Raw genomic sequence first — 130,336 nt, 5'->3', positions numbered from 1 at the left:
CTGCCATCTCGGGTGGGGGCCGGTCAGCAGGGGTCGACAAACCCCTGGCAGCAGAGGGCAGAGGGGGAGCAGTGAGGAGGAGTCTCTGGGATGGGGGCTGGGCCATTCCAAGAGCCCCCGTCCCTGCTGGGGACTGGCCCCGGGCCCCCCACTCACCCCCTCTGCCCCCCCCCCCCAGGTGAAACGGCAGCCAGGTGACTGTGGTGACCTTCTTCATCATGCCGGCTCGCACCACAACTTCAACGTGGAGACCCTCAAGGGGCAGGCCGTGCGCAAGCAGCTCTGGTGAGCCCCTCCCCACGGACCCAGGCGTCCAGGCTCCTCCTGCCCTAACCGCCAGACCCCATCCCCCACCCAGAGCCGGGAGAGAACCCAGGCATCCGGGCTCCAAGTCCCCCCACTCTAACCACTAGACCCCACTCCTGTCCTAGGGCCGGGGAGAGAACCCAGGCGTCCGGGCTCCAAGCCCCCCCCACTCTAACCACTAGACCCCGCTCCTGTCCTAGGGCCGGGGAGAGAACCCAGGCGTCCGGGTTCCCAGTGTCTCTCTCTCTCTCTGCAGGGACACGGCCAATGCCGTGAAGGAGAAGTTCGGGAAGAAGTTGTACGAGTCGCTGCTGGTGTAAGTCCCTCCCCCCGACTCCCCTGAGTTCAGTGGTCCAGGGGGCAGCACAGTGAGGTGCAGGGGGGCTGTAGCCGGGGGGCAGAGGGATGTGCAGGGAGGTAGGCGAGATATATGGGGCAGGGGGCTCTGGGCTGTGAGGGGCCCCTTGTGGGGCGGGGAGCTGGGAACAGGAGTTGGGGGGCATCTAGTTCTGGGCTCTGCCCCCCCACTAACACCCCACTTCCCCCCCCCACCCCCTCAGTGGGAACCTCCCCGACATGAACAAGATGCTGGACAAGGAGGATTTCACCATGATGAAGAGAGCGATATTCGCCACCCAGGTACCCGGACACCTGGGTTCTCTCCTGGGGCGGGAGGGGGGGGGGGTCTAGTGGTTAGAGCAGGGGAGGGCTGGAAGCCAGGACTCCTGGGTTCTATCCCCAGCTCTGGGAAGGGAGTAGGGTCTAGTGGTGAGGCCGGAGGGGGGACAAAGGGGAGCCAGGACTCCTGGGTTCTCTCCCCTGCTCTGGGAAGGGAGTGGGGTTCAGTGGTGAGGGCAGGGGGAAGGGAGGGGCTGGAAACCTGGGTCCGATCCTGGCTCTGGGAGAGGAGTGGGGTCTCATGGGATCAAGCGGTGGGGGCTGGAGCCCGGACGCCTGGGTCCAGTCCTGCGACGGCAAAGCCTCCCCTGGCTGACAGGCGTCCGTCCATCCTAGCGTCACTCCTTCCCCCCCGTCTGCACCCACAACATGCTGGACGACTCTACGGACCCCGTCCTCAACACCATCCGGCGCCTCGGGCTGTTCAACAGCAGCGCTGACCGCGTCAAGGTGAGCCGGGGGGCGGCCCCGCGGGGCAGGGACAAGGGGGGTGGGGTGATCTCCTGCCGGGGGTAACCCTCCCCCTCTCCGCCCCCAGGTCATCTTCCACCCCGAGTTCCCTGTCTTCCACCAGCCCCCTGCTGCCCGTGGACTATGAAGAGTTCGTCCGGGGCTGCCACCTAGGGGTCTTCCCCTCCTACTACGAGCCGTGGGGCTATACGCCAGGCAAGGAACTGGGGCACCCAGCGCTTGGGGTTCCCCCCTGCGGCAGGGAGGGGAGTGGGGACGGCTGGGAGCCAGGGCTCCTGGGTTCTGTCCCCAGCTCTGGATGAGGGTCCCTGTATAACCAGTCCCACACCAGAGGGGCCGTGTCCCAGCACCGGGCGAGGGGCCCTGTATACCCAGCCCCCATGCCCCAGCTGGTGGGTATCCATGGGCCATTACGCTCTGTGGTTTGGGACGTCAGTTGGTCAGGAGGGGGCTACGCGGGCAGGGGAAGGGGGTATATGCACCCAGCTGTTCCCCCGCCTCGCCCCCTGGTCTAACCCTCCCTCTCCCACCCCCACCACCAGCTGAATGCACTGTCATGGGGATTCCCAGCATCTCTACCAACCTCTCCGGGTTCGGTTGCTTCATGGAAGAGCATATCGCCGACCCGTCGGCCTACGGTGAGTCCCGGTCCCCTACCCCACGACCCGGGGGAATTGTTCCCTGGCCAGTCCCCCTGCCTGGGTAAAACGGACACTCGTGTCCCGGCTAAATCCGACCAGCATCCGCGCCCGGCCCCGGGATCACGGGAGCCCTGCCTCCGCTAGACCGACACGCCCGGGATCCAATCTCCGTTTCCCCGACAGACGGGGATCGAGTCTCCTCTCCCCGACCCTTCTCTGCTCAGCTAAACGCCGGCGCTCCTGGGGGTCTCTCGCTCACTTTCCGGCCCTCGCATCCTTCTCCAGCCCTCTGCAATTTACCATCGTCCTCCTTGAGATGGGAGCCCCAGAGCCGGGTGCAGGATCCCAGCCGCCCCAGGGCCAGCTCCAGAGGCGAGAGACCCTCTCTGCTCGGGCTCGCCATCTCCCCGTTCGCACAGCCCAGGGCCCATGGGGTGCCGCTGATCGCCCACCATGCTGCTCCCAGGAGAGAGGCCCCCCCAGCCTGTACGTGCGGCCTGCGTTCTCTGGTCCTAGACGGAGCCTTGTGCCCCTAGCTGTATTAACGTGCAGCATGTTTGCTTGGGCCCGGCTTACCCAGCGAGCTGGTCACCCTGCATCACTGACCCCTCCTCTGCATTGGTTCCCGCGCCCCCAGCGTGTGGGTCGTCTGCAAACGTTGTCAGTGAGGATTTGATGATTTCCCTCAGGTCACTGATTAAGAACATTCAGTAGCGGGGGGGGCCCTAGAAACCCGCCCGCTCAACGGCGGTGCCCCACTTACAATCCCCGTGCGAGACCTATCGGCTGGCCAGTTTTTAATCCATTTAACGTGGGCTGTGTTACTGTTCTGTCTTCTGGTGTTTTGATCTTAATGTCGTGTAGCACCACACAGAAGCCTGAACAGATCACATCAGCGCCATTACCTGTGTCATTCAAATTTCTAATTTCACCAGAAAAGGTGTGACGTTAGTTGGATGGGATCTATTTTCCATAGTCCCTTATTGATTGGATTTAATTACGTTGTCCCCCTTCAGTTCTTTATTAAGTCCCACATCAGCCATTTCATCATCTTGCCTGGGATCGATGTCCGATTGACAGGCCTATAATTACCCAGGTCACAGATTAGCTTTCTTCCATTTTTTTTTTTTTTGGAACGTCCCCAGGGTTTTAAGATTTATTGAAAAATCAATGGTCCAGCGAGCTCCTTGGCCAGCTCTTTTAAAACCTTTGGATGCAAGTTTTTGGGACATGCTGATTTTAAAATGTCTAGCTTTAGTTGCTGCTGTTTAACCTCCTCCAGAGAGCCTGCTGCAATGGAAAGTGTTTCATCGTCATATGATCTGACTGTGTGATCTGGCTTTTTCCCAAATACAGAACATAAATATTTACTGAACGCTTCTGCTTTTTCTGCATTGTTATTCACAATTCTATCATTTTCATCTAGTAATGGACCCATTCCATTGTTAGGATTTATTTTGTTCCTAATACACTAAAAACCAAACAAACCCTTCTTATTGTCCTTAAGTCATGCTGGTCATAGAGCTCGCCTTGTCCTTTAGCTCCCTTATCGATTTTCTACAATCCCTGATTTAAATGCTTTTGTCACCTTCCCCTTGATTCCACTTGTTATATATTGTCTTTATTTTGTATAGTTGCCTTCAATTCCCCCATAAGCCTAGGTGGTTTTTTTAACCTACCTTGGTGATTGCGGCTTTTCAGGTCTCTAATAGAACATCCTTGGGATTGTTCCCAGTGCCAGTGGGGTCTAGTGAGTTAGAGCAGGGGAGCTGGGAGCCAGGACTCCTGGGTTCTCACTCCCTCCCCTCTTCTCCCCACTCCCCTCACCAGGGATCTACATCCTGGACCGGCGGTTTCGGGCGCTGGATGACTCATGCACCCAGCTGACGTCCTTCCTGTACAGCTTCTGCCAGCAGAGCCGGCGCCAGCGCATCATCCAGCGCAACCGGACTGAGCGCCTCTCTGACCTGCTGGACTGGAAGTACCTGGGCCGGGTGAGTGGGGGCGGGGACCTGGGTGGGGATGGAAGTGGGGAAGCTGGGTGGATGGGGGTAGCGCTGGTTGTGGGTACGAAGTGGGAAGCCGGGGGAGTGGGGGTGGGGCGGGGGGCGCTGCGGGGGTATGGAAGTGGGGAAGCCAGGAGAATGGGGGGTGGGGCTGGGGGCAGGGCCTGGGTGAGACGGAGTGAGGTGGTGGTGGGGTATGGAAGTGGGGGCAAGGCTGGGGGAGCGGGGGTGGGGCTGGAGGGGTACGGAAGTGGGGGACCACAGAGACAAGGTGACATGGGCCTGGGGGCTATGGGGCAGTGTTTGGGGGGGCCCAGACTCAGTAAATGGGACAGGACCTGGTGACGTCCCCCAGTGCAGCCCCCTGCGCTGAGGCAGGGGGTACTGGGGGTGGGAAATCCCTGGGCCAGGCCATGTCAGGGAAGAGCTGGCGGGGCGGGGCGGGGGCCAGGAGGGGAGAATGGCCTCCATGGGAACTCACCTGCTGGGAGGAACCTGCTGCTGTCAGAGACTGACATGGAGGGTGGCGAGCGGGGCAGGGCAGAGGGGGAGCTGTGGGAGGGCAGCAGGGGGCAGGGCAGGGGGAGGTCCTGGCCCAGTCCTCCATAACCCCCTGTTTCTGCCCCCCACCAGTATTACATGTCCGCCCGACACATGGCGCTCGCCAAGGCCTTTCCTGACAACTTCACCTACGAGCCCCGGAGGAGACAGCGGTGAGTGCGAGACCCTGCACCCCCACCCCCACCCCGAGGGGCCCCATATACTCAGCCCCCCTCCAAGGAGCCCTGCATACCCAGCCCCTGCCCCACCCCGGAGGGTATTGCATTTCTGTGCTGGGTGAGGGGTCCCTGTGTTCCTGGCCCCTGCATTCCCCTACATTCCCCACCCATGAGGGATCCCTGTATACCCAGCTGTGTGTTTTCCCCATCTGCCCACAAGGGGTCCCTGCATCCTGCTCCCAAGGGTTTCCTGTGTATCCAGCCCCTGTGCATGCCCCCGCCCGAGGGTCCCTGCATCCCCAGCCCCTGCATGCCCCTGTGACGGGTTCGGTCACAGGTGACAGTCCCAAGGGGGTCTCCGATGTGCTGAAACTACCTCTGAGCCCGTTTTCCCTGCCAGCTTGGGATGTCAGAACCCTGCCTTGTTGAGCCAGACACGCTATGTCTGCTGCACCCCAGAGCTAGGGTCTGGACCACGCCCCCAAAGCTGCAGACTTAACGGAAAACAACTTAGAAAATGTTCCTGTCTCCAGCACCCAGACACCCAGCTCCCAATGGGATCCAAACCACAAATAAATCCGTTTTACTCTGTATAAAGCTTATACAGGGTAAACTCCTAAATTGTCCGCCCCCTATAACGCTGATAGAGAGAGATGCACAGCTGTTTGCTCCCCCAGGTATTAATTACTTACACTTAATCACTTTTGTTTATTAATTGTAAAAAGGTAGGATCTAAGTGGTTTCAAGGAATAACAGAACAAAGTAAGTTACCAAGCAAAGCAAAATAAAACAAAACACGCAAGCCTAAGCCTAAGACATTAAGAAACTGAAATACAGGTAAATCTCACCCTCAGAGCTGTTCCAATAAGCTTCTTTCACAGACTAGGCTCCTTCCTAGTCTGGGCCCAGTCCTTTCCCTGGCACCGTCCTTGTTCATTCCAGCTCAGGTGGTAACTAGGGGATTTCTCACGACTGGCCCGCAGGTATGCAGTGGAGGCTTGCAGGTAAACAGCGCCATTCACAGGTCACTGATTCTGAAGCACTCTTAATGCCTTCCACTTAATATGTCTACATCAGGGATCCACGTTTGTCTTATTCTCCTAACGCCAGACATGGAAATAATACTTGCAAACAACAGATGACCGCGCTCAGTAGATCACAAGCTTTGTAATGACGCCTTACAAGAGACCTTTTGCATGAAGCATATTCCAGTTACAGCATATTCACACTTACAAACATATTTTTATAAAGCATCTGGAGTGTACCATCCGCGCCCCCCCCCCCCCCGGCCCCCAAGGGGCTGGGCGAGGGGTCTCCGTACAACCAGCCCCCACCCTGTGCAGCTGTGTCTGGGCACCGGCATTACCACGCACGTCATCTCTCTCTCTCTCTCTCTCTCTCTCTCTCTCTCTCTCTCTCTCTCTCTGTCCGCGCAGGCCCAGGGATTCCGCTACCCCCGCCCGGCCTCCGTGCCCCCTTCGCCCTCCATCTCCCGCCACTCCAGCCCCCACCACAGCGAGACGGAGGAAGCGAAGAAGCGCTACGACGAGGAGGAGGAAGCAGAGAAGGATCGGCGCAACATCAAGCCCCCGGCCATGACGGGCCCATCCCCGACTGGCGCAAGCCGCCCAAGAAGGGCTGCAGCGAGGCCAGCACCTCCTCCAATGCCTCCACCCCCACCATGCCCTCCAGCCCCAGCGACCTCAGCAGCCCCACCAGCTCCATCAACGAGGAGAGGAACTAGGGGGGCGTCTAGACTGGTCTAGAACTAGGGGGTGCCCCCCCCAGGCACAATGGTTATAAGCAACCCCCGCAGTCCCGTCCTCTGCTTCTGGCTCTCCCTCTAGAACCCACCCTCCCCTTTTGCTGGGTTCTAGATCGCTGATGCTAGGTTCTAGATCGTTCAAAATCGGGGCGGCACCCTCCCCTGCGAGAGATGAACATCTCCCTCCTGCCCCTATCCTCTGCTTCGGGCTCTCCCTCAGGACCCCCAAAGTGATGGGGTGTTTGTGTTCTAGACCAATGGCATGGGTGTTCTAGAGTACACTCTCCAATGTTCTCCAGGACCCTGTGGTCTACAGGCTCTGGCCTGCCCCTCCAAACTGTCTAGAACAACCTCCGTGTTGTCTGCAGCACTTTGGATCTTACTAGTGTTTGCAGCTGCCAACGTTCGGAGGGGGAGATGGGGGCTCTTGAATGGTTTGGGCTAGGAGCGAAGTCAGCTGCTGTCTGGGGAGAAGCCTGGTCAGGAACAGGGCCTGGCTCTACGGCGTAGGATTGGTCTGGATCATTCTAGAATGATTCTCACTCCAGGATGCAGAGCAGCCCTGGGTTTTCATGTTTGGGCGATCTAGATTGTTCTAGAGTTCTGTGTATTAAAATGGGGGCTGTGACATCTAGTATGCGGCATGCCCCTCAGGCATGTAGGGTACCCGTACATGATTCTGGAGTGCAGCATCGGGTGATGTTGGGGGTTCTGGAGCAGTCTAGAATGGGCCTGCTGCAAGATTTTGATTGGATTGTTGGGGAGTGATGTGACAGATGGGGTTCTGGAACAGTTTAGAAGGAGGGCAGTCTAGAATGTGACCCTGCTACCGAGTGTGGTGACGTCTGAACCATTCTGGATCCCTCTAGAACTCAGTGCAATGAAGGAGTTGGGGCCATATGTAGAAGTCCACATTGTCATGCTCTAGATCAGTCCAGAACATTGCATGGTCACGAGACGATGAATGGTGTTGGGTGTTCTGGAGGGGACGTCTTGAATGGCGTCTCTGGAAGGGGAAGCACGGGCAGGTGCTGTGAACGAAGGGAGATGGGTCGGTTCCTGACTTCTGGAATGAGCGCCACCTAGATCATTCTAGAACAGCGTGTGCTGGGGGTCCCGGCCTTCTCGAAGTGTTCTGCAGCAGTCCTGTGGTCTGGCGAGCATAGCTGAGGAAAGAGGTGGTCTAGATCATTCTAGAGCATTGTGTGTAGGATGGAAAGAGGCTGTCGGGGACCGGGTTCTAGATCGTTCTAGCAGTGTCAGGGCGTGTGCTGGAGGCCCAAGCTGCCTGGCACATGTTCTAGGTTATTGGAAGTTGCTAGACACCAGCATGGCTGGGCTGGGCTGGACTGGAACGTCTTGCAGGGTTTTGATCGTTCTCGGAGGTTCGGGATTCGGTTGCTGGGTTCTAGATCACTCCATGCTCCTGCTGAGGGGGCTGCTCTAGAACATCGTGTGCTCTGGGCCAATGATGGGGCTGCAGGAAGGCTCCAGGATGCTGCATGCGGGTGCAGTCTGCTCATGTGTGTCCCCACCCCCTCCCTGACCTCCAATAACAGACCAGTCGAGAACCCAGCTGCTGGAGATCTAGAACGCTGCTCCTGCCTGGCGCCATCTGCTGGGGAGCGGTGGGGCGGGGTCACACAGCTGGACCTGCTGCTGACGTGCAACCACCTCTGGGGGAGGGGGTCTACACAGGGCTCCCCTTGCTGCCAGTTTCCCAGCAACCCCAACACAAGGAAAATCATGCCTCAAAACCGTTTGGGCTGCCATCCCTGGGCCCCCCGCTCTGTGCCCGGGCCGGGTGCTGCACCCACGGGGGCCTCTGTGGGGTGAGGGCTTCCACCCACCCCCGGCCGCGTGTATTTTATTTATGGCTGTTGCAAATGTCGTCGCTTGGTTTCATTTTTGTCTCTCCCAGGCCCCAGGGAGCCGGGCCGGGCCTAGGAATAAACGTCCGCTAAACTCCGCGTCCCTCCGTCATGCAGCTGTGTCTGGGGCAGGGCGCAGAGGGGTGGGGTATGCGGGACCCCTCGCCCAGCACTGGGGTGCGGCGCCGGCAGCTGGGTGTAAGGGGATCCCTTGGTTGGTGCTGAGACGCCACCCCGCTGGGGTAGGGGGTGGGGGGCTGGTTAGATGGGGACCCCTCCCTCAGCGGGCACTGGGATGTGGCCCATGTGGTTTGGGGTGTGGGGGCTGGGTATACGAAGACCCTTTGCCCCGCACTGAGATGCGGCCTTTCTGGGGGTGGGGCACCGGGACTGGGTGTATGGGGACCCCCCGCCTAGGTGGAGATGCGACCTGTCTGGGGTGGGGTGGTGGGTGGGATTCTAGCCTTTTGCATCTCCCTGCTGGGGGTCAGACTGGGGGGGCGCCCCTGGTGCAGCTGAGCCAAGCCCCTGGTGCAAGGGGGCACTTGGTCCCTCCCAGCAAACACCTGGGTGCCCCTTCCAGTTGCTGAGTTTGGGGACTCCTGGCTGGCCTTGCTGGGATGCTGCTCACAGGGTGGGGGGAGCAGGGGCAGGGACCCCAGGACTCCACCCCAGTATAAGTGGGCAGAGACAGCAGCTGCCCCCCCCCCCCGGTTAATGCCATTGGGCACCCCATTAACCAGCTGGGGAGTGCCAAGCCTGGGGCAAGGGAGACTGGTGATGGGAGGGGATGTGCCCCCCCACCTCAGCAGGAGTTAGTGTGGTGGGGGGGGGGGGGGAAATGGGGAGCCAGGACTCCTGGGTTCTGCCATGGGCTTTGCAAGAGGAGTGGGCGGGTCTAGAGGTCAGGATGCCTGGGTCCCCAGCCAGACACCTCACACAGCCGGAGTGCTAATGCCAAGCTTTTATTCAATGCCAAGTTACAGACTTTGGAGGGGCTGGGTCACCCTGTGATCAGCAGGTAGGGTGGGGGGCGCGTACCCCATGATCAGCGGGGGGGGGCTCCGGCCCAGCTGGGCAGCAGGATTTAAAGGGCCGGCGCCGCGGGCAGCTCGGGGCTCAGCTGCTGTCGTGCAGGGTGAGCCGGTCGAAGAGATACTCGCCCAGCCCCACCTCGGCCGCCCCGACACGCCGCAGGTTGGTCACGTGGTCGCCCAGCTTCTTGAGGAGCTTCACCTCCTCGTCCAGGTAGTGGGTCTCCAGGAAATCGCACATCTGGGGGGCGGGAGAGGAGAGTTAGAGACGGGGGGGCAGGGGTCCTCTTGGGCCTTCCCCCACAGGACTCCCTGGGTTCTACCCGTGGCTCTGGCAGGGGAGGGAGGTCTAGTGGTTAGAGCAGGGGTGGGGGGCTGGGAGCCAGGCCTCCTGGGTTCTCTCCCTGGCTCTGGGAGGGGGGGTCTGGTGGTTAGAGCCCAGGGGCCCGGACTCCTGGATTCTCTCAGGGTGGGTCACTCACGTGTGGGTCCGCGTGGCTCGTGGCCACCTTGTGCAGGTCCAGCAGCGCCTGGTTGATGGTTTTCTCCAGCTTCAGGGCAAAGTCCATGGCGGCCGCCCCGTTCCCCCACTCGTCCTGCTCCGGTTTCTTGCAGGGGGGGAAGGGGAAGGGGGTTAGGGCTGTGCCTGGGGGGGGCAATGGTGTCCCCCTCAAACCTTCCCATCCCCCCCAGCATCCCTCCCTCCTGCCCCACCAAGCTGCCCCCCCCCGCCCCTGGCTCACCTGGATGGCCTGCAGGAGGATGCGGCCCCCCCGGCCGTTCTGGAAACCCAGCATCCGCTCCGCCTGTTCCCGCTTCTCACCCGACAGGTGCCGGAAGAACTCGGAGAAATGGCCAGCGCCACATCGTCCCGGTCAAAGAAATACCCTGGGGGGGAAAAGACATCAGTGAGCCCCAAGTGTGGAGCTGCTCCCCACGGCCCCCAGATCCAGGAATCGGGGAAAGCCCCCCGAGAGTCCCTACAGCTGGAGAGCGGGGGGAGACCTGTGAAGCCAGGGACTGCCCCAGAGTTCCCCCCCCCCCCCCAAGACCCCCTAATCCAGAGACACACCCCTCCACCCCCCCCACAGCACCTGCCCGCAGGGACAGCCCCACCCCAGGGATGGTTAATGATTAACGGGGGGCAGGATCCATGGAGCCTGGGACTCTGCCCTAGGAGAGCCGAGTAAACAACAGAGGGTGGGGCTGGAGGGGGTGTGCGCGTGTTAGGGACCCAGGCAACCAGAGCTGGCACCTAGGGGTGGGGGGACAAAAGTCTCTGCACTGGGGACAGGCATGTAGGAAGGGCTGGTCTAGGAACAAGGACTCCTGGGTTCTCTCCCCAGCTCTGGGAGGGGAATAGGGTCTGATGGGTTGGAGCAGGGGGAGCTGGGAGCCAGGACTCCGGGGTCCCCCCCGGCGCTGGGAGGGGAGCGGGGGGGCAGAGGCCGGGCGGGGGGCGGGGGGCAGGACTCCTGGGTTCTCCCCCGGGCGCTGGGAGGGGCCGGGGAGCAGAGGCCGGGCGGGGGCAGGACTCCGGGGTCCCCCCCGGCGCTGGGAGGGAGCGGGGGGCAGAGGCCGGCGGGGGGCGGGGGCAGGACTCCGGGTCCCCCCCGGCGCTGGGAGGGGCGCGGGGGGCAGAGGCCGGGCGGGGGGCAGGACTCCGGGGTTCCCCCGGCGCTGGGAGGGAGCGGGGGCAGAGGCCGGGCGGGGGGCGGGGGGCAGGACTCCGGGGTCCCCCCCCGGCGCTGGGAGGGGCGCGGGGGGCAGGGGCCGGGCGGGGGGCAGGACTCCGGGGTCCCCCCGGCGCTGGGAGGGGCGCGGGGGGCAGGGGCCGGCGGGGGGCAGGACTCCGGGGTCCCCCCGGCGCTGGGAGGGGCGCGGGGGGCAGAGGCCGGGCGGGGGCAGGACTCCGGGGTCCCCCCGGCGCTGGGAGGGGCGCGGGGGCAGAGGCCGGGCGGGGGGCGGGGGGCAGGACTCCGGGGTCCCCCCCGGCGCTGGGAGGGGCGCGGGGGGGCAGAGGCCGGGCGGGGGGCAGGACTCCGGGGTCCCCCCGGCGCTGGGAGGGGCGCGGGGGGCAGGGCCGGGCGGGGGCGGGGGGCAGGACTCCGGGGTCCCCCCGGCGCTGGGAGGGGCGCGGGGGGCAGGGGCCGGGCGGGGGGCAGGACTCCGGGGTCCCCCCGGCGCTGGGAGGGGCGCGGGGGGCAGGGCCGGGCGGGGGGCGGGGGGCAGGACTCCGGGGTCCCCCCGGGCGCTGGGAGGGGCGCGGGGGGCAGGGGCCGGGCGGGGGGCGGGGGGCAGGACTCCGGGGTCCCCGGCGCTGGGAGGGGCGCGGGGGGCAGGGGCCGGGCGGGGGGCAGGACTCCGGGGTCCCCCCGGCGCTGGGAGGGGCGCGGGGGGCAGGGGCCGGGCGGGGGGCAGGACTCCGGGGTCCCCCGGCGCTGGGAGGGGCGGGGGGGCAGGGGCCGGGCGGGGGGCGCTCACCAGGGACTGGTAGCTGTAGCTGGCTCGCAGCAGCTGGTTCACCAGGCGGTTGGTGCCGGCTTCGCTCTCGGGATCGTAGTTCTGGCGGATCTGGGAGCTCATGGCGCTGGCTGGGTGCCCGGGGGGTGCAGAGGCCCGGGGGGTGCGGGGCGGTCTCGGTGGGTGCTGGGTGCCCGGGGGGGTGTCTCGGCGGGTGCGGGGCGGTCTCGGGGTGCGGAGGCTCCGTTCAAGCACTGTTGAAGCAAGAGCCGGGGGGGGTCTGTGGGGTCTGGGGCGCTGGCGGGGACCCTTTATACCCGCCCCACCGCGGCTCTTCCCGGCCCGGCCCTGCCCGCCCCCCGCTGCTAGCAGCCACCGACACGCCCCACAAGCCGGGGGAGGGGCTGGGAGCCAGGACGCCTGGGTTCGCTCCCCTGTCTGGGAGGCTGATGGAGAGAGAGAAGCAGCCCCGCCCCCCCCGCCCCAGCTGCCCCCTCCAGACTCTGACTCAGCACAAACCTACCCCATCGTCCCACCCCCAGGAGTGACGTCAGCATGACTCGGCAACCCCCCCAGCTCTTGGGCTGTTCCCTTCATTGCCCCCCCCACCGCAGGGCTGAGCGCATGTGACGCACCAAAAGGCGCTAGACCCCCCTCCTTTCCCAGAGCCAGGAAGAGAACCCAGGAGTCCTGGTTCCCAGCCCCCCCACCCCGCTCTAACCACTAGACCCCACTCCCCTCCCAGAGCCAGGGAGAGAACCCAGGAGTCCTGGCCTCCAGCCTGTTCTCTGGGTTCCTGTTTTCGGAGCTCAGCGGTGGATCCGGGCCGGGCCGGTTCCCTGGGGCCAGTCACGGGGCTGGGTGGTGGGGTGGGGGGGGTTGGTTTGTGAGCTAGGGCTGGGGGTCAGCGGGTTCAGGGTGGGGTACATCATAAAGGGCCTGGCTGGGCCTGTGCGGGGGGGCACTGGGAGCGGCTGGGCCCACAGGGAGACACGGTGGGGGGGCAGGTGGCGTCCATGGGGCGGGTGGTTTCTGCTGAGTTCAGCTCTCATGGGGTCGGAGCACGTGACAGGTGGGGCGTGGAAATGGGGAAATGGGAGCGATTGGAAGGTCAAGTGGGTCAGAGCAGAGCGGGGGCTAGGAGCCCGGATGCCTGGGTTCTCTTGCTGGGTCGGGAGTGGGGTGTAGCGGTTAGAACGGGGTGACGGGGCGGGGGCTGGGAGCCCGGACGCTTGGGTTCTCTCGCTGAGAGGGGAGTGGGATCTAGTGGTTAGAACGGGGCGAGGGAGCCCGGACGCCTGGGTTCTCTGTGTCTGGCTGCTGGAGGCATCCCCTTTGCCCTCAAACCGAGCGCGTCTCCCTCCCCGGGATAGGAAGTTCCCGTGGAGCCGGGCGGGGTCCTGCTGTTCCCAAACATCCCCTCCCCCCCCCCCCCCCCCCCGCTGGCCTTCGAACCGAAGGCTCCTGCCTGCTTAAGGCAGCCCCTGTTCCCCCCCCCAGCTGTTCCCCCAGCCCCTCCCCCATCTGTTCCCACCCCCCGCTGCAGACAGCCCCCAGCCACCTCCATCCTGGCATTGCCGCTGGGGTGCAGCCCCCCCATCTTCTCAGCGTGTCCCCCACCCCACCCCGGCGCTGGGTGCTGCAGGAAACCCAGGATGGTGCCGAGCCCCAGGACAGGTGAAACCATCCCGTTTGGCCCCGACCCGAGCCTGACGGGCTGGGCCTGGCCCACGCAGCAGGGACAGCATTCCATTTAAAGCCCCGAGCTCCGGGAGTCCTGGGATTTATGGGACAATCTGAGTTTGGGGGGTAGATGATCATTTTCTATCCTGGTTTTGTTTTTCGGGGGAGACTGAGAATTGTGATGCCAGGGGGCCACTCTAAAGACCCCTAAATTCTCTGTGTTATGGGTAAATGGGTTTAACTTCAAAGAAAAAACTTTCTCCCCCTTTTAGGGGGAGACAAAAGGCCGCTGTGGGGCACCAGCCCCGCCCCCGCTCCCCCCTGAAAAAAAGGAGGTAAGACCGTTATTGTTTTTTAAAACTCAAAAGCCAGACGTCTCCCATCCCATTGCAAATCTTTAGCCCTGGGGCTCGGACCCACATGCCTCGTGCTCTCACCTGGCCTGGCCCAGCCCTGGGGGAGCCCTGCAGCCCGGCAGGCCCATGCAGTCGCTCTCACTGGGGTGAGCCCCTTGGCTTCCCGCCCCCTGGGATCCCCCCTCGGAGCCTGCAACCCCCTCCCAGGTCAGGCTGGGAGCCCCCCGCAGCGAATGCCCCGGGATGGGCCTCGGGGGCAGACAGACCCCCCCAGAGGGAACCAGGCCCCCCAGCTCCTGGCTCGGGAGTGACTTGGCCAGTGGGGGGAGCGTGGGGGGTTGTTGGGGGTCTGGGCCCAGCGCGGAGAGTCCTGGGTTAGCGCCGGGAACAGAAATTAGCTCGGGTTAGTGCCCGAGCCCAGAGGCCCTCCCCCCCCGACCCCTTAATGCCAGTGCCCCCAGTTCCCCCCAGCAGCCCCACATGCAGCAACCCCCCCAGCCCCTCCAGCCCTTTGTTCTCCAGCTGCTCACACCCGGCCGGTTCCCTGCCCAGAGGCACCCATGGGTGTTAGCTGCTGGGTGCCAACAGGCCGGGCTGGACCCAAGCAGTCAGGCTCAGTCATACCCGGGGCTCTGGGTCACTGCAAAGAATAAACTACCTTACGCCCCGCCCCACCCCCGCAGTTAACCATGCAACCACCCCCTCCCCCACTCTGCCAGGGCACCAGGGAGACCCCTCCCCACCAGGAGCCGAAAGCAGACGTCAGCCCCCCCCCCCCCCAACTCCCTCCCAGACCCTGCTCTCTGACCCAGCTCTGAGCCCTCTCCTGCCCTCGAACCCCTCAGACCTAGCCCAGAGCCCCCTCATGTACCCCTAAACCCCTCATCCCTGGCCCCACCCCAGAGCCAGCACCCCCTAGCCAGAGCCCTCGCCCCTCCCAACCCCAACCCCCTGCCCCACCCCGGTGAAAGTGAGTGAGGGTGGAGGGAGAGCGAGCCACCCGGGGGGGGGGGGGAATGAAGGGAGGGGGGTGTGGCCTCAGAGAAGGGGCGGGGCCAGGGTGTTCAGTTTTGTGCCATTAGAAAGTTGGCTCAAAGTCCAGGGTCACAGGGTCTTATTCAGCAGCTGAGCCGTGACTCAGCACCAGGAGGGCTGTAAATGGGGGGCAAGGGGGGTCATTGGGGCGACATGTCAAGTCGGTCACCAAGGAAATAGAATAATATCACCATGGGGCCCGCTGGAAAACCAGCCCCAGCCAGATCTGCCTGTAACCCGCCTCAGTTTCTTTATCCCAGATTGTTTGTCTCCCTCTAGGAACAGGGGGTCCCACTTTGACCCTTCGCCCAGCCTCGGGGAGACGGAAAATCCTGCCCCTGCCGGGGCTGCTCCATTCTCACGGGGATACAAGGGTTAGATCCGGGGTTTTCAAACTGTGGGTCGGGACTGTCCCCGGGCGCTGCCCTGGATCTGCTCCCCTCGCAGCCAGGCAGGACTCTGGGGAGTCTCCTCTCCCGGAGCAGCCTGTCTGCAGGACACACAGCTCCCCCGGCTCCACCTTCCTGGGGCTGACCCCCGAGCCTCCAGCCTCCCCTGCCCCTCCATGCGCTTCCCCCAGCGAGTCCGCCCAGGCGGGGTCCTGGGGGGGCCAGAGGGTCGTGCCCCCCGACTCCGCAGTCAGATGTGACTCTCAGCCAGCCAGTAAAACAGAAGGTTTATTAGGCGACAGGAACATGGTCTAACACAGAACTTGTAGGTGCAGAGAACAGGACCCCTCAGCTGGGTCCATTTTGGGGGGCAGTGAGCCAGACAACCCCGTCTGCCCTTCACTCCATGTCCCCAGCCAGCCCCAAACTGACTCCCCCTCCAGCCCCTCCTCCTCTGGGCTTTGTCCCTTTCCCGGGCCAGGAGGTCACCGGATTCCTTTGTTCTCCAGCCCTTTAGCTCTCACCTGGCAGGGGGGAAGGGCCCAGGCCATCAGTTGCCAGGAAACAGGGTGTCGGCCATTCTCTGTGTCCAGCCCCCTGCACACACCTGCCCTCTAGGGCTCTGCAATGATCATACACCCTTACCCCACTGCCTAGAGACTTAAGAACTGCCATGGGGAAACTGAGGCACCCCAACAATATTCAGAGGAAACATTAAGAACAGTCCTGCTTCGTCACAGGGACCCACAACTGAGTTGTGGCATGTCAGGCGCTGGGTCGCTCTGGACAGCTCCAGGACCGGGCCGTTAAATTCCCGTCGGTGGGGCTGCCCAGCTGAGACAGGCTGGTCCCGACCTGTTCTGGCACCGCGCTGCGCCCCGGAAGTGCCCAGCAGGGGGGCCGGCTCCTAGGCAGGGGAGCCACGGGGCTCCGTGCGCTGCCCCTGGCCCAAGTGCCAGCTCCTCACTCCCATTGGCCAGGAACCGGCCAATGGGAGCTGGGGGGGGGGCGGTGTCTGTGGGCGAGAGCCACACAGAGCTGGCTGCTTCCGGGGTGCAGCGCGGTGCCAGGACAGGTGGGAAGCCACCCCCTGCCCCAGCCCTGAGCCCCCCAAACACAGCCCCCTCCTGCAGCCCAAACCCCTCATCCCTGGCCCCACCCCAGAGCCTGCACCCCCAGCCCAGAGCCCTGACCCCCCCCCGCACCCCAACCCCCTGCCCCAGCCCTGAGCCCCCCCAAACTCAGAGCCCCCTCCTGCACCCCAAACCCCTCATCCCCAGCCCCACCCCAGAGCCTGCACCCCCAGCCCAGAGCCCTGACCCCCCCCGCACCCCAACCCCCTGCCCCAGCCCTGAGCCCCCCAAACTCAGAGCGCCCTCCTGCACACCAAACCCCTCATCCCCAGCCCCACCCCAGAGCCTGCACCCCCAGCCCAGAGCTCTGACCCCCTCCCGCACCCCAACCCCCTGCCCCACCCCGGTGAAAGTTAGTGAAGGTGGGGGGAGAGCGAGCCACCCGGGGGGGGGGGGGGATGGAGGGAGGGGGGTGTGGCCTCAGAGAAGGGGCGGGGCCAGGGTGTTCAGTTTTGCGCCATTAGAAAGTTGGCTCAAAGTCCAGGGTCACAGGGTCTTATTCAGCAGCTGAGCCGTGACTCAGCACCAGGAGGGCTGTAAATGGGGGGCAAGGGGGGTCATTGGGGCGACATGTCAAGTCGGTCATCAAGGAAATAGAATAATATCACCATGGGGCCCGCTGGAAAACCAGCCCCAGCCAGATCTGCCTGTAACCCGCCTCAGTTTCTTTATCCCAGATTGTTTGTCTCCCTCTAGGAACAGGGGGGTCCCACTTTGACCCTTTGCCCGGCCTGGGGGAGACTGAAAATCCTGCCCCTGCCGGGGCTGCTCCATTCTCATGGGGATACAAGGGTTAGATCCGGGGTTTTCAAACTGTGGGTCGGGACTGTCCCCGGGCGCTGCCCTGGATCTGCTCCCCTCGCAGCCAGGCAGGACTCTGGGGAGTCTCCTCTCCCGGAGCAGCCTGTCTGCAGGACACACAGCTCCCCCGGCTCCACCTTCCTGGGGCTGACCCCCGAGCCTCCAGCCTCCCCTGCCCCTCCATGCGCTTCCCCCAGCGAGTCCGCCCAGGCGGGGTCCTGGGGGGGCCAGAGGGTCGTGCCCCCCGACTCCGCAGTCAGACGTGACTCTCAGCCAGCCAGTAAAACAGAAGGTTTATTAGGCGACAGGAACATGGTCTAACACAGAGCTTGTAGGTGCAGAGAACAGGACCCCTCAGCTGGGTCCATTTTGGGGGGCAGTGAGCCAGACAACCCCGTCTGCCCTTCACTCCATGTCCCCAGCCAGCCCCAAACTGACTCCCCCTCCAGCCCCTCCTCCTCTGGGCTTTGTCCCTTTCCCGGGCCAGGAGGTCACCGGATTCCTTTGTTCTCCAGCCCTTTAGCTCTCACCTGGCAGGGGGGAAGGGCCCAGGCCATCAGTTGCCAGGAAACAGGGTGTCGGCCATTCTCTGTGTCCAGCCCCCTGCACACACCTGCCCTCTAGGGCTCTGCAATGATCATACACCCTTACCCCACTGCCTAGAGACTTAAGAACTGCCATGGGGAAACTGAGGCACCCCAACAATATTCAGAGGAAACATTAAGAACAGTCCTGCTTCGTCACAGGGACCCACAACTGAGTCGTGGCATGTCAGGCGCTGGGTCGCTCTGGTCAGCTCCAGGACCGGGCCGTTAAATTCCCGTCGGTGGGGCTGCCCAGCTGAGACAGGCTGGTCCCGATCTGTCCTGGCACCGTGCTGCGCCCCGGAAGTGCCCAGCAGCGGGGCCGGCTCCTAGGCAGGGGAGCCACGGGGCTCCGCGCGCTGCCCCTGGCCCAAGTGCCAGCTCCTCACTCCCATTGGCCGGTTCCTGGCCAATGGGAGCTGGGGGGGGCGCGGTGTCTGTGGGCGAGAGCCACGCAGAGCTGGCTGCTTCCGGGGTGCAGCGCAGTGCCAGGACAGGTGGGAAGCCACCCCCTGCCCCAGCCCTGAGCCCCCCAAACACAGCCCCCTCCTGCAGCCCAAACCCCTCATCCCTGGCCCCACCCCAGAGCCTGCACCCCCAGCCCAGAGCCCTGACCCCCTCCCGCACCCCAACCCCCTGCCCCAGCCCTGAGCCCCCCCAAACTCAGAGCCCCCTCCTGCACCCCAAACCCCTCATCCCCAGCCCCACCCCAGAGCCTGCACCCCCAGCCCAGAGCCCTGACCCCCCCCGCACCCCAACCCCCTGCCCCAGCCCTGAGCCCCCCCAAACTCAGAGCCCCCTCCTGCACCCCAAACCCCTCATCCCCAGCCCCACTCCAGAGCCTGTACCCCCAGCCCAGAGCCCTGACCCCCTCCCGCACCCCAACCCCCTGCCCAGCCCTGAGCCCCCTCCTGTACCCCAACCCCCTCATCCCCAGCTCCACTGGGTCGTGGGCATCGACAATCTTCTTCAATGGGGTCGCCAGAAAAAGAGTTTGAAAAGCACTGGGTCAGCGTAACCGGGGAGCGAGGACCCTCCTTTGCCCGCAGTACACCTGCCCGGGCACCTTGGCTACTGAACCAAGTCTCCTGGGCGTTTCGATCGAGGCCGGCGCTGGTGCAGAGACGCAGGAAGAGCCCGCAGCCGAACGCCCGCCGCGGAGACGTCCTTCGGGCAGGCTCCCGGCCGGGATGCGACCGGCTCGCCTGGGCACTTGCAGGGGCTGGGCAGGGCCTCGGCCGTAGCTCAAAACGCTCCTCGCTTGGAAATCCGTGGGCCAGAGAACCAGTGACGCACTGGAGCCGTCGCTGGGGCCGCTCACCGCCTCGCCCCCGGGCCCAAACCAAGCCCCCAGCCCCTGCGCGTGGAAAGGCACCGGCCAGGCTGGCGTCCGAGGTCACAGGGCCCCCGCGCCTGCCCCGAGGTACCGGCAGCCGCCTGGCCCTGATGTAAATCGGTCTCCGGTGTCACCCGGGTCCAGCAGGGCCGTCCAGGCCGTGCGGAGGAGAGTCGCCCTCGGGAGGGTGTATCCCGCCATCCACCCCTCCGCAGCTGACTGACCCCTCCATACACCCCTCGCCCCGAAATTCGCAGAGCTCAGCATGCAGGTGCCGGGGGGGGGGATCCTGGCAGCGGGGAAGGGGGCAGTGTGGGGAGCAGAGGCTGGGGGGGAAGGAGCAGCCTAGGAGAGATCATGGTGCTGGGAGGGCAGCAGGGGGGAATTGGGGTGTGGGGAGCAGCAGGGGGGTGTGTGTGTTTTTCTTCACTGACCTTTCACAAAGTCACTAAAGCCTTGGATGTTTCCCCACTCGTTTATTTCTTTGCGGGGCCGTCAGACAATTACAAAACTCCGCCATGCTCCATCGCAGTTTTAGTCCCGCGGTTCAACGAGAACGGGCCCCACGGAGGCGGGCGAGCGATGGTTTGCCCGGTTTCCGGCGTCGCTTTCGGCCCCGCCGCAGGACACCCCGCGCCCCGGCCTCCCCTCCGGTTATTCTGTCTGATTACAGACATTGGCCCTGGAGCAAACACAAGAGACAGCGCGAGTGCAATCGCCAGGCCGGAGCAGGCGGGCAGGACCCCCGCCTAGGGCCTCTGCACTGAAAGATCTTGCAAGGCCGGGTACAAGGGCACCACGCGAACGCCGGCTCTCCCGTTTGGGGGACACTTGGAAATAATCAGGGCCCACCAAATTCACCGTCCGTTCTGGTCCAGCTCACGGCCAGAGGGGTTCAGAATTGGCCTGACCCAAAAGAGGATTGTGGGGGGGGGGGGGTCTCAAACCTGCTGTGGGGGGGGTCATGGAATTGTCCCCCTCACTTCTGCGCTGCCTTCGGAGCTGGGGCTCCAGCAGCACAGGGAAGATCAAATTTCATGGGGAAGGGCTTATTTCACGGGCCGTGACAAGTTTTTCACGCCGTGAAATAGGGAGGGCCCTGTAAATAAGCAGCAGCTTTCTCGCCCCTAGACTTAAACAAACCTGTCTGTCCGGCGACGGGCCAAACAGGGAGCAGGACCGAGTGGATTTGCATTGCTCAGTTCTGGAGGGCAGGGATGTAACACAAAGAAAATTCTACCTTTGTACGTTGCACTTTCCCGCTCGCACGGCAGCCCCGTGCGAGGGGAGCTGAAAGAAAGCCTGGCTTTTCCCCCGTGTAAATCTTTGTCCCCGGGACTCACCCCGGGCAGTGATGCCCGGGGCACTTCGGATCCTGCGTTGCGTCGGGATCTCCGTGCCAGGGGCCCGGCTCCGGGCGAACGGCGGTGTTAAGACCACGGATCGGCGGGACTGGGTTGTTTTTTTTTTTAAATCGAGTTAATTTGTTTCGAGTTCATCGCGATTCGTGGGCAGCCCTGGTTATTTGTTCTTTTTCATTTGTGATTTTATTTTGGGGGCGGGGGGGGGGAATGTTCACACATCATCCCCCCAGGCTGTCTTCACTTCTGCAGACCTAGGGGCTGTGGGTAATCCCGCCCCCGCCCATCCTCTGGGGTCTCTGCTGCGGGGGGAGGGGCGGCATCTCTGTCCCAGCTGCTGATGCCGTCCCAGGTTGGGGGGCTGTGCCCCCTAGGAGGAGGAGGTGAGGTAGCTGAAGATGGAGTCCTGCCAAACAGAGGGGGGAGTTAGTGGCAGACATATGCGACCCTCCCCACCCAGAGACGCCCCCGCCAGCACCCACATGAGGGGGAAGCAAGGGAGGGGGGCAGATGGGGGAAGGACTGCGCCTGTGGGTGGTGGAAGGGGGTCCCTGGAGGGGAGGAGGGGTCCCAGGAATGGGGGAGGGGTCTCCGCACTCACCCAGCCCCCTGGTGGCTGGATCCAGGGGACAACTCGCTCCCGCAGGAAGTTTAGGGCCCAGTCGATCAGGGACCGGAGACAGTCGGACCCGCCCAGAGCCTGGGGGAGAGATTGCGGGGGGGGTAAGCGGCCAGGCTGGGATCCCAGCCCCCAATCTGGGGGGAGAACCCAGGAGTCCCGGCTCCCAGCCCCCTCCCTTGCTCTAACCACTAGACCCCCCTCCCCTCCCCGGGCCAGGGAGAGAACCCAGGAGTCCTGGCTCCCAGCCCCCGCCACACCCCGGCTCTAACCACGAGACCCCCATTCCCCTTCCGGGGTAGAACGCAGGAGTCCTGGCTCCCAGCCCCCCCGCTTCAACCACTAGACCCCACTCCCCCCCCCCGAGCCAGGAGAGAACACAGGCGTCCGGGCTCAGGCCCCCCCCATTACCTGGGCAATGACCCTGTAGGTGAAGTAGAAGAAGACAACGACTCTGCCCCAGTTGATGCCGTCAGCGAACACCTGCTCCGAGACGGCGGCCAGCGCCGGCAGGGGGGGCTGCCCCGCCATGCACTGCACCAGGCTGCAGGGAAAGGGGGCATCAGCGAGGGGCTGTGGGTCGGGAGTGAGGGGCACTGGCAAGGTTGGGGGGGGATCAGGAGTGAGGGGCAGCGGCAGGGCCGGGGAGGGCTGCGGGTTGGGAGTGAGGGGCACCATCTGGACTTGGGGGGGGGGCCGCCTGCAGGTCGGGGTCTCCTCACCTGTCAATCTCGGGGTTCTGGCTCATGCTCCCCCATATCCGGTGCAGAGTCTCACGCAGGGACGTGACCCGGGGCCCATCGGGGGTGTCCTGGCCCCCCAGCTCCTCCACCGTGACCGACCGGGCGGGGTGGGGCCCGGGGCCTTGCTGCTGGAGCTGGGACAGGACGAACCTGGAAGGGAACCAGCCAGGGCGGGTTACGGGGCCGGGGGGGGGCGGGGGGGAGCCTGTCGAGGGGAGGGGCTCAGGGGATGGGATCTGGGAAGCACTGGGGGGAAGGTGGGGTGTAGGTGAGAGGCTCCAGGAGGAGGGGGTGCTGGTGGGGGAGGGGACGCAGGTGGGCACGGGAGGGGGCACAAAGGGGGCACTGGTGGGGAAGGGGCCTGAGGAGGGTGGGGGCCCAGGGGGAAAGTCGGGGTGCAGGTGAGAGGGTCTCAGGGACTCTCCCTGGGTAGAGGTTGCAGGACTGGGGCTGTAGTGTCTGGGGTAGGGGTGGGAGGCAGAAGAAAGGGGCGGGGAGGGGCACGCGGGAGAGGAGGGGTCGGAGCTCCAGGGACCCCCGTTTTCGGGCGGGGGGTCCCCCACTTACCCCCGGAGCAGGGACGCCCCGATGCGCTGGATGCAGGAAATGCTCTCCGCACCTCAAAAGGAGAGAAAATTTATTGGGTTCCCTGCAGGGAACCCAGGCGTCCGGGCTCCCAGGGGAGAACCCAGGAATCCTGGCACCCAGCCCCCCTGCTCTAACCACTAGACCACCACCCCCCAGCCAGGGAGAGAACCCAGGAGTCCTGACGCCCAGCCCCTCCCCCACAGTTTTCGGACTTCCCGGCCGTGAATCGAAAGTGAAAGCTGAGTCGACGCCCCCCCCCCCGCCGCTCCTACCAGTGGGGATGGGCGAGCAGCCCCAGGAGCAACCGGCAGCCCCCGGCCTGGTGCGTCTCCATCCCGCTGAGGCCCCGGGACCCCGCCCCGCCTCGCCTGGCGCCGCAGGGCAGGATCCGCATTCCGCCCATTTACACGTGTCCTGCCCCGGGCCAGGAGCCAGGACTCCTGGGTTCTCTGCCCTGCTCGCAGAGGGGAGTGGGGGTTAGTGGTTAGAGCAGGAGAGGCTGGGAGCCAGGACTCCTGGGTTCTCTCCCCAGTTCCAGGAGGGGAGGGGGAGTTAGGGGCAGGGGACAGCCTGGGCTGTGAGGGGCATTTTTGTCCCGAGCAACAGACGAGAAAACCGAGCAGCCGAAGTCCCGTGTTTCCGGCGTCCCGGCCGTGGATTCGTTTTCCACCAGCCCCTGGCATGGCTGGGGGTTGGAGGCGGACGCGGGGCCCGGAACAGCACGGCCAGGCCCCGGCGGTGGTACACGGGGGCCGGGGCCAGTCCAGCCAAGAGCCAGGATTGGCGCCAAGTGGGCTCGTGCAAACCGCGGGCATCGTGCAGTTGTGAACGTGTCCTCGTGCTCTCAGGCCCGGCTACCCCAGGGTGCGAATCTCCATCAGCCCGGTCCACTAGCAGCGCGGCTGGGCCCCCTGTGGATTGCGCCGGCTGATTTGGGAAGTGAAGTGAAACTCGAATCCAAGGATGTGTTCACACCAGGCCCGGGAAACAAGTCTGGGCCCAGAAACCAATAAACCCAAACTGGGGAGTCCCAGGTTAGGCCCGACTGGTGAACAGAGCAGGGAGAGGACGGGGCTATTCCACACACGGGCGGGGGGTCCTAGGCCTCTGGGGTGCCAGGTTTGGGGGGCTGTCTGCACGTGCCAGTATTTCCTCCACATGAAACGCTCCTAGGAGCTGAGAGGAACCGAATTATTTGCTTATCAGTGGCAGGAACAAACCCGGCTCCACAGAGCCCGGCGGGCAAACACGGCGTTGTACGGGGCAGGGGTGAATCGCGCGTGCGAATCATGCGTCGGTGAATCGCACGTGCAAATCGTGCATCGCCCTTGTGAAACGGGCTACAATCAGAAATATGGCATTTGAAAGTTTAACTGGAGGGGGCTCCTCGCCGGGGTGCCATTGGGCCTACGGCCGGCCCGGTCTAGGGACTAGAGCAGGGGGCGCTGCGAGCCAGGACTCCTGGGTTCTCTTCTGGCTCTGGGAGGGGGGCTGAGTGATAGGGGCCCAATCCGGGTGGGGCTGACTGGCACTAGTGTAAGGCAGTAGCTAGGGTGTTAACCCTTTCTTTGGCCTCAGCTCCCCCATCCCCCACGCTGTGGGGCCGGGCTCCAGCTGTGAGCCAGCCCCTAGGGGCCTGCGGAACTACCTGCCACCTGCTCGCCCAGCGGCCGATGAGCCACCTCCAGCCCTCGGGTGGGGAACTTCCCCTGTCCCCTCGCGGCCTGGAAGGGGGCTCCCTGCCCCACCCGCTGGAGCAGCAGGAGCCAGGATGCCGGGTTGATGGGCCCCGAGCGTGACCCAGGGCAAGGGGGCCTGTGGGACCGGGAATAGCAACGGTGGGAGGTTCTGGCCCATGTCCTGTCCCCCCCCCCGCCAGCTGGGGGCACTGCTAGGGGGAAGCTCGCAGCACCTGTCTGGGTCCCCCCCCCACACGTAAGACCCGACCAGCTTCTGTCCTTACCGTTTATTTTATTTTACACACAACTCCCCCCCCCCGCCCAGTATCAAAACAGCCACGGTAGAAAAAATTACAAAGGAAGAATCTTAAATACAGAGACCCCAGTCGGGGGTGAGATAGGGATGGGGGGGGAGTCACACAGATGGGGGGGACAGACAAATGGGTGCGGGGGGTGATGATCACTGAGTAGAAATACAAAAGAGATATAAAAAAAACCAGAGTCCAGAGGCACTGGCAGCCGAGGCCCCCATACGGGTGGGAGGGGGGATCTCTGCCCACTACGGACCCCTCCCTCTGGCTGACCCCCCCCCCGGTTCTGACCCAGGGGGCGCAGCCACTAGCCGGGGTGGGGGGACACCCCAGAGACAGTACGTGGACACAGGATACTAGGCAGAAAGTCAGTGCGTGGGGGGGGGCAGCGAGGGGGCCCCCCAGCGGGGGAGGGGATGAGGTACGCTGGGGGGGAGGGGCACAGAACAGGGATTGGAATGAGAAGAGGTTAAAATTATGTTTCCCCTAAATTAATTACATCATCAGTCCCTTCCTAATAGCCCCGCCCCACCCGTGACATCACACCCAACCCCCAAATTCATTACATCACCACCTGTGACATCACACCCCAAATCCATTACATCATCAGTCCCTTCCTAATAGCCCCGCCCCTGGGACATCACACCCAACCCCCAAATTCATTACATCACCATTCCTGCCCTATTAGCACCGCCCATCCATGACATCACATACTCTCTGACTCCACCCCCCAATCATTTCAAGTACTGCCCCCCCACCCCATTCATCGGCGCATGCGTCTGCCCCAACCCCCCCCAATGCTCCTGGCTCAGCCCCCCAGGTTCAAAGGGCCGAGAGATCCCAGCCTGGTGGGTGGGTGCTGGGGGGCGGGTGCTGGGGGCAGCTCCAGACGTGCTAAGAGCCCCCAGCAGCATTGGGAGCGGGATCCTGCCAGCTACTCCCCTCTCATCCACCACACCCCAAACCAGCCTTTCGGGGGGGGGGGGCTAACCCAGGAACCGTTGTTCTGCCCCCCCTCCCCCCACATCACAGCTGGGAGCAGCATCCCCCCCACCCCTGCAAAGTTCCTGGCAACCCCCAACCCCCCCCAAGCTGGTGGCTGCAGAGGGACATTCAGGGCAAATCAGGGAGCCGCCTGCTGTCCCCCCCCCCAAGAGTTTATTAGTGGGCTGAAGAGGGGGCACGGCTGCTAGGGAAGGGGTCGGCCCCCATACAGGCCCCCCAATACCTGAGAACACACATTGCTTTACAAACAGAATTAAGTTAGTTACAGTACAAAGTGTGTGTGGGGTGGGGGGAGAGAAGAAATAGCGGTGGGGGGGGTGGAAGATGGGCCAGTCCCTTCCCCCACTACAGTACTGTTGTGAGTGCTCTGTACAAGGATTCTCCTGCTAGGGGGGCATCCCAAAAACCAGCCCCCCAGCAGGGTTTTGAGGGGGGCCCTAAGGCCGCACTGGAGTGAGGGGGCAACCGGATTTTACGCCTGGGGAAGGTGCTGTGGACAGCACTGGGGGGCAGGAGGACAGAGGCACCTGGCGCTGGGGTACCCTGGACAGAGGTGCCCTCGTAGGGGGGCCCTGCCAGGCTGGGAGGGGGGCTGGGATGGGAAATCCCCACAGAGGTGCTGGGAGGCGGGGGGGTTATGAGCAAATGAAATCGGCAGGGGGCTGCACCCGCCCACCCGGGGCACTGACAGCAGAGGGGGAATGTGGAAGCGGGGGGGGCCCCCCAACAGGTGTTTCAGGGAAGGAAACCGAGTCCCTCAGGTCATGGGCAGCCAGGCCTGAGCCTGCCCGACTCAGCTCAGCCCCCGGCACCGGAACCGGCTCCAGCCCCTGAGATCTCGGCCCCAGGTCAGCCCCAACCCCTGGAACCGGCCCCAGTCCTGCCCCCAGCACCAGAACCAGCTCCAGCCCCTGAGATCTCGGCCCCAGTTCAGCCCGATGCTGGAACTGGCTCCAGCCCCTGAGATCTCGGCCCCAGTTCAGCCCCAGCTCAGCCCCCGTCGCCGGAACCGGCTCCAGCCCCTGAGATCTCAGCCCCAGCCCAGCCCCCAGTGCCAGAACCGGCTCCAGCTCCTGAGATCTTGGCCCCAGTTCAGCCCCTGATGCTGGAACCGGCTCCAGCCCCTGAGATCTTGGCCCCAGTTCAGCCCCAGCCCAGCCCCTGGCGCCAGCTCCAGCCTCCGGCGCCAGAACCGGCTCCAGCCCCCGGGAGATCTCGGCCCGAGTTCAGCCCCCGAAGCCGGGAACCGGCTCCAGCCCCCGGGAGATCTCGGCCCGAGTTCAGTTCCCGGAACCGGCTCCAGCCCCCAAGATCTTAGCCCAGGATTCCACCGCGGGCAGCCAGCCTGTCAGGGACTTAAACGCTGACCAGCCCCGGGTGGGGCTCAAGGCCTCTCAAGTCTCTGCCCCAGATGCAGGAGGGCATCCTGCCACACCGAGCGGCCGTGTCCCCCGACGACTCTGTCCCGATCCGGGAGGCGCGGGCCGGGCCAGGCCGTCACAGCGCAGGGTCCCGAGAGGTTTGTTCCGAGTTGTATACAAGGCACCAGGAATCGGGGAGGGAACAAGGCTGGACGAGGGGAGCCGGCCCCCCGGGAGCCCAGCGCAGTCCGGCCGGACATGGGGTGCTGCAGAGCGCACCCCTCCCCGCCCTACGACATCTTCCAGATCGTGAGGGAGGCGGTGAGAACGCCGGCAGCGAAGATGGTGATGGTCTGCCAGGTGGGCGTGCCGAAGTAGGAGAGGAGGCCGTCCTGGGTGGGGGGGAGAGCAAATGGCACCACTGAACCGTTATGGGAATGAGGCTGACATGCGGCTGGCTCTGGGGAGGGGGCAGCGCCACACAACGGTTTGGGGGTCGCTGGGAGGCAGCAGCGTCTAGAGTGTTTGGAACTGGGCTGGGAGCCAGGACTCCTGGGTTCTCTCCCCAGTTCTGGGAGGAGAGTGGGGTCTAATGGGGTGGGAGGGAGTGGGGGGATCTGGCAGCCAGGACTCCTGGGTTCTCTGACCAGCTCTCAGGGGAGTGTGGTCTAGTGGTTAGCGGGGGTGCTGGGAGCCAGGACTCTAGGCTGTCTCTGGGCACGTTGGCTCTGTGTTCATATGTTCATATCCTGGCTGGGTTTGTTCCTGGGGGGTAGGGGGGGAGGACGCCCACAGGGCAGTTTACACCCACCCCCGTCAGCCCAGCATGAGTCAATTCTCCAGTGAGCCCTTCTCCTCGGACAGCGAGGGGCCAACGGTCACCCCGGCCACCAGCCAAACACCTCGGGGCCCTGTGAGCTCAGACTCCAGCTTGGCTAGTGACTTTCCACATGCAGGACCTGCGTTTGGGCTAGTCCCTTCCCAGCCCGTGGCCGAGGACATAAAACCCCCCGGCCACGGCTCCAGTGCGTCACTGATTTTCTGGCCCGTGGATTTCCAAGCACAAGGAGCATTTTGAGCTACGGCCCGAGGCCCTGCCCAGCTCCTGTAAGTCCCCAGAGAGACGCCGCGAGCCGGTCGCATCCCTGCGGGAAACCTCGCATCCCTGCCGGGAACCTGCCCGAAGGGTTGTGGTTCCCAAACCCCAGTTAGAACTGGAGGACGGGCAGGCAGAGTGGGGTTCGGGGAAAGGCCGGGACACGGGCTGAGCTGTGGGGGGAAGCGTCTGATGCCTTGGGACGGGGAGAACCTGACGCAGGGTGAATTAGGCGCTCAGCCACCCCTCGCTAGATCAGCCCAGTGCAGGTGGATGGGAGCCACGGGGTGCGGCTGGTTTCTGGTTAACCAGCCCGGTGCCGCCGAACTGGTTTCGTTACCGGTTTGGTGAATCTAACTGTGGAATAACCCACCGGCTTTGGAGGTCGCACGGCCCTACCAGGCACTCGGTCACACGGACGACTGAGGCACCTTCGCTAGCTATGCAAATGAGGACAGTGCCTCATTTGCATGCAGCCTGGTAGGCAAGGGGGGAAGGAGGGCAGCTCTGGCTGGACTCACCCATCCTCCCTGGGCCTGGATCCAGGCCAGCACATGCTCCCGGAGGTACTCCAACGTCCAGCCCACGATGGTCCGCACCAGCTCCGGGACCTTGGTGCACAGAGCCTGGGAGGAGAGGGGGGCAGCAGGTGAACCAGTGGGAGGGGTCAGCAGCAGCGGGGAAGGGGGGCGCATATCTGAGAGGGGAGGGGCAGCCGGGGGCTGTCTGGTGGCGAGGGGTCTCACAGCCAGGGGGAGAGGGTAGCGGAAGGGCTGTAGGGGGTGGGAGGGACCTCACAGCCGGGGGAGGGGTAGCAGAGGGTCACGGGGGGGGGGGGGGGCAGGGGTTTCACAGCTTGGGGGGTAGGAAAGGGAGGGGTCTCCCAGCCGCCCCACCTTGAGCACCAGCTTGCAGGCGAAGTAGAAGAGCGCCACGACCCGGCCCCAGTTGAAGGTCCCGTCGGAGAACATCTCGGCGGCCACCCGGAAGAAGACGTCCTTGGGGGCGTGGGTCCCCACCCGGTCAATCATACTGCAGGGGACAGAGAATTAGAGCCATGCCGAAGGGGGGTGTTACCCCTCCACGGGCTGGGGGAACAGACCCCGCCGACTGCCGGGGGACAATCCTGCCGCCCCAGAGGAAGAGGGGCCGAAAAGGTGAGAACACCTGCCTCAGTTTCCCTACTTGGAGAAGGGTTAACATGGAAGAGGGGGCAGCTGGAGTCAGGGAGGGTTGAGACTTGTCTGGGGGTGGATGGAGTGGGGAGGAGGGAAGTAGCAGGGACCCAAAGGAGCTGGGGCAGGCAGCTGGGCGAGGCTGGAGGCTGCCCAGGGCAGAGACACGGACCCAGGAGTCCGGAGGGGGACCTAGGAGAGACCCGGAGGGGAGGGGAGGGGAGGGGGGCTCTGTGGGGCTGGCACAAGGCAGAGGGGGCTGCCAGAGGCCGTAGAGCCCCGTGGAATCAGATGGGGCAGGCCCCCCAGGGCAGGGGGTGAGATGGGGGGGGAGTCACCCCCACCTCTGCAGCTCGGTGTTGCTGTCGAGCTCGTCCCCGATGCGCCGCAGGCACTCGCTGAGCCGCTTGGTGTTCTCATCGCAGGGGGGGGGCTCCAGCCCCCCAGCTCTGCCCGGCTCAGCTCCACAGCCTGGGAGTCCCCGCAGCGCTGGACCCGGTCCCGGATGAACCTGCCGCGGGGGGACGGGGTCAGCGGGGGTGCCCGACGCCAAGACGCAGCCCCCAAACCCCCCAACACGGCCCCCTCCCTGAACCCCCAGCCCCCCAACACGGCCCTGTCCCACTCCCCAAACCCCCAGCCCCCCAAATGGCCCCGTCCCCCCCCAACACAGCCCCATCCCCCTCCCCAAACCCCCAGCCCCCCTACACAGCCCAGTCCCCCTGCTGACACAGCCCATACCTGAACCCCCAGCCCCCCAACATGGCCCCGACACGGCCCTGCTCACCCCTGCAGCAGCACCGCTCCCGTCTGTAGGATTTGATCCGATGTGGCCCCTGCACAGGGACAGACCCGAGCCCGGAGCCCCCGGTCACAGGGGGGCCGAGGGGACCCAGGCGTCCGGGCTCTGAGCCCCCCCCCTCTCCCTCCCTCCCTCCCGCCCGCCCCAGGCCTCACCAGGGAGAGGACCCAGGCGTCCGGGCTCCGAGCCCCCCGCCCCAGCCCTCACCGGGGAGTGGACCCAGGCGCCCGGGCTCCGAGCCCCCCCCGCCCTCACCGGGGAGAGGACCCAGGAGTCCGAGCTCCGAGCCCCCCCCGCCCTCACCGGGGAGAGGACCCAGGCGTCCGGGTTCCGAGCCCCCTCCCCCCGCCCCAGCCCTCACCGGGGAGTGGACCCAGGCGTCCAGGCTCCGAGCCCCCCCCGGCCCCAGCCCTCACCGGGGAGTGGACCCAGGCGTCCGGGCTCCGAGCCCCCCCCGGCCCCAGCCCTCACCGGGGAGTGGACCCAGGCGTCCGGGCTCCGAGCCCCCCCCCGGCCCCAGCCCTCACCGGGGAGTGGACCCAGGCGTCCGGGCTCCGAGCCCCCTCCCCCGACCCGCGAGGGGACCCAGGAGTCCGAGCCCCGCCCCCCGCTCACCACCGCCCCCCCGGCCGCTCTCGCTCTCGCTCTCCCCGCCCGGAGCCGCCGCCATCGCCGCCCCCACGTGACCGCAGCCCGCCGGGCTCACGTGACCCGCGCGGGCGGGAGGGGGAGGAGCCGGGGGAGGTTCACGTGAAGCGACGGGCGGGGCGGTGACGTGCCCTCTGCGTCACGCGGGCGGAAGGGAACCGGCGGGGGCACGTGACGGAGAAGCAGGAAGTGACGTCACACACAGGGGGCATTAAAGGGACCGCGAGACAAGGCGGCCTGTGACCCCTGACCCCACGTGACCTCTCACCATGCCCCACGTTGCCCCTGACCCCAGTGACCTCTAAGCCCTGGACCCACCCCTCCTGTGACCCCTGAGCCTGTCCTGACCCCACCATGACCCCCACCCCACATGACCTCTGACCCAGCCCTGACCTGCTGACCCCTTCATGACTCTCCCTGTGACCCGCTCCCTTTTATGCCCCCCCAGCCCAGGCACGTCCCTGCCAGGGGCACCGAGACCCGCCCGGCTCAGGGCCCCGCTGGGAGCACCGGGGCCAACACCCCGGGACGGCGCTGGGAGGGGGGAGTGTTACTAGTTTACTGTCTCTGCTAACACGGGGCGTGCCTCAGTTTCCCTGGGGGGCTGCACCGACACGAGCTGGGGATGGGAATTACGGGGGTGACTTCGCTGAGGGACGATACTTGGCGGCCAGCGCAAAGGGGGGCGGTTTCCCTGCGTAACCTGAGCCCAGGAGAGGGCTGGGGCTAGGTGACATTGGGAAGACAACGGGAAGGGGTTTCCCTTTGGGGCTGGCTGGGGACACCCAGAACCTGGGTCTGGGCTCCCCACCCCCAAAGAGGGACCCGGCTGAGGGGTCCTGGACTCTGTACCTACAAGCTCTGTTTTGGGCTGTGCTCCTGTTGGCTAATGAACCTTCTGTGTTACTGTCCGGCTGAGAGTCACAGTGAATCGCAGGAAGTGGGGGGTGTAGGGCCTTGTCTCCCCCACACTCCATGACAGGTTCCAGGCCACGCCGTGAACACAGGGGACGAGACCCGCCCAGCTCAGGGCCATCCTGGGGGCACTGCGGACGGGAGCCTCAGCCACACACCCATGGGCCGCAAGAGGCAGTCGTCGGCCCCAGGCCATTGCCCTGCTCGCGTGATTGAGCGGAGCCCCTGTGGAGCGAAGGCAGTGGCGGGTGCACAGTGGGTGCCACACACGTGCCATGGCATAGCGCTAGGGAGCAGCCATCACCCCAGCTCCATGTAACCCTGGGGCACCGGGCAGGGCCGCTGCACCCACATCTCCTCCCACAACCTAGTCAGGGCTCCGCGCTTGGCTCTACCGCCGTCACCCGCAGCTGCCTGGGGTGCGCTCTGGTCTCTCCCCACGGGCTCGCAATCACCACCCTGCTTGGCGTGAGCAAAACACCTTTATTCTTCAGGTAAGAATAGCACCATGAAAACAATACAGTCAATAACACACCCTCCCACGCCCTCCGCCCCTGGAACTCCAGCCCATCCCTGGCACCTGCGGGCCAGCAAGAGCTCCCAAAGAGTGGGCAAGAGATTTCCAGATTCTCCCCCCTTCACCCCTCAAACTGCTCAGTAGCCCAGCGAGATCACCCTGCTCTGAGAAATTTACAATCTAAACAGCTCAAGGAAGCACAACCCCCATTTTACAGATGGGGAAAACTGAGGCCCAGCTAGGCAGGGGAGCCGGCGGCCAGGCCAAGAACTGAACTGGAGTACGGAGGCCTTGCCCAGCCCCCTCCCGGCATGGACAGTTGTGGCTGTCGGGTGAGTCTGTCAGGGTCCGTCAGACAGAATCTTCTCGTTCCAGGACCAGTGGGTCAGATGGAGAGAGGGGCTGAGCCCTGGAGGCACCTTGGGGCAGGGGCAGGAGGGGAATGGAGCCATGGATAGATGGGGATTGGATGACGTGAGGGATGGACGGGGAATGGCTATATGACAATGGATTAACTCTGTGGGGCTCAGCCCCTCTCTGTTCTTCGCCGTGGAGTCTATGGGATGACCCCTCCCCCATTAGCTCGAGGGGGAATAAGACCTGCCCCACTGGCCTGCCAAAACACACCAGGACCAGCAGCATCGTGGCAACTTTCCCTTTAAAAAGAGGCCCTAGGTGTCCGACTGCCGCCCCTGCAAGTTCAGACCAGTGCAATGCGGGAGACAGAGACAGCAGGGCCAGCCAGCCCCACAGACCCGGCTTCCCCATGTCACTGTTGCTACCATTAGTGTAGACAACAGCTGCCCTCTGCCCAACACAGCAGCTGGATCCACACGGGGCTTTCCCCCTTCATATTGTTGCAACAACTGGTGTAGATAGCAGCGGGGGGCAGCGCTGGGGGGCCTTGGGCTGTGGCTGTCAATGGCCTGGACCCCAACAACGAAATCTGGCCCCATATCTTGGCAACAGACGCCCCCCTGTACCCCAGAGGCTTAGGCACTTGTGTGGAGCCCAGCTAGGCCAGGCTTGGCAAGCGTGGGGGGCTGGTGGGCTCCAGACCCGACAGGAATGGGGTTAGTTAGCACCACGTTTCTAAGAAGGCCCCAAAGACGGGGACAGAGGATGGGACACGTGCCCCAGGGCGGGTGGCATTAGGAGGAAGACAACATGGCCGCCCCTGGGAACAACATGGCCACCCCGAGTGTAAAGAAGAGAGAAGGGGGTGAGGGGACCCTGCACAGCAGGTTGGTCTCCCCTCCCTCCCCCCTCCATTGGAGGGCGGGGCGGGGGAGAAATCCTCCTCAGCCCACCCATGGGTCTGCCAATCGGGGGTTGCTTTGTTCTTCCTTCCCCTTATTGGTCTTTTGGCTCCAGGCAGCAAGCGATCAGCGATTCCCCTCCACCAATCAGAGAAGGCGCCTTCTTGTGACCCACCAATGGGAGTCCTTCGCTCTCTCCCAGCTCCCCCAATCGGGCCTAGCGCCCGCCCTGGGCAGGGGGGCGCACACCATGGAGAGCCAGCCCCACTCATGGGGAGGGGTCACAGACGCTCCCCTCCAATGACCTCTGACCTTTGCCCTCCACCCCCTTATCTCCCCCCCCATTACTTTGGCCCCCCCGTAGGGGGCCCTGGCCTCTTCTCCCCGCCCGGGGGGCTCCTGGGTGCGGACGGGCAGGTACCCGTTGGCCGAGCGCTCGGGGTCAGCCGGGCTCTCCGCCTCCTCCAGCTCCAGCTCCCCTCGGGGGGGCGCCCCCTCCTGGCGGCGCCGCGCCTGCCCCTCCCACGCCAGCTGCCGGAGGTAGAGCGCGGGGATGGGCAGGGTGGCCACGACGATGAGCAAGATCAGCATGGCCAGCGCCCAGGGCGGGTACGGCACCCGCGTCTCCTCCGCCTGCGAGACAGGCCGAGGGTCAAAGCTGCCAGGGCCTGTGTGCCCATCTGCCCCGGCGTCCCGGCTCCCCGACCCACGGGCCCCTCTGCCCCGCCTCCCCGCCCAGACGCTACCCACGGGCCCCTCTGCCCCGCCTCCCCACCCTGACCCGACCCAAGGCTCCCCGCATGCAAACCTGACCCACGGGCCCATCTGCCCCCGGCGTCCCGGCTCCCCGACCCACGGGCCCCTCTGCCCCGCCTCCCCGCCCTGACCCGACCCAAGGCTCCCCGCACGCAAACCTGACCCACGGGCCCATCGGCCCCGGCGTCCCGCCTCCCCAACCCACGGGCCCCTCTGCCCCGCCCAGACGCGACCCATGGCTCCCCGCACCCAAACCCGACCCACGGGCCCATCTGCCCCGGCTCCCCGCCCAGATCCGACCCACGGGCCCCTCTGCCCCGGCGTCCCACCTCCCCGCCCAGACCCGACCCATGGCTCCCTGCACCCAGACCCGACCCACAAGCCCCTCCTCCCCCCCCAGACCCGACCCACGGGCCCCTCCGCCCCGGCTCCCCACCCAGACCTGACCCACAAGCCCTCCACCCCGCCCAGACCCGACCCACGGGCCCTTCCGCCCCGGCGCCCCGCCCAGACCCGACCCACGGCCTTCCGCCCCGGCGCCCCGTCTCCGCGGCCGGGGGGTCACACCTGCGCCCGGTCCCAGGCCTGGTAGGTTGGGGGGCTGCGGCAGATCTGCCCCAGGCTGGCCAGCAGCAGCCCCAGCATGGCCAGCAGGCTGCTGTAACGCCACATGCAGCCGTAGACCCGCCAGGGCCGCCAGCCCCGGCCCCAGGGCTTCCAGCCCAGCATGATCTCCACCTCCCCCAGGAACCTGCAGGGGGACAGAGGTCAGCCACGGGGGAAGGGGGCCAGGCCTGGGGCTCCCAGCCCCCCCACAGAGCCAGGCCATGGGGGGGAAGGGCAGAGGTCCGGGGGGGGAGGGGTTCAGGGGTTGGGCCCAGGGGGAACCGGGGGTCAAGGGGAGAAGGGCTCCAGGGGCGGGGCCTGGGAGGGGGCACCTGTGCACCCCATAGAGCCAGGCCCCAGTGGGGAGGGAGGGACCCTTGAGGGGGAAGGGCAGGGGGCCCTGGGAGGTGGGAGGGGCAGGGGGTGGGTACCTGTCCACCCTGTAGGCCTGGAGGGGAGGGAAAAGACCCCGGGGGCGCGGGGCAGGAGGGGCTGGTACCTGTCTGCCCCGTAGACCCAGGCCACGGACACGGCCTCGCAGGCCACGACGGCCACCAGGGGCAGGGTGGCCGAGTAGTCGTCGAACATGGAGACGAAGTAGCTGCCCGAGCGCTGCACGAACATCAGCCCCAGCAGGAACCCGCTGGTGCAACACAGCACTGGGGAGGGGGGAAGAGAGAGAGAGAGCCTGGGACCCCCACGTCCCCCACAACACAGCACGGGGGGGGAGAGAGAGAGCGCGCGCCTGGGACCCCCACGTCCCCCCACAACACAGCACGGGGGAGAGAGAGCGAGCGAGCGCCTGGGACCCCCACGTCCCCCCACAACACAGCACGGGGGGGGGGAAGAGAGAGAGCGCCTGGGACCCCCACATCCCCCACAACACAGCACGGGGGGGAGAGAGAGAGCGCCTGGGACCCCCACATCCCCCCACAACACAGCACAGGGGGGGAAGAGAGAGAGCGCCTGGGACCCCACAACACAGCACGGGGGGGGAGAGAGAGCGAGCCTGGGACCCCCACGTCCCCCCACAACACAGCACGGGGTGGGGAGAGAGAGCGAGCCTGGGACCCCCACATCCCCCAACAACACAGCATGGGGGGGGGGAGAGAGTGAGAGCCTGGGACCCCCACAACACAGCACTGGTGGGGAGGGAGAGAGAGAACACCTGGGACCCCATGTCTCCCCACGGCACAGCACTGGGTTGGGGGGAGAGCCTGGGACCCTCGCGTACCCCGCACAGTACTGGGGGGCAGAGTAGGGTTCCCAACTTTCTAATAGCACAAAACTGAACACTTTGGCCCCGCCCCTGCCCCTTCCCCAAGGCCCCGCCCCTGCTCACTCCATCTCCCCCACCCTTTCACCAGGCTGGAGCCCAGGGTTTGGAGTGTGGGAGGGGGCATGGGATCCAGCTGGGGGTGTGGGCTCTGAGCTGGGGCAGGGGGTTGGGGTGTGGGGAGGCTCTGGAGTGGGGCCAGAGATGAGGGGTTTGGGATGAAGGAGGGGGCTCCCAGGAAGCGGACGCCAGGTCCCTGCAGCCCCCGGGAGCTGTGGAGCCGGCGTTGGGGGCAGCTTCCGGACTTTTAATGGCCCGGTCGGCAGTGAAAACTGGGGCAACCCTAGGGCAAGACAGCCTGGGACCCCCCACATTCCCCCTGCCGCACTGGGGGGCAGAGCCTGGCACCCCAGAAATCTTCCCCCATTCATGTGCAAATCCCCCCACATGCAGAGTCATGCACATACCCCCCGCTCCCCCCCCCCGGGCCCCGCCCTACCGGTGAAGAGGGCGGCACGGCGCTGCAGGGCGGGGTAGCGGTCCAGCAGGGGGGTGAGGATGCCCTGCATGTTCCCCAGCATGGTGCTCAGCCCCAGGTTCAGCAGCATGAGGAAGAAGAGGACGGACCAGAACGGGGAGGCCGGGAACAGGGTCATGGCCTCCGTGAAGGTGATGAAGGCCAGGCCGGTGCCCTCCACGCCCTGTGGGGGAGAGATGGAGACCGGGTTAGGCACTGGGTACACGGGGACCCCTCGCCGGCGCTGGGATGTGGGTCCTCTGGGGTGAGACGCTGGAGTTGGGTGTATGGGCCCCCCCTGGATCGGGGTACAGGGCCCCTCACCCGGTGCAGGGATGCAGCCCCCCTCGGGTGGGGCATGGGTATCTAGAATCGTAGGGCTGTTCTCATGTCCCCTCTCGGTCTTCTCTTCTCCAGACTAAACAAACCCCCAGTTTTTCAATCTTCCCCCAGAGCGCGTGTTTTCTAGACCTTGAATCATTTTTCTCGCTCTTCTCTGGACCTTCTCCAATTTGGACCCCTCTCTCCTGAACCGTGGTGCCCAGAACTGGACCCGATACTCAGCAAAGACCAGATCAGCGCGGAGCAGAGCGGACAATTCACTTCTCGCGTCTGGCTTACAACGCTCCTGCTGCTACAGCCCAGAACGAGGTTCGCTTTTCTGCAGCAGCGTGGCACGGTTGACTCATATTCAGCTTGTGATCCACTCTGACCCCAGATCCCTTTCCGCAGGACCCTTCCTAGGCCGTCGCTGCTGTTTTCTATGCATGCAACTGATTTTTCCTTCCGAAGCAGAGAACTTTGCATTTGTCCTGATTGAATTTCATCCGATTTACTTCCGACCATTTCTCCAGTTTGTCCGGATCATTTTGAAGTTTAATCCTATTCCCCAAAGCTCTTGCAACCCCTCCCAGCTCGGTATCATCCACAAACTTTACAGTGTCCTCTCTGTGCCATTATCTAAATCCTTGCTGAAGATATTGAACAGAACCGGACCCAGAACTGATCCCTGCGGGACCCCGCTCATGATGCCCTTCCCGCATGACTGGGAACCACAGATAACTACGCTCTGGGAACAGGTTTCCAACCAGTTTTGCACCCACCTTATAGTAGCTCCATCTAGGTTGCATTTCCCTGGTTTGTTTATGAGAAGGTCACGCAAGACAGTATCAAAACTTCACTAAAGTCAAGATACAGCAGGTCAGCCGCTTCCCCCGGCCACGAGGCTTGTTACCCTGTCCAGAAAGCTTTCAGGTTGATTTGACACGATTTGTTTTTGACAAATCCATGCTGACTGTCACTTATCACCTTATTATCTTCTAGATGTTTGCAAATTGATTGCTTAATTATTTGCTCCATTATCTTTCCGGGTACAGAAGTTAAACTGAAGGGTCTGTAATTCCCCGGGTTGTCCTTATTCCCCTTTGTATAGACGGGCACTAGATTTGCCCTTTTCCAGTCTTCTGGAATCTCTCCCGTCTTCCAGGGCTTTTCAGAGATAATCGCTAATGGCTCCGATATCTCCTCAGTCAGCTCCTGGAGTATTCCAGGACGCATTTCATCAGGCCCTGGTGATTTGAAGACATCTAACTTGTCTAAGTCATTTTTGACTTGTTCTTTCCCTATTTTAGACACTGATCCTACCTCATTCTCACTGGCATTGACTATGTTAGACGTCCGATCACCACCAACCTTCTTGGTGAAAACCTAAACCAAGAAGTCATTAAGCACCTCTGCCATTTCCACGTTTTCGGTTATTGTCTTTCCCCCCTCATCGAGTAACGGGCCTACCCTGTCCTTGGGCTTCTTCTAAGGCATGTGTAGAAAGTTTTCTTGTTTCCTTTTACGTCCCTAGCTAGTTTGATCTCGCTTTGTGCCTTGGCCTTTCAAATTTGGTCCCTACATACTTGTGTTATTTGTTTATATTCACCCTTTGTAATTTGACCGATTTTCCACTTTTTGTAGGACTCTACTGAGTTTTAGATCATTGACAATCTCCTGGTTAAGCCAGGGTGGTCTCGGGCCAGACTTCCATCTTTTCCGACACAGGGGATAGTTTCCTCTTGTGCCCTTAATAACGTCTCCTTGAAAAACGGCCGACTGTCATCAAATTGTTTTTCCCCTTAGACTTGCTTCCCAGGGGATTTTACCTACCAACTCCCTGAGTTTGCTACAGTCTGCTTTCTTGAAATTCATTGTCTTTATTGTGCTGTTCTCCGTGGTTGGGTGTGGGTACATGGGGCCCCCCTCCAGGTGGGGAGCAGGGTACACAGGGCCACCCCTCCTGGGTCGGGGTGCAGGTTACACAGCCTCCCCCGCCCCGCCCCGGGGTCAGGGCACAGGGTACACGGGGACCCTCCCCCGTCCCTGGGCACCTTGTTCATCTCGTCCTCCAGCCGGCAGTCGGTAATGCCGTGTCCCTGAAGCGCAGTGCCCAGCTCGGGGGGCAGCCTGTGGTACCAGTCGCTGTACTTTGGCGGGGACAGCGCCGCCGGGTCCATGGTGGGCGGGCCCAGGGTGGGCGGGCCCAGGGTGGGCAGGGCCCCGGTCCCCAGCAGCTGGGCCAGCATCTCCATGTTCCTGGGGGGCGGACGGAGGGGAGAGGCCGCGTCAGCACGTGCCGGGCGCGGGGGACAGGCATGGGAGAGGGCAGACAGGCGCGGGGGGAGCAGGGGGTAGCGGCTCACCTTGCCACGCAGGCCCTGGCGACGGCGGTGGCCCGGAAGCCCAGCACGGCGAAGACGACCAGGGTGGCCAGCAGCGAGGTGAGGAAGTTGATGCCGGCCACCAGCAGCCCGTCAGCGTGGCAGTTGTTGTACCGGGCATTGTAGCTGGAGTAGGCGATGACGCTCCCGAAGCCCAGCCCCAGCGAGAAGAAGACCTGGGTGGCTGCCTGGCGCCAGACCTGCATGTCGCCCCAGACTGCCAGCTGCGGGCAGCCGGGCGTGAGCCAGGGGCCGGGCACCTGCAGCCCCGGCGGGGGGTCCCGGCGCTCCAGCCCCGGGGAGAGTAGGGGGACCCGATCCGGTTGGGGGGGGCTCGTGCCAGGGATTCCAGTCGGGCGGGAACTTATCCGGCCCAGGGAGGCTGGGGCGCATGCCGGGGGATCCGGCCGGGGATGGGGAGCCTGGCGCTCATGCCAGGGGTGCCCGATTTGGCCGGGGGGGCCGCGCTGGTGCTCATGCCAGGGGGAGCCAGCCGGTGATGAGGGGCCTGGCGCTCATGCCGGGGGATCCAGCCGGGGATGGGGGGGGGGCTGGAACTGAGGCTGGGGGTCCGGCCGGGGGGGGGGGCCGGCGCTCGTGCCGGGGGATCCGGCCAGGGAGGGGGGGCTGGCCCTGTGCTCACCTGGGGGGTGAACATGATGCGGACGCCGTCGGCCGCCCCGTCCAGCAGCAGCCCCCGCACCAGGAAGCAGAGCAGCACCAGGTAGGGGAAGAGGGAGCTGAAATACAGCACCTGGGGGGAGGGGGGCAGTGAGGGGGGGCTCTCACTCTGCGCCCCAACAGCCCCCCCAGTTCACCCCATCCCAAATCTTCCCACACCAGGGGGGGGGGGGGGGAGTGTTATGGGTTAGTCCCCCACAAGCCTCCCCAGCATCTGGGCCTGACCCCCTGCCCACCCCAGACAGACAGGGGAGTAATGAGGAGGATGGCAGCGGGGTTGGGGGGAGGGATCAGTGGGGCGTGATGGAAGGAGGGGCAGTGGGAGGGCAACAGGGGGTCAGGGGAAGGAGGCCCAGGGGGCAGTTGGGGTCACAATGGGACGGGGGGGCAGCGGGCTGGAGGGCAATAGGGGAGCAGTGGGGGGCGGGCAATGAGCCGGGGGGGCAGGGGGCAGTGTGGGGCCAGGGGGGCAGTGGGGGTGGCAGTGAGCCGGGGGGGGGAGGGCAGTGTGGGGCCAAGGGGGCAGTGGGGGTGGCAGGGAGCCGGGGGGGGGGGCAGTGTGGGGCCAAGGGGGCAGTGGGGGTGGCAGTGAGCCGGGGGGGCACCGGGGGGGGAAGAGCTCACCTTGCCGGAGGACTTGATGCCCCGGATGAGGGCGCCGCAGACCAGGGCCCAGGCAGCCAGCAGGCAGCCGGCCAGCGCCGGACTCACCCCCCCGCTGGCGCTGATCGACCCGCTCACGTCCAGCGCCTTCCGGTACCAGAAGTAGGTGGTGGGGGAGCTCTGGGCACATTCAGGTTCTGCCAACACAGAGCCCGGCCGGGTCAGAACCGGGCAGCCCCCCCACCCCGCCCCCACCAGCCCGGCCGGGTCAGAACCGGGCAGCGTTGAACCTCCCTCCTTCAGCCCAGCCTCCCCCTCACCACAGCCCAGCCGGGTCAGAACTGGGCAGCGCCCCCCCACTCCATCTGTAGCAGCGCTGGGGCCCAGAGGGAGGGTGGCGCCCCCCAGTGGCAGGCGGGGGCCGGGCTGTAGCACCCACCTGGCTGGCTGTGGTTGGCGCCGAGGGGGCAGCTGGCCCAGGGCAGGGTGGAGCGGAAGGAGTTAACGAGGTAGAAGAGGCTCCAGGCGATGATCACGTTGTAATAGAGAGAAACGAACCCGCAGACCTGGCACAGAGACAGGGGTGAGCCTGGCTGGGGACCCCTTGCCCAGCACTGGGATGGGCCTGGGCACACAGGGACCCCTTCCCTGGGGCTGGGACACTCTCTCCCCCCCAGAGTGGGGCAGGGACATGGGGACCCGTTTCCCAGTACCGGGCCAGGCCCCCCAGCAGGAATTTTCCCGTCGGTGCTGCGAGCTTCCCCGCAGCAGTACCCTGCACTCACCACGCAGCTGGCGAAACCGATGCCGACCAGGCGGGGGCTGAAGTGCTGCCAGACCCCGATGCTGCCCTGGCGGATGCTCTGCCCGGCCGCCAGCTCCAGGAAGAAGAGGGGGATCCCCACCACCAGGAGGATCAGGAGGTAGAGGAGAATGAAGGCTCCTGTGGGGTGGGGGGAGGTTACAGGTCTGGAGCCGCCCACAGAAACCCCAACCCCCCCCCCAGAGAGACACTCCTGGAGACCCCAGACCTCCACCCCCATCAACCTTTTCCTGCCCCCCATTCCCCAGCCCCGCCCCCCACCATTGAGACCCCCTCCGGGCCCCCCACTCACCTCCGCCGTTCTGGTGGCATAGGTAGGGGAAGCGCCAGACATTGCCAAGGCCCACGGAGAAGCCGACCTGCGCCAGGATGTATTCGGCCTTGTTGCTCCAGGCCGGGCGGGCGGGGGGCTCCTCGGGGCTCGTCCCCTCCTCCTCCGGCTTCACCTTCTCCATGGCAGGCGGGCAGGGGCCGGGGCCAGGCACGCTGGCACGGGAACAGCCCACGCCTGAACACTCGCTCGCACACTCGGTCACCCGCTCCCACCGGCCCCGGGAACCACCCACCTGCGCACACTTACAAACACAGCCCCCCTGCACACACGTGTGCTGCTCACGCAAACTCCCCCCCTCCCCCCGTCACATTCACTCACCGGCCCCCAGAGCCCGAATGAAACCCTGCGAGAAACAAAACCAACGGAGCGATTAGGACGGATGGGGCTCTTCAGGCAGGGGGAGCTGGGACGCGGCTGACTCTGGGGTGAGGCACGGGGGCTGGGCACACGGGGACCCCTTGCCCGGTGCTGGGACACGGCCCCTCTGGAGTGGGGCACAGGGGGACCCCTCGCCCGGTGCTGGGACGCAGCAGAATAATTAGGGTGAAACGCACAACATTACAGGGAAGTTAAACTAGTTAATGGGTATCGCTGCAGCCCCCCCAAGCCAGGGACAGAACCCAGGAGTCCGGGTTCCCACAATCAATTTCAACAGAACTAGTCACCCCCTGAGAAAAGGGGGGGCGCGGGGTTGTACCCAGGTGCTCCAGCTCCCGGGGACACCCCCCACTAGGAGCCCCCCCCAACGGCCCCAGCCCCCGGGACCCCCTCCCGCTAGGAGCCCCCCAACAGCCCCAGCCCTCAGGGACCCTCCCTGCTAGGAGCCCCCCCAACGGCCCCAGCCCCTGGGACCCCTCCCCGCTAGGAGCCCCCCCAATAGCCCCAGCCCTCAGGGACCCTCCCCGCTAGGAGCCCCCCACCAACGGCCCCAGCCCCCGGGACCCCCTCCCGGCTAGGAGCCCCCCCAATGGCCCCAGCCCTCAGGGACCCTCCCCGCTAGGAGCCCCCCACCAACGGCCCCAGCCCCCGGGACCCCCTCCCGCTAGGAGCCCCCCCAACAGCCCCAGCCCTCGGGGACCCTCTCCGCTAGGAGCCCCCTCAACAGCCCCAGCCCCCCTGCTAGGAGCCCCCTCAACAGCCCCAGCCCCCCTGCTAGGAGCCCCCTCAACAGCCCCAGCCCCCGGGACCCCCTCCCCACTAGGAGCCCCCCCAACAGCCCCAGCCCCCCCGCTAGGAGCCCCCTCAACAGCCCCAGCCCCCGGGACCGCCTCCTGCTAGGAGCCCCCCAAAGACCCCAGCCCCCCCAACGGCCCCAGCCCCCGGGACCCTCCCCGCTAGGAGCCCCCCCAACGGCCCCAGCCCCCGGGACCGCCTCCTGCTAGGAGCCCCCCAACGGCCCCAGCCCCCCAATGGCCCCAGCCCCCGGGACCCCCTCCCGCTAGGAGCCCCCCCAACGGCCCCAGCCCCCGGGACCCCCTCCCGCTAGGAGCCCCCCCAACGGCCCCAGCCCCTGGGACCCCCTCCCCGCTAGGAGCCCCCCCAACGGCCCCAGCCCCTGGGACCCCCTCCCCGCTAGGAGCCCCCCCAACGGCCCCAGCCCCCGGGACCCTCCCCGCTAGGAGCCCCCTCAACGGCCCCAGCCCCTGGGACCCCTCCCCGCTAGGAGCCCCCCCAATGGCCCCAGCCCCTGGGACCCCTCCCCGCTAGGAGCCCCCCCAATGGCCCCAGCCCCTGGGACCCTCCCTGCTAGGAGCCCCCCCAACGGCCCCAGCCCCCGGGACCCCCTCCCGCTAGGAGCCCCCCAAAGACCCCAGCCCCCCCAACGGCCCCAGCCCCCGGGACCCTCCCCGCTAGGAGCCCCCCCAATGGCCCCAGCCCCCGGGACCCCCTCCCGCTAGGAGCCCCCCAAAGACCCCAGCCCCCCCAACGGCCCCAGCCCCCGGGGACCCCCCCGCTAGGAGCCCCCCCCACGGCCCCAGCCCAGGCGGGGTCCCACCTGCCGCCGGGCGGGGGGCGCGGGGCCAGCGTGGCTCGGAGGCGCCTTGCATCAGCCGGGGGCGGGACAGCGTCTCCCCGCCCCCGCGCGGCGTCTCCCCCTCGGCCCCCCCGCCCGTTCTAGGCGTCACCTGGCGGGGCGGGGTTCAAGGGCGATGGGGGCCCGGCGGGGGGGGGGGGGGTCAGGAGCCGGGGGCGGGGCCCGGCGGGGGGGCGGGGCTGACGCGCGGTTGGGGGCGGGGCTAGGGGGCCGGCTGCTGGAGCCGCGGGCCACGGGGTCTCCCAGCGCCCCCCTCAGGGCTCCCCTCCCACCGCCCCCCCTGCCCCGCCCGTCTCCCCACCATACGGCGACGCGGATCCATCATAAGCGGATCCGGCGGGGGGGCCGGGGCCGGGGGGCGATTATTAATCGTTAACGCCCCGGCATCGCCTGGACCAATCAGCTGCGAGCGGGGGCGGGGACGGGACCAAGTTTTGAAACTTTGCTGCGGGGGGGGGACGGAGCAGACGGAGCCCGAGCCCCAGCCCCTGCCGCTGCTCCTCCTGGGGGGGCTCGATCCCGGCACTCAGGGGCCCCCCAGCCCGGTGAGTGACCCCCCACACACACGTGGGGGGGGGGCACAGAAATCTAAATAAAAATGTGTTTTGGGGGCGAATTATGAGGCAGGGATGGAAAATCCGCGGGGGGTGGGACGCGTGGCCGGGGGGGCCCATGGCAGTGGGGCGCAGGGCGGGGAGCCCAGTGTGCTGCGGGCGGGGGGGGCCGGGGGGGCCAGGCCAAGCGAGCTAAAGCCATTCTCTTTCCCTCCCTCCACAGCCTTACCCCACGCCAGAGCCGGGGGGGGGAGTGGGGGGCAGAGGCTGCAGGATCCCAGCGGGGGGTGGGGGGGACTCCTGCCTACGGGGGGGTTGGGGCGGGAGGGCCCGACACTAGCTCACCCCCATTGGGCCCCGGGTTCAGGTGTCGCTGAGCCATGAACCCTGCACCCTGGGGCCCTCCCCCTGCCACGCCCGGACGCCTGGGTCCGCCTGATGCTGCAGGGCTGGGCAGGGTACCGAAAGTCGGGAAACCAGAACCAGATCCGTTCCTGGGAGCGCCAGGGGGTGAGGGGCACCGCTAGGGCTGGGGGGGGTAGGGGGCTGTGGGTCGGGAGTGAGGGGCACCGGCAGGGCTGGGGGGGACAGGGCTGGTCTGGCAGGGGGCTGCGGGTCGGGAGTGAGGGGCACCGGCAGGGCTGGGGGGGGCCCAGGGCCGGGCTGGCAGGGGGCTGTGGGTCGGGAGTGAGGGGCACCGGCAGGGCTGGGGGGGGACAGGGCTGGTCTGGCAGGGGGCTGCGGGTCGGGAGTGAGGGGCACCAGCAGGGCTGGGGGGGGCAGGGCCGGGCTGGCAGGGGGCTGCGGGTCGGGAGTGAGGGGCACCGGCAGGGCTGGGGGGGGCCCAGGGCCGGGCTGGCAGGGGGCTGTGGGTCGGGAGTGAGGGGCACCAGCAGGGCTGGGGGGGGCAGGGCCGGGCTGGCAGGGGGCTGCGGGTCGGGAGTGAGGGGCACTGGCAGGGCTGGGAGGGGAGACAGGGCCGGGCTGGCAGGGGGCTGCGGGTCGGGAGTGAGGGGCACCGGCAGGGCTGGGGGGGACAGGGCCGGGCTGGCAGGGGGCTGCGGGTCGGGAGTGAGGGGCACCGGCAGGGCTGGGGGGGACAGGGCCGGGCTGGCAGGGGGCTGCGGGTCGGGAGTGAGGGGCACCGGCAGGGCTGGGGGGGACAGGGCCGGGCTGGCAGGGGGCTGCGGGTCGGGAGTGAGGGGCACCGGCAGGGCTGGGGGGGACAGGGCCGGGCTGGCAGGGGGCTGCGGGTCGGGAGTGAGGGGCACCGGCAGGGCTGGGGGGGACAGGGCCGGGCTGGCAGGGGGCTGCGGGTTGGGAGTGAGGGGCACTGGCAGGGCTCGGGGGGGCCAGGGCCGGGCTGGCAGGGGGCTGCGGGTCGGGAATGAGGGGCACCGGCAGGGCTCGGGGGGGACAGGGCCGGGCTGGCAGGGGGCTGCGGGTCGGGAATGAGGGGCACCGGCACAGCAGCCCAGGGGAGTTAGGAGCATATGGGTCCCGTGTGGTTTCCTTTGTGGGGAGCGACAGAGGATGTGGGGCCGGGGCCCGGGCCCGGGCCAGGGACGGGTGATGGGGGCAGGGGAAGTTGCCTTATCAGCCGGAACCAGCGACTGCTGCTGTCAGCCCTTCCCCCGCCCGCCCCCGCAGCGGGCCTGGGCCCCGGGATCCGGGGGGGGGGGGGGGGAGGTCCTGTGTCCCATCCCCCACATTGTGACATCACCCCCAGAATCCTGGGGTCTCCGTGGGGCTGGGCCGGCAGCAGCTGTCTCTGCCCCAAGGTATGGGGTGTCCATGTCGGGGGGGGGTGGCTGGAGTCCCTGCACCTGAGCATTAACGTCCCCCCTCCCGCCACAGGTCCGGCCATGTCTCCCCAGGGGTGTCTGAGCGTCACCAAATATTTCCTCTTCCTCTTCAACCTCCTCTTCTTCGTGAGTGTGGGGGGGCCTGGGCTGGGCCCAAGGGGCTGGGGTGGGGTGGGCGGGACTGTGTGGGTGATGGGCAGATGGGGGGACAGGGCCTGGGGCTGGGGGGGTTGCTCTCCCCTGCTCCTCCCTAGATGGGACTCACGGGAGGCTGCAGCTGGGGCTGGTGGGGGGCAGACATCTCTGGATTGGGGCCAGCCACCAACTAGCCCATGAACTCCCTGTGCCCTGGGCTGGGGGGCCCATGCCAAAGCAACCCCCCCCAGTGTAACCCCCCCTTTCTCCCCCCCAGCTCCTGGGTGGTATCATCCTCAGCTTCGGCCTCTGGATCCTAATCGACCAGCAAAGCTTTGCGGCCGTCCTGGGTGAGCCCCCCGCTCCTGACCCGCAGCCCCCTGCGGTGCCCCCCGCTCCCGACCCGCAGTCCCCTGCTCGTCCAGCTCTGCCCCCCCCAGCCCTGCTGTGCCCCTCACTCCCGACCCGCAGCCCCCTGCTCGTCCAGCTCTGCCCCCCCCGCCCTGCTGTGCCCCTCACTCCCGACCCGCAGCCCCCTGCTCGTCCAGCTCTGCCCCCCCCCAGCCTGCTGTGCCCCCCGCTCCCAACCCGCAGCCCCCTGCTCGCCCTGCCCAGCCCTGAGCTCTGCCCGGGCCCCTTCCAGGTTCCTCACTGTACGCCCTGAAGGTCTGGTCCTACATCCTGTCCGGAGTTGGCATCATCACCATGCTGATGGGTTTCCTCGGATGCCTGGGTTCCCTCAAGGAGATCAGGTGTATGCTGGGATTTGTAAGTATACAGGCGAGCCAGGACTCCTGGGTTCTCTCCCTGGTCTGGGAGGGGAGTGGGGTCTGGGGTGGGGGGAGCTGGGAACCAGGACTCTGGGGTTCTCTCCCTGGCTCTGGGAGGGGAGGAGGGTCTAGTGGTTAGAGTGGGGGGCTGGGAGCCTGGGGTCACAGTGGGGTTGATGCGGGAAGTCTTCCCCCCCCCCCCCCATGAGCTCAGGGCCTGGTGCAATTTCCCATTGTAGCTGGCACCATGTGACACACCGCCGCGCCCCCCCCAGCAGCCACATCCTTTCAGGGCTCTGCCCCACAGACGGTGCCTGGCCCAGGCTGCTGGCGGGAGGGGAGAGGAAACAATGAGAAAAGCAGAAGAGCTGCAGCTGTCTCTGGGGGGGAGGGCCTGGGGTGGTGCCAGCCTGGCTGGGAGGGGCAGTGCAGGTGTCGGGGAGGGGAATGTTGAGCTCCCCAGGGTTGGGGGAAGGGTTTTGGTGTTAACCGGGAGGCGCGATCGTGTCCAACCCAGCACAGGTGCCCAGTGGCGGAGCAGAGCTGCGGGGTGACCCCCATCAGTTCTGGGGTGTCAGTGTCTGTTGGTCTGTCTATGGGTGGCGAGGTGGGAGAGGAGCAGAGGGGTGGGGGTGAGAGGAGGGAGCTGGGGGGGGCCCCTGAGGCTGAGAAGATTCACTGACACCCTTTCTCTCCCCCACCCCCGACCCCAGTATTTCGGTTTCCTCTTTCTCCTCTTCGCCGTCCAGATCACCATTGGGGTCCTGCTGTATACGCAGCGTGTCACGGTGAGTGGGGCGCGCCGGGAGGAAGCTCACGGGGCCGGGCGAGGCTCGGCCGGGGGCACCGCCGGGGGGAAGCTCACGGGGCCGGGCGAGGCTCGGCCGGGGGGAAGCTCACGGGGCCGGGCGAGGCTCGCGGCGCCAGGGCCTTGGCTGGGGGAAAGTCACCTCTCCTCTCTCCCTCCCAGCTCAGTGGCAAGGTGCGGGAGTTCGTGGAGGACGCCATCCAGACCTATCCCCTGGCAGGACCCCCCGGCGAGAAGCACCAGGGCTGGGACTTCATTCAGGGGCAGGTGAGACCCCCGGGGCCCAGCTCCCCGACAGCCTGCTCCTGGCTGTGAAGCCTGGCTCGTGAGAGAAACCCCGGTGTGGCTGGGCTCCCCCCAGGAGGGGTCGCGGCCCTTTTCCCAAGAGGGACACCCCGATCGTCTGTCCGGTTCCTCCTCTCGGAGCCGTTAGCCGGGGCCTCGATCGGATCAATTTCTGCTGACTGGAGGGAGGAGCTGGGGGCTGGCTCCCTGGCAGAGCCTCGTCCCTCCCGCTCCTAGCCTGGGACCGACCCGGCTACGAGACACCAGCCTCCGGCTGGACCACACTAGCAGGGTGGCCCCCAGGGACCCACACGCCGAGAGGTCGACTCCTGGCCTCCCAGATGGGGCCGTTGACCACCAGGGACCCCCGTCTCTCTCCACGGCGGACTGCGACCTGGCCAGACCCCGCAGGCTGGCGCTGGGGGCAGAGGTTGAGCCGCGGCCCGGCCAGGCAGCTCCGGTGAACGGCCCCCCGTCCCTGCGTCCTTCGTTTCCGGCCCCTTTTCCCCCTTCGTTCTCCAGCTGGTTGGTCCCTCGCCCACCCCTGGGGGCCTCGATTGTTCAGTCGTTTGCGGGGGGGATTCGGGTCTCAGCGTCTCTCCGAACCCGATAAGATTCTGGGTCGGGTTCAGCCAGTTCTTGAGCGGCCCAGTCGTTCCCCACAGACAGCAGGTGACTCCTCTGAGCCGCGCAAGGAGCAGTGTTAACCCTTTCTCCGCAGCAGGGTGACAATGCACCTTATGGGGGGAAACTGAGGCACACCTAGGCAGCACAAAAGCGTTACCGACGCTTCCCGCTTCGCCACCGACAAAACTGCTTAAATCTGGCCCCTGCGGCCACCTCACGCTGTGGGGAGAGACCCCACAGGCCGCCCCTGGGTGCCCAGCTATGTAGACATCAGGCCCCAGGGTGGATTTGATTTAAATCTCGAGTTAGGAAGACTCGATGTAATCATGGTTTTCTACATAAAAGTGCATTCTTGTTGGTTGTTATAACCTTAATACATATTCTTCACAACTATACATGTCAGCTTCGTTTTTAGAAAGGACACACTATACATTTTTACACAGTGATTTATTTTGAAAATTTTTCAGATTAGTTTTACAGCAATGTCAGAAAACGAATCATTGTTTGGTTATTTCATTTACCTAAAGTAATTGAAGCAGATAGTTCATCTCCCAGTGACTTCATAAATATCTCCAATTCTTCAGGTTAATCATGAATAGTTGGAGGATTTTCTGGCCAGGCTGCGTTAGGAGGAGAACATCACCAGACAGACATTGAAACGTTTTGTTTAACTAAACCAACAACATTAAGTGTTCTGGATTTTTTTCTTCAGCAGCAAACATGTAATATTTTAACAAAACAAACGTATGTCCTTCGCTTCTTACATTTTTCTCCAGACGTCTTCTCCTTGTCCAGATCTATTCCGTCCCCAATAATCTTCTATTCATTGAACTTTTTGAAACTTTGCACTTTTAGAGCGAGGTTGACTCTGTGGACACAAATTTGCAAAGGGACAAGGGTTGAGGTCGGTTATTTCTCACCTCTATATATTATTTATTTATTTATTTCAAAACGTTTTTGCTGTTAACAAGCACGTTACCTCTGGGGGAGACAAATCCACAGTTTGAGAACTGCAAAACTAAGCATCTCTGATGGGATCTGCTCAACTGAGCCCTGAGTCCCATTGGGTAGATGATTTAGGTTAATCTTTCTATACAGAAGTCGCTGGAACCCCATAAGATTGGGTCCCTAATCCATGAACTATTGGAAGTCATTTACAAAACTTAAACATGACATGAATATATTGTCTCCTACTACAGAATTAGAATTTATAATCCCTATTCCATGAGGAGGTATCTTTGAGCTATAATGTATCTTAATTAAAAGTATCTGTTTTCCTCAAAAAGCATTTTAACAAAAAAATCCGATTTAAATAAAATAAAATCCGATTTTTAAATTTTTTTTTTAAATCATTGATTTGTATCCACCCTGCTGGAATCCCCTGTGCACACCCCCGCTGCCCCATGCCTCTGCTGGTTGGCACCATGGTCTCTGGCTCATCCATGCCCTCCCACTGTCCCCCCCCATCTCCTGGCAGCTCCAGTGCTGTGGCTGGAACTCGTACCTGGACTGGCACCAGAACCCAGTTGTGGACAACTCCTCCCGCATCCTGTACCCCTGCTCCTGTCACAACAGCTCCAGCCCTGGTGAGCGTGGCACCAACACCACCGAGGCCCCGGCCATGCAGCAGGCCACTGGGTTCTGCACCGCCCAGGGGGACTGGCCGGTCTACAAGCAGGTGAGTGCTGCCTGAGAAGCTCGCAGCGCCGGAGTCCCCGGCTGGGGGCACTGCTGTGGGTAAGCTCGCAACTGGCATGGTTGTGGGAAAGGATTTTGTAGTAGGTGCCAGTGTTCTGACCCCGCCCCTTCTCCCTGCTGTCATCCAATCAGGGCTGCGCAAACAGCGTCCAGGGCTGGCTGGCCAATAACATCATCAGCATCGTGGGCATCTGCCTGGGCATCGCCCTGATGGAGGTAACAGACCTGGGGGGCATGGGCGGGGCCGGGGAGCAGGGGCCACCCCCCGCGGATGGGGAATCAGCACCAGGGGGCACTGTGGGGGAAGGCTGGGGGGGATTGATCCATGGCTAGCTTGGGGGGGATGTGGGATCTCCCCCCGCATGACTCAGTTTCCCCCCCCCCCCCCCCGCCCAGTTCCTACAGCTGCTGTGCCTGGCGCTGGCCAGCACCCTGGAGTGCAGGAGACTCGCCAGTGGCTCCCAGGAAATCCTGACCTTCCCCAGCAGGTGGCGCCAGTGTGCACGTGTGGCGGCAGTGTGGGGCGGTGACTTGGGCATGTCTGCACGCGCGTGTGTCGTTCTGCCTGCGTTTTGGGGCCTGTGTTCCTGCCCAACCCGTGTCCCCACATGTGTCGGTGCGTGCCTGTGCCCACACACCTTCCTGCAGCTGGGGGTTGAGTGTGCGCGTTGGTGTGTGTGTGTGAGGGGCTTGTGCATGTTTCCATGAGTGTCGGTGCGTGCGTGGGCCATGCATGTCCCTCTCTGTGTGTCCCTGCACACCTGTGTTACCTCACCCGCATGTGGGTCACCGGTGTTAACACACGTGTCTGAGCGTGTCCCGGGCCATCCCCTCCCCGTGCTTCCCCCCCAGCCCCGTCTCTGCCCCATACTGACCCCGTTAACCCTTTCCCTCCTGCCGCACCAGACCCATGTATCAGGAGTACTGGCAAGGTAACTTACCCCGGGGATGGGGACAGGGAGGAGGGAACCTGGGGGGTAGAGGGGGAATAGCTCAGATCCCCCCCCCCATCAGCCCCGTCTCCTCCCCCCAGATCCACGCCATGTCCATGGTGTGCTCCCTGCTCCGAGAGGAATCATTCGGCGCCTCCCAGGGGCCAGAGCAGGAGATGCAGCAGCTCCAGGGCAGCTCCCAGCCCAGGGGCCTGGCCTATCGCTGGGGGGGTCGGCAGCGCATCGCCTGAGAGCCCCGCAGGGGGCCCCCTAGACAGGAGACGGGGAGACACCCCCCCCCAGCATCCCCTAATAATAAAGTATCTGTGGAAAGAATGAGGGAGTTAGGAGAAGTGGTTATTCCAGTGGGGGGCACTCTCCCCTGGGGCAGGGCTGGCCCCAAAGCCCCAGGGTGGCGCTAGGGGGCGCTGTGCTGCAGGGAGCGGGGTGCAGGGGACAGAGAGATTTCAGGGAATCGCCAGACTTGTGGGATTGACCCCTGAATGACTCAGGAGCTGACTCCGCCTCTGATCATCTACCCCCATCACCCTCTTCACCCCCAACCTCTTCCCATCCCCCATCACAGCATTGATTTCAGGGGCCTTCTCGCAGGGGTGTGTGGCTGCATTGTTGGGGGCGGTAGGCCCACCTGACCCCACTCACATGGAGCCGCTGGGGTGGAGGGGGTAGGCTGTGCAGGGGATGGTTGGTGGGAAAAGTGGGGTCTCTCAACTCCCTCCCACAGCTCTGTGGGGGTGGTTGATAATAGCAGTGGGATCCCTCATTAACTCTCCCAGCTATGTGGGGGATGATTGGGATTCCTCCATTAACTCTCCCGACCCCCAGCTCTGTGGGGGATAGTTGGTGGGATCCCTCCATTAACTCTCTCTCCCCATGGCACCAGCTTGCCAGGGAATGGTTGGTGTGAGGAGTGGGATCCTTTCAGTAACTCTCCCTCCACCCCAGCTTGTCAGGGGATGGTTGATGGGAGTAGTGGGATGGTTGGCGTGAAAAGTGGGATCCCTCCAGTAACACACTCTCTCTCTCCCCCCAGCTCTGTCTCATGATGCTATCGATGTTTCTGTTTAGAAACATGGGCCAGAACTACGACAAGCTGACCCGATACTCCTAGGAAACCCCTCCTGCTCCAGGGGGTGGAGGGGGAGCAGATGGGCATGATCCACCGCCCCCAACTGGGACCATCCAGCATGGGCTGAAGCAGCTTTCTTTCCCTGTCTGTCTGAGTCTTCTTGGCAAGGGGCAGGGCCCCTGGTCTATTTCCCCCAACCCCGGTGTGTCATCCCCCACCATGGCTTGAGCTGTGCTCACCCTTCAGGGCAGTGGCATAGGGATGGGGCAGCTATTTCATTCTGTCTCTGGGTATCTATTAGTGGGGTTTGCTGTAGTAGGGAGGGGAAGTGCAAACTGGGAGGGGGGATTGGGAGAGGTCCTGGTAGTTGTGGGGGGGAATCAGGGCGGGGCAGGAGGTTGGGATGTGTGAATATGTCTGTGTGCCACTGAATGTTGTTCTCCTTGGAGGGAGGGTGGAGATCTGGGGGAGGGGGGAGCAGGGCAAACTGGTCATTTCCACTCCCTGCCACTGGAAGGAAGCAGGGGCCCTGGATTGGAGGCCGGGGGGGATATTCCCCTCATCTGTCAGCTGCCCCACCTCTCCCCAGGAATTTGCAACTTTTGTAAAATCCACTTTGTAAATAAAATAAAAATGTGGGATCCCAGCCCTGAAAAATTGATCCTTTTTGTTATTTGCAAGGGATGCAGGGAGAAAATTAACCAGGAGGGCGTGTCCCCTCCCTCCTCTCCCTGCCCCAGTTCCCCTCCCTCCCCCCCCAAAAATGCTGAGGACCCTATTGTAAATGCTGCCCCCAGTGGGTCTATTTGGTATTGTAGGCCCCCCACTGCTAAATGCTCATTGCAAATGTGATAATGCCCCTCCCCGTACACGGGCATGAGGAGCACAGGTTGAGGGGGCAGCGAGGGGTCCCTGTATAACCAGCCCCTGCACCCCACCCCAGAGGGGCTGTGTCCCAGTGCCAGGCTAGGGGTCCCCAAATAACCAGCCCCCGTGCCCCACCCCAGAGGGGCTGTGTCCCAGTGCTGGGCGAGGGGTACCCGTATAAGCAGACACATACCAGCCTGACCAGCACTGGCTCCCGGCGGCGTATCTGCGACGTTGCTCCTGGCGGATTTTGGCTGGCCGGAGCTAGATTCTCATCGGTTGCTGGCGGCAAATGTCAGTTTTGCAGCACACGCAGACTCTCGAGGAAAATCACTCCGGCGTGAAGCGGTGCGATTTCCAGCCCGGGCCGCGTGGCTGGCGAAGGCGGAAGAGGGCGGTGTCAGGCCATTCCTGTTGCACACCCGATGCCGGTGACCGGTTGGAACGGTGACAAAGCGGGAACCTTTCGGAGCTCCCTGGCCATGGGCATTCACTGATTTCCCCAAACTCCCCTGCAGCGCTGGGCCTTGACATCAATACAGACAACAACTGCCTCATGATTAGGGCCCTACCAAATTCCCAGTATATTTTGGTCAATTTCATGGCCAGAGGGTTTTAAGATTGGTCAATTTCACAATTTCAGCTGTTTACCTCTGAAATATCAGGGTGTTGTAACCCTGAGGGGCCTGACCTAAAAGAGGATTGGGGGGGGTCACAAAGCTGTTGTGGGGGGTTGCCTCCCTCACTTCTCTGCTGCTTTCAGAACTGGGCCGTGGAGCTTCCTGCAGCTGGGGGAGGCTCCTGGAGGTGGATCTGATCGCCCCAGCCGGGGCTACAAGCTGCTAGTCCCAGCCAATTTGGGGGCCCCCTGAAAAAATGTGGCTTGAAGGGGAGGTGTACCACCCTCCTGTCTGCCCTGCCTCTGGAGATAGGACTGATTTCCCCACGGAGGGCGGCTGTGCAGGGGAAAGACAAGTCCTGCCCCTGCCCCTCCCCAACCCCGTCCGGCCTAGCAGCCCCGCTCCTGGCAACATGGGGAGATCGGATTTCCCAGTGAAGGGCTTATTTCAACATCCGTGACATGTTTTTCACAGTTGTGAAATTGGTAGGGCCCAATTATTCATAATAACACTGGATCATTATCTGTCAAAGTTATAAAATATGAACTGTTTTCTCCCTCCTGCCCCGGGAGGTGAGGCACGGCAGGGCAATCCCCACTGCTCTACAGATGGGGAAACCGAGGTACAGAGGAAGTCTGCAGCAGAGTTGGGTGTTGCTCTATGTCTCAGTTATGTCACCTTAGCCACTGGGGCGACAGAAATGGCCCAGCTTCACCCTGCTGCCTGAGCCGCTGCCCTGCCCAGCTGCTGACACGGAGGGGGAGGCCATGGGCATCTCCCGGCAAGTGCCCAAGCATGGTGGGACACCCCACAACAGGGCCCCTCCATGCCAGCACTGGTGCCCAAGGTTGGCTGGTGGCTGGTTCTGGAATCAGAACCCTGTTCGAATCAGTGCCCCGGGAGAAACGGGCCAGTACGGGTCCCTGGGAGGTGGCTGGTCGGTGCTGGGGGAGGGAAACTGGGGTGGTGGGGGAAAGGTCGGGGTGGGGGAAGGCAGGGCGGGTTGGGGGGTTCTGGGAGGATTGAAGGTGTGGGGTAGTTTTGGGGGGAGGGAAGGGAGATCAGGAGGTTGCTGGGATCACAGTGCTATGGGGGCACAGAGATTGGGACAGTGTTGGTCAGAAGGGGGAATAAGCTGGGGTATGCGGGGAGGGCTGGTCAAAGGTGGGGGCAACTCCATGGGGAGAAAAGGAGAGAGGTTGATGCAGGGGGAGAGGGACCCACAAGGGGCAGTTGCGGGGAGAGAAAGGTGTATATGGGGGTGGAGGGAGGGGAGGGGAGGGGAGTGGGGAGGATGGCTGGGGGATGGAGGAGGATGCAGGTGTCTGGGGATGTAGTTCTGGGGGATGGAGGGAGGGATGGAGGAAGGGGTGTGGGAGAGGGATGGATGGGGGGAAGGATAGATGGAGGGAGGGGTGTGGAGGAGGGAGGGATAGAGGGATGGAAAAAGGGTTGTGAGGGGAGGGTGCCAGAGGGCAGGGGGCCGGACCGGGGCTGTGCCCCCCACCCACCTGCTCTGTCCCCCCGCAGACCCGCTCAGATGTCACTGGACAGGCCGGGCGCGATGCGGGCGCGGTGGCTGCTGCTCTGTGCCCTGGGTGTGCTGCTGGCAGGGGCCGGGGGCTCCCTCTTGCCACCTGCTGCCCGTCGCCTGCTGGGCCGCTTCCAGCACCTGCTGGGGGGCAGCCGGGTGAGACTGAGTGTCCCCTGCCCCCCAGGAACCCCCCACCCTTCCCCTGGGGCCCCCAGGGACCCCCAGCCATCCCCATCCCAGACACCCCCAGGGACCCCCCAACAACCCATCCCCACCCACAGGCACCCCCACCTGCCCCTCTATCCCTCCCCAGACAGCCCCAGGCATCCTTATCCTTCTACCCACCCCAGGCACCCCCCACCCCTCCCCAGGCATCCCCCACCACCCCTCCCTCCAGCCCCAGGGACTCCCACCCTGCCCCATCCCCTGGTGCCACCAAGGACTCCCCACCCCTCCCCAGACATCTTCAGCTGTCCCCTCTACCCCTCCGCAGGCACCCACCTACCTTCTCCCCCAGCCCCATCTATCCTCATCCCACACCTACTTTTGAGTCTCTATCTCCATGCACACGCCCTGTCTGTATCTCCGTCCAGCCCACGGTCATCGCCCCACACCCCCACATTTCTGCTGGGTGCAGGAGCAGGAGTTGGACTGTGTGTGTATGTCTGTCTGTCTGTGTTCGCGCACTCTAACTTCAATATCTCTGAGGGGTTTTGTGTGAGTCTGTGTGTGTGTTTCCTAATTCCTGCTGTTCCTGGTGCTGGGAGGGGAGTGCAGTCTAGTGGTTAGAGCCGGGGGCTGAGAGACAGGACTCCTGGGTTCTCTGCCTGGCTCTGGGAGGGGAGTGGGGCCTAGTGGTTAGATCCCAGGGCTGGGAGCCAGGTCGGAGGACTGTAACTCCCAGGACTCAGTCGATGTGGGTTGTTGCAGGCAGAGTTGGGGCAGGAGGAGGGGCGCTTCGAGGCCCCCATTGATTTCCGCAAGCTTCCCCCCAACTACCACACCGAGGAGAAGGAGCAGCGCAGGATGGGGAACGCCACGCTGTACAGCCACCGTGAGATCAACAAGGTGAGCAGGAGCAGGGAGGTGGTGGTGCCCCCTTTCCTCCCCCAGCCTACCAGGGCTCCCCCAGGGATGCCCGATCAAGAGGGGACCTGAAATCTCCATGTGGATCTTCACCTAGGAATGAACCCCCCTGACCCCAGCTCCCTGGATAGTGGGGGGAGGTGTGAAGTAATGTCCTCCCCAGGGCCCACTGGGGGCATGGCCGGAGCGCCCTGTGCTGTGGCTGTTCCCTGCTCAGACCCAAGTACCTTCCCCAGCCCCCTTCCTTGGGTTGAGCCGGTCCCGGTCCCGTTCAGGTGACAGACAACAAGACGGGCGCGATGCTGTTCTCTGACAGGACGGTGACCTCCATCGAGCAGGGGGAGCGGGGCCTGGCAGAGAGATGGCGGGTGAGTGCGGAGGGGCTGGGACAGACAGAGACATGAGGGGATGGCTGGAGCCCAGAGCCAGCTGGAGATGGATGTGGGGGGCTAGGGGTGGGGACCCTGCATTTGCGCTCTAGGCCAGAGCCCCTGCCGGGGATGATGTGCGCCCTGAATGACCTCTGCTGGGGGGACTTCACCTCTAGGGACTCCCGGGAAGACACTCACAAGCCAGAGTGCGGCGGACTCCTGGGTTCTGCTCTGGCTCTGGGAGGGGAGTGGGGTCTAGTGGTTAGAGCCAGGACTCCTGGGTTCTCTCCAGCTCTGTCAGTTTCTATACACAACCTGCCCCCCGTGAACCCCTCTCCTTCCCTGGCTGGCTCCTTTAACACACTGTCTCCTGATTCCCTGGTACCTGCAGACTTGTGACGCTCTGTTGCTAGGCTCCGTGCAAGGCACCTGGCGCCCGTATCTCCCGGCAAACATGGGGGTTGGGGCCGCAGCCCGGGGGAGAAAGAAGAGTCAGTAGCAGGAACTTATCAACCCCCACCCCACCGTCTCCCCTGTCCCCACCTGCCAGACCTTTGGAACTAGGTTCCGGGCCAGGGGACGGTGTAACAGATCAAAGGAGTCTAACACTGGGCCCCAAGGCTACGCTCCTGAATATTGGCCTCGCTGCAGGAGCTCGAGGGCCCCAGCTCACCATCGCTGTCATCACTCATCCACTATTAACAGGCAGAGGTCAGGATCACCCACTCAGAAACTGAAGCACAAAGGGAGGAAAGGCCTGCCCATGCCCAAAGGGCACCCAGGGAGGCAGGGACACAATTGGAAACTGAACCCAGGAGTCCTGGCTCCCAGCCCACCTTTCTAACCCACTAGACCACACTCCCCTCCCAGAGCTGGGGAAAGGACCCAGGAGTCCTGGCTCCCAGCCCCCCCAGCTCTAACCTCACATCCTTCTCCTCCTAAGGGCATCTCCTCACCAGTGCGGGCCCGGGTACGGTGTCACACATTCCCTATTTACCTGTGTCTCTTCCAGACAGAGTCTAGAGAGGAAGGAGCAGGCGGTGGGGCAGAAGCAGAGCCTGTCCTAGGGAGACACGTCCTGCCGATCCCCCGCCCCGGGCTGGCCTTCCTCATCATCCACTTACGGCGCAAAGCCAGGCCCGGGAAGGCCTCTGACACCAGCTGGCCAGACGGCGCATCCCTTAGCGACAGGAAGCACAGGCTGCTAGCTATCCGGGATGGGCTGATGGAAGCCCCCCACCCTCCGAAGAAAGCTCCCCCCCTTACCCTGGCCTGGCACAAAGCTGTAGCACGGAGGCCGCATTTTTTCTTCTTCTTCAGGAAGCTGTAGCAAAAAGGGAGAGAGAGACCGCGGCCGGCGATGGAGAGGATACACCCCCTGCGGGAGGTCTGTGCCATGCTGGTGAATCTGGGTATAAAGTCCTGCTCCTTGGGTTTTCTTGCAATAAAAGTTCTCTCTCTGGCAAGGGGTAAATTGGAGAAATTAAATTCTGAACTCTGCTGCTTTTATGGAGGGCTCTAGGAATCACCCCACTAGATCTGTCCAGGACCCCAGTGCCCCGGGCGGTGTGCAGACATGGAACATAAACAGGTTGCCCACCCGCAAACGGCTTACACGGGCCAGTCCACTCAGCAGTTGGCCTCAAGAATACGCCAGTGGCAATGAGTTCCACAGGCTCATGGTGGATTTTCTCTGCTCCGTTTTCAGTTCGCCCTGTTCAATTTAGCTGAAGGACCCCGTGGTTCAGGATCATAAGGCAGGCGACTGCACCTCTAACCCTTGCGGTGTCCCACTGTGGTCTCAGACCTCCAGCTGTCCCCGTTCTTGGGGCAGGCACCTGTGAGACTCTCCCGTTGGAGCGGGGTTCTGGCTGATTCCCAGTAGATCTGACATTAGCTTGCACCAGAGATGCCTGTGAGCGCCAGCTTCATAAAGCAAAGTATTGTTTATGCAGAACAAAAGTATTCCAGAGAAAATAGAGCTAACCAATCTACAGCTTCTATGCAAACCTGGCTTAGCTGGGGACACCCATCTTCCACTCCGGGACCCTGGCAGGCTTGAAGGGTGCTTCGGGGTCTACTGCTCTGGTCTCACGGGGGATCAAAGTTACTGATCTACCTTCTCCATCCGATTGGTTGCTGGCTGTAGCCTCTAGCGGCTGCCTGCATGTTCATCTCCCAATTGTTTTCCAACGCTCTTCATCAGAGAGATTTCCCAGTCCTCTTGTAATTGTCACCTGCCATCGAACCCCCTTCTAAGTGCATGTCTACATGAAAGCCTCTGCCAGTGCGGGGTATGAAGAGGGGTGATCCCTGACCGGTGTAGCTGTGCCCGCAGAAGCCCCTTTTGTAGACACAGTTATGCTGGCAAAATTGCTCTGGTTTCACTCGGGAGGGGTGGAATAAGCTACACAGTAAAAGGCCAGCTTTGCCAGTGTAGCTGCAGCTGGCGTAGTATACCAGTAAAATGCACCTAGTGTAGACATGACCTGTCTGTACTAGATCCTTTTTAGGATGAGGTGATCAGAATGAAACTCAGTGGGACGTATCCCCAGCTGGTGTCAATCGGCCATCGCTCCATTGGAGTCAATGGGGGTAGATCTCAGCTGGTGTATTTGACTGTAGCTCCACTGGAGTCAATGACCCAGGTCCTCAGACAGTGTAAATCGGCCTAAATCTGTATAAACAGCTGCCGTGCCCCACCCCAGAGGCAGCTGTGTCTCAGCCCCAGGTGAGGGGTCCCTATATAAACTGCCCATACAGCACTTTCAGAACTATCCCTGCACTCACGCTGAGTTTTGGAGCCACTGGGGGAAGGTGTGTTGGGAGTGAGGGGAATTGCAGGTTATTTAAACACAAGGCAGGTTTCCTCCAGTGCTCAGACACCTGTGGCAGACAGAATTCTTCACCCAAGTGGCAGCAGGATTGGGTAGCTTGGCGAGATGAACAAGTCTCCACTGGATCAGCTGAACTTGTGTGAATGCTCTGCAGTCGGTACCATCTTCTCAGATAACCCCGGTTGCTTGAGTTCTGCTCAGCTCTGCAGAATATTCCCTGTGGTACCTGATGCAAAATAATTTTTATTAGGTGTATAGCCCCCCAATGGATATTGAGGCCCCCTGTTGGGCCAGGTGCAGCACAGACACCCCCTCCCAACTGAAATCAGGGTCTCCATTGTGCCAGATGCTACCCAGACACACCAGTTCATGTGATGGAAACACCATCCCAGTCTTAGGTAAAATTGCAAAAGCAGCGTGATGAAGTGACATGCCCAAAGTCACCCAGGGAGTTTGTAGCAGATCTGGGAACTGAGTCCAGTTCTTCGGAGTGTCAGGCCAGTATTGTGGCTGCTACCACTTTCCTCCTCTCCAGATGTTCTGACACCTCCTTTGTGATCAAAGTCGATTCGTTAGGGGCCCAGATTCATAGATTCTAAGACCAGGAGCCATTCAATCATCTAGTGGCCTCCTGCAGAGCACAGGCCAGAGAATTTCACCATTACCCCTGCTCTGAGCTCATAACTTGTGTTTGGCTGACACATCTCCTCCAGAAAGGCAGCCAGTGTGAATCGGAGGACAGCCAAAGATGGAAACTCCACCACTTCCCAGGGGAGTTTGTTCCAGGGCTGAATCATCTGCACTGGTAGACATGTGGGCCTTACTGGACAATTTGGAATTTGTCTAGTTTTAACTGCTTGTCACCGGTTCCTCTTCTACCTGTCTCTGCTAGATTGAAGAGCCCTTCCACACCCAGGACTTCCTTCCCATCAACCATAGTCAAATCACCTCTTGATCTTCTTTTGATGAGCTGAACATATCAAGATCCTTAAATCTCTCAATGTAAGGCATTTTTTCCAGCCCTCATATAATTTTTGTGGATCTTCTCTGCACCCTCTCTGATTTTTCCGCATCGTTTTTAAAATGTGGACCCCAGAACTGGCCACAGGATTCCAGTATTGTCTCACCAACACCGAATACGGAAGTAAAATCACTTCCCGGCTTCTACCCACACTACTCCCTGGTTTGTCCATCCAAGGACGCATGAGCCCTTTTTGATTAGATGGTTGGTGTTCTAACAGAAGTGAGAGATGGGGACCAATCTTTTTGGGGCAGGGGACCATGCTGACAGGATCTCCCCAGCCACCCTGCCTCCCTTCGCTCAGGCAGAGTTTGCGGGATGATGTAGATACCAGGGTGTCTGGGTTAGGGAGGGCGTGGAGTCCTTCTTGCAGCTGCTGCTGAGATGCTCCGTTCTCCCCAGGGCTGCCTGAGTGACCATGGTTGCTGGACGGCCCACTTCTTCTCCTCTTCCCTCTTTGCCAGCCAGTGCTGGGAGTGTAAAGCTAAGCACATGGTGAGTGTGGGTGATGCATTGGGGCATCTTCTGTGCCGGAATGGGACTGGCTGTCTCAAGGGGATGATGAATAGGACATGGGGCCTTTCCCCTCTAGGGGGCACCTGCTCCAATCAGGCCCCAGTGGGGCGGGGAGTGCTGCCTGGGCTACCTGTGTGTGGGGGGGAAGTGTGCAGAAGGTGTGAGCCGTGGCGAGAGTGGAACAAGGTGCAACCCATAGCAAGATGAATGTGCCCCGGGCCTCTGCTGCACCAGCCATGCCTGTGAGATGGATTCTCTGCATGACCCCTCCCTGCGGCCCAAGCCAGCCAGCTCCCACAACCTCAGGAGGAAGCAGTGGGCCCCGAGAGAGCTAGATCAGTGCTGCCAAAGCAGTGAGAGAAAGCCAGACCCATTGGGGTGGGTATGACCCACCCACATAGGGTCACACCTTGTATCTGTGGGCTTTGATCCCCTGTGCCTCTGTCACTCCTGCCCCTTCCCGATCCTGGTCTCTCTTAGTCTTTCAGCACAGGTCCATATTCCCCTCGTCGCTCTTGGAGGAGATGACACCTTTTGGGATTGCCGATGAACCTGAGGAAACCTCTTTCCTCACACTCTCTTTTATTAGGGCCATTGGCGTAGAAAACCATCTTAATCCGCCCTCATCTCTCCCTTGTCACAGTCTTGGGCTTTGTCTATACAGAGCAACAATAGATGCGTAGATTCCCAGAACACTGTGATCATCCAGCCTGACCTACTGCATAACACAGGCCAGAGACCTGCCCTGAATTAACGCCACGTTGAACTAGAACAGATCTTGATTGAAAAATTGCCAGTAATGGAAAATCCCCCACAGCCCTTGGTAAATGGCTCCAATGGTAATTCCCTTCGCTGTTAAAAATGGGCACCTTCTTTCCAGTTTGAATGTATCTAGCTTTAACTTTCAGCCTTTGTCTGCTGGACTAAAGATCCCTCTGTTATCAAAATTTCAGTTCCCTGTGTAGATGCCTGTAGACTGTGCAATTAACTGGAATAGCACTCGTGCTTTATATTCACACCCTACCTTCCTAAGAATCGTTCAGCATTGGAACAGGTGACCAAGGGAGGTTGTGAAATCCCCATCACAGGAGGTTTTGGACAAACACCTCTCAGGGATGGCCTAGGTTTACTTGGTCCTGCCTCAGCGCCGGAGGGCTGGATACAGTGATCCTTTGAAGCCCCTTCCAGCCCTATATTTCTACAATTCATCTGACATAACTTTCAAGTTGCGACTCTGCTTTGGTTAAGGGGTGACTTGATCACAGTCTATAAGTACCTACTTGAGGAACCAATATTTGATAGTGGGCTCTTCGACTGAGCAGAGAAACGTCTAACACGATCCAATGGCTGGAAGTTGAGGCCAGACAAATTCAGTCTGGAAATAAGCAAGGCGTAAATTTTTGGCACAATTTCCCAAGGGTTGTGGTGGATTCTCCAGTACTGGGAATTGTTAAATGGAGATTGGCTGTTTCTCTCAAAGATCTTCCCTGGGAATTATTTCAGGGCAGTTCTCTGGCCTATGATGTACATACAGGTGGTCAGACTAGATGCTGGTTTTGGAATCGCTGACACACACAAGGATTACTGATTATTTTTGCACTGGATTTTGCCTTTCTGAGACCCGGCAGTGGCACACATCACAAAGAGAACTGGGTAGATCCAGTTTGGGCATGGAATATTTCCTCAAATCCCCCCCTCCCCCCACACTCACCCCCCATGGCCTGCACAAAATTCAGGACAGACAGAAGCCATGCAAGGCTGCTAAAAGATGGGCTCGCTGCAGAAACGACTGGGTGAATTGCTCCAGGTTGTGTTATGCCACACCTTTCTGGCCTTGAAATATGGACCGTTCTGGCCTTGAGATCTGTGCAGATTTACTACAGCCACCAGCTGCAATCAGAGGCTCCCACTGGGCCAAGGGACACACACCATGTCAGCTCTAAAGAACTTACAATCCCTATATTGAACAGAAGAGTTCATATCCCCAGTTTTACAGATGGGGGAGCTGAGGCTGGGAAGGTTGCTCGACTGGGAGGCATGGGTTTGAGTCACTGCTCAGCTACAGATTTGGGCAAGTCATTAAGGCCCAGATCCAGCAGGGGATTTAAGGGTCTAACTTCCATGGGATCCTTGGAGGATCTGGACCTTAGCCTCTCTGTGCCCCACTTCTCAGCCTCAGAGGGGTGCTGTAAGGGATAAATGCGTTAAAGAGTGAGGTGCTCAGATGCTGTGGACCACAGAGTTGCCTTAGATGGAGATAAAATGATTCACCCAAGGAGCTGGGAATCAAACTCAGATCTTCTGGGTCCCTGACCCCACAACCAACCCTTCTTCTCCAAGGATCTCCTGGATGTTTGACCACGTCCCTCCCCTCTATGTCCCTCCTCCCATTCCCAGTCTGTGCCCCCTACCTGACAGAAGGAGAGGCATGTCTGAGCCTGGATGACAGCCTATTGAACCTGATGGCTTGGAGGAGTCACTTGCAAATGGAGACCGAACTCCCAGTCTGCCTTCAGTGTTGGGGGGTCCCTTACTTCGGGCCGTGGCTGAAGAGATGTGGATAGATGTATGGAGGGGTATGTGTGGGGAGGAAGGGATGGAGGGTTGTATGTGGGGAGGAATGGATGGATGGATAGAAAGTTGTGTATGGGAAGGAAGGAATAGACTGGGATGGATGGAGGGGGATGGATGCAGTTGAACCTGATCCAGTTTAACACATCAATGAGAAACCGAAATCTGAGCTAGTTTTACAGATCCCCTTTCAGCCGTCCGGACATTATCAATCCCCAGTTATCTGACTGGCCCCCCATTATTAGCTGACCTGCTGTGACTCCAGAGTCCCTGAGCACACTTAGGGCTTGCAGTGAGGCATTACTGCCAAGCAGCAGCCATTGTAGGAGGCTTGGGAACTGGCCTCCATTCACTGTTTGCCACCATTTTGTTTCCCTCCAGATTCAGCACAATGTCCATATGCCAGAGACCAGAGGGCAACATGGATTTGAGGGGCTTGGGCCAACAGCTGTCTTTCCTCCAGCCAAGCCTGGCGCACAGGGAAGAGGCAGTGGCATACTACAGCACCAACTCTTTGCCATGGTCGCTGCAAGATGGCCATGGGTCGGTAGCCAACCTCTCCAGAGGTACCACTTCTGTGGAGGACAATGGCCAAGCCAAGAGGCTGAGTGAAGAGCTAGTGGATGGCTACGAAGGGGAGAGGCTGCCATTAGACACAGATGATCCTGACCAATCCAATTTCCAGTAAATGGCCAATCAGCTGGGACAGTACTTTGGGCCTGGCTTTTACTGAGGACTCACGCTCAGCTATGGCCATTAACGATTGACCTGGCTCATCCCTCCCTTCTCTCTTTTTCCTTCACCTTTTCCACCTCTTCATAGTTTTCCACCTAAATCAGTAGCTTTTCCAGACAAATATCCTGGACAGTGACTGATTTCCGGCCGCTTTGCAGCAAATCAACCTCAATTATTTGATTGAAATTAAACACACAGCAGATTCATATTACCCCCTGGGCAATGGCTTCTTATTGCATGCAGTAATTGTGGTTTTGATTGCTTCAGGGGGCTTGAATCCTGTTTTGTACAGCAATCTATATAAAATCCTGGGCTGCTTTAATTCATCTGCACAACGTCCTATTGGATCTAGCTCTGTTTGGGGCCTATATTCACGTTTTTCGTATTGTTACAGCTCTACTGTAATGTAGTGTTTTTGCGTGAGATCAGATGGTGTGTGTACGTGCCAGAGAGAGGGAATGCATGTGGGTTTTGTGGGAGAGAAAGATCAGGCACCTGCTGCTCCTACTTGTAGGAGATCTATAATCAAGGCTGGATTTTGGGACTTCTGGTTTCATTATGTGTGTAGTTGTGGTGGAATTCATTATAGTGCCACTTCTGCCTGCCACCTGCTGCTCAGATGCACAAGCTACACAAAGGGTGTGTGGGAACAAAACTGAAGTGCTGATGCTCATTAGCGATTCCATGGCACTTTTTGCAAGAGTAACTCTCGGCTGCTGGTGCAATTTTAGCTGTGGGCAATTCCATTCGGCTTCTTGTAAATGTTGTCACTGCTATTGCATCAAAAGTGGGAGTGTTACTCTCCACTTCCTGTCCTAAACCACTGCGTACGGAAATGATTATTAACCACCTCAGAGTTTGGATTGTGAAGCCTTTTGCCCTAGATCAGAGAAGTGACTCAACCCTCTGATCGCTGGAGGCAGTTCTCAGCCCAGATCTGAGGACCGAGTGGCTGCCGCCACAAAAACTATTGGTGCTCGTTAAACTGTCACCAGGCCCAGTTTGAAATCCCCACACACACTTGGAAGAGGTCTCTACAGAGTGTGAAATGTATTGGTGAAGGGACAGCTGTCGTTCATGCCTGTCTTGTTTGTGCAAGTATGTCAGGTGTGAAGGCTTTGAATGCTTACACAACTCCATGCCCATTACATGTCTTGGCATCCCATGCTGTCCATTTGTGCAAGTACGTCAGGGGCGAAGGCTTTGAATGGTTACACAACTCCATGCCCATTACATGTCTTGGCATCCCTTGCTGTCCATTCTTCCAGGGCTAGGCCAAGGTCATACAGACACCCTTCCCCGCCCAGTTACCCCCTTTTACAGCCACTTTCCATTGAAGTTTGGAAGCAGGTGGGGATTGGATGGTCTCCTGGGGCACAAAGCTATCCATTTTCAGGGTGTTTTGGGGTGTGGGGGGGATAGAGGGCATGATTGGACCTGTGTCTTGCCGCATATGGTACTTTTTTGGTGGGTGGCGTGGAGAATTAATTTTACCGGGGAAAGCATTATGGGGTGGATGGGCCACCATGTGGGCAGAGGTCATATTGGCATAATGGCACTCCCTGCCTTGCTATTCATGACTTGTAATATGGAAAGTTTATCTGAGGTATGTAGGAGAATTAATCCACTTTTCTTCTCTAGGGGCGGAGGGGGTGGTGTCATTTGTAAGGGGGGGGGCTGCCTGCAAGGTCAAAGGTCATGTTGCCACAGGGATGCCATGTTGTTCACCTTATGGCCCGAAGTACTGCACATTGACTTCATTTTATGTGGGAAAAGTTAATTCCCTTTAGTATGGGGGGGAGCCCCTCATTTGGGGATGTCCATGGACCATAGGTCACAGTTGCATGACAGCTCCTTGCCCAGCGTGGCCTATTTATTTCATGTGGATTAGGGGAATGAATCCACCTTCTTTTGGGGGAGATGCTAATTTAGGGGGAGGCCAGCCATTCATGGGCTCTCAAGGGGTCATTTTGTTGCTGTGACCTCTGACCTCACCCTAAATTGCCATTGTGATTTCCGCTCCTGCTGGTAGCCTCCCAACCCTCAAAGGAGAAAGCCCCCCTGCACCCCCGAGATGGTTGAAATAAGCATCTTTAAGAGGCTGCGTAGCCTAGTGGCTAGACCCTCAGGAGATCTGAGTTCTGTCTGACCCAGGGCAAGTCATTTTGCCTCTCCGTGCCTCAGTTTCCCCATCTGTGGGGCTCATGATACTGCTCATTGGTAACATGCTTTGAGAGCCACAGGTGAAAAGCCCCAGAGCTGTCCCTCAGCCCCAGCCCGTTTTGGGGTTCCCTTCTCATATGAAGGGGGGCTGCCTGCTCGCCACGCTGCTTGCAGCCTGTCAGTGTTTGTTTCACCTGTGTGTGGGGCCCACTTTTCTGGGGGGTCCCTCATTGGGGGTGCCCTGCCCATGACGGGGGGGCAGCCTCTCACCCCTCCTCTATTTAATGCATGTGGGGGGTGAGTAGCCTGGTTTATCTGGGGGGACCCCCCATAAGTCACTGTTGACATAGACCCGCCCCTCCCCCACCGAGCCGAAGGGGCTCGAGCCGCGACCGTTGCTCCCGCCCCAGGTTTCCCGCCTTTTTCGTGGAGGGGCGGCAGCGTCCTGAGGCGCGCGCGCGCCGGCAGCAACTGCCTCGCGCCGCGCTCCGCCCCCTCCCCCTCCCTCTCCCTTGCGTCCTCGCCCCGCCCCCTCCGAGGGCAGCCTGTCCCCTCAGCCACAGGGAGATGGCTGCCCTGGGTTAGAGGGGGGGAGGGAGTGACGATGAGGTACTCCCACAAGTCCACCCCAGCTAATGTGGGGAGGGGGGAATAAATGTTGGAGGAACTTTAAATCCTTCCCCCCAGTAAACCCACAGGGAGCATCCCACGGCAAAGTGCCTGCGCCAACAGCCCCCAGACAGAGCCCTTGGTGCCAATCGCCCTCCCTCAGGGAGCCCGTGCCCAGCCACAGATATGATACCCTCCCCCACAGTCCCTGCCTTGTCCCCAACCCTCACGCCAACCCCAGAGAACCCCACAGACCAATGGCCCCCGTAAACCACCCAACCCCAAATCCCCAGCTTGCCCCCTTACAGTCACGCCAACCCCAGAGAACCCCCACAGACCAACTGCCCCCTGAAAACCACAAAAGAGGTTGGTATCATTAGCTCCACATGGGAAAACCGTGGCACGAGCTGAGGCAGGGACATGCTGAAGGTCACCCAGCAGGCCAGTGGCCAATTCAGAATAAAACCCATTCTCCCTAAATACACCCTCATGTAGGCCAGACATCCCAGATAACGTCCCCCAAGTCACCTGGCCCATTGGTTCATCATATCCCATTTCACCCCATTTTTACAGACTTTTGGGGTCTGCCTTGAGCTCAGGGCCCTGGTACAATTGTCCCCCCCTTCTCTTTCTTTCAGCACCACTCCCAAATACCTCCCTCAGATAGGCTGTCTACCCTAAATCCATCCCCTCCCTCCATCCCTCCCCGGGTAGGGAGGGCAGACCCAGATAACTCCACAAATATGCTTTAAATGGGCGTGGGGGGTGTCTTGACCCCCACATTGCCCTCCCTCTGCTCCTCTGGTTGATGGATGCCCCAGTTGATTAAACAAGACAGTTTCCATTCTGAGCATGGGTGGGGTTCCCCTGAGACCTCTTCCAAAAGCGAACACAGTTTGGGGCCAAGTTCTGATGGCATCACTGGGATAAAACCCTAGCTACACCTGCTTCTAGATACACCCGTGGGTAATCTGAGGGTCTGGCTGTACTGGTGTAAATACACCAATTCAGCTAACCCAGTGGCTAACCCATACAGCCAGCCCGTCAGTCTAGGCCCGGGAGTCCCTCGCCACCCACTCGTCCTAGCTTCTCTTCTCATCTAATTTAATTAGATCAATCAATCTGCTGCAGTTTACCCCATTCCCAGCAGAGAGCTTGCTTGGAGGGCATCACGCTGTCTGTTTTATTGCAGGGCCAGCTAAGGTGATGGGAGACATGGCCTCGGGAGACATGCTTTCCCCACAGGGGGACGCTTCCCCCTGGATCTCAGATGAAGCCAGCTGCTGTGGGGAAACAGGTCAGCCAGTGAACATGGAGACCACGTCTAACCTTGCAGCAGTTGCAGAATTGCCCATGGTCCAGTCCTCAGAGGGTATGTAGCGCCCTTTATGGGGTCTGTCTGTCTACTCTGTTTCCCCCATTACTGCAGTTACACATTCTTTAATGCTACCCTATGAGCTAAGGAAGTGGCACCCAGAGGGTGCTTAAGTGCTTTGCTGAATGGGGGCCCACGTTGCAAATATGACCTTGAAAACGTGACCCAAGTGTCAAGTGAGCAGTATGGCCTGCCTGATTCTGCAGCAATAAGAGGAACAGAGGACCTGGAGAATTATAGACCAGTCAGCCTAACTTCAATACTTGAAAAGATACTAGAACAAATCATTAAACAATCAATTTGTAAGCATCTAGAGGACACCTTCTTCTGTAGCATGGGGCACGGATCACTTGCTGGAGGATTCGCTGCTCCTTGAAGTCTTTAAACCACGATTTGAGGACTTCAATAGCTCAGACATAGGTGAGAGGTTTTTCGCAGGAGTGGGTGGGTGAGATTCTGTGGCCTGCGTTGTGCAGGAGGTCGGACTAGATGATCATAATCGTCCCTTCTGATCTTAGTATCTCTTAGAGACGAGATCCGCCCCATTCCTCCAAATGGGTTGTTGGCTCTGAAACCTACAGATGACAAATTCACTGTCAACACTGTTAACTTGCCCAAGGTTGAAGAGCAAGACGCGGGTAGAACCCAGGTGTTCAGAAGCCCTAGCCTGGTGCTCGGCCTGCTAGATCTTGCTGCCTCCCAGGTTAGGGTCTGATTCTGCAGTCAGGTCAGTACAGGAGCCACAGTGGTGCAGACTGGATTTCAGGATTGAGGCCTTTCTGTGTGAGCTTAAGTGTGAAGAGGAAAAGCAAGGAGCACATTTGCTATAAGGCTGGGAGAGTTCATGGAAGGGGCTCTGTACCTTGACTAGCACTAAGTGCTATGATTTCACGCCAGAGGGACTCATAGATATTAAGGTCAGAAGGGACCATTATGATCATCTAGTCTGACCTGCACAACGCAGGCCACAGAATCTCACCCACCCACTCCTGCGATAAACCTCTCACCTACGTCTGAGCTATTGAAGTCCTCAAATCATGGTTTAAAGACTTCAAGGAGCAGAGAATCCTCCAGCAAGTTAAAAGAACGCTGATGCTGTCTTTGTAGGGTGCATAGGGGAGCAGCCTGGGTTTTATTTGAATTAAGGTAAGTCACAGAGGTGGATGAGTCATCCTGTTCCACACAGCTGCCTCCCACCACGCTGCTCAGTAGGGCTTGCTTTAGTACAGAGTATGGATGCTGACTTGGTTATTCCAAGTTGTTAGGGTAAGAGATCAAAGAATGCTTGGGTACTGTGGTGGTTGCTGTATGACAGATAGATGGGCTGTGGGGGAGTGTATGGAGATGGAAAGATACATACATACATAATATACTATGGCTACACATATCAGTCTTTGTGAACTCAATTCTCCTCTTAGTCACATCCTGTGATTTGACCTGTCAGGCCAAGTTCTGCCCTCAGTTACGTCAACATAAATCCCGAGTAACTCAATTTAAGTCCGAGGAATTAGTCCAGATGTGGGCTGGTATAAGCAGAATTTGGTCTGTTGATATCCCTGGGCATAAGCATGAGATTTTTTTGGTGTGTATTTGAATCATGGCATCTTAAAAGTTAGTGCAGGGATAAAACCTATAGTATTAGATTCCTGGGAGACCGTTCCCCACCTTCCTGCCCCCTCAGACAGGTCAGGATTGTTCCTTATAGCGTAATCACAAAGGCCAGTTGTCCACTATCCCACAGCACAGTACTGGGATCATAGGACAGTCCGGAATGGGGGAGATTTTGCTTACGGGTAATTAGGTCTGGAACCAGACATTAAGTTCTCCAGAAACATTCGCTCCATGTGCAGCGGCTCACGGTGTGTTAGAAACCATTAGGGAAGGGATTGATAGATAGAAAATATCATAGTGCCATGGCACACCCACAACTAGATTATTGTGTCCAGTTCTGGTTACAACCTCCACCCCAAACCCTGCTTTGCCTCCAGCATTTATAATGGTATTAAATATATAAAACAGTGTTTTTAATTTATAAGAGGGGTTGCATTCAGAGGCTTGCTATGTGAAAGGGATCACCAGTAAAAAAGTTTCTGAGAGTCACTGCGACAGAGGTCTATAATATCAGGAATGGTGTGGAGAAAGTGAAGGGAAGTGTTATTTCCCCCTTCACATGACACAAAACCAGCGGTCACACAATGAAATGAATAAGCAGCAGGTTTAAAACAAACAGAAAGAAGTACTTCTTCATGTGATGCACAGTCAGCCAGTGGAACTCATTGCCAGGGGATGTTGTGTAGGCCAAAAGTATAACTGGGTTCAAAAAAGAATTAGATAAGTTTATGGAGGGTAGGTCCATCAATGGCTATTAGCCAAGATAGTTAGGCACACAACCCCATGCTCTGGGTGTCCCTGAACCTCTGACTGCCAGAAGCTGGGACTGGTGGACAGGGGATGGATCATTCGATAATTGCCTTGTTCTTTTCATTCCCTCTGAAGCGTCTGGCATTGGTCACTGTCAAAGACAGGTTACTGGGCTAAATGGACCATTGGGCTGACCCAGCTTGGCCGTTCTTATGTTCTTAGCTTGTAAATGTTACATCTCTCCTCCTCTTCCTTACTAGAGTCATGGGAGAGCACTGCCATCAGCAGCAAGAGCCGATGCTCCGAGGAGCACGTCCTGACCTGCACGTTTGAAGCCTGTGACCTGGAACAAACAGGTAGAAAGCTTTCTAATGTCAGCTGGAAATGCACAGCCCTGGCAGAGTCCCAGCCACTTTAATGCTACCAGGAAATCAACTGTGCGTTAGATTCAACGGCTCCTTTGTGGAAGCCAATGAGCATTCAGATGGCAAATTCCAGCCCCTTCACCTACCTCCCATTCTCAAGACCTTTGAAAAAACCATCTTGCGTCCTAGTGTCCTGTACCTGGGATCTTCCACTCTCCTAGGAGTTAACAAGGCTGAGCTGAAAGCAGACAGCAGACTGCATGGTCAACTTCCTGAGGCAGGGGTGGGGGCTATATTGCTATGAAGCAGAAGGGGCATAGATTACCATGTAGCTGCAGCAGAGGTGGCCCCACCTGTTAATCAGAGGTTGCATTGACCTCAGTGGGTCACTTTGAAAAAAGTCACTTTATTTAGGTCCCTTGATGTGGATTTAGGACAATGCACAAATCCATTGTCAACTACACAGGGATTCCAGCAACTCAAACACCTAAATCCCTTTGAGGATCTGGGCCTCCCTCCCATTGATTCCACTGATCTCCAAACTCCCAGGCCATCACTGTAATCACAAGACGAACCTTCCATCTCTAGCAATGTTCTTGGTTTGCCAGGGGGTGATTATTGGTGTGTCTGAATTTCTGATTGCAGGACAAGTGCCTGTTTTCCATATTATCGAGTACTTACAGTCTGTGACAGGGCAAAGCTGTGAGGAAGGGAAACTGCAGTTGCTTTACAAAATGCTGGACCCAGAAGAGAGGGGTGTCGCTGTGGATTTACCGACCTTCCATGCCGTTATGAAGAACTGGATTGCAGATTGTCGGCAGGATGGGTGAGTAGATAATTTAGGAACATCCGTGGCTTAGGTGTCACAACCCCACAGCGAGAGAGGGTAAGATTTTCATCCACAGAAAGAGAAACTGAGGCACAGACAGGTAAAAGTCCAGATGTTCAAAGGTACTTTAAAAAAAATGGAAATGAATGGGTATTCAGCACCTAAGGCCTTGTGAAAATCCTGCTATGCACCGATCTGCATCTGCCAAGTGGCTTGGCCTTCCAGGGTTACACAGGAACTCATTGGAACCCAGGAGTCCTGACTCCCATTCCCTCCTGCTCTAACTTCCTAGACAACATAACACCGCAGAGCAGCAAATAGAACCCAGGAGTCCTACTCTGCCCTCATAGTCTATATTCTCTCCAAGAGTTGGGACCCAGGAGTCCTGACTCCTACACTCCTGCGGAGACTTGATATACATCTCCCAGAGTTGTCCTAGGAGTTCCTTTCTCTTATCAGGCTTCAGAGTAGCAGCCGTGTTAGTCTGTATTCGCAAAAGGAAAAGGAGTACTTGTGGCACCTTAGAGACTCAATAAATTTGTTAGTCGCTAAGGTGCCACAAGTACTCCTTTTCTCTTATCAGAGAACCTCACTGCTGTAAGAATCCACTCCCTGTGCTGTCCAGCTGTGTATCTATGTCATATGTAAAAAGAAAAGGAGGACTTGTGGCACCTTAGAGACTAACCAATTTATTTGAGCATAAGCTTTCGTGAGCTACAGCTCACTTCATCGGATGCATCCTGTGCAGTTTCCACAGTATGCATCCGATGAAGTGAGCTGTAGCTCACGAAAGCTCATGCTCAAATAAATTGGTTAGTCTCTAAGGTGCCACAAGTACTCCTTTTCTTTTTGCGAATACAGACTAACACGGCTGTTACTCTGAAATATGTCATACATGCCTCTTAGTCTTTAACAAACAAAAAAAAAGGCTTCCAGAATCAGGTCTCATTATCAATATTAATATTTATTAGCTCTGTTCCCTTCTAACGAAACAGCCAGGTGAAATGCATAATATAACCCTTCTCTGGGCCTTTCTATCACAGCTTTATCTAGGACAACCCTAAGGCTCACCTGTTGCATGCATAGCTTTTCTGACTTTAATCATTAAAGAGACCCAGCTGTTTCTTACCCCTGACTAATTAAGCGACCATCCTGCCTTAATTACAGCATGGTACAACACTCACCACTAAACCTGAGGAACTATTTTCATCCTTGTGTTTATTAAGAAGTGGGTGGTGAATAGCGAAAAGTCACCTGATATGCACAGAGCACACGATTCATTTCGTACGGATGGCGATAAAGTGGGAATTATAACTATTCATTTATGTTTCATCCAGGGGATTAGACACCACGAAGGAGCGAGACAAGTTTGTGTACAATATGTGCCTGTGGCCATCTGGTAAGTTGTGCTGAAAGGGATAATAAAAAAAAGACAGTGTATTTAATTCTAAGTATAGACGGTTCGGTAATACAACCTCCTGTGCTACTGATTGGCCTGACTGAGGCGTCTGTCCTTGCCCTTTCTGCTGGGGACACAGGAAACCACCCAGGTTTTGAAATACGCTCATAATTAATCCTTGCATAGCCCCTCTGTCGCTGTAGCATCTGAGCGCCTCCTGAGGGTTTATAAATAGAATAATCAACAGCAGTCTCTCTCTTTCTGCCTGGTCTGTAGGAGAAAGAGCTTGATTAGCTTATAGGGCAGAAGGGTTGTGTCTGATTGGGTTTGTCTGCGTATGTGAAGACGTGTGATTCAGGGTCTTCTGGGGCCCAGTTCTGGGCTTCTGCAAAGCAGCCAGAAAGCTAGCTGAATTGGCTACCTGGGAGTTCTTAGGGCATCTTCAGATGATGGGACTGAACCCAGGAGTCTGGACTCCAATGGGTCAAAATGCTTTTGAGGATCTAGTCCTAAGTCTCTTTCTCTGCCCTCACTTCCTCGTTGCTCTGACAGTTTTGATGCACTCAGAAACTGCAGTGATATAAGAGTGTAGGTTATACAGAGGGCTTTGTAGAAGGACAGACTGAGTAGGCCTGCCACGCCAGGTCTTTCTCCCCAGCCTCTGGCACAGGAAAGCGGGGATGTGGCCAGAGTATCTCTGCATTCCAGTTATCCCAGCCACTCTCACAACCTCTAAGGGCTGCCAGCAGCCACAGGTAAGTTAAAACAACCTCTGGGCTGCTCTACCTTATGCTGAGGACTCAAGTGCTGTCTGGATAGCCCCAGGATTGGGGAAACACAGACATAGCATTCAGCCACCTTTACATGCCCCTACTCCTGGCACAGCACAGAAGCTGTGACATCCTCCCATGGCACATCTCCAGTGAGCCCAGGAGAGGCCAGTGGCCTTTCACAGACAAGAGAGAGACTCTTAAACATCAGTTATAACTTATTCCTGAGTTTAATACACCTCCTGGCCGGTTAGTGGGAGCCACTGAGCAGGTGTTCCTGGGCATAATTCGATATAGATCTTCAGGTTGCCATTCTCTTTTCCTACTCCTGGCAGCCACAAGCATCACGACCAGAAACCCATGGTAAGGCTGTGGCCCTGACATTGCTCTCTGTTTTTCCTCTTCAGGAAGGAGGAGGAGGCCTGTCTCTAGTGCTGCTCAGTTAGAGGGATATGGCGGGGACGTCAGCTGTGTAAACTCGTAAGTACTAACTTCCCATAGTCAGCCAAATCAGGAAGGCTGGGATGTAACTAACCCATGCTGTAGGGTATTACAGGCTCATACCTGTGTAAGTTTCCAGAAAAGGATTAGATGCTTTACTATCTGCGAACAGCAGCCACAGGGCCTCTACCTCGGACGAACGTTACAAGGACCATTCACATGCTTCAGGGAGTCAGGAGGGGATAACCCTCCTAGGTGTGCAGTGTTCAGTAATGAGATGCATTACTGGGGAGTCACAATCACGCCCTTCTCCCAACCAGCCAGCACCAGCCATTGTTAGAAACCGTACACTGGCTTAGATTGATCACTAGTGTGAGCTGCACTGCTCACTGGCAAGTGATCCAGCGCAGCAGAACGTGGGATGCTGGATTAGATGGACCACTGTGGAGCGTCAGGAGGGGGATACTAGGTGGTCATCATTTTTCCTGTGGTGGTAATTTGGTCACTTTCCCTCTCGGAGTCTCTGAAGTGTCTGGTGCTGAACAAGATAAACCGGTGGATCTTACCAGGTGCTGCCGATCCAGGTCTCCTTTGCCAGCCTGTAGGCAATGCCATCTGATCACCATCCAGTCGGGTGTGATATGGGGTGGAGGTGTTCCAGTCCATTTCCTAGTGGGCTAAGACAAAAATCTCAGGCTCAGCGGCTGAATGCGTCCCCGATCAGTGCTGGGCCTGTGGTCTGGAGGCTGGGGTTGAGTGAGTGATGCTGTGCGGCGTCACAGTAGTGCAAGTGAGGAGAGATCTCCCTACCGACTGCCCCCTTGCCCTCATTCATGGTGGTCTCCAAGGGAAGAGGCTGCCGCCTTGATGAACAGCATTGAAGACCTGGAGTATGGCAACAAAAAGTTGGCCATGCAGAATGCCAAGCTGCAGAGGACCATCGAGGCAGCTGAGGAACTCAACTCCCGCCTCACCGAAGAGATCTCCCAGCTGCAAGGCAGACTGAGAAGGTGAGTGGGACGGGAGGCAGCCGGGGGGGGGTTGCAGGGAGCAGGCTGAGGGGCACTGTCCCCCTCTCTGGTTTAGCGCTGACACAGCTCTAGGGGGCAGTGTGCTTCAGGGAGCTGTATGGGACACTCAGTAAGGGGTGTTCTCCTCAGGCAGGCAGTGCTGGCCCCAGTGCGGTGCTAAGGGCCCCGTGCTGAAGGGAGCTGGGCGGGGGCTGAACAGGGGGCGCTCTCCCTGGCAGTCAGTGCTGGTCCCACTTCTCCAGTGTGTTGTTTGGAGGTGATAGGGTGAGGCCTACATGAAGCATGCTGATTGCTCATAGTCTCTGAGACCCTGAGGCATGCTCACTGCAGGATACGGCATGCTCTCCCAGGTGTTGCTGGCTACATCCCAACCTGGCTAATTCCATTCTGCCTCCCTAAATTCCCCTGCCTGAGGTGTGTGGACCAGGTACAGGATTCACTTTGCCTTTCCGTGCCCAGGTGTTGTGCAGCCTTGCTGTGTGCTCAGACACGGCCTCCATGTTCCATTCCTGAGTGGGTGAATTTAAATGGCAGGTGAAGCGCTCGGTCTGGGGTTGTTATTATTTTTTCGTTATTTCACGAGGCTTCAGCAATTTCCCCCTTCTGGGCGCTGGATATTTTAAACTGAGTAGCCGCTGTGTGTTTTTTTGCAGGGGAATTTAGTAGCTGTATTCATTGCTCAGATTAGAAGCTCTTTGGGGCAGGGACCGTCTTGTTGCTCGATTTGTACAGTGCCTAGCACATTGGGGCCCTGGTCGACAACTGGGCCTCTAGGGACTACTGAAATACAAAGAGTAATAACGAATACATCCATCATTTACCTCAACCATTGCAACTCCTAAGGCTTCCACAGAAACTCAGACATCTTATTCAGTGACACTTGGCCCTGCACTGCAGTTATCTCAGGCTATTTTGACCATTGCTAATTAAGAGGCTTTGAATTACTGGCCTCTCCTAACTGGCTGCTCTCCTTGGTAGCACGCAACAGGCCCTGGAACAGGCTAAATCAGTGGCTAACGAACTAGAAGACCTGAAAGCTGTTGCAAAAAGTCTGGAAGAGGAGAAGGGCAAACTTTACTCACAAGCCCGGCAGCTGGTAGGTGCTTGTGAGTCTTTGTTTCAGCAACATTTCCCTGGCTAGGAGTTCAGGCAGATAGCCTGATATCACTGGGGAAGCAGTATTTCCTAGTGGCTAGAGTAGTGGGGCTAAGACTCCTGGGTTCTATCACTGCCTCGCGGGGTGGGGGAGAGTCAGGTTAGAGCAGGGAGGGCTGGGAGCTGGGACTTCTGGGTTTGCTACCTGAAATTGCAGCTGATTTACCATGTGACTTTGCACAAGTCACGCACTCTCTCTGCATCTGTTTGCCCACTTGCAGGGCTATGATCATGTAACCACCCAAGAAAACCTCAATTTCCTTGCCTTCTCTTTGCTGAGAGCCTCAGAAGGTGACCATGTGAAACCGACACATCCCTCTCAAACATGTAACAAGTTGATGGGGCTCAGCGTCCTTCCTAGCAGAACAGTCCTTTGTGTTATAAACCCACTGTCACACCTGGGTCCCGGTAGCAAAGAGATCTAGGCGTGAATGGTCTCTAACTCCTAGGGCCTGATTCTTAGGTGGGGTGGATTGGCAGATGTGTGCTGATTTACACCAACTGATAACCCAGCAGTGCAGTGGGAGGAAAATCAGCAGGGGGCAGCATGTGGGAGAGCAAAAAGTTTTCCCGGCGACTGCCCATAGTGTGCCCGTTTTGTGGGATAAACAGAGGATTTCAGCCCGTCAATCTGGTGCTTTTCGCCAGCACTGAGTTCACTTACGTTTTTGTTGTCTTTCTTTAAACCCATGGGCATTTCAAAGTTCCCATCTGCTGCAGCCATGAGTGGTTTCTCGGTGTGGCACAGCTGTCATGGGGCACTCAGCTCTTGATGCAAATTAACCACCTGGATTGCGGGGGGAAGTAAAAATAAATGTGTGTTGATAACAAATAACACCGGCAGCCCAGTTACTTCAATTTATTGAACCAAGACATGGCCATTACTTGAGTTACGTCATAGGTAAACTCTGGGGGATACAGCTTAGGTCCATGTTTGGTTTGTTTTTTAAACTTATAGGAGAAGGAACAACTGTGCCTCTCTCTACAAGTGGACTGTCTTCAAGAGGAGGTGAGGAGGGCTCTGGAGAGTAGCAAAAGTTTGGAGCTGTCTTTGGGAAGTTAACCATGTGTGTACTTTAATGCCAAATCAGCAAGAAACACGGAGGAGGCAGTGTGGGTGACTCAGTGGGAGATGGTCTCCGCTCTGAGTCAGTAGTGAATTGGGAAAGAGCACAGAGGAGGTCTGGAAAATCTGCCTTGCAATGAAATACAGTCTCCTTAGCTCATCACAGAGAAGGTGAAGAGGTGACTAAGAGGTCTGTAAGTACCTAGAAAGCGCCTTAATGTAGCAGACAAAGGCGGAGCAGAATCCAGGGGCTGGAAGCTGAGGCTAGATACATTCAGGCTGGAAACAAGGTGTGCAATGTTAAGAGTGAGGATTATTAGACATTGCAATAATTTACCAAGGGGTAGGGCAGATTCTTTAGGACTTCGAGTCTTTAAATCAAGACTGGATGTCTTTCTGAAAGAGACATTCTATCTCAACCACTAGATATGGGGCGGGAGGTGGGAATTTCTGGGTAAAATACTCAGTGTTTCTGCCGGAGGTCAAGCTATATTATCCGAATAGTCCCTTCTGGCTTCAACATCTATTATTCCAGTGTTCCAGTGTTGAGCTAGGGGGCAGGGGACTCCGAGGGGACACTCTGCAGCATAAGTGCTGACTCCAGGGCCCCAGAGCAGCAGCAGGAGGGGGCGCTGTGTTGCTGCAGCTGCCATCTTTCTGGGCAGATGCAAAACTGCTTCTGACCCCTTGTGGCCTGGCATTTTTTAATATGAGCAGGAATTATTAACCCCGGTGTCCTGATCAGGTTTCAGTGTGTCCAAAATCCAGATCCTCAGAGATATTTAGGGTCCTAACGTCCACTGAAGTCCATGGTAGATCTGGGCCTAACTGCATGTAAACTGCCTTAATTGCTGCTGTAGTTTCAGCTGGATGTGGAATTCATTTTCACTTCCTGTGCTAAGCTGCTGTGCACCCTTAAGCTGCTTGTGCATCCCGTCCCATCCCAGCAGCGGCTGCATTTCATTGGTGAAGGGGCCAGGGGAGCAGCTAGAGAGCTCTCTTCTCATTTCTCTTTGATATGGTTTGCTAATTAACACTAAGCTTGACCTGTGGCTGCTTTACAGAACAGGAAGCTGCTCACAGAGAGAGACAGAGTGAAGCAGAAGGTTGCAGGGCTGGTTGCTGAGAAGGCAGATCTGAAGGTACTAACAACCAATGTAAACATGTGTGTCACCTATCAGTTGCTAGGCTCTAAGTACCTCCTCCTCAACAGTGCTGAGAACCCACAGCTTCTGTTGGCTTCCTTGTGTAGCTTGCAAGCAAGCGTGCGTAGCCCAGCAAAGACTTTTGCACCTCTACAAGTCCTCCTAGCTGTTAAGCAGAGTGGGTCAAAAATTTTCCAATAGAAAATGCTGATATGACAAAATCTAAATGGTTTGCGAGATTGTCTCGCTTTCAACAGGAAATTATTAAAAAGTTCCATTTGGACTATTCTGTGCTAAATTATTTTCACATAAAATATCTGAACATTTTTGGGAATATTTCGTTTTGTGAAAAATGATGAGATTTCTGGTTTTCATTTTAAAATTTTGGAATTTCCCGTGGGGTGGGAAAACAGCATTTTGGCCTGTATCATGTAGTGGCTTATAGCATCTGAGTGGACGTCAGGACACCTGGGTTCTATTCCTAACTCTGCCATTGATTTTTTGTGTTATCTTGGGGGAACACATCTCTTTCCCCACTCCATGCCTCTGTTTCCCTTGCTGCAAAATGGGATTAATGCCATCATGCAGGGGACTGGACGTGGGGACTTCCAGTCCTACATTTCTGTGATCCTATGCTACCCCGCTTTCCCACTGGGGTTTGAAAGTTTACCAGTGAATTTCAGGCATTTTGAGATCTTTGATGACAGGCTAAGGGTGAAGCACATATTTCCTTTCTCTAGGCCCAGCTCTGTGAATATGAAACTCTCCTCTCCTGCAAAGACACTGCCCTTACTGAGGTGAGCAATCGGTATGTGACTGAGAACAGCGTGCTTGGTGTTGTTTCTAGTACTGAATTTTCCTTTCTGTCCATCCTCTTGTTTGTCTGTTTCGCTGGACTGGCCCTCAGCAAACCCGGGTTCTATTCCTGGCTTGACTGTTGGCCTGCTAAGTGACCTTGAATTAGTCACTTCACCATTCTGTGACTCAGTTTCCCCACCTGTACAGTGGGTGTAATGATACTAACCTCCTTTGTAAAGCGCTTTGAGATCTAGCGATGAAAAACCCTCGGTAAGAGCAGGTGTTATTAATGTCACTGATGTGTGCTGTGTACAGCTCCCTTTAAACTTTCAGCCAGCAGAAGTTATGGGGCTCGATGCAGGTGAAGTTCTCTGGCCTGTGTCATGTGGGACGTCTGGTTAGATGAATACAATGGTCCCTCTGGCCTTAAAACCTATGCAAATCGTGGTTCTGGGTGTGCTGTCGGTGCTCATGACAACCAGCAGGTGTCGCTGCAGACTCAAAATTAAGCTCAAAGCTAGACCTGTGTCTAATAAGCAGCCACTCAGGGATAATCTGTCAGAGCCCCCTTTGTCACCATGACAGAAGGGGCAAAGCTGGTTTTTTTGGGCTTTTTGCAGAAAACAAACCGTGCCGAAGAACTGACAGCGATGCTGGCGGAGTACAGGACCATGGTGCAGGTAGTGAAGGGTCCTGCCCATCTGCTCCGTTGGCCTCTCCACCTGATTCACCAAAGAGCCTGGATCCTCCCTGCCCAGCCCCATGTGCTCTCTCTGTATCCTCCTCCTGGAGCAGTGGACCATGGAGGAGACAGGTGTCCTAAGTCAAACGGCCCCAAGAAGTATTCACGCCATTGTGCAAGGCACCGGTGGGACCTCATCCAGCATCCTGGGTCCAGTGCTGGTCACCTGAGTTCAACAAATGGCGATAAACTGGCCAGGGTTGAGTTTCAGCTGGAAATTAGAAGCTGGTTTCTAACCATGAGAGCAGGGAGTTTCCACAACAGCCTCCCAGTAGGAGTGGTGGGGACAAACAATAATCTGATGATGGAGCTTGATAAGTTTATGGTACAACGGGGTGGCCTGTAGGGACTAGATTCAATGACCCAGGACTCCCAGGAGATCCCTAAATTCGGCTGGCCTGAATCTCAGTTACTTTGCTCCTGCACCAGAGCAGGGGGGTGAGTGTGGGAGGGGCAGGTTAAGGTGGCTTTAAGCCATCTTTGCACTCCTTGTATTCCAGGGCTGTGGATAGGGGGCCCTGGCACAGGTTAGAGTGACCTCAGGGCTGCTCTAACTTAAAGCCTATGGTCCCCTCTGGCCATGCCTTCAATCTGGCTCCTGTGGGGCTTGGGTAGCAGAGAACAGCCACAATGCTGTGTGCTCCAGCCATGCCCCCACTGGCCCCCTATGCCAGGGGCTGAGGGGAGAGCAGTTATATTCCTTGCACAGTGGGGAGTTTCTAGAGGGCCATTTCTGCCCCACTTTAAGGACCTTTACTGTGCCAGGGCCACCAAGAGAGGTGCAAGTGTAATGGAGAACTAGGCCCGTTGGCTGTAGGAACACCTGATGAGCTGGGTGGTTTGGGAGAACACGGCTTATATGGCAGAGGAAACTCCAGAGGATCTGTCCTTCCTCCACAGGACCTGAGACTGGAAACAAGCCAGCTGCAGGAGCAGCTGTGCCAAACCACCGAAGACCTGGCCATGTAAGTCCTTCTGAGCAGCCCCTCCTAGGTACCCAGCTCTGTTAATTGTCTGTACACCAGCCAGGCTGGCACGAAGGGCAGGGAGAATGTCAGTGCCCAGGGTGTGGGCGGTCAGAGCAGGAGTCAGAGGCCAGGTGCCCGAGCCAAGGGTCAGAGCCGAAGTCAGGAATTGGAGCCGCGGTCAGAGCCGGGTTACCTGGATGGAGGTGAAATAGGAGCAGGGCTGGGTCCAGGGCTGGGGACAAGCAGGAGCTATCACAGTCACCAAACAGCTGCTGGGCTGAGCTGGTTTACTGACCCCTCCCACCCATCAGCCTGCTACAGGTCCTGATTCCTGACAGACCACCCCCCAGGGCACAGCCACTTGAGTAGCAGCCCCAAGTGGTGGGCTGGAGGAGAGGGGTACGAGGGCGTGTAGCTGAGAGAGCCTTATTCCCTGGTTATTCTGTGCCACAGCTGAGTCCCGTGGGGCCACCGGAGCATGGATATTACTGAGAGTAGCGCTTAGGGGGCACCCTGCAATCCCTGAAGCAGTAAGGCAGGAGCTGCGTTGTGGGGCTCTGCAGCACACACCGTGCAGTCCGATGCTTGCAGCTTCCCGCTCAGTGTTGGGGGTTGCTTCTGGGCTGCAGTTCATACACGGCGCCATGCCACTGGCTCCCCCAAAGGGTGCCTGGCGAGCACTGTCCACACTGCATGTGCATTGCAAGGCCAGCACTCTGTCCCCTGTCTCCTCCGGCAGCCAGCTGCTTCCGAGGGCAGCAGGGACAGTCCTGGAATAACCTGCTCAGAAGGGAACCTCAGGCCGATGAAATCATGGTTTATTCCCTGAGCCAGAAACTATCCCATCTAATCTGTCTCTGTGTCTGTCTAATGAGGGCAGACACACACACGCACTCTGTAGGTTAGAAGAAAAGGAGTACTTGTGGCACCTTAGAGACTAACCAATTTATTTGAGCATAAGCTTTTGTGAGCTACAGCTCACTTCATCGGATGCATACCGTGGAAAGTACACAAGATCTTTTTATACACACAAAGCATGTTAAACACCCATTTTTTCATGCTTTGTGTGTATAAAAAGATCTTGTGTACTTTCCACAGTATGCATCCGATGAAGTGAGCTGTAGCTCACAAAAGCTTATGCTCAAATAAATTGGTTAGTCTCTAAGGTGCCACAAGTACTCCTTTTTCTTTTTGCGAATACAGACTAACACAGCTGTTACTCTGAAATTTGTAGGTTAGGTTAGCTCACTCCAGAGCCAATGGATGGAAGCTGAAGCAGACAAATTCAGACTAGAAGTGAGATGCAGATTTTTAACAGGGTGTAATTAACCAGTGGAACAGTTCACCTCGGGACGGGCGGGTCTCTCCATCAGTCTTTTAATCAAGACCGAGTATCTGCCCTAGCTCAGCCGGGAGCGAGAGGCTCGTTTCAGGAATCCCTTCTCATGTGCTCTGAGTGACGGTGAGATGAAACGAGAACCCTGCATCCAGTTCTGATGTCCTTATTTTAAAAAAGATGTTGCAAAATTGGAGGGGGTGCAGAGAAGAGCTACAGAAATAATTCAAGAGCTGGGGAAAACAACGCCTTACAGTGAGAGATGCAAGGAGCTCAATCTGTTTAGTGTATCCAAAAAGAAGGACAAGAGGCGGCTTGATTACAGTGTCTAGGGAGAAAATCGTGGGTATTAAAGGGCTCTTTAATCTCACGGAGAATGGCAGAATGAGAACCAGTGACTGGCAGTTAGACGGACAGACCTAGATTAGATAAGTAGCAAAACTCCCTGGGGGTTTGTGCACACTGTGTGACCGGGGCCTTGCCCTGTCATGCTGTGTACCAGGGCTACCTTTATAAAGGATGAATCAGCGATCACTAGATCTAATAAACATGTGGCGGACAGGAGCAGCATGGGTTAGAGGCGGTTCTAAGCCCCTCAGCGCAAGGCGTTATGGACCGTTCTAAGGCACTTCCTGCACTGCGGGGCTCTAACGACGGGTTAGCCATTTGTTAAAACCTCTACACGCCCTTTATATATGGAACCATAATGTAATGCATGTACTGCTCGCCCTTACTGCGATATGGGATGGCTTTAACAATTTGCAGGGGAGGGGTCAGGGCACTGGTCATTCTTTGGCAGGGGTGTCAGAAAGGTGGGAGGAGGAGTAGAGAGCATCAGGCAAATGGAAAGGGGAGCTTGGGCTGCTCTCACAGGGCTAGGATGCTGGCCCCAAAAAACCAGCTAGGGTTGCCAATTTTCCAGGATTGCCCTGGAGTCTTCAGGAATTAAAGGTTAATCTTTAATTAGAGATTATGTCATGTGATGAAACCTCCAGGAATATGTCCAACCAAACTTGGCAGCCCTATACCCAGCCTAGGGACAGCTCTGAAACCCACATTTCCTGTCTAGCCCATCCCCTGCCCCGTAGGGTGGGGCAGGATTGTTCCCTGTAGCCTCTTCCCCAGAGCTAGTCTGAATTCAGCTCCCCTCCTTGCTAAAGCCCAGGGCAGATGTGTAATGTGAGCTCCCTGCTGGGACCTCTGCACTGACCTCACCTCTTCCCAGCTCAGACCCCAGCTCCCGATATAAAACTGGGTCATGTGGCACCGGTGCGAGAGAGACACAGGTCTCCCAAGGGCCAGGCTGGGGACAGGACAAATTTCACTGGAGGCTGCAAGCTAGGCTGCATCTGCTTGGAAAGGGCCCTGATCCACAGGCTACCTGGTGCAGGCAGAAACACTCCTCCCAGCCATACTCTCTGGTGATCTTTATCCAGCAATTGTCTCTCACCAGTCCGTGTGAACACTGTAGATGCTCCACTCTGTGCAGAGGTGAGGCATGAGGTTTGAGCAAGCTCTCTTCCTGCCTCATGCTCAGGAGGAAGCTGTGGGGCTTGGACGCCACAGGAAGAAATGTTGGGGGCAGGGAGACAGCTCAGTTTGCTTAGCCACTCTCCCGCACTGGGGATGGGAGATCCAGACGACCCCAGAGAACCAGGTTTCTGAGCTCTTCTCTGGCCCTGCCCAGTTGCATTGACAATAATAAAGGCTCAGTTATGAAGGACTGTGGTTAAGGTACTGAACTCAGGAGATCTGGCGTCGTTCCCAACTCTGCCACAATTACCCTCATCTCTCTCTGTCTCAGATTCCCCATCGGAGGATGATAATCCTTCTCGTGGCTGTTTAGCTAGCTCTTGCTGATCTGGTCCCATAGGGCATTGGTGCTGCTCCCATGCTGCTAACAATTGGGTGGGTGTTTTCCCCCCTGGGACACCCAGGGCCCATTTTTGATGATGCAAACTGCTCTCGGATCACAGCAGTCAGTGATGGAAAAGTCACCGCGGCACAGGCGTGTCGCACCTGGCTTATCATTGTCATGTTCATGCAGTGTCCCAGGCACCATATGATAGAGTGAAATCCCTTGCAGATAGCTAGCAAAAAGAGCTCGGCGGCCCAGGAGGCAAATTGGCCAGAGGCCGCGTAGTCCCCAAGTCTGCCACTGTTGACGTAAGGCAAGCAGCACCCTCTTTCTGTGCCAGCCCTACTGTGCTCGCTGCTGTGCAAACAGTGAACATAAAGACCCTCCCTGCCCTGCAATTTTGAATTCAGAGCCGATTGCTGGAAATTTCATTGGCCTTAACTGTAATTAAACCATCCAGACTTCAAATGGTAAAGATTAAAAAATAAATAGCCAAGAGCTCTGGAAGAACTATAAACCCACCTGAGTCTGGCCATGAGCTGACCTCTAACTACAGGGGAATAGACTGTGGAACTCATAGCCACATGATTCCGCTGGGGCCAAGAATTTAGTACAATTCAAAGCGGGTTGGATATTTATATGAAAAGCAAGGATATCCCAGACGTTAGACAACTGAATGCAGAGGCTGGAAGAAAGAGAACTGACTGTGTTTATACAGGCTGCCGAAGGAGCTGCCCCACGAGCTTAAACCCCACCGTCAGCTTCCTGCACAGCCACTCTGCATGGAGATAGAAGAAATCCAGCAGGTAGGGGGAAGGACAGCCTCGCATTGATCTGGCAAGCCCAATTAACCTTGTGCTTTGATCCTGGTAGAGTTCAAAAGTCAAGCCAGGTGAGGCCTGCTCGGTAGCTGGCTGGGAGGCCTCAAAGGAACAGCTACAGTAGTAGTGTTGGGGATGCAGTAGGGGGCAATGGCCTGCAGCATGCAGTAGGAGGTGCTGTGTCCTCAGACTCCATGCTGACCCCCAGTTCCCCAGCAAACTGAACAGTGAGGGGAATTAACTGCTGAAACGACTCTGGTGGATTTCCCCGTCCCAGGCCCTCTTTAAATCAAGATGTTCTGTTTTTCTAAAAGATCTGCCGTAGTTGAAACAGAAATTAATTCAGGGCAGTCTTATGGCCTGGGATACACAGGAGGTTAGACCAGAGGAGCAAGGGGTCCCTTTTGGCCCTAGAATCTATGAATCAAGGAAGCACGCTTGCTTACTACTCTACAGAAAGACCAGGGAAACATCTCCCCCAAAGCAGCTTTTCGCATCCCTTCTGTGTGCAAAGCTCGATTGTACCGTCACTGCACTTGAGCTCTCCACTTGGACCCGGACAGCTCCACATCCCTCTGGGAAGCCGCCACCACTTTCTTCCAGAGACAGGGCGAGGGAACTCCACAGTACAGCTGCAGCGTCTGCAGGGCGGGGCTGGTATAGCAAACCACAGAGGAACTGCATTAGAAAGGTCCCCAAATAGCCCTGACCTGGGGGGGATGTCCCATGGCTCAGTATTAGAACGATAAGGAGTAACCGTGCAGGGCGCTCTCACCTACAGATCTCACAGCGCATAATAAAGTGCAAATCAGTGTCCTCATCTGCAGGATGCCCAGGGGGTAAACCGAGGCATGGGGCTGTTTAGTCCGTGTTTTTCATAGGCAGCCAGTTATTTCGGGTGCCTCAGCTAATTTGAAACTCCAAGCGCCTGAGTTTTAGAAGCCACACGGGCTTAACGGAACGGGGCTTTGCCGCAGACTCCCTGGGCTCTACTGATGTTCTCCAGCTGAGGATTTGACCCTCAGCCCGCCCAAGGACAGTTTGCATGAGGATAAATCGCTGTTGTATGTGCACTACTGCCCCGCCCCGTTCTCCATGCAGGGACGAAAGGCCGAGGCCAGGCTGCCCAGCCCGCTGTGTGGGGTGTTGCCAGGCTCAGGAGCTCCTGCATTGGCACAGCTACTTATCGAGATGAGCCCCGTGGATGTCAGGGCGGTGGCAGAGGAGCAGGTGAGGGTGGGAACCAAGGGTGGAGAGGGAAGCAATGTTCAAGCTCTCTCACCAGCTGGAGCCCTGCCCCTTTACTTGACCCTGAGAGCCAACATGCTGGGCTGACGGCAGGCCAGATGCTGGGCTAAATACTCAGATTAGTCAAATCTCGCAGAGCTGAACACAGGACTGGGCATGAGCTGGAAGGGAGGCCTTCAGCAAAAACCCACCGCAGGTTGCAGGATGTCATGGTGCTTCCCTAGGGGGCGCTCTCCCTTATTTGTGCTGACCCCAATGCTTCTCGGTGCTGCAGGGGTTGCTCTCCCCTCAGTTAGGGTTGACCCCAGTGCTGGGCCAGGGGGCTTTGTAGGAGGCATGCTCCATTTGCGGGAGGCATTAAAAACTCTTGGGGTCTCCATTTCTAGCAGCGAGTAGTGTAGAGAGGTTAGGACAGGGTCGGGAGGCCTGAGAGTCAGGAGTCGGGAGGCCTAGTCCCTGCAGTGGAAGGGAATGTGGTCCAGGGAAGTGGGAGATAGTGTTGGAATATTTTATTCCCAACTCCGGGGGCCAGTGAGGGCTAGTGCTTACAGCGGGGGAGGAGGAACTCGTGTCAGGACTCCTGGGTTCTATTCCTGCCTCTGCCCCTCATTCAGAGCATGAGCAGTGTGAGTCTCTGCTCTTGTCTGTGGCTTAAAAGGGAGCCAGCCGCACTTACATGGGAACTGCAGAGCTTAGCTGGCCCGGGGATGCGCTTTGGGAGCCTTGGACAACAGCTCCCAGATGTTTGCCTTACCCAGCTATTGGCTGCACTGACTCAGGGACCTGTTTCCCCAGGATGTGGGTGCGGCCGATTGCACCCCAGCATGGCTGGCTCAGCCAAGCCCCGCCGCGGAAGCCAAAGTCCTGGCTGAGCAGCAGCAGCGACTGACACCAGAGATGCCAGAAAGGTACGAACAGGGGACGAGGGAGCTGCCTTCTACCTGTCCCATGCTGCTGGCTCTTCCCCCAGCTCCATCGGGCACGTTGGCACTGCCATAAAAGACCCGTGGAACAGCCATCCTGGCCCAGGGCAGCTGTCTAGGGCTCATCCTGCAGGGTTAGAAAACTGCAGTGTAGATGTTGGGGCTGGAGCCCAGGCTCTGGGACCCTCCCACTTTGTGGGGTCTCAGATCCCAGGCTCCAGCCTGAGCCCGAATGTCTATACAGCAATTTTATAACCCCACAGCCCAAGCCAGCTGACCCGGGCTAGTTGTGGGTCTTTTATTGCTGTAGAGGTACCCGTCATTGACACACACCGGGGATATGTACACACCCACTGCACAAGGGGGATGATCCTTAATTGGGATTATTAAATGCGTCTGCAACACAAATGGTTAATAAATAACAACATTCCCCACACTGCCAGCCAAGCTATCTGCTGAACTCCCAGCTGATCTGGAACAGCGGGGTGTTTGCCAGGAGCAGCTGTGATCTCTTGGGAATCATGTGGAATCTGATTGTTCTTGATTTCTTGATGGGCATAAAACCAGACTCTAAATTATTTCCCTAGCAGACGGATCTGTTAGTGAGAGGCAGTGTGGTGAATGGATAGGGCACTTAGTTGGGAGTCAGGAGACCTGCATGCTAGTCCCATCTTTGCTGCTAACCTTGGGCAAGTCCCTTCCTTGCCCCGTGCCTCAGTTTTCCTTCCCACCTTTTGTCTTGTCTTTTCAGCATGTAAGCTTTTTGGGAGAGTGACCCTCTCCCCTTATGTATGTATTTGTACAGTGCCTAGCGCCAGTCTCTGTTCAGGCATTGCTGTGATGATAAACAACTCCTCTCTTCCCATCTAGCACAGAGGAGAGGAGAGGTGGGAACTGCCCAGCCAAGGAAGAGTTGTGTGCACATGGCACAGAGGAGCAGCTTAAACTAGCCATGGGGACCAGTGAAGAGCACAGCTGCTTATCCTGCTTGGAGACCCATGTGCTTCCTTGGCCGGAAGGGAAGGTACAGACCTTAGTTAACGTGGGCTAGCTAAATCCAACTGCCTTTCCTAGCACACACCCAGGGGAATGCCTTTAGCCTGATTGCAGCCGGATGAGTTACAGCCTTGGCAGGCGTCTGCTCTCAGTCAGGCCCTCTAGCTGCTCCTGTGCTATAAATAATAATGGCACTGTCAGACTCAGGCGCGAGTGTCTTCAGGCTCCGGCCAGATCCTGCGATGCTGTCAGCTACGCCAGCGGCAGAACCAGCCTTATTTGTACCGGCAGCATCCCAGCCAGCACATGGAACAGCGCAGAAGCTCAGATTTACTCTCCTCCCCTGCGCCGGCAAAGGCCTATAAGATTTCATCCCCCTCCAATCATTCAACTCCAATCCCTGCTCGGTTACAAAGTGGCGCCGGCAGTAGGGAAATTGATGGTGATGAACGCTCGCGCTGACAATGAACACCCAGCCAGGAGGCATTAGCTAACCGCCCCATGGAGAGCACCAGCCATTTGAATAATAGGTTTCTGGAGATAATTTGCATTCTTGGAGCTGGTTGCTCTCCCTCTTTCTTGGAAAGAAATATTAAACACATGTCTGGGCAAGGGGTGTGTGTAACACTTGTAGGATTATGGTAGCACCCAGCTGCAATCAGGGCCTCATCGCACTGGGTGCTGTACATGCACACAGCAAGAGACAGCCCTTGCCCTGAAGAGCTTAGAATTGAAATAGCCCAGGCAGAGAAAGGAAGGGATTGTCCCCATTTTACAGATAGGGAAACTGAGTCTCAGAGAGTCTAAGATCCAATTCAAGAAGGATGTTGATAAAGTGGAGAGTGACTCAATCACAGTCTATAGGTACCTGCATGGGGAACATAAATTTGCTAATAGAGGGCTCTTCAATCCAGCAGACAAAGGTCTAACACGTAGTAGGCAACCTATGGCACACGTGCCAAAGGCGGCATGCGAGCTGATTTTCAGTGGCACTCACACTGTCTGGGTCCCGGCCATGGGTCCGAGAGGCTCTGCATTTTAATTTAATTTTAAATGAAGCTTCTTAAACATTTTAAAAACCTTATTTACTTTACATACAACAATAGTTTAGTTATATATTAAAGACTTATAGAAAGAGACCTTCTAAAAACGTTAAAATGTATTACTGGCACGCAGAACCTTACATTAGAGTGAATAAATGAAGACTCGGCACACCACTTCTGAAAGGTTGCCGACCCCTGGTCTAACATGATCCAAAGGCTGGAAGGTGAAACTAGACAAATTCAGGCTGGAAACAAGGTGCAGACTTTAACAGTGAAGGGAGTTAACCATGAGAACGATTGACCCAGGCCTGTATGGGATTCTCCATCCCTGGCAATTAGAGGGGCTGTTTTTCTCAAAGACCAGCTCAAGTTCCCCCCGGAGTTAGTTCAGGGCAGTCCTATGGCTGCTTTCACAGGAGGTCAAGCCTGGATGACCACCGGGCTCCCTTCTGGCTTTAGCATCTACAAGATTTTCATAAGTGACTAATGATTCTGAGACTCCATAAAGGGTGTTACTCAGATGTACAGACAGGGCACAAGTGTGTCTGCACTGGTACAAGGCTCATCTGACTGCCATCTTTTAAAACAAGCTGAAGACATGGGCCTAGATCCTCGAAGGTTATTTAGCCACCTAACTATGGGGGTCAGGCACCTAAATACCGTTGAGCATCTAGGCCATAACCGTAAGGATGCCAGCAGCAGCAGGAGTTGCGTCTACAATAGGGCTTCCCTGGCCCGGAGGAGCTGCAGCTGTGCTAGCACCAGCAGAGAAGACTAGAAAGAGCCGAGCTCACCATTGCCTTGCCCCTTGTGCAGTCATTTACAATAGTACACAATGCTTCACATGGCTGCAGGTGAACTGTGCCACAAGCAGAGACGGGGGCAGGGGCTGTAGTTAGATCAGGCCATTGTGAACTTTACGCTTTATTTCCTTTATAACCCGTGCCCCTCTCCTCCCCGACTTAGACAAATGAACATCTCTCTGGTAATGGGCTAACTCCTCCATTGTGACAGGTTTCAGAGTAGCAGCCGTGTTAGTCTGTATTCACAAAAAGAACAGGAGGACTTGTGGCACCTTAGAGACTAACCAATTTATTTGAGCATAAGCTTTCGTGAGCTACAGCATCCGATGAAATGAGCTGTAGCTCACGAAAGCTTATGCTCAAATAAACGTGTTAGTCTCTGAGGTGCCACAAGTCCTCCTTTTCTTCCTCCATTGTGCTCGCTAATTACCCCTTTCCTGCTAAGAGGTTCTTATCAGCCACGGGGGCCCTGAATGGGAAGAGGTTCCTTTTAAAGAAAATTGTTTTCTGCTAGGGAAAAGGAAATAAAAAACCCACATGGCCCTTAACAATATTGATGTGTCTGCCTCACGATTACTAGCTGGACAGGAGTATTTCCCGTAAGGGACCTGTTTATCTGAACAGCCCCCACCATGAGGCAGGCCATTGCTGCGGTCTAGTCGTAGCAATGGGGAATGGATTGCAGCAAAAAATCATACTTCCTTGTAAGAGCTAACTCCAGGGTTACCGACCGCGCACTGGGTCTCACTTTTACAATCCATTTCATTAAGGGTTCATTGCTTCTCCAGCCAGACACCCCTAAGCAGTCTGACCGGAGCAGCTGCTCAGGACTCCTCGGTTTGCTATTGATCTTAGGCCATATCTACACCGCACAGCCTGTGCCCACCATAGATGCAACCTGCACTGACAGAAGGAGGCGTTCTGCTGGAGTAGGAACAGCATCTGTCCAACAGCAGCACTCATACGTGGGCATCCCTGTGTCTACACTGGGGGTTTTGTCAGCATAGCTAAGTAGGGCAGAGAGTGGTTTTGTCACACCCCTGACCGACACAGCTGTGCCAGTGTAAGTGCAGACCAGGCTGTACAGTCTGCTTTCCGTACAAGCCATTTTTGTGCTTGAGTCACTGTCCATAAAATGGGCACACTGCTGCCAGACCTCCCAGAGAGACAGGACTTGTGCTCGGAGATTGGCAGCGGAACAAGCCTTTTAGATGGGCAAGCGGTGCAGTATAGATCCCTCCGCTTTTTGCCTGGCTCACTAGAGCCCTCAGACAATTGAAATGCCAACTTTGCCTACCACAGGCCAGCTTTCATGCCCCTGTTTTAGGAGAATTTAGGAGAATAGGATAATTGCCAGGCTGGATCAGACCAGTGACTGACCAAGCCAGCAACCCTACAGTTATGGGATATCCTACCCCACGTTGTTTAAAAGTGCAGTCTCTGAACCATGAGGGTTTACATCCCTACTAAACCAGACAAGACAGATGGTCCTGTGGTTTGGGCCCTCGCTTTGGCATTTGGCAACATGGGTTTGAATCCCTGCTCTGCCCATCTTTGCATGTGCCTCAGCTATAAATGGGGGATAACAGTCTTTCCCTCCCTCCTAGGGGGTTGTGAGGCTAAATCTGTTAGCAAGGTGCTCAGATAAAACTCTTTATTAGTTTTTTTAAATTATCTTATTATCCAAGATATTCTGATCTAAGTGTTCAACCCCTTTGGAAAATGTGACCGGCTTCCACTAGATCCCGGAGTGATGAGAGCTCCCCAGGCAAATTATGCGTTAGGTGAAAGAATACTGATTTCCTTCCTTCAGCATGCCTCCTGGCAACCCTCTGGAGCCAGCTGGCAGCTTTCTGGAGCCAGCAGAGAAGAGAGACCCCAGCTCCCTGCTGAGAAAATCTGACAAGCACCCTACTGTAAAACCCATCCTGCTGCCATGGCAGTCCTGTATCACAGCACAGCCTGCGGTACAGCAGCTAAGCTCTGCTGAGCAGGGTGGGGACAGCTCTGGAACAATAGCCCGTTCACGCCTCATTGTATCTGATTGTTTCTCTCAGGCAGCAAAGCCCATCTGTCTGGAGGCCGGGCCCGCAGACACTCTGTTGTCCAGCGCAGCAGAGAGGTAAGCCTGTGAGTGACCAAAAGCTGCTGAAGGGGCAAGGCTGGCATTTTAACCATGGTGAAGAGCCGTTACGGGGGTCCGGTTACAGCCCTGAGAGGGTGGAACAGCCCCGCAGCTGGCACACGGAGCTCTGCTGACTTCCCGGTAGCTAAGATCATTTCCACCAGCCAAGGATGTGGCTCAGAGCCACAGAAGGGACGTCCAGAGGTCATCTACTCCAACCCCCACACTGAGGACAGACCCAGCAAACCTCCCATGCCCGGGTTTCCACAGCCTGCCTTGGTCACCCATTCCCTTGCTGAGCTAGCCTTAAAGCTAGAAAGCTTTTCCTAATATCCAACCCAAATGGCACTTGCTGCAAACAAAGCCAGTTCCCTCTTGTCTTACCCTCGGTGGACATGGAGAGCTGATCGCCGTCCTCCTTAGAATGACCTCATCCATACTGGAAGACTTATCCCCCCCTCAGCCTTCTCTAAACTAAAATGACCAGTTCTTTCAGCCCTTCCCCAGAGGTTGTGTTTTCTAAGCCTCTGATCATTTCTGGTGCTCTCCTGCTCTCACCAACTCCAGCAAAAGCCCAGTCGCACCCTTAGCAATGGTGGGGCGTTTGCCATTCCCCCATGGGCCAGAGCACAGCGTGAAGCTGTTGTCTAGAATGATCTTAGTTGTCCAGCCGGGCTGGATCTCACTGAGCTCTTCTCACTATTCCTAACAGCTCTGTGACTGGTTCAGCATCTGAGCAGGTGAGTGGCCCTGCCTGGGTATCTCCCTGCTCCAATTAAAGACCTATGGCAGGACTGTGGCTGGCCTTGGTCTGCTGACTTGGGCTCAGGATTTGGGGGGCTATAAAACCGGAGTGCATTTGGCCTCCGAGACCCCACGAGGGGGAATGTCTCAGAGTCCAAGCTCGAGCCTGGCCCCAAACCTTTTATAGCCCCACAGCCTGAACCCTGCAAGCCTGAGTCAGCAGACCCAGAGCCACAGGATTTTTATCCCCATGTAGATGTACCGTGTGTCTGGAGCATGTAGCCTCAAGCTGTCCCTCCCCACAGTCCCCAGCCAATGGCCTTGTTCAATATCCCTCATCCCAACGATGCACCGAGATTCAAAGCTTGGCCTCTCTATTCCAGGAGCCCTGCGGGAGGCCTGCAGCAAGGTGCACTCATCCCAGTGCAGAATCAGCTGTCCCCCATCAAACAGAAGCAGCTGCACGACTGCTGGTTTGAAACCTTTGCACTATGGTGAGTAGCCCCCTGCAGAGTTCAGTCTAATCCCAGTCCTCCACCACACTCCCGTGCCTAGGCGGTTCCACTCTCCCACACACCCACCAAAGAGCTCTGTCCGGCCAGTGCCAGGGATATCCCAGAGGATGCGTGGGCGAGTCAAGAATGGTTTTTCTGCTGTATCACACTCAGCACCGGGATGTATAAACAGCAAGAACCCCAGAGGAGCAAGGAGGTTACATTCCTTCGGTATTTGGCCTGGCTGGAATCCTGTGCCCAGTTTTGGTGTCCGCAACTCAAGAAGGATGTTGATAAACTGGAGAGGGTTAAGAGAAGAGCCCCCTGAATGGTTTAAGGATTGGAAAACATGGCTCCAGGAGCCACATCTAATTAGCTCACAGAGATGGTTAAGGGGTCAGTACCGACGTCATGGGCTCTTCAGGCTAGCAGACAAAGGTCTAACACGATCCAGTGGCTGGAACCTGAGGCTAGAGAAACAAGGCACAATATTTAACAATGAGGGGAATTAACCATGGGGCCAACATCCCAGGGCTGGGGTCAGTTCTCCATCACCAGCCATATGTAAATCAAGCCTGGCTGTTTCTCTCACAGGCCTGGTCTATTTCAGACAGCAGTTAAGGAAGTGTGGTCCTTGGGGCAGCAGGATGGGGGCGGAACCTGCTGACCTTGCAATGTAGAAATCCAGATGCAAAGGGAAACTGAGAAGGCTCAGGGCTCACCCAGGAGAGAGTGGCACCAGCTTGCCTAACAGAGCAACTTTCAATCTGTTTAGATAGGTGCAAACCGCAGGGTGGACGCTCTCCTTTCACGGCAGCTTAAACCACTTCCTGAAAGATTTAAGCTAAAGTGAAATAAACCTGGTCTAAAGTGAGGTCATAATGTGCCCCAGGTTAACAGAAAGCTCTGAACGGTGTGTGCAGAGGTGTGTTAACCAACACTGGTGTTAATTGCTCTCTGCTACCGCCCCCCCCCCCCGTGCATAGATCAGACTGGGGGGGGGGGGCGGGCGCACATCTGGGAGCAAGAGCCTTCAACCCCACATTTATCTTGGTGTGAGCTTTCTTCCTGAGGGATTGATTTGGGAGGTGGCTCTCTGGTGCATTCTGGATGGGAGGGGGCAAAGTCACAGCATCTCTCCTTTGTAAAAGCAACATGTTTCTTTTTGCAGGTTTCCCTGGGGCCTGATTTCCCTTCTGCAGCGACCACAGCCCCACGTCCTCCCCAGGCGCCTGCTGCGGGCCCTGCTCGTCACACTCCTCCTGGTGCCAGCGCTGTGCTGCCTGGTGTTACCATGCAGGCAGCAGCCCGGCTGGACCATGCCCACAAGGCTGGTGTGGCCGCACCTCCAGCTGTGGTACCTGAGGCCCCCTCCTGTGTGACCCCTTCCCACCTAGACAGGGGAAAGCAGCTCGTTGGGGGCCAGGGAAGGACCGTTTTAAGCTGCTAGCCGCCCTCCCTAGGAGCAGCTCCGACTTGAAGGCAAATAAAACAGCAGTTTGGTCAATAAAACGGGAGTGTAGCTTTCGGTGCAGGGTCAGCCTGTGCCCACAGCTGGCCAAGGGAGCTCGCGTCCCTGCTGGGTCCCCTCCCACAGGCAGCCCTTGTTCTCGGTCGCCTGAGGCCCCTTCTGCGGCACTCCAGCAGCTTTGAATGGCTGTGATAGGGCCCCCCTCCCACCAACCCACCACCAGGGCAGAGCTGGCCTAAGGGCTTCGCTGCCAGCCCTTGGCACAGGGGATGGGGCAGGGGTGTAGCCAGGGCTCCCTGCACGGTGGCTATTTCCTACCCCCAGGGCCCACTGGGGGCAGAGCAAGGTGCTGTGGTTATTCTTTACTCCTCGGGGCCAGTGGGAATCAAAGTAAGTTAGGGCAGCCCCAGATCTGCCCCATTGACAGCGGGGCCAGGCAGGCCCCAGATCCAGGAACCACAAAGGTGGCTTTAAACTCCATGCCCATCCCTGCTCCAAGCAGCCCAATCGACAGCCAGGTCCCGCTTCTGCAGCCAGACGGTCCCGCTCCCAGCACCTCCTCTCCTAGAGCCCCACAGCTGCAGAGCCCTTGGGTGAGCCCTGGCCTGAGCAGCAGGAAAGATCCCAGCTGTCAGCACTCGCAATTACCCCCTCACCCCGGGTCTGGTGCTCAGCTTCTGCCCCAGCACACGCCCTGGGGCATCCCACCCGGTCCCCCAGGCTTGGATGCAGCCATAGCACACACCCTGCGAGCAAGCGGAGACTGACGAGTTTAAGACTCAGCCACCCTGGGACCTTGAGCATTTGTGCAGAAGCAACAGAACTGTGGACAAAAGCTAAACACTGATGGACTCGGGGTCTGTCTACCAGGGATCCCCAGGCCAGGAACTGAACTGCCGGTTCTGCCCTCCCACCTTCCTCCTCCTGAAATCAACCCAGGCTGCGGCAGCTCCCTGTCAATGTCAACTACGATTTTTCAGCCCAAGACGCAGGGATTGGGAAACGCAGGCCGACAGGGCACGTGTGTGGCTGGGTTAACTTCTTCACTGGTTTATTTGCAGCTCCCACTTCTCTGCACAGCACATCGGGGGAGAAATGCCTTTCTAGGGGGCGGGCCCAGAAACAGAGCATGCGTACGCAGCTGAGCCATTTCCACAAGCCGCTGGATCTTCCCCCCCATCACAAAAACTTACACGGATTTCCCAGGAACACCCAAAACAGCAGGAGAGGAACAGAGGGTAACCCCAATCTATCACTCCCCTCAAAACACAGCTAGTGCCCTTCTTACGTCTCTGCTCTGAGGGACCCAAACCCCGCCACGGTCCCTGGCTTCCCACCCACCAGGTATGCCAATGGAGTGGGGCCATCCCCAGAACCTGGCACCCTTCTTGACTGCAGGGCTTACGAAACCTCCAGCTGTTACACTCTTTTATTTTGCTGGGGAGCAAATTACCCTCTCCCTCCAGGCGGGAACAGGTTGTGCGCTAAGGGGGGCACAGCTGTTCTTGTCCTGGTGAAGACCTGCTCTCCAACTGGAGAGCAAACCAGAGGGTTGCGGAGAGCTGCTAACGGGACCAGAGATTCAACCACGCTAGGAATACACTGTCTGTGTCACCACAGCCTGGTGTTTGATCGGACAGGGAGGAATTACAACCCCTCAGCTCATGGGATTTTGCTGCCCGCGCTTCCGTCTTCTGTCGTTCCAGGGGATGTTTCCTTCTCCTATCAAAAACAGCCGGCAAAACGAAGGGCGTCTCTGGGCTGACATCAGGGGGTAGGGTAGATCGTTGCAGTTTTGAAACTTGTTTTTAGTTGGAGCTTCAGGGACGAATGGAACCACGAAACCAAAAGAGAGTCACATCCTAGTCTCTGCTGCCTTCTCCTCCCGGCTGCTCCAAAGCCAACCGAGCATCAGGATGTTGCTGGATGCTGCACTGCTGGAGTTTACCAACCAAAAGGGCTCAGGAGGGGAAGGGCGGGGGGGCGGAAGGATCCTCACCGCTCCCGCGCCAGTCTGTCCCTCAGAGGATCACGCACTTCTTCTTGGAGCATTTCTTCTTGCGTCCGTTGCTGATCTTCTCTTTGTGCTTCCGGATCTCCCGCACCAGCGTGTAGAAAGCGTCCTCCACTCCCTAGCGTGACGAGAGCACAAAGGGCGAGAAGAGAAACACGCGCAGCTAAAGGGCAGTTTAGACAAATCCCCCGCCTGAAAGCGTGGCTGGCGCAGAGTTAAGGAGCCCTAGCGTGGCCGACAAAGGTGCCGAAACACTGCAGAACGCGGATGCCGGCATCTACCCACAAATGCTCGGTCTCCTCCTAGCTCTGATGCACGGGACGTTTAATATCCCTCCCGAAATGCATTCCAACAAGACTAGCCAAAAGTCTCCAGTCACTCTTGGAATCGAGCTAGGCGTTTCGGGATAGGGAGACCACCTGGGGGACCCAGCCTAGCAAGGAGAACATGGGTAGCAGCCCGCCCAATCAAAAGATTTTGTATTTACCACCTTAAAAAAAAAAAAAAAAAAAAAATCATTCTCTGGCCAGCTCTGGGGCCAAGGGAACAGGCCGGTGTCACTCTGCATCCCCACCGCCAGCAGTGTCCCCCACGCACCTGCCTGGTTTTGGCCGAGGTCTCAATGAACGGGATGCCGTAGTTCTTCGCCAGCTCCTGAGCCTGTTTGGTGTCCACCGTCCGAGAGGGCAGGTCACACTTGTTACCGACTAAGACCATGGGGACGTCATCCGAATCCTTCACCCTGCTGATCTGCTCCCTGGAGCAGAAGGAAAGGGGCCATCAGAGCCGAAATACACAGCTGGGGCTGGAGAGAAGAGCGACCCCACCGCCAACCGCCCCCAATCCCGCAGCATCGCTGCCCAGCGGAGAGGACGCCAGGCCGGACGGCATCTGGGCTCCTGAGGGGCCATCGACTAGAGGCTGCCGCTGCTGCTCTGGCTTTAATACAGAGCCGGAGCCAACGCTCCCTGGTGCCAGCGGGTTCAGCATCGGCAACCCAACGCTCTGCCGCAAAACGGGGGACAGCATGGCCTACGACCAGGCAAGGTGTGCGAAGGTCTGCCGATGTTCCCCAACCCCCCGCATCCCAGCCCCGGGCTCCCCCCAGCTCTGCCGATGCTCCCCAACCTCCAGCCCCCCAGCATCCAGCCCTGGGCTCCCCCCAGCTCTGCCGATGCTCCCCAACCCACAGCGCACCCCGCATCCAAGCCCTGGGCTCCCCCCAGCTCTGCCGATGCTCCCCAACCCACAGCCCTCCGCATCCCAGCCCTGGGCTCCCCCCAGCTCTGCCGATGCTCCCCAACCCACAGCCCACCCCGCATCCGAGCCCTGGGCTCCCCCCAGCTCTGCCGATGCTCCACAACCCACAGCCCACCCCGCATCCGAGCCCTGGGCTCCCCCCAGCTCTGCCGATGCTCCACAACCCACAGCCCCCCATTATCCCAGCCCTGGGCTCCCCCCCCAGCCCTGTTGGTGCCCCTCAACCCCAACCCACAGTCCCCCCCCATTATCCCAGCCCTGGGCTCCCCCACAGCCCTGCCTCACCGGTGCCTCTCAACTGCAACCCGCAGCCCCCCGTTATCCCAAACCTACCCACGCGCCGCCCCGGGCTGGGGAAGGGACCCCGCTGACCTGTAGTGGTGCACGTCCTCGAAGGACTTTGCGTTGTTGATGGCGAAAACACAGAGGAAGCCCTCGCCCGTGCGCATGTACTGGTCGCGCATGGCGCTGTACTCCTCCTGCCCGGCCGTGTCCAGGATGTCCAGCAGGCACGTCTCGCCGTCAATCACCACCTGCTTCCGGTACGAGTCCTGGGAGGGGGATGAGACAGTGCCTGACACACAGGGCCCTCTGGGGCGGGAGGGGGGCCCCTGGGCAGGGGGGCTGGGCAGGCAGGGCCCCCTCTGGGGCCGGTGGGAAGGGGTCTCACCTCTATGGTGGGGTCGTACTCATCCACGAAGTGGTTCTGGATGAGCTGGATGGTGAGCGCACTCTTGCCGACACCACCAGCCCCCACCACCACCAGCTTGTACTCGGTCATGACGGCCGGGGCGCGGCGCGGGGATCAAATGGCCCCCCCGGGGGTCCCGGCCCGGATCATCGCTCGAGGCTGGCCCTGGAACCAGCCACAACATTAGAGCGGGGAGCCAGGACACCTGGGTTCTCTCTGCCACCGCCCATGTGGGGAACCCCAGACCGGCCCTGAGAATGGCCTCCCGCATTCAGTACCAGCCCTGCAATCCCCCCGCCACCCCCAATACCTCCCCCCCAGCCTACCCCCCCAGCCACTAATGGCCTCCCCTGCCAAACGCAACCGCTCCCCCAGCCTAGCCCCCCCAGCCACCGATGGCCTCCCCCCCAAATGCAACCCTGCCCCCCAGGCACTGATGGCCTCCCCCCAAAACGTAACCCCACCCCCCAGCCGCCGATGGCCTCCCCCCCAACGCAACCCCTCACCATAGCAGCTGCTCCCCACCCAGCATTGCCCCATCAGCCCTCCCTCCCGCATCCCCACCGCACCCCCACTTCAGTGCAGCCACCTCCCCTCTGCCCAGCCCCCTTTAACACACCCTGAAGCAGATCCTCCCTCCCTGCTGCTGCATTCAATACCCCCCATGCCGCCCCTCCCCTATACCCCCCACACCGCCCCTTCCCCCATGCTGCCCCTCCCATAGCAACCCTCCCACCTCCTACACCCCACCCCCACACTGAAAGCTTCCCCACTGTATGCACCCCACAGCAATGCAACTCCGACCCACCCTTATGCACCCCCGCAGCCTCCAGTGCATCCGCCCCACCCCGTCCCTCAATGCACCGCCCCACCCTTATGCACCCCCCAGCCTCCAGTGCATCTCCCCCACCCTGTCCCTCAATGCACCGCCCCACCCTTATGCACCCCCCAGCCTCCAGTGCATCTCCCGCACCCTGTCCCTCAATGCACCGCCCCACACTTAAGCACCCCCCCCCCCAGCCTCCAATGCATCTCCCCCACCCCGTCCCTCAATGCACCGCCCCACCCTTATGCATCCCCTCCTCCCCCTGCGCCCCCGGGCAGCACCCCGCCTTTCTACAGCCCCTCTCCCCCACGCCCGTGCCAGACCCCCCCGCACCTGCAGCCGGCTCAGGGGGTCGCTGCCCCCCCACGGCCCCGCCCTGCAGCCGCTCCCGGGCCCAGCACGGGACAGGCCTCGCGCCGGACACCTCCCCCCGCAGCCAATGGCAGCGCCGCCCCTCCCCCACGCCACGCAGCAGCCAATCACCGCTGGATGGGGGGGCGCACCATAGAGAGGGAACTGGGGTGGGGGTAGAGAGACTGCGGGGGTGCAGCCAGCGCCCCCTAGAGGGGCCCGAACCCTACCCAGCCCTGCCGGTGCCCCTCCCTCCCGACCCGCAGCCCCCTGCCCCCCCCCGCCCTGCCGGTGCCCCTCCCTCCCGACCCGCAGCCCCCTGCCAGCCCGGCCCTGGGCCCCCCCAGCCCTGCCGGTGCCCCTCACTCCCAACCCGCAGCCCCCTGCCAGCCCGGCCCTGTCCCCCCCAGCCCTGCCGGTGCCCCTCACTCCCGACCCGCAGCCCCCTGCCAGCCCGGCCCTGGGCCCCCCCAGCCCTGCCGGTGCCCCTCACTCCCAACCCGCAGCCCCCTGCCAGCCCGGCCCTGTCCCCCCCAGCCCTGCCGGTGCCCCTCACTCCCGACCCGCAGCCCCCTGCCAGCCCGGCCCTGTCCCCCCCAGCCCTGCCGGTGCCCCTCACTCCCGACCCCGCAGCCCCCTGCTAGCCCGGCCGTGCCCCCCCCAGCCCTGCCGGTGCCCCTCACTCCCGACCTGCAGCCCCCTGCCAGCCCGGCCCTGCTGGTGCCCCTGACTCCCGACCCACAGCCCCCTGTCCCCCCCAGCCCTGCCGGTGCCCCTCACTCCCGACCTGCAGCCCCCGGCCAGCCCGGCCCTGACCCCCCCCAGCCCTGCCGGTGCCCCTCACTCCCGACCCGCAGCCCCTCCTAGCCCACCCCGGCCCTGGGCTCCCCCACCCCCAGCCCTGCTGCTGCCCCTCACTCCCGACCCGCAGTCCCCTGCCTCCCCCCAGCCCTGCCGGTGCCCCTCCCTCCCGACCCGCAGCCCCCTGCCAGCCCGGCCCTGGGCCACCCCCAGCCTTGCCGGTGCCCCTCACTCCCGACCCGCAGCCCCCTGCCAGCCCGGCCCTGGGCCCCCCCAGCCCTGCCGGTGCCCCTCACTCCCGACCCGCAGCCCCCTGCCAGCCCGGCCCTGTCCCCCCCAGCCCTGCCGGTGCCCCTCACTCCCAACCCGCAGCCCCCTGCTAGCCCGGCCGTGCCCCCCCCAGCCCTGCCGGTGCCCCTCACTCCCGACCTGCAGCCCCCTGCCAGCCCAGCCCTGCTGGTGCCCCTGACTCCCGACCCACAGCCCCCTGTCCCCCCCAGCCCTGCCGGTGCCCCTCACTCCCGACCCGCAGCCCCCTGCCAGCCCGGCCCTGGGCCCCCCCCCAGCCCTGCCGGTGCCCCTCACTCCCGACCCGCAGCCCCCTGCTAGCCCGGCCCTGGGCTCCCCCCAGCCCTGCCGGTGCCCCTCACTCCCGACCCGCAGCCCCCTGCCAGCCCGGCCCTGGGCCCCCCCCCAGCCCTGCCGGTGCCCCTCACTCCCGACCCGCAGCCCCCTGCTAGCCCTCCTGATGTGTCTCTGTGTCCCTGAAGTCACTCGTGAGCCCGGTGACGCACTCAGGAGGTGAACCCGGCCCTTGGCCAGGATTCACACAGATGCTCTAATTGTGCTGACGGGGACAAGGCCTGAGGCTCTTATCCAACCTCCCTAATGAGAATAAAGGACCATCCGCCAACGCCCTGGGGGCGGGGGGGGGGACCGGGAGCCAGGACTCCTGGGTTCTATCTCCAGCGAGGGGAGGGGACTGGGGTCTAGTGGTTAGAGTGGGGGGGGGGCTGGGTTCTCTCCCTCGCTCTGGGAGGGCAGTGGAGTCTAGTGGTTAAAGTGGGATGGGGTTGGGACCCGGGACCCCGGTCAGGACCAGGCTTATGAAGTTCATTTCAGTAATGGGGAAACTGAGGCATGGCGAGATGTGCCCAGCCCCCCCAGATAAAATCAATGAATGCAGGTAGTGCCTGGAATAGAACCCAGGCGTCCGGCTGCCCCGCTGATTTCCCCTTGAGCTGCCCCTGCCCCTAGAATCCCCCAGCCCCCCTCCCCCAGCCCGTGTGCAGGAGTCAATTAGAGCTAATAAGACCAATTTTCAGACGTATTTTCTGACTAAGTGGAAAAGAGAAATTAGAGGCAAAATAAATGAAACAGCCCCCCCCGAATCCGTGGGGGGCAATTAGCTACACCCCCCAGGCATGACGCACCCATCTGCCCCCCCCCCAGCCCCTGCCCTATATAAATCTGGTGCCTGATCCCCCAGCTGCAACCAGAGCAGGGCAGAATTTGAGGTGAGATTCCTGCAGCCCCCCAGAATCGGGCCCTGCCGCTGACAGGGCTGCAGGTCGGGAGTGAGGGGCTCTGGGGGGGAGCCCAGGGCTGGGCTAGCAGGGGCCGCGGGTCGGGAGTGAGGGGCACCGGCAGGGCTGGGGGAGCCCAGGGCCGGGCTAGCAGGGGCTGTGGGTCGGGAGTGAGGGGCACCGGCAGGGCTGGGGGGAGCCCAGGGCCGGGCTAGCAGGGTGCTGCGGGTCGGGAATGAGGGGCTCTGGGGGTGACCCCAGGGCCGGGCTAGCAGGGGCTGTGGGTCGGGAGTGAGGGGCACCGGCAGGGCTGGGCTAGCAGGGGCTGTGGGTCGGGAGTGAGGGGTGTGGGCAGAGCTGGGTGGGGGAGCCCAAGGCTGGGCCAGTGGGGTGGGACGGATTTTTTCGTCGGGGGGAACAGAAATACCCTCTGGTGCCTTGGGCTGCGGGTAAAGCCAGGTGTGTGTGTGATGAACAGCGAGTTTGGGGGGCAGAGATAGAGGCAGCCCGGATGCCTGGGTTCTATCGCGGCTCGGGGAGGGGGGTCTAGTGGATAGAACAAGGGTGGGGGAGCAGGGAGCCTGGACTTCTGGGTTTTCTCTCTCTCTCTTGCACAGATGGGGATCCCTGCTGTGCTCTGCATCTCCCTGGCCCTGTGGGGGCTGCTGGGCGAATGCGCCAGGAGCCCTCTGATGGTGAGAGCCCCCCCCAGACCCCTCTCCCGGCCTGTCTCCTCCATTCCCACCTGTCGCCCCGAGGCGGCAGAAGCCTGGGCCCCCGGGGCCCCCTGAATGGTACAGTCCCCACCAGGCCTCTGGTGGGGTCCTGGGCTGTCCCAGTCCACGGGTGGGGGGAGCTCAGACAGGTGCAGGGAGCTCAGACCTGGGGGGGAGGTCAGACTGGGGGGGGGCAAACTACTCAGTTAATGGGGATTTTTTTCTGCAGCCCAAAGACAAACGTGGCTGGACCCTGAACAGTGCAGGCTACCTGCTGGGCCCCCGTGAGTACCCCACCGCGTGCCCCCCCCCCCGAGAGACCCCAGGCGGCCTGGCTCCCATCACCCCCCCGGACCCCCCCCCGGAGAGAACCCAGGCGTCCTGGCTCCCACCACCCCACCGGGCCGCCCCCCCGGAGAGAACGCAGACGTCCTGGCTACCCCCCGCCGTGCTGCCCCCTGGAGAGAACCCAGGCATCCTGGCTCCCACCACCCTGCCATGCTGCCTCCCGGAGAGAACCCAGGTGGCCATGCCCCCCCCGGAGAAAACCCAGGCATCCTGGCTCCCACCACCCCGCTGTGCCCCCCCCGAGAGAACCTAGGCGTCCTGGCTCCTAGCCCTCGGATCTAACCGCTAGACCCCACTCCCCTCCCAGAGCTGGGATAGAACTGTGGTATCCTGGCTCTGAAATCCCCCCTACTCTAACCACTAGACTCCCCTCCCCTCCCAGAGCTGGAGAGAGAACCCAGGAGTCCTGGCTCCCAGCTCCCCCTGCTCTAACCCGCAGCCCCTCCCTCTCACCCTCTTTGTCGGCAGATGCCCACCGCCTGCTGATGGATAAGGGGGCCTTAGCCGGGAAGCGGGAGGCCGCCGAGGAGCCGGTGCAGCTGGAAGTGGGGTTCAAGGGTGAGTCCCCTGCCTATGCCCCCCTGCCCCTCTCAGGGCCCCTCTCTGCACCCCAATCACCGGCCCGTCTCTCCTCCAGGTGCCCCCCTGCGCCCCACTGCCGAGCACGGCTTCCAGACCTTGCTGGATTTCCTCTCCTCCCTGTGTCTTCCAGGTGAGTGCCAGGGCCAGACCTTGGGAGGCGGGGGGCCAGGACTCCTGTGTTCGCTCCCTGGCTCTGGGAGGGGAGTGGGGTCTACTGGTTAGAGTCAGGGGGGCTGGGAACCAGGACTCCTGGGTTTGTTCCCTGGCTATGGGAGGGAGTGGGGTCTAGTGGTTAGAGTTGGGGGGGGGGAGGTGGGAGCCAGGACTCCTGGGTTCTCTCTCCAGCTCTGGGAGGGGAGTGGGGTCTAGTGGTTAGAGGTGGGGGCTGGGAGCCAGGACTCCTGGGTTCTCACACCGGTCCCTGGTGGAGGGGAGGAGGGCTAACCAAGGGGTCTTTCTCTCCTTTCTCAGTTTCTGTCTCATTCCCACCTGCAGAGCTGGGGGCCCTGGATTGTCTGCCCCTCGCCGATGCTGCCGGCCAGCCCTAGCCCCCCGGCCCCCCGCCGAGCTTCTTGTGCCAGGAGCCCCCACATGCACATGGTGACGGGCGCACACCTGAGAGCAGCACCCATGGCCCCACCCAGGCCCCTGCCCTGGTGTGGACATGCTCAGCCCTCTCCCACCTGGGGATCCCCCCCACATCTCGTGGCCTCCTGCGCAGACCCACCCCCCCTCCCCTCCTGCTCCCGTTCTGCCGCCACCAGCCCCCTAGTGTGACTCCCCCCGGCCAAGCAAGGGGGAGTCGCCCCTGGTACCCCATTCCACGTCCTGCCCTGAGTGTGATACTGGCAGGGGTGTGGGGGCTAGTGGTTAGAGCAGGAGTGAGGCTGGGAGCCTGGACTCCTGGGTTCTCTTCCTGGCTCTGCAACTACTTCCCCATGTGCCTTTGGGGGTACGTCCCTTCTCTGTCACTCATTGCCTCAGTTTCCCCTCCCGTGGCACCCCGGAATTCCCTAGTCATCATGCTGCATGGGGGATAGTGACGGGCTGTGGACTCACCCCCCGTGTGCCCGCGGACCCCCAGGAGACTCCCCCTCTGCAGTATGGGGCACTTGACACAGCTGCGGCCAGCGCCGGCCCGCGACACGTCCCAGAGCTGGATGTTAACCCGATGCTCCCCGAGAATGGCTGCTGTGGACTGCCAGTGGTGGAGGGCACAGACGAGGCCAGGGATCCCCGAGTCCTGCTGGGATCCTGGGGGAACAGACCCTCCCCAGCCTCAACTCCCAGCCTCGGGGATGGGGGGCGGGGGACAAGCTCAGGGGAAAGAGGGGCCACCCTAAGCAACCAGCCAATAAATATTTCACTGCTCGATATTCCTGTGTGGTGCTTGGGCTGGGAGCCAGGACGCCTTGGTTCTCTTCCCGGCTCTGGGAGGGGAGGGGGATCTAGTGGTTAGAGCAGGGGGGCTGGGAGCCAGGACGCCTGGGTTCTCTCCCCAGCTCTGGGAGGGGAGTGGGGTCTAGTGGTAAGAGCAGGGGGGCTGGGAGCCAGGACTCCTGGGTTTCCTCCCTGGCCGGGCAGAAGCGTAAGAGTGATACAGCAGGGATCTGTGGGTCGGCAGCGCCGCAGCCCCCTCGGGGTCGCTCTCACTGGGGTGAGCTCCTTGGATTCCTGCCCCCTGAGACTCACCCTCAAAACTTGCATTCCCCCCCCCCCGGCCCTGGGTCAGGCCAGGAGCCCCCTGCAGTGAGTGCCCCGGGATGGGCCCCGGAGGCAGCAGACCCCCCAGAGGGAGCCAGGCCCCCAGCTCTGGGCTTGGGAGTGACTCTATGTGATGAAGTGAGACTGTTCTTAATGTTTCCTCTGAATAGTGTGGGGGTGCCTCAGTTTCCCCTATGGAGTTCTTAAGTCTCTAGGGGGTGGGGTAAGGGTGTATGATCATTGCAGAGCCCTAGAGGGCAGGTGTGTGCAGGGGTCTGGACACAGAGAATGGCCGACACCCTGTTTCCTGGCAACTGATGGCCTGGCCCTTCCCCCCTGCCAGGTGAGAGCTAAAGGGTTGGAGAACAAAGGAATCAGGTGACCTCCTGCCCCGGGGAAAGGAACAAAGCCCGGGGGGTGGGGTGGGGGGCTGGAGGGAGTTTCAGTTTGGGGCTGGCTGGAGACATGGAGTGAAGGGCAGAGTGGTTGTCTTGGCTCACTGCCCACAGCTGAGGGGTCCTGTTCTCTGCACCTGCAAGCTCTGTGTTAGACCAGGTTCCCTGTCGTCTAATAAACCTTCTGTGTTACCGGCTGGCTGAGAGTCACGTCTGACTGCGGAGTTGGGGGGCAGGACCCCCTGGCTTCCCCAGGACCCCGCCTTGGCGGACTCGCTGGGGGAAGCGCACAGAGGGGCAGAGGAGGCTGAATGCTCCGAGGGTCAGACCCAGGAAGGTGGAGCCGGGGGAGCTGTGCGTCCTGCAGACAGGCCTGCTCCCAGAGAGGAGCCTTCCCCAGAGTCCTCACTGGCTTCGTGGGGAGCAGTTCCAGAGCATCGCCCGGGGACTCCATGACAACTGGTGGCAGCCGTGGGATCTACTGCACCCCATGGATGGCACTTCCTGCAGTAAGTGACTGGGGAGCAGTAAAATGAAGGGGGATTGACGAGAACCAGGCGTGCTGAAGATTCAGAGAGGAGCGGTTTCGGGGGGCTGGTTAACCCCTAGGGAGTGTGACCAGAGAGAAGGACTTTTGCAGTAACAGGGTCCCCCGGGGGATTGCAGCGAGCGGTCCCAAGGGCAGAGGAGTCTGCAGCTCCACCCTGGGAGAGAGGTGGTGACCTCGAGAAGGGCTGGCACACTAGGGGTCTCCCTGGAGACCGTGGGGAGCTGGAGAGCACACAGGCCTGTGAGTCCACAACAACTGGGGAAGAGCGGAGTGACGGCCTGTCACCGTCTCCTGAGAAGGACATTGTAACCCTGTGCAGAAAGAGAGGGTTGAGCATTGGAAAGTTCACCAAGGCACAGTTCATCGTGCAGCTGGAGGAGGATGACCGCGCGAAGGGACAGATGCCTGACCCCAATGGGGCTATAGCAGGATCTGGGAGCAGCTGGAGTGGGAGCCAGGCATCCCCAAGACTCCTGTCCCCGACCGGACGAGGGTCTTCACGATCGGGTTCCCCATCGGGGGATCGGAGACGGAGAGGATTGGAGCTGAGTCCGAGAGAGCAAGAGACTGTGAGAGACAGCGAGAGCCCGGGAAAGAGCTGCAGAAGTGGCATGAACTGGCGGTGGGGGAGCGGAGAGGCCAAGGGGACCACCCGGGGTGCGTGGGGATAGACCCTGGGGGGCCAGTTCCGCAGGGAACCTCGAGACTAAATTGCTGCCCCTGGTTAAGGAGTGGGGGGATGTGGATGCCCACCTCACTGCCTTTGAGCAGGCTGGCGATTTGAAGGAGGGGGACCCTGCGGAAAAGCCCCGGTGTCTAGCTCCCTTGCTGGGTCCCAAGGCCATAGACTCCGTCAGCCAGATGGGTGGGGAGGTGGACAGGCTCCCACTCCTGACCCCGGCCTATATGTCTGTGTGGAGTCTCCTGGGGCCAGGCCCTCGGACCCCCAGTGGGAGCGGAAGGTGATGGTCAATGGGGAGACATTCTGGGGTGGCGAGATCCTGGGGACAGAGAGAACTGGTGTCAGGCCCTGGGTGGTGCAACCTCAGATGCTGAGAGGCTGGGTGAGGGTTCCAGGGACGAAGCCCCTCGCCCTGCCTATGGCCCAGATCCCTGTGCAGACCCAGGAGGGGTGGGGCTGGCTGGTCGTTGGGGTTCTCCAGGATACCAGCTGCGAGACCCTGTTGTGGCGTGACTGTGTCTCTTGGGACAGGATCCAGGCCATGCTCCGGTAACTGCCGAGGGTTTGAATTTGAATCCAGGGGAACCAATTGGTGGACAGGGAAATGGTCAGTGAAAATGCAGATGACCTGGTCTGGCAGCAGGGAGGAGCTGCTAGGCTCAGGCTACCTGCCTGCCTGTAACCAGCCCCCTGGGGCTCCCCACCCCGTTGCACACCGGAGAGGGGGCTCAGGCTGGCTCTGATGCAGTGAGGAAAGCAGTGAGCTCGCTGCCTACCCCCACTGGGACAGCAAGGGCAGTGCTGAGCACAGTGGGAGCTGAGACCCCAGCTGAGTGGGGGGAGACACAGGCAGGGCAGGGGATCTGTGGGGAGTGGCAAGGTGCTTGGTAAGGAAAGTCTGGATGAGCCTAGGCAGCCTTGTGAGCTGATGGCTGTGTCTAGTCAGCAGGGTGGGAAGGCGAGGAGAGTGGACGATGAGTGTCCCTGGACCTTACCTGTTAGCTGGGTGGAGAATTGGGACAGTGAAGGAAACGTGCCTGTGTCTGTCAGGGGTGTTGACTTGCCTATGGAGGGAGCTACCCTGGTCTCCAAGCAGTTGTCTGTGACCAGCCCTGTGTGCTGGGACAGGGGAATGAGATCCCAAGCTGGGTGTCTGGTGAAGGAGAAAGTGTGTCCGGCTCTTCTTTGTCTGTGGAGCAGACAGAAGGGGCCTTGCAGCCTGTGATGGTTGAGGGTCGTGCAGTTGTCTCAGAGCTGGTTCTGGATTCAGCTAAAGCCCAGGAAGGGAAGGGTCCGAAGTTTGTGTCTGCTCGGGAGAATGGCCCTGTAACTAGGTCGCATCCAGTTAGTGTCTGTGTAAAATCCCAGAGACCAGACAATTCTGGTGCTTGTATTTTGCCTGTTGCTCGTGTGTTGTTGGAAAGGGTGGAGCCACTCTGACTAATCAGCGTGAGAACCTAGCCAGGGCACAAGGAGAGCATGAAGGTGATTTGATCCTGTTACCTACTGAGGGTGTGGAAACCTGTAGCAAGAAGGAAAAGATTCCTGAACTTGTGTGTGGCAAAGGGAAGGAGAATGCTTCTAGCCTTTTATCTAGGAAGTCTGTCAGTTTGCCTGAAAGGGGATTGTGGAGGAATCCGCCGGATGGGCCAGAGGTAATTCTGGATGTAAGGGAGACCCAGAAAGAGTCTGTTGTTGCTCAGGAAAGTGTTCCTCTAGAGCAAACCCTAGGTGAAGAGGGTAAGAGCAGAATTTCTGGGAGGGGTGAATTGTTGCATAGAAAAGCCCTAGGGAAAGGAATCCTCAAGCAGTCTTTGCAAGCAGTTGACTGCAACTGAAGGGTGTGAGAGTGATTTAATCAAGAAAGTTTCAGTTCCTAACAGCCAGAAATTTTCTGTTGTGAATGGATCCACTGACTTTCCTGTTGAAAGATCCAGTGTGGAGAGCTTTGAGAAGGTCTCAGACGAAGTGAAAGCTGTTAAGAAAGTTAAACAGTCCTATAACCAAGTGGCTGTGTTTGGCCAGTTTGTTGGGGAGAAGACCCAATCCCAGTTTGACCCCCTGGGGTTTTGGGGTGGCCAAAGGGCACAGGCCACATAAACCTTCCCACATGCGGCCTGCGAGTGCTATCGACCACCTCCGACCTAAGGGAGGGCGTGAAACTGGAAGGGCCTGGTGTAACTCCCACCAAGGAATGGGAGAGATGCTGGGGCATCCATGGGAACGTTGGTAACTTCGAACTTCCCCAGGTCGCCCCACTAAAGTGACCCCGCTCAGTTCGATCTCGAAGGGGGGAGAGATGTGACGAAGTGGGACTGTTCTTAATGGTTCCTCTGAATAGTGTGGGGGTGCCTCAGTTTCCCCTATGCAGTTCTTAAGTATCTAGGTGGTGGGTGTCATGGAGTGTGGGGGAGTCCAGGCCCTGCACCCCTCTTCCTGGGATTCACTGAGATTCTCAGGCAGCCAGTAAAACAGAAGGTTTATTGGACAACAGGAACACAGTCCAAAACAGAGCTTGTGGGTACACCCAGAACCCCTCAGTCAAGTCCTTCTGGGGGAGCAGGGAGCTCAGACCCCAGCCCTGGGGTTCCCTGCATTCCTCCACCCAGCCCCAAACTGAAACTAACCGCCCCCAGCAGGGTCCCTCCTGCAGCCTCTGTTCACATTCCTGGGCAGAGGTGTCACCCCCCCCCCCCGCCCACTCCTGGCTCAGGTTACATGCTCTCAGGTCTCCCCTCCCCAGGGCACGTTCCCAGGTCAACACTCCCCCCTCCCTGCTGCGTCACATCATCACAGTGGGGTGAGGGTGTATGATCCCTGCAGAGCCCTAGAGGTGTGTGCAGGGGGCTGGACACAGAGAATGGCCGACACCCTGTTTGCTGGCCACTGATGGCCTGGGCCCTTCCCCCCTGCAAGGTGAGAGCTAAAGGGTTGGAGAACAAAGGAATCCGGTGACCTTCTGGCCCGGGAAAGGGACAAAGCCCAGAGGAGGGGGGGCTGGAGGGAGTTTCAGTTTGGGGCTGGCTGGGGACATGGAGTGAAGGGAGACGTGGTTGTCTGGCTCACTGCCCCCCAAAATGGACTCAGCTGAGGGGTCCGGTTCTCTGCACCTACAAGCTCTGTGTTAGACCATGTCCCTGTTGTCTAATAAACCTTCTGTGTTACTGGCTGGCTGAGAGTCCCGTCTGACTGCGGAGTTGGGGGGCAGGACCCTCTGGATTCCCCAGGACCCCGCCTGGGTGGACTCGCTGTGGGAAGCGCACGGAGGGGCAGAGGAGGCTGAATGCTCCGAGGTCAGCCCCAGGAAGGTGGAGCCGGGGGAGCTGTGTGTCCTGCAGACAGGCTGCTCACAGAAAGGAGACTTCCCCAGAGTCCTGCCTGGCTTCGTAGGGAGCAGTTCCAGAGCATCGCCCAGGGACTCCGTGACACTCAGCTCCATCAAAAGCACAAGCAGCCGTCTGGCTGGGGTCCGATGACGAGCATTTAACTCGTCTAAGATGTGGGTTGTCACAGATGCAGCCGATGTGTCTTCTCTCACTTGAACATCTGGAAACGCACCTACCGGCCTACCCCGACATCAAGATAACGTGCGCAGTGACTTAATACTTGATGCCCGTTTGCCTCGGTGCTTTCATCAGCCACGTATGCAAATGTTCTGAATGTGGTGAGAGAGTTCTTCCCTTTTTCAGCTGTTGAGTCTTTCACTGTTGCCCTGCACGCCCCTAGCCAGTCAGTTGAGTTTCCTGCAGAAAGTCAGCGAGCATTTGCTGGTCTCGTTCGGGACCAGTGTTCAACTCAGGATGAACAAGTGACCGTGCACTTAACACTGGCCTCCAGTTTGCAGTGTGTGGCATCTCTTGTCTAAATAGAAAGGAGGACGCCACGGCCACGTTTGTTCGCATGAACTGTGTTGTGTCTCCAGCATTCTTAACAGCCTCATTACGTACGTCTAAAGTTGGCTTTGAAAGGGGGCTTATAAAGCTTTCTGCATGTGGATGCAGTCCAGAGGCCTGCGCTCTGCTGCCTTTTCACGGAGTTTGTCAGCATTGGCTTTGCTGGTCGGCTTGACAAACCCAGCTCCTCCACTTTCACCAGTTATAGCACTGGGAAGCATTCCTCCTTCGTAAGCTTTTTTGGAAGAGGTGCGCCGGTCGCCGTCTTTTGTAACTTCAATAAATGGGAACACTCCGACCGACAAACACCGGGAGCTGCCTTTAGGTTTCGGAGACACCGTTTCTTCAGTAGGTAGCTGTCGGATGTGGAGACCTCACTGGACCCGTCAGACGACATGTTGAGATGTTCTTGGTTCTTGGTGCGGTCTTCACCTTGGTTGGGTTTTGAGGCCTTTGAGTGGAAAAATTGTTGCACTGTTTTTTGTCTTTTCATTTTCACTTTGACCTGCAACATATAAAAGAGATCTGAATAAAGTAAACGCTTTGTTAGGATAATGCAAATTTAACATAAGGATCATGCCAGTTACACCAGAACACATCACGGGCCTAGATTTCTAAAAAATTATAAATTAAAAAAAAAAAGTATTTAATTTAGATGGACTTTTGAAAAGTAAGCCATCCTGGGTTATGAGGGAAGTCCTCTCATGGATCAGTAACTGGTTAGAAGATGGGAAACAAAGGGCAGGAATCAATAGTCAGTTTTCAGAATGGAGAGAGGTAAATAGTGGTGTCCCGGAGGGGTCGGTACTGGGGTCATTACTGGTCAACATCTTCATAATCCGGAAAAAGGGGTAAACAGGGAGGTGGCAAAATTTGCAGATGATACAAAACTATTCAAGCTAGTTCAGTCCAAAGCAGACGGCGAAGCGTTACAAAGGGATCTCACCAAACCGGGCGGCTGGGCAACAAAATGGCAGATGAAATTCAATGTTGATAAATGCAAAAATGATTAGGGGTCTGGAACACATGACTTATGAGGAGAGGCTGAGGGAACTGGGATTGTTTAGTCTGCAGAAGAGAAGAATGAGGGGGGATTTGATAGCTGCTTTCAACTACCTGAGAGGTGGTTTCAGAGAGGATGGTTCTAGACTATTCTCAGTGGTAGAAGAGGACAGGACAAGGAGTAATGGTCTCAAGTTGCAGTGGGGGAGGTTTAGGTTGGATATTAGGAAAAACTTTTTCACTGTGAGGGTGGTGAAACACTGGAATGCGTTACCTAGGGAGGTGGTGGAATCTCCTTCCTTAGAAGTTTTTAAGGTCAGGCTTGACAAAGCCCTGGCTGGGATGATTTAATTGGGGATTGGTCCTGCTTTGAGCAGGGGGTTGGACTAGATACCTCCTGAGGTCCCTTCCAACCCTGATATTCTATGATTCTATGATTCAGAGTAAGGCACGTTGGAAAACATAATCTCAACTATACAGACAAAATGATGGAGTCTGAATTAGCTGTTACCACTCAAGGAAGAGACCTTGGAGTCATTGTGGATGGTTCTCTGAAAACATCCCCTCCATGTGCAGTGGCCGTCAACAAAGCAAACAGAACATTGGGAATCATCAAGAAAGGGAGAGAGAATAAGACAGAAAATATCACATTGCCTCTCTGAAAATCCATGGTACGTGCCCACCTTGAACACTGCGTGCAGATCTGGTCACCCCATCCCAAAAAAGATCAACTGGAATTGGAAAAGGTGAAGAGATGGGCAACTAAAATGATTCGGGGTGTGTGACGAAGTGGGACTGTTCTTAATGTTTCCTCCGAATATTGTGGGGGTGCCTCAGTTTCCCCTATGCAGTTCTTAAGTATCTAGGTGGTGGGGTAAGGGTGTATGATCACTGCAGAGCCCTAGAGGGCAGGTGTGTGCAGGGGTCTGGACACAGAGAATGGCCGACACCCTGTTTCCTGGCAACTGATGGCCTGGGCCCTTCCCCCCTGCAAGGTGAGAGCTAAAGGGTTGGAGAACAAAGGAATCAGGTGACCTCCTGGCCCGGGAAAGGGACAAAGCCCAGAGGAGGAGGGGCTGGAGGGAGTTTCAGTTTGGGGCTGGCTGGGGACATGGAGTGAAGTGCAGACGTGGTTGTCTGGCTCACTGCCCCCCAAAATGGACCCAGCTGAGGGGTCCTGTTCTCTGCACCTGCAAGCTCTGTTTTAGACCATGTTCCTGTTGTCTAATAAACCTCTGTTTTACTGGCTGGCTGAGAGTCCCGTCTGACTGCGAAGTTGGGGTGCAGGACCCTCTGGCTTCCCCAGGAGCCCCGCCTGAGCGGACTCACTGTGGGAAGCACACGGAGGGGCAGAGGATGCTGAATGCTCCGAGGTCAGACCCAGGAAGGTGGAAGCCGTGTGAGCTGTTTGCCCTGCGGACAGGCTGCTCACCGGAAGGCGACTGCCCCAGAGTCCTGCCTGGCTTCATGGGGAGCAGTTCCAGAGCATCGCCCGGGCACTCCGTGACAGGGTGTGAAACAGGAGGAGAGATTAAAATGACGGGGAACTTTCGGCTTGGAAAGAGACGCCTCGGGGAGGATACGATCGAGGTCTGTAAAATCGTGACTGGGGAGAAAGCAAATCAGGAAGTGTTGTTTATTCCTTCTCACAACACACAAACTAGGGGTCACCCCATGAAACGAACAGACAGCAGGTTTTAAAAGAACAAAAGGAAGTATTTCTTCACACAACACACAGTCAACCCGTGGAACTCCTTGCCAGGGGATGCTGTGAAGACCAAAACTATAACAGGATTAAAAAAGAACCAGATAAATTCCTGGAGGATAGGTCCATCAGTGGCTATTAGCCAGGACAGGGAGGGATGCAACACCATGCTCAGAGTGTCCCTAGCCTGTTGCCAGACACTGGGAACGGGCGACAGGGGATGGATCACTTGAGGGTTCCCTGTTCTGTTCATTCCCTCTGGGGCACCTGGCCTTGGCCACTGTTGGGAGACAGGATACCCGGCTATAGGGACCATTGGTCCGACCCAGTGTGACCGTTGTTACGCACAAATTAATTATAATAACAACAATGTTTAGTACAGAAACTCCCCAACATGACGACCTCTCAAGATAGCAACGAGGGGAGACAACAACCGGGGCAAATGATGCCTTTTAAAAATCTTGCCCTTCTAGGAAACATTTTTCCGTAAGTTTCCATTCCCAGTCACGAATCTAGCGGTCTGGAGCAAAGTCACGAAGATACAGTCCAACCCACAAATGTACATTTAAGGGGCCCCTCACTTTTCCCTGCAGCGCACCCCACTCACCGGTCAATGGAGACGCAGAGTTCAGAGGTGCTTTCCCGTGCGTGCCCCTCCCAGCTGCGGGGCAGGAAGGCACCTGGCTCGTTCCTCCAGCTGCTCGCAGCTCGCTCCGGCACCTCTTCATTGTGCCACCGTTCACCCCACCGCTCTGCGGCCAGCGGCCCTGCGCCGTCACCTTCCGCTGCCCCCTGCCACCACGGCCTCTGCGAGTCGGTCTCCTGCGGGCCCACCGCCATGCCAGGGGAGCTCTCGGCGGGGGAACCTCGCCGCTCACGCCGGCTGGGCCGTCTCTGCCACAGAAACGCTGTCCCCCCCCGCCGGCCTGAGCCCTGCGACCTGAGGCCACTTACCAGCCTCTCCACGGAGCCTGCTCAGCGCCGTCTTTGAACAGCGGCGAGGGGCAGGGCCCCACCCTGGCTATTACCAGCAGGAGAGTGGGGTGGGGGGAGAGAAAACCTTTTGTAGTGGTAAATACCCATTTTTCCATGCTTTGCGTGTATAAAAAGATCTTCTACACATTCCACAGTATGCATCCGATGCAGTGAGCTGTAGCTCACGAAAGCTTATGCTCAAATAAATTGGTTAGTCTCTGAGGTGCCACAAGTCCTCCTGTTCTTTTTGCGAATACAGACTAACACGGCTGCTACTCTGAACCCTGGCTCTTGAGGCCCTCAGTCAGCACCGGCTAAGTACAGGTCTGCTGCCCTTTCCTCAGACAATAAGACCCCCCCCGGCCGCATTCAAGCCACGTGTGACCCCCCACCCCAGCCAAAACCTATCACAGCTCCGCTTGCCGGGGGGGATGAGGGGTGAATGTAAATACAACTGGTCCTGAAGCCTCTCCCCCCGGCCCGCCACTAGCTGTCCGGGGGGCTCCTCAGGCTCTGCTTACACACCATCATTCGAAGGGGTCCGGCTGGCCAGCGTCGCCCAGGAGAAAGCACGGGCATGGCCCGAAACCCAACAGCCGGCGAAGGCCGCGCGGCCCGGCTCGTCCCGCTCCAGTCCCAGAGTTCATCACGCACTGCACAGGCTTTCGCAGTGCGTGTCGAGGTTTCGGTTTCAATTCAAATGTCCAGACAGTCACTGGCACGGGGTCCCCGGGCGCTGCCCTGGATCTGCTCCCCATGAAGCCAGGCAGGACTCTGGGGAGTCTCCTCTCCGGGAGCAGCCTGTCTGCAGGGCACACAGCTCCCCCGGCTCCACCTTCCTGGGGCTGACCCTGGAGCCTCCAGCCTCCCCTGCCCCTCCAGGCACTTCCCACAGCGAGTCCGCCTGTTGCCGGCACCCAGTGCCGAGAGGCTGAACAACAGCTTGAGTTGGTTCGTTACCCGGTGTGCTACACCCAATAATCACAACGGGGTGGAGAAGCAGAAAAGTTTATTTGAAGCTTCAAATAGGTACAGGGAGATTTGAATCTCAAATCCTGCACACAGAGCAGGAAGTTACACAGGCTTTTATACATCCTTTTTTCCAGCATACCTATCCAATAGCAAGCTGCCCCAAGTATCCATATAGCCAGCCAATCCAGTTCCCAGCTAGTTCCCTGGTTCTCTGTATCATTTGTTAAACTATACATAAAGCTGCTTTATTCAGCATTGTTCTTCCATATCTCCCCTGTTTGGCCTTGCTTAGTTTCAGGCAGTCTGACTCTGCAGCACATTGTTGCAGATTCTCAGCATAACTGCTGTGTGTGTCTCCAGGCGGGGGGGGGGGGCCAAGGACACTTGGGCCTAGTACGCAGAGCTGCTGCGAGTGCCTCCAGGCGGGAGGGGAGGCCAAGGACACCTGGGCCTAGTGCGAGGGGGCTTCATCGACACTCGTGGTCTTCCATCCCCTCGAGTTACCTAATGGCCATGCCCCAGTGTCCCCAACAACTCCCCCCTTTGAGAACACTCAACAGCCTTGGCTCTGAGTTTTCTCACTTGGGCTACTTATTTTTTTACAATAGGACTTTGCATAAGCACTTTGTGATAGCCCTGAAGAGAATGACTTATTAACTTCTGCAAAAGGGCCCTGACACATGATACTGCACAGCACCAGTAATACAAGCAATACAGGAAAGAGAAGTTTCAATAACAGGCTAAATAAACCACCAAGCCAAGACGACAAACCTCAGCCTGAAAACAAGGTTTGCAACCAATCGCTCTCGGGGGCAGTATAGGCAACCTGTGCTCCGGCTTGGGCATGGGTCTCAGCCTGTACCACCTTTTCATAGATCTCATAACTGCTATCATTTACCTATACACAACATTGGGGCCCGACGAGGGCACAAACCCCTCCTTGGGATGCCAAGAGATAGTCCAAAGCCAGCCTGTTTTGGAGGGAAAACGTCCTGAGCTGCTGAACCTTTTTATTTAATGTTTTTACTGCTGACCCTAAATCAGTAACCGAGTCCTCTAACTCTAAGGCCACCTTCTCCAGTACCATTTGCAGCCTTACAGTATAGCGGCCTGTGCATGCCATGGCTGGCCCGGTAAACAGGGGCGCTATTCCCAGTACAGAGCACCCTACCAGCTTCTCGGTTGTGAGGGAATTCTTCATATTGCCCTCCAATGCCGTAGTCAGTCGCCGCAGGGTCTTTTCTCGTGACTCAACAGAGGTGTCTCGGGCATTTCTAATCTTTCCTTTGGGCAGTGTGGCAGTTATGGAAAGATGAGGAACTCCACGAGCTATATAACAGCTACCTGTCCAGTTGGCTGGCAGCACCTTGTAAGCCTTTTGGCCACATACAAAATAGTGACCCTGTAGGGCCCAGTAAGGACTGTTTCTTAAGGGGATTCCTGGGATATTTAAGGCTGCTTTTTCAAACAGTTCATATGCCCGTAGGGGGGCATCCCATCCTCCTGATTGGGTACAAGTGGGAGCATTTTTAATTGTGCTGTTCAAATTACCCTCGCCATAGGGACCACTACAAACCCACCATTGGCTTGCTACATTGGAGATATTAACTGGACGGCAAGTTACATTTCCAAACCCCTTTTTTTGTGGTAAGATTATTTGTAAGAGTTTCCCTAAAAGGGGAGGAACCATTACACCCACACTGCTGGCCTCCCCTGTTGTTCTTTATCCAATACCCATCAGCCCACTGTGTAATAACACAGGAGCTTTTCCCCACAGGACGCCCATAGTGATCAGATTGGTTTCAGGTAAAACATAACACTCCCTCAGTGAGTACTGCAACTGAATACTCCTGGTCCTGATAGGTGGCCTGCTGTAAAGAGGTCTTATTCCAGAACGGCGTGTACGTTCTTTCCTGCTCTTTGGTGGTGGCTAATTCTGCTAGGGTCAAGGGCAGCATGTCAAGGGGCATTCCCGTTTTGGGGACAGTGGAGTCGGAGCACATACCCAGCAATCAGTCTGGTGTGTTAAAGTAGCAACATGGTGCGCAAGCGAAACAAAGGAGTTATGCTCCTGATATGCACGGTTTGGAAATACCAATACAGAGAATAACAATGTTACCCAATTAATTATCACCAGACTCTTCCCAACGCAGGGTCTCCAGTACCTGGGTGGGCCCATTTTAGCATTAAGGTGCCCGCTATTTGTGTCTTTTAAACAGTAGCTTTAGCCCGAGATCGTCACTAGATGAGGAGTCAGCAGGTTGGACGGTCCACTGTTCTGCTGACGAGGGGGCGGGTACTGCCTTCAGACGAGACTGATGGATCCAGTTCTTGTGTCCCTCGATCTTTGCCACTGTATGGGAGATCAGCAGGACGGTATAGGGTCCTTTTCACTTTTCCTGGAGAGGCTCGTCTTTCCAGGTGCGAACAAGCACAGAGTCACCGGGCTGTAAGGAGTGGACGGGAGAGTCCAAGGGGAGAGGCTGGGAATCCTTGGTATACCTGTGAAGAGACAAAAGAACAGCAGACAGGGAACACATATACTGTGACAAAAAACCATTACCCAACTCCCATTTCCCTGACAGAACCGGGGTGCCATTCATAGGCCATGCCCTTTCAAACATAATTTCAAAGGTACTGAGCCCTAATCTACCCTTTGGGAGAACGCGGATACGGAGTAGGACGAGGAGCAAAGCATCAGGCCATCGCAGTGAGGCTTCTTGGCACACTTTTGAGAGATGCCGTTTAAGGGTCTGATTGGTACGCTCCACTACACCACTGGCTTGCGGTCTCCAGGGCGTATGGAGTTTCCAGGGGATCTGTAAGGCATGTGAGATGCTTTGAATGATTTTTGACGTGAAGTGTGTCCCGTTGTCAGATTCCATCCACAGGGGGAGTCCAAAGCGAGGAATGATCTCCTTAACAAACTTGAGGGCCACTGTTCTGGCAGTGCAGTTACGGCATGGGAAGGCTTCTGGCCATCCGCTGAACCGATCCACTATGACAAGGAGATATTTGAACCCTTGGGTCCGGGGAAACTCAGTAAAGTCTATTTGCCACACTTGTCCAGGGCCCGGAGTGGGTTCTAGGGCAGCTGGTGGCACAGGATGTCCCGGTCGGGGGTTATTCTTTTGGCAGACTAAGCAGTCCGCTTGTACCTGGGCAGCCAGGGGTCGGAGTCCGGAAGTGATAAAGTATTTTCCCATTAGCTGGATAAGTGCTTCCCTGCCAGCATGAGTGGTTTGATGTAGTTTCTGCATCACCGGCCGGATCAGGCCCTTTGGTAAGAGGACCTTCCCTTCTGGGGAATGGAGCCATCCCTCCTTTTCCCGGAGACCGAGTTTGTCAGTTAGCTGTCTCTCCTCCCCAGAGTACTGAGGGGTTGGAAGCTCCCCTACTGATGGGATAAGGGCATGCATATGGGCGTTCTCAGTCTGAGGGGATGGCAGGGTGGCAGCATGCTTAGCCTCTCTATCTGCCTGGGCGTTACCTCTGGCCACATCTTGATCCTCCCTTTGATGGGCTTTACAGTGTACCCCCGCCACTTCCGAGGGAAGTTGTACGGCTTCTAGGAGCCGGAGGATTTGGGGCCCGTACTTGACTGGGGAGCCTTGGGCTGTCAGCATTCCCCTTTGCTTCCATAGGCCAGCATGAGCATGCAGCACACCAAAAGCATACTTTGAATCAGTAAAAAGGTTGACCCGCTTTCCTTTTGACAGTTCAAGTGCACGGGTCAGGGCTATTAGTTCGGCCAGCTGGGCAGAGGTCTCAGCAGGCAAACCTTCAGCTTCCACAGTGTCATGGAGGGTCACAACAGCATAACCCGCCCTCCTTTGCCCATCTATTACAGTACTTCTGCCATCAGTGTACCACTCATAATCTGCATTTAGGAGGGGTACATCCTTTAAATCCGGACGGCTGGAGTACTGGGCATCTATGATCTCTAAACAGTCATGTTCCTGTTCCTCTGTTTCTGGCAAGAGGGTGGCTGGGTTAAGGGAGGGGCACGGCTGTAAGGTGACTTCAGAGTTCTCTAACAGCTTAGCCTGGTACCGAGCAATCCGAGCCTGGGTGAGCCAGAGCCCTCCCTTTGCATCCAATACGGCTCGGACCATATGGGGAGTATAGATTTGCATAACCCCTCCCAATGTTAGCTTCTCGGCTTCCTCAAGCACTAGGGCAGGAGCTGCGACCGCCTGTAAACATGCCGGCCAACCCTTTGCAACCTGATCCAGTTGCTTAGAAAAATAAGCCACGGGAAGTCTCCATGCTCCTAACAGCTGTGTGAGCACTCCTAGGGCCACCCCCCTTCGTTCATGTACATACAACTGAAACGGCTTAGAGAGATCCAGCAGGCCCAGAGCCGGGGCTTTCATCAATTTTCTTTTCAGGATTTTAAATGCCCTGTCAGCCTCTGGGGTCCAATAGAAGGGGTCATGATCTGCTCCTTTTACACAGTCGTACAGGGGTTTAGCCCACAGTTTAAACTCTGGGATCCATATCCTGCAAAAGCCTGCCATACCCAGAAATGCCCTGAGCCACTTACGGTCACTTGGGGTAGGAACTTGACAGATAGCTTCCTTTCTTTCGCTTGAAAGCTGACGCTCCCCTTGCCGTATGTGAAACCCGAGGTACCGTACCTCTGGGAGGGCAATTTGAGCCTTACTCCGTGCTACCCGATATCCCCAGAGTCCAATAAAATTCAGGAGGCTTATGGTGGCTTTAAGGCAGGGGGTTTGGCCCACAGTGGCAATTAACAAATCATTTACATACTGCAGAAGGAGGGCCTCCTCATTATCCCACTCCTCTAGGTCCCTGGCCAGAGCCTGGCCAAAGAGGGTGGGGGAGTTTTTAAATCCCTGAGCCAACACTGTCCAGCAAAGTTGTTTTTTAACCCTTTTTCGGTCCTCCCACTCGAAGGAGAAGATCTCCTGTGACGGGGTGGCAACTGGGATGGTAAAGAAAGCATTTTTCAGATCAAGGACTGAAAAATGGGTATACTGTCCCCCTATAGAAGCCAATAAGGTATACGGGTTAGGGACAAGAGGGTGCAGAGTTTTAACCCATTCATTGGCTGCCCTTAGGTCCTGTACCAGCTGATACGTGCCATCAGGCTTCTGTACGGGTAGAATGGGAGTGTTCCAGGCTGACTGACATTCCCGGAGAATACCATACATTAGGAGTCGATCTATAGTTTCCTGTAAACCTTCTCTGGCTTCCCTCTTGTTGGATACTCTTTTACTTGCACTGGGCCTTTCCCTGGTATGAGCTGAATAGTAATGGGGGTCTGGTGGGTGGCCTTTCCTGGAATCCCTGATGCCCACACGAGGGGGTACACCTGGTCTTCCCACGGGCTCCATTCTGGGGCTTGCATGGCTGAGGGCTCAACTGCAAGGGTCATGATCCATGCATTCTCAGAGGGTAAGGTAAGGGTTATTTCGTCCTCAGTAAAATGCAGGGTGGCACCGAGGTGACAAAGTAGATCCCGTCCCAGCAGAGGTGTTGGACACTCAGGGAGGTATACCAGCTTGTGGGATATAGTCCTGTTTCCCAAAGCGCATTCCACTGGGGCATACACTGGGCACTTGGTGTCCCTGCCTGTGGCTCCCACCACAGTAAGGGAATCTGCTACTGGCAACTGAAGAGGCTGATTTACGGCAGTTCGGGCTGCTTCAGAGTTCACTAAAAAATCTATTTCTGAGCTTCCCACCAGCATCTTTACTCGGGGTTCTGGGGGTAGGATGGTCCGTCTCCCCTGACACCCCTATTCCTGCTCCGCCATCACCATCATAGAGGCACCCCCCTTTTCTTTCCTCTTTGGGCACTTATTTTTCCAGTCTCTCCTGTCAACACAGGGCACACTGGTTGCGACCCAGTCGTCTCTCCTGCGGGCCCGGACGGTCGCGTCCACGGCCCCTTCCTCCCCGGCCACTTCTCTTAGTGCCGGCCTGTACCGCTGTTACCATCACTCTCACTTGCTTTTTCTCCTTCTCTGTCTCTTTCAGACTATAAGCTCGGTTTACAGTCTCTAAGATTTGTGCCATGGTCATGCCCATTAAATCCTCCTTTTTTTGTAACTTTCTCTTAATATTAGGGGCTGCTCTGCTCGTAAAAATTCCCTTAATAATTGACTCAGTTGCCTGATCATCGAGGTCTACATTAATGTTCTGTAGAATGGTGTCCCGAATACGCTGTAGAAAGGCCCCTGGGCTTTCTTTTAAATCCTGCATTACTTCATATGGCTTTGCCCAATTATTATGTCGGACAGCCGAGTGACGGAGTCCATGCAAAAGCAACTCCTTATAGGAGGTAAGGCGGGTCATATCCCTTTCATCATTTGGATCCCACCTGGGGTCTGCTCGGGGGACTTACAAGGTGTGGGTGTAGGGGCCGAAGGGGACACCGGCTCTGCCATTACAGAGGGGGTGGGGGTCTGGGGACTAACATTAGCTGCTACCGAACCAGTCGGAGTCAGATTACAGTGCTGTAAAATATCTGGTCTAGTACATAAAGTCAGAAACAAATGCACATACATATGTTCATTCCATTTACCCATTCACTGACAAAACAAAACTAATTGGAGGATCGTGTTGTAATTAATTGACCCTCCTGGTGGCCACCACTCCTGGTCCTCTAGTTGATATTGAGGCCAGTCAACTGTACAGAATCGTTTTAATTGGCTCTTAGTCATCGGATCCGCACCAAATACCTTCCAGTTTGCTAGAATGCACTCTAGGGGCGTACACCGTGCCCTAACCCCTGAGCTCTGTCCCTGTCCCATACCTACAGGGTAACTCTGGGCGTCCCCAGGTTCCAACAGAGCATACAATCCGGATTTCAAAAGGTTCCTACCTTATCCAAGGGACCGGTTCTTCACCGTGGCCTGCAGCTGCTCCTCCCCCATGTGTAAGGGACCGGTTCTTCACCGCCGTCCACAACTGCTTCTCCACTATATGAGTGCGTTGCACCGTTGTGCCCTCCGGGGTCGATCAAATCGCGTCTCCTCCGAGGCCCCGGTGAACTCACCGGTGCGCACTGGGCGTCGGTTCTCGCCGCAATCCTCGACCTCCAGGAGGGGTCCGGGCAAGGCTAAATTGCAGCCTCTGGCCCACCCAGGGACGCCAAAAGCTGTTGCCGGCACCCAGTGCCGAGAGGCTGAACAACAGCTTGAGTTGGTTCGTTACCCGGTGTGCTACACCCAATAATCACAACGGGGTGGAGAAGCAGAAAAGTTTATTTGAAGCTTCAAATAGGTACTGGGAGATTTGAATCTCAAATCCTGCACACAGAGCAGGAAGTTACACAGGCTTTTATACATCCTTTTTCCCAGCATACTTATCCAATAGCAAGCTGCCCCAAGTATCCATATAGCCAGCCAATCGAGTTCCCAGCTAGTTCCCTGGTTCTCTGTATCATTTGTTAAACTATACATAAAGCTGCTTTATTCAGCCTTGTTCTTTCATATCTGCCCTGTTTGGCCTTGCTTAGTTTCAGGCAGTCTGACTCCGCAGCACATTGTTGCAGATTCTCAGCATAACTGCTGTGTGTGTCTCCAGGCGGGAGGGGAGGCCAAGGACACCTGGGCCTAGTGCGAGGGGGCTTCATCGACACTCGTGGTCTTCCATCCCCTCGAGTTACCTAGTGGCCATGCCCCAGTGTCGCCAACACGCCCAGGCGGGGTCCTGGGGGGGCCAGAGGGTCCTGTCCCCCAACTCCGCAGTCAGATGGGACTCTCAGCCAGCCAGTAACACAGAGGTTTATTAGACGACAGGAACATGGTCTAACACAGAGCTTGTAGGTGCAGAGAACAGGACCCCTCAGCTGGGTCCATTTTGGGGGGCAGTGAGCCAGACAACCCCGTCTGCCCTTCACTCCATGTCCCCAGCCAGCCCCAAACTGACTCCCCCTCCAGTCCCCGCCTTCTCTGGGCTTTGTCCCTCTCCCGGGCCAGGAGGGCACCAGATTCCTTTGTTCTCCAGCCCTTTAGCTCTCAGCTGGGGGGGGGAAGGGCCCAGGCCATCAGCTGCCAGGAAACAGGGTGTCGCCATTTATGGACCCTGGCCCTTTGCTCTGCAACAATCACCCCCCCTTCTCCCCCCACCTAGAGACTTAAGAACTGCCTAGGGGAAACTGAGGCACCCCCACACTATTCAGAGAAAACATTAAGAACAGTCCCACTTCGTCACAGTCACTAAACTGGCACGTAGCTAGTTCACAAAACTGAGGGGGGGGAATTCAGGGGGGGCTGTAAATCACATGGAAACGGCTCCTAGGAATGCCCCGGCAACCAGCCTGGACCCCGTTGTCATGGGAACAGAGGGGTGTAACAGCCCCCCCATCCCAGCACCCACTGCTGCCCCTGCCCCCTCAATTCCCTGGGGGCCCCCCGTCTCTGGGGCCCCCTTCCAGCCCCTCCCCCAAGTACCAGCTCACCTGCCCCACATATTATCTGGGGGGGCCAGGCAGAGCGTGGGGGTCAGCAGGGGGCAGAGAGGGGCCATGCCCTGGGGCCGGATGGGAGCTGGAGCCCCCCAGAAGGGACAGGCCCCTTGCCCCATTCCTGGCCCCCTCCCCCAGCCAGCCAGTCCCGGGGTAACTTGCTCTGATACTGGGGTCACTCGCGGGCCTGGAAATTGCTCCTCACCTAATGACCAGCCTGTGACAAGCAGCAGCAAACGAGCAATTAGCCTGTGGCTCGTTAGGCTGGTGTCTGGCTAGGGAGCCCCCCCCATCTCTCTCTCTCTCACCATCCCCGTGGCCCCCTCCCCCCACCAGGCATCTGCGTCTCTGTCCCCAGTGGGGGCCGTGGCGTGGGGGCCCATCTGGCTGCGCAGGGGGATTTTGGAGGGGAGGGATCAGTAACACCCCCCCCCGCCAACAGCCTGGAGTGGGGCTGCTCTCCATGGGGGCAGCTGGAGGGGGGATGAGACAGACACACCCGCTGCCGAGGGACGGGAGGGTTGTGGGGGGGGGTGAGCTTGGCGTGTCTGGCTGTGTGGGTGCGTCCGTCCGGCTGTCTCCGTGTCCGTCTGTCTGTCTGTGTGTGTCTGTCTGTCTCTGTGTCCTTCGTCTGTCTCCACGTGTGTACATCTGTCTGTCTGTACGTCCACCTGCGTGTGCATCCGTCTGTCTGTGCTTTATGTCTGTCTGTCTGTCTGTCTGTGCTGACCGGCAGGAGGGGGGATGGTCTGCAGGGGGGCGGCGGGGGTCAGTTTCTCCCCACACACAAACCCCCACCCGGTGTTCCCATCGCTGCCATGGGACTTGCAGGGTCCAGCCCCCCCAGCCCAGCCCCCCACCCAGCACCCCGCCGTCCAAACCCAGCCCAGCTCCCCAGCCCAGGGCCCCCATCCAGTGCCCCCCTGCCCAGCCTCCAGCCCAGGGCCCCCAAATCCAGCACCCTCTGTGACGATGTGACGCAGCAGGGAGGGGGGAGTGTTGACCTGGGAATGTGCCCTTGGGATGGGAGACCTGAGAGCTTGTCACCTGAGCCAGGAGGGGGCCGGGGGGGGGTGACACCTCTGCCCAGGAATGTGGACAGAGGCTGCAGAAGGGAGCCTGCTGGGGTGGTTTAGTTTTCAGTTTGGGGCTGGGTGGAGGAACACAGGGAACCCCAAGGCTGGGGTCTAAGCTCCCTGCTCCCCCAGAAGGACTTGACTGAGGGGTCCTGGGTGTCCCCACAAGCTCTGTTTTGGACTGTGTTCCTGTCGTCCAATAAACCTTCTGTTTTACTGGCTGGCTGAGAGTCTCAGTGAATCCCAGGAAGAGGGGTGCAGGGCCTGGACTCCCCCACACTCCGTGACAACTGGTGGCAGAGGTGGGATGTACTGCACCCCGTGAACGGCGCTTCCTGCAGTAAGTGACTGGGGAGCAGTAAAACGAAGGGGGATTGACGGGGACCAGGCGTGCTGAAGATTCAGAGGGAGACCGTTCCAGGGGGCGGTTAACCCCTGGGAGTGTGTGACCAGAGAGAAGGACTTTTGCAGTAACAGGGTCCCCCAGGGGATTGCAGCGAGCGGTCCCAGGGGCGGAGGAGTCTGCAGCTCGACCCTGGCAAACAGGTGGTGACCTCAAGAAGGACTGGCACACTAGGGGCTTTTCCTGGAAACCGTGGACAGCTGCCTGGCCTGCGAGTGGCCAGCCGGGAGATGTACGCTAAACGCCTTAAGAGCGACCTGGTGGAGCTGTGCAGGCAGAGGGGGCTGTGCATCAGGAGGTCCACCAAGGAACAGCTGATTGCCCAGTTGGAGGAGAGGGATCGCTTGGATGACCCGATCCCTGTCCCTGAGGGAAGCCGCCCGGCGGACACAGCATGGGCCCTGGGGCCTGACCGGGCTGGGAGGGGTCAGACTGCTGCCCAGGACATCCCGAGACCCTTCCTACCTAGGCCTGGGGGAGGGGTTGGGGGAAGCCCGGTGAATACCGAGGGCACCCTGACCCCAGCAGCCAGCAGGGGATCCTCCCAGCGGAGCTCCCCATCCCTGGAGCGGATGCGGCTGGAATGGGAGAGGGAGAGGAAAATGAGGGAGCTGGAGGATCATGAAAAACAACGTCAACATGAGGAGAAACAACGTCAACATGAGCAGGAGGAGAAGGAGAAACAACGTCAACATGAGCAGGAGGAGAAGGAGAGGGAACGTCAGGAGAAGGAGAAACAAAGACAGCATGAACTGGAGCTGGCCAGGCTGAGGAGCAGTGGGGCCCCGGCTGCGGTGAGTGCGGGGGGACGCAAGACGGCAAGGAGCTTTGATAAGTGCTTCCTGGCCCAGCGGAAGGAGGGGGAGGACATAGATAGCTTCCTGACGGCCTTTGAGAATGCCTGCGAGCTGCACAGGGTTGACCCTGCAGACAGGCTCCAGTTTCTCACCCCCTTACTGGACCCCAAAGCCGTGGAGGTCTACAGCCGGATGACAGGGGCAGAGGCAGGGGACTATGAACTGTTCAAACAGGCCCTGCTCCGTGAGTTTGGGCTGACCCCCGAGATGTACCGGAGAAGGTTCCGGAGTCAGCGTAAAACGCCTGAGGTCACCTACCTACAACTGGTCAACAGGATGCAGGGATATGCCTGCAAGTGGACAGCTGGGGCCCAAGCTAGAGAGGACCTGCTGGACCTAATCGTACTGGAGCACCTGTATGAACAGTGCCCTTCCGACCTGAGGCTGTGGCTGGTGGACAAAAAGCTCGCGAACCCCCAGCACGCAGGGCAGCTGGCCGACGAGTGTGTGAACAGTCGGTCAGGGGGTAGCAGGGAGGAGTCCCAAAATAACAGCCCCCCCCCGATGCAGAGAGAGAGTCACCATGGGGCCTCCCAGCGGGGAAATAGGGAGAACCCCCTCCGAAGGGGAATGCCTGGCGTCGGGCCCCTCCGACCCGCTCGAGGGAACCAACGTGACCTGAGCTGCTATCACTGTGGCCAGAGAGGCCACGTACGGACCCAGTGCCCCAAGCTCAGTGACAGACTGAGCAGACCCAACCTACCCAGGGTTAACTGGGTAGGGACTCAGCTGGACGAGGGGCAGACGACCCAGGCAAGGGGGGCTGCCAGTTTACCACCTGCTCAGGAGGGAAGAGTACCCCAGGCCAGCTCTGCCAGAGGGCTGGAGGCTCTGGACTCAGGGTGCTCAGTTTACAGGGTGGGCGCGGGGCTGTCCCTCCGGAGAGAGTGCCTTGTTCCCCTGGAGGTGGATGGGAGGAAGGTCAATGGATACTGGGATACGGGCGCGGAGGTGACGCTGGCCCAGCCCGAGGTGGTGGCCCCAGATTGGGTGGTGCCCAACACCTACCTGACCCTGACAGGGGTGGGCGGGACCCCATTTAAGGTGCCCGTGGCAAGGGTACACCTGAAATGGGGGGCCAAGGAGGGCCCCAAGGACGTGGGGGTGCACCACCATTTGCCCACTGAGGTGTTGATGGGGGGGGGGACAAAGAGGAATGGCCAGGCAACCTCCAAAATGCCCTGGTTGTGACCCGTAGCCAGAGCCGGTGAGGGGCACTGCGCCCTGACCTTGGGGAGGGTACCACACCGGAGGCGCAGGACCCTACCCTGGTGGGGAGGGAGCACCGAGGGGCACAGCTCAGAGAGGCTGAGGCCTCAGACCTGGCCACTGAGGGGGAACCGGGCCCCATCCCTTCCCCAGCCGCTGAGTTCCAGGCCGAGTTGAGGAAAGATCCCTCCTTGCGGAAGCTCAGGGACCTGGCCGACCTCAGTGTGGGACGGACCATGAGGAGAGGCTGCCAGGAGAGGTTCCTGTGGGAGAAGGGGTTCCTGTACCGAGAATGGGCTCCCCCAGGGGAAGGGGAGTCCTGTGGGATCAGGAGGCAGCTGGTGGTCCCCCAGAAGTATCGCCGCAAGCTCCTGTCCCTGGCCCATGACATCCCCCTCGCAGGGCACCAGGGAATCCGGCGCACCCGGCAGAGGTTGCTACAGAACTTTTACTGGCCCGGGGTCTTTACCACCGTCCGGCAGTATTGCCGATCCTGTGACCCCTGTCAGAGGGTGGGGAAGGCCCGGGACAAGGGGAAAGCGGCTTTGAGACCTTTGCCCATCATAGAGGAGCCTTTCCAGAAGGTGGCCATGGACATTGTGGGACCTCTGAGCAAGACGACCCAGTCGGGGAAGAAATACATTCTGGTGGTGGTAGATTTCGCCACCCGCTACCCCGAGGCAGTGCCCTTAGCGTCCATTGAAGCAGACACCGTGGCGGATGCGCTCCTGACCATTTTCAGCCGAGTGGGGTTCCCCAGGGAAGTCTTGACAGACCAAGGCTCCAACTTAATGTTGGCCCTGCTCCGGTGCTTGTGGGAGAAATGTGGGGTCCGGCACATCTGGGCCTCAGCTTATCACCCCCAGTCCAGTGGGCTGGTGGAGAGGTTTAACGGGACGCTAAAGATGATGCTGAAAACCTTTATGAACCAGCACCCGCAGGATTGGGACAAGTACTTACCTCACCTGCTGTTCGCGTACAGGGAGGTGCCCCAGGAGTCTACCGGATTTTCGCCTTTCGAACTGTTATATGGAAGGAGGGTGAGGGGCTCCCTGGACCTGATGAGAGACGAGTGGGAGGGGAAGGCCACTCCCGATGGAGAGTCAGTGGTGGAGTATGTCCTGACCTTCCGAGAGAGACTGGCTGAACTCATGGGCCTGGCCAGGGAGAATCTGGCCAGAGCCCAGAGGAAGCAGAAGGTCTGGTATGACCGCACGGCGCGGGCCCGGGCCTACGCCACCGGGGATCAGGTGATGGTTCTCATCCCCGTGAGAAAACAAACTACAGGCCGCCTGGGAGGGTCCTTTCAAGGTCGTCAAGCAGCTAAACCAGGTAAACTACGTGGTGGAGCTGTCGAACCGGGCACACCACCGCCGGGTGTACCATGTGAATATGATGAAGCCATATTATGGCAGGGGGAATGTGGTGTTGGCCGTGTGTGGACAGTGGAAGGAGCAGGGAGATGACCCTTTAGTAGATCTATTCCCTGGGACCAGAGCTGGTTCCCCCCTGGAAACAATCCCCCTCTCGGATCAGCTAACCCCTGCCGAGCAAGCTGAGATCAGAGGGGTCCTGCATCCGTACCGACAGCTGTTTTCCAACCAGCCTGGACGCACTAATCTGACTGTCCCCCGGGTGCAGACAGGGTCGCACCCGCCGATAAGATGCTCCCCTTTCTGAGTCACAGGGAAAACTGCTCAGGACCTGGAAAGAGAGGTCCGGGACATGCTGG

General features: G+C 59.0%; 9 protein-coding genes and 1 pseudogene across 10 annotated transcripts; 5 read left to right on the top strand and 5 right to left on the bottom strand.

Moving 5' to 3' along the window:
- The first annotated feature begins 188 nt into the window (after positions 1–188).
- Positions 189–8,527, top strand: GYS1 (glycogen synthase 1). Its single transcript, XM_074937839.1, is given in 13 exon segments — positions 189–231; positions 234–285; positions 563–622; positions 867–945; positions 1,321–1,434; positions 1,523–1,543; positions 1,545–1,650; positions 1,998–2,093; positions 3,927–4,090; positions 4,736–4,796; positions 4,799–4,815; positions 6,258–6,426; positions 6,429–8,527. Coding segments are annotated over 13 exon segments (1,089 nt in total). The 5' UTR covers positions 189–218; the 3' UTR covers positions 6,566–8,527.
- Positions 8,528–9,403: 876 nt separating this feature from the next.
- Positions 9,404–12,077, bottom strand: FTL (ferritin light chain). Its single transcript, XM_074937433.1, is given in 6 exon segments — positions 9,404–9,732; positions 9,974–10,099; positions 10,235–10,347; positions 10,350–10,379; positions 10,631–10,664; positions 11,976–12,077. Coding segments are annotated over 6 exon segments (561 nt in total). The 3' UTR covers positions 9,404–9,576.
- Positions 12,078–21,002: 8,925 nt separating this feature from the next.
- Positions 21,003–22,985, bottom strand: LOC141976440 (apoptosis regulator BAX-like; annotated as a pseudogene).
- A 4,095-nt stretch (positions 22,986–27,080) lies between these two features.
- LOC141976718 (apoptosis regulator BAX-like) lies at positions 27,081–30,042 on the bottom strand. The gene is made up of 5 exons (XM_074937846.1): positions 29,997–30,042; positions 29,554–29,720; positions 28,931–29,066; positions 28,556–28,660; positions 27,081–27,330 (listed from the first exon to the last, which is right to left on the bottom strand). The coding sequence occupies exons 3-5, from the start codon at positions 29,063–29,065 to the stop codon at positions 27,229–27,231; spliced, it is 342 nt and encodes a 113-aa protein (XP_074793947.1). The 5' UTR covers position 29,066; positions 29,554–29,720; positions 29,997–30,042; the 3' UTR covers positions 27,081–27,228.
- Positions 30,043–33,408: 3,366 nt separating this feature from the next.
- On the bottom strand, positions 33,409–43,731 carry SLC6A16 (solute carrier family 6 member 16). The gene is made up of 12 exons (XM_074937786.1): positions 43,648–43,731; positions 41,610–41,994; positions 41,280–41,437; positions 40,934–41,060; positions 40,516–40,691; positions 39,854–39,964; positions 39,193–39,434; positions 38,881–39,085; positions 36,488–36,689; positions 35,212–35,371; positions 34,674–34,857; positions 33,409–33,983 (listed from the first exon to the last, which is right to left on the bottom strand). Exons 2-12 carry the CDS (start codon positions 41,770–41,772, stop codon positions 33,498–33,500), a joined length of 2,214 nt encoding a protein of 737 aa, XP_074793887.1. The 5' UTR covers positions 41,773–41,994; positions 43,648–43,731; the 3' UTR covers positions 33,409–33,497.
- A 404-nt stretch (positions 43,732–44,135) lies between these two features.
- CD37 (CD37 molecule) lies at positions 44,136–52,700 on the top strand. 2 transcript variants are annotated; one of them, XM_074937816.1, is made up of 9 exons: positions 44,136–44,231; positions 46,098–46,171; positions 46,458–46,530; positions 46,824–46,948; positions 47,664–47,738; positions 47,921–48,025; positions 50,148–50,348; positions 50,501–50,584; positions 52,355–52,700. In XM_074937816.1, exons 2-9 carry the CDS (start codon positions 46,106–46,108, stop codon positions 52,430–52,432), a joined length of 807 nt encoding a protein of 268 aa, XP_074793917.1. In that variant the 5' UTR covers positions 44,136–44,231; positions 46,098–46,105; the 3' UTR covers positions 52,433–52,700. The 2 variants fall into 2 exon arrangements, with proteins under 2 accessions (XP_074793917.1, XP_074793916.1); XM_074937815.1 differs by lacking the exon at positions 52,355–52,700 and adding an exon at positions 51,402–51,636.
- Positions 52,701–55,421: 2,721 nt separating this feature from the next.
- DKKL1 (dickkopf like acrosomal protein 1) lies at positions 55,422–58,198 on the top strand. Its single transcript, XM_074937833.1, has 5 exons — positions 55,422–55,579; positions 56,360–56,479; positions 56,773–56,865; positions 57,113–57,121; positions 57,881–58,198. The coding sequence occupies exons 1-5, from the start codon at positions 55,442–55,444 to the stop codon at positions 58,196–58,198; spliced, it is 678 nt and encodes a 225-aa protein (XP_074793934.1). The 5' UTR covers positions 55,422–55,441.
- Positions 58,199–67,227: 9,029 nt separating this feature from the next.
- Positions 67,228–95,545, top strand: KASH5 (KASH domain containing 5). Its single transcript, XM_074937791.1, has 20 exons — positions 67,228–67,320; positions 68,513–68,692; positions 71,317–71,412; positions 72,067–72,247; positions 73,588–73,649; positions 74,827–74,899; positions 75,709–75,870; positions 76,870–76,987; positions 78,005–78,055; positions 79,177–79,254; positions 79,998–80,054; positions 80,676–80,735; positions 81,698–81,762; positions 85,678–85,765; positions 86,882–87,010; positions 87,824–87,936; positions 88,822–88,975; positions 92,851–92,915; positions 94,046–94,156; positions 95,328–95,545. The coding sequence occupies exons 2-20, from the start codon at positions 68,527–68,529 to the stop codon at positions 95,536–95,538; spliced, it is 2,040 nt and encodes a 679-aa protein (XP_074793892.1). The 5' UTR covers positions 67,228–67,320; positions 68,513–68,526; the 3' UTR covers positions 95,539–95,545.
- A 1,781-nt stretch (positions 95,546–97,326) lies between these two features.
- Positions 97,327–99,757, bottom strand: LOC141976712 (GTPase KRas-like). Its single transcript, XM_074937838.1, has 4 exons — positions 99,572–99,757; positions 99,274–99,452; positions 98,239–98,398; positions 97,327–97,759 (listed from the first exon to the last, which is right to left on the bottom strand). The coding sequence occupies exons 1-4, from the start codon at positions 99,680–99,682 to the stop codon at positions 97,649–97,651; spliced, it is 561 nt and encodes a 186-aa protein (XP_074793939.1). The 5' UTR covers positions 99,683–99,757; the 3' UTR covers positions 97,327–97,648.
- Positions 99,758–103,019: 3,262 nt separating this feature from the next.
- Positions 103,020–106,063, top strand: LOC141976715 (galanin peptides-like). The gene is made up of 6 exons (XM_074937841.1): positions 103,020–103,087; positions 103,714–103,791; positions 104,042–104,096; positions 104,629–104,718; positions 104,798–104,872; positions 105,238–106,063. Exons 2-6 carry the CDS (start codon positions 103,714–103,716, stop codon positions 105,288–105,290), a joined length of 351 nt encoding a protein of 116 aa, XP_074793942.1. The 5' UTR covers positions 103,020–103,087; the 3' UTR covers positions 105,291–106,063.
- The last annotated feature ends 24,273 nt before the right edge of the window (positions 106,064–130,336 follow it).

The sequence above is a fragment of the Natator depressus genome, chromosome 23 (assembly GCF_965152275.1).
Source record: "Natator depressus isolate rNatDep1 chromosome 23, rNatDep2.hap1, whole genome shotgun sequence".
Taxonomy (NCBI): domain Eukaryota; kingdom Metazoa; phylum Chordata; order Testudines; family Cheloniidae; genus Natator; species Natator depressus.
This window is presented reverse-complemented; position numbering and strand designations above follow the sequence as displayed.

Bases quoted from the DNA above. Each gene is read 5' to 3' on its own strand.
- LOC141976718 (XM_074937846.1), bottom strand. From the start codon at position 29,065: ATGATTGACCGGGTGGGGACCCACGCCCCCAAGGACGTCTTCTTCCGG. The intron at 28,661-28,930 runs GTGGGGCGGCTG...CTCTCCTCCCAG, and splicing joins CCTGCAAGCTGGTGCTCAAG to GCTCTGTGCACCAAGGTCCC. The intron at 27,331-28,555 runs GTGAGTCCAGCC...CCCCCCACCCAG, and splicing joins TCCAGGCCCAGGGAGGATGG to GACGGCCTCCTCTCCTACTT.
- SLC6A16 (XM_074937786.1), bottom strand. From the start codon at position 41,772: ATGGAGAAGGTGAAGCCGGAGGAGGAGGGGACGAGCCCCGAGGAGCCC. The intron at 40,692-40,933 runs GTGGGTGCTACA...CTGTGTTGGCAG, and splicing joins CGCCAACCACAGCCAGCCAG to AACCTGAATGTGCCCAGAGC. The intron at 39,435-39,853 runs GTGAGCACAGGG...GGCTGCCCGCAG, and splicing joins GCATCATGTTCACCCCCCAG to CTGGCAGTCTGGGGCGACAT.
- CD37 (XM_074937815.1), top strand. From the start codon at position 46,106: ATGTCTCCCCAGGGGTGTCTGAGCGTCACCAAATATTTCCTCTTCCTC. The intron at 47,739-47,920 runs GTGAGTGGGGCG...TCTCCCTCCCAG, and splicing joins TGTATACGCAGCGTGTCACG to CTCAGTGGCAAGGTGCGGGA. The intron at 50,585-51,401 runs GTAACAGACCTG...TCCTCCCCCCAG, and splicing joins TGGGCATCGCCCTGATGGAG to ATCCACGCCATGTCCATGGT.
- DKKL1 (XM_074937833.1), top strand. From the start codon at position 55,442: ATGCGGGCGCGGTGGCTGCTGCTCTGTGCCCTGGGTGTGCTGCTGGCA. The intron at 55,580-56,359 runs GTCCCCTGCCCC...TTGGGGCAGGAG, and splicing joins GCAGCCGGGTGAGACTGAGT to GAGGGGCGCTTCGAGGCCCC. The intron at 56,480-56,772 runs GTGAGCAGGAGC...GGTCCCGTTCAG, and splicing joins GCCACCGTGAGATCAACAAG to GTGACAGACAACAAGACGGG.
- KASH5 (XM_074937791.1), top strand. From the start codon at position 68,527: ATGGGAGACATGGCCTCGGGAGACATGCTTTCCCCACAGGGGGACGCT. The intron at 68,693-71,316 runs GTATGTAGCGCC...CTTCCTTACTAG, and splicing joins CATGGTCCAGTCCTCAGAGG to AGTCATGGGAGAGCACTGCC. The intron at 94,157-95,327 runs GTGAGTAGCCCC...TTCTTTTTGCAG, and splicing joins TTTGAAACCTTTGCACTATG to GTTTCCCTGGGGCCTGATTT.
- LOC141976712 (XM_074937838.1), bottom strand. From the start codon at position 99,682: ATGACCGAGTACAAGCTGGTGGTGGTGGGGGCTGGTGGTGTCGGCAAG. The intron at 99,453-99,571 runs GTGAGACCCCTT...TCCCCCTCCCAG, and splicing joins AGTACGACCCCACCATAGAG to GACTCGTACCGGAAGCAGGT. The intron at 98,399-99,273 runs GTCAGCGGGGTC...CTTCTGCTCCAG, and splicing joins GAGGACGTGCACCACTACAG to GGAGCAGATCAGCAGGGTGA.
- LOC141976715 (XM_074937841.1), top strand. From the start codon at position 103,714: ATGGGGATCCCTGCTGTGCTCTGCATCTCCCTGGCCCTGTGGGGGCTG. The intron at 103,792-104,041 runs GTGAGAGCCCCC...TTTTTTCTGCAG, and splicing joins GCGCCAGGAGCCCTCTGATG to CCCAAAGACAAACGTGGCTG. The intron at 104,097-104,628 runs GTGAGTACCCCA...CTTTGTCGGCAG, and splicing joins AGGCTACCTGCTGGGCCCCC to ATGCCCACCGCCTGCTGATG.